This window comes from Odontesthes bonariensis, chromosome 14, assembly GCF_027942865.1.
Source record: "Odontesthes bonariensis isolate fOdoBon6 chromosome 14, fOdoBon6.hap1, whole genome shotgun sequence".
NCBI classification, from domain to species: Eukaryota; Metazoa; Chordata; class Actinopteri; order Atheriniformes; family Atherinopsidae; genus Odontesthes; species Odontesthes bonariensis.
In genome coordinates this window covers 23222412-23356543 of record NC_134519.1, presented here as the reverse complement: position 1 = coordinate 23356543, position 134132 = coordinate 23222412, and the positions used below count along the sequence as shown (strand labels likewise).

General features: G+C 41.8%; 2 protein-coding genes across 2 annotated transcripts; one reads left to right on the top strand and one right to left on the bottom strand.

Annotated features, from left to right (window-relative positions):
- Positions 1 to 15068: 15068 nt before the first annotated feature.
- Positions 15069 to 96944, bottom strand: epha4b (eph receptor A4b). The gene is made up of 19 exons (XM_075483651.1): positions 96747 to 96944; positions 81892 to 81956; positions 75103 to 75303; positions 73970 to 74077; positions 73144 to 73495; positions 55332 to 55487; positions 52518 to 52853; positions 51467 to 51579; positions 49401 to 49563; positions 47371 to 47479; positions 34915 to 34982; positions 34144 to 34269; positions 33668 to 33853; positions 25848 to 25909; positions 23095 to 23304; positions 20711 to 20860; positions 20342 to 20535; positions 19217 to 19357; positions 15069 to 18970 (listed from the first exon to the last, which is right to left on the bottom strand). Exons 1-19 carry the CDS (start codon positions 96859 to 96861, stop codon positions 18871 to 18873), a joined length of 2955 nt encoding a protein of 984 aa, XP_075339766.1. The 5' UTR covers positions 96862 to 96944; the 3' UTR covers positions 15069 to 18870.
- A 14471-nt stretch (positions 96945 to 111415) lies between these two features.
- On the top strand, positions 111416 to 117875 carry LOC142399525 (uncharacterized). Its single transcript, XM_075484252.1, has 6 exons — positions 111416 to 111745; positions 111863 to 111980; positions 112473 to 112727; positions 116818 to 116939; positions 117055 to 117172; positions 117637 to 117875. Exons 1-6 carry the CDS (start codon positions 111679 to 111681, stop codon positions 117764 to 117766), a joined length of 810 nt encoding a protein of 269 aa, XP_075340367.1. The 5' UTR covers positions 111416 to 111678; the 3' UTR covers positions 117767 to 117875.
- Positions 117876 to 134132: the final 16257 nt, after the last annotated feature.

Below are 134132 nucleotides of genomic sequence, written 5' to 3'. Positions count from 1 at the left end.
ACTTGAAAATAGTCACATGGAAATATATTCAGTTATATTAATCTACTTATGTCAGTAAGTTGTGTTGATCAATCTTCATGTTGTTACATTTTTGATTATTCACTGCGTGAAATGTCCTTTTTAAAATCAATATAATATTGTTTGGAAAGCGATTTTATTGTTATTCGAGCTCATTTTCCCCTATACCCCTGGGCCGACCTCCACTGTTTGCTAAAGGGAGCTGTTTCACTTAAAAATCGGATCAAAGTCTTGCCGCTGGACGGCGTGTAAATAGGCAGATTCTTGCCTTCCATCTTGTCCATATCTGTAGTGAAGCTGCTGCTCTCGGCAGGGTAACAAAGACGAGAGAGCTGTGGAGAAAGCCTTACAGAGCAAAAGCCGGGAGTATTTCAGCTGAGAAGATTAAGATGTCAGCTGCAGTTAGTCTTCCCCTCCAAAGAAAATCAAGTTTTTAACCCAGCTGACATGCCTGTAATAGAGTATTTAAAAAAAAAAATGTATCCATTACATGACATGTCATGAGCAAAATCAGACATCAACACTTTGAATTTGTGGAGCACCAACCGACTATGTTGGTCTTTACAGCTGTTTTGTATATACTGTGTAAAAAAAAAATTATAAAATGACATGCTAACAAGCTGCGAGGAGATGGTAGCTCAAGCTAGGTGTAGAAGACAGGAGAAACAAGGAGGTAAAGCTTCTCGGTATGTATTGCTCTTGTTGTGAAGATGGCAGACCAGAAATGTTCTATTTATGACTGTCATAGCAAAAAGTCTGATTCTGTAAGCCCCTCAAACTGTCTTCCCCAGAGATATTAGCATGGATACAAGATGATTCAGTTTTTTATTCTGAGACACTGCAGTAACCCATTAAAGATACCCACACAGTTTTTGAGATTTAAACCGGGAACCTTTTTGCTGTGAGGCAACATTGCTAACCACCACACCACTGTGAAACCCCTCAATAAATATAGAAACAAACTGGTTTGATCAGAGTCAGTCATTCCTTCAACAGTGAACATGAATAGAAAAAGCATAAAGGAGAAATCCCTGTCAAGGTTTAATGGTAAATTAACATTTTGTATGTCATTTAACCTTTAACCTTGACACAATTATGAATTGCCATAGCCATGCTAAATCCATCTTTCCAATCACTGTTGTCTGGTCTTTGTTAATTGGACTTGTCAAAAGCCATAATCCTGGTCACCGTGCGGCTGGGTTAGCCCAGGTCTGGTTATCATCAGGGATCAGGGCTGAATGGTAAGGAGCGTGAATGGGCAGAGGAGATAATGCTGGAGTAGTGGGTCTGTGAGAACTGGAGGTTGTTTTGTTGTCTCTGTGAGTGCATGTGTGCCACGGAGGTACACAGAAGGTTGTGTGTGCGTGCGTGTGTGTTCAGAATTTTAATGATGACACCACCTACTGCAGAGTGCACTATTGTTCACAGGCACAATGCGCCCTCTGTTTTTCTTGCCTTCTTTGTGTGTGTGTGTTGGGTTAATCACATTGTCGGGACCAAAGTCTCTTCGCATCTTCCCATTAAGAACCATTACCTCCAAATTAGAGACAAGAATCTTGATATGTTCATATATCAACGTAATTCTGATAAGTGTTTTTGCATTAACAAGAGATCAGTGGACTATTTATATATTAAATGGCTTTCTTGCAGTGATAAAACCATAAAATAGGTATGTCTGGCTACTTGATTGCTTTGATTACCTTGCTGCAATCTGTCTGTCAGCATCGCACAACTATTTTCAGAGAAAAGACACTGACAAGACACTGACTCACAACCACATAGGTTATGACTCCCCTTTAAAAGACTTGAAATTATAAACCGAGTAATGAGAAACGGGACTCATGAAAACTGCTCTCGATCTGGGGAATGTGTATTTTGCTCACTATTAAGTTGATAAAATGTGCTAATATGGTGCGTTTTCTCATATTAAAGTCAAAACAATAAAGTTGCTTTCAACATTTTTTCCAATTCTATTGTAAATTAAAAGTCAAATCTGTCGTTTAAAGTATATTCAGGCCCTTTGGTCGGTGTGGCCAGGTGCACGTGGTTTGCTTTAATTACCCCCGAGATGTGTCCAGACCTTGATTGGAGTACGCCATTGTCAAGCTGAATAGATTAGACCTAGACAAAAACCAAACCATGAAATCCAGGAAACTCTCTATAGAGCCATAAAACTGTGCTGAAACATATATTACAGCAAGAGTATAAAACCATTTCTAAAGCTTTTAGTGCCTCCAGGAGAACAGTCGCCTCATTAATTGTCAAATGGAAGCATTTTCTAATCACCACAACTCCTTGAGTCTTTGAGGTGGTGATTCTAACTAAACCAAGTAGCTGAATAAGGAGGGGCATGTGATAGAGTCCTTGTAGTTTGTCAACATAATTCAAATGATTCTGAAAGCATTTGGACAAGTTTCACTCATATTATAAAATGACAAAATGACTCTTTGCTTTCAAGGTAACAACAGGGCAGACCAGAAAGAAAGGGCTCCATGTATAGTCACTGAAAAGGTCTAGGGTTTCACAGACCAGGACATAATAGAACATAATCTGGTCCTTACCAGGTCAAAACTTGAGTAAATCCAACCTCAGATGAGCAACAACACATACAATTTTACACCATGCCATTAATAAAAGACTGATCTTAAAACAAACTAGAACTGCGTTGGAAAAAAATAAGTATATTCCATGATTTTATAGCTTGTAGAAACATATTTATTTGCAATAACTTGAACTAACCTTAGACTAATGTGTCTCTCACATTGTTGTGGAGGAATTCTGGCCTCAGCATTTCAGTCAGGTTCAGGTCGGGACTTTTACTCGACCATGAACACACCTTGATTCTTTTTTTTTCACAGCCATTCTGTTGCGGGCTTGTTTGTGTGCTTAGGATGAGTTTCCCTTTGCATGACCCAGTTTAAGACAAATTTATACAATCAGACAGATGGCCTCACATTGTACTGTAAAATACTTTGGTAAACAGAAGAGTTCATGGTCGACTCAATGACTGTAAGGTGTACAAATCCTATGGCTGCAAAGCAAGCCTAAATCATCAGCCCTTTCTAAGATCATTGCAGATTTCTTTCCTCCTCTTAACACACATTGGAATGCTCCACACCAGCAGACTGCCAACATTTCTGCTTTTGTAGAGGTGCTCAAACTTACTGATGATGAATGAATCAAGTGCATCTGAACAAAGCACCTGGCTGCGACATGCCCTCTTAGTTCCAATGGAAGCAGTGGAATTAGTTTCTCAAACACTGCTTTTGTATTTTGACTTAGTTTTTGTTAAATAAATTTAATTCATTTGAGGTTGTACTTATCTAATTTTCGGAACCGGTTTCGGGTTTCGGGTTTTTTGTTTTATATTGTGTCCTGACATGTAAAAACATTAGAATGGAAAGAAGGTTCTCTTTACATGGCTGTACACAGGCAGATAAACCTAGAAAACCTCCTTTAGAGTGCAGTGAACCAAACCCAGGGTGACAGTTCACCTTTCCACAGCAGACAAAAGCATGCAACCAGGATAACATTGAAGTGGCTCCAGGACAAGCCTCCACATTTGGGAAAGGACTGTAAGATGGCAGTTTGCAGATGTCGGAGGAGTTGGTCCTCTGATGAAGCTTCAGAGGATAAACTCTTTAGGTCAAGGCGTGCAAAGCTCCTTGGGACTGAATTAAAAGACAGAGCTGTTACTGCTACCAAATGGGCTTCCTCTGAATTAAGCCCATGAATACCATGAATGTGACAGGGATTGTATCCATCCAAATTAAATCTGGAGTGCACTGTGAGCAAAAAGCAAATCGGTCTGTATTTTTTTTTAATGAACACTTACATCTTCTGAAAAAATTCAATGTTGGCTGTGTGAATCAATGGTATCAGTGTGAGGTGCATTACCCCCCACGCTCATATATATTATCCACAGGAGGGAAGACAGAGAGAGAAACATGAACACAGAAAAACAAACACACACACATACCCATTGATTTTCTTTTTCAGTTGCTGTTGGTTATGGATTGATACAGCTAAACAAAAAGCCACGTCTTGCTGTCATAAGATGAAAGATGCCTTTTAAGCTCTAAATTCATATCATTACCTCCTTAGTCATAGACAACATTGCTGGTTAGCTTCAAAATAGGTACTCAGCTGACAATCAAACGCCTCAGTGTTAGTCATTTTTCTCCATCCTTTCTCTGTGTGCTTGTGAGCTAAACCACTTGCACACACATGCCCTCACATACACACACAACTGCATGTACTTGACTGAAATTTGATCAGGTGCCATCCCCAGCTCCAGCTGCGTGGCCTTAAAATCAGCTCTTAGCATCCATCAAACTTTACAGCACACCGCACATTAGAGGCTCACAACGGATACACAGAAGCAGGGACGTTCTTACACACCAGTGGAGGAATTGAGAGAATTAAAAAGAGCAAATCATAGGGAGGGGAGGGCAGAAAAAAAGAGGGAGGGGGAAAAAGCATCAACCTTTTCTAATCAATATCCATTTCCCCAGGCTGTCATGTTGTTGCGCGAATGGCTGTTGCATTACCAAACAGAGAGCGTCTGATCCTAAATAAAATATCACCTTCAATCCAAACCAGCCCATTCATCTTCATTTAACGAACGCTCGGCTTTTGGCAATGCCTTTTATGCCCCCCTCTCTCTGCCATAGTCAGAATGAATACGTCACAATGACAGCGCCTGGCACCTGCATATGGGAACATTTCTCCACAGAAAGACTGCCGGCGTCATTGTTGCGCTGGACAATGCAGATCAGTTATTCCAGAGGGGAAGGATCGCAACATGCAATTTGGTTTAGAGTTTATGAGTCATAAGCTTATGACTTGTAATTTACAAGAAGGGATTTTTTAGAATGCATGGGTATGGAATAAATCCAAAGAGGGACAAGCAAAAAGCGATGGGAGTGGGAGTATGCTGTCATTCTGCTCAATGGAGTAAATAAAACACCTTCAGACACATGAGCATGTTTTCTCTGTATCTGTGTATGTAATAATAAAAAATCTGCTTGAAATGAGTCTTGAGCATACTACCGCATGTGTCTGTGCATATTCAGTCCTTTAAATAAGTCTAGACTGACAGCTGACCTTATCAGCAGAAAGCAGGACCTAATTTGCGTCATGATAAGTCAGAGAAAAATATGTGAATGCACAAGCTGGCTCTCCTCTAACTCCCTGTCTTCACCCCTTTTGCGTTTATTTTTCTCCCCCTTTTGCTATTCTTTCTTTCTCACTTCTCTTGTCTGCCATGAATATACAGACAGCAGTAAGTAAATCATCTGTCTGTCTATGAAATTAAAATAAGACAGTGTATTATCGTGTCTGACATGCTGTCTGCTCCTCGTATTCTCACTGCTCTTGATCAATCATCAAAGAATCTTAAATTAAGGGTTTAAGAATGGAAGGGGATTGACTCTGAATCTGAAAACGTGGCTGTGAAGAAAAATTGATTTCAGGGGCCGCCACTTTATTCTAAATGTCAGTGCAAGTGCTCAAACCTTGCCATGGTTTCATGCATAATGTTTACAAAACAAGTTTGTGCCAACAGAATTGCACTTAAATTGATATAATTGATATCAGTGTAACTACACGCTAATTACAGCAATGATAAGTAGGTAGAATTGCATAGATATTATGGAGAGGTTTAACTTGGAGGATACTGATATGAATGTTGGCTGTGATGCACACTGTGTTGATAACAGAAAGATTTAGCTGTTTGAACTCCCTTCCCATTGTGTTACTTTTGTACATAAACTGTCTTCAGATACAGTTAAGACACGGGGATAAAAAGCGTAAAGAATGGATAAAAGAAAATGTAGCTTGGGAAAGGTCTCTTGTCGTCTCATTTGCCTGTCTTTGACCTCTCCTCCTCGCTGGTAGCATCCTGTCGCTCTGTGCTCTGATCAGTGAAGCGATGACAAGAGTCTGATCCTCGGAGCTGCATCTCCACTTGAAGTGCTGAGGCAAATGACCCGCTACAGCACAGGGAGGGCACAGGATTATGTGCATGCACACTCGCTCACACACAAAGCTGCGGTCTATGAGGGATGGGGCTGTCTTAACTTGTCCTTTGAGTCTGCCTAAGATGTCATCTCGTCGAGCAGCTGCTAACAGTCCGTTTTGGCCAGAAACCCTGCCTGAGGCCAACAACTTGTGCACTAATGATTTCTTTTCTTCTTTCTGTCTCTAACTCCATCCTTCCATCTCCACAGGTTTTCTTACAGTCCCTGTTGCTCTTTATCTACCTCTTTATATTGCACTGTCTCCTTCATTTTTATTGCTTTCCCTGTTGCGCATGTTTTTGACCCTGCTCGTCCGTCCCTCCACCTGCTTATTACTTTTATTTGTGAGCGCTTCTATAATTGAGCGCACGACTTTGGATTTGCAGTCTGGCACATCTTTGTAAACCCGTTGTCCATTAACATTGTGTTTACTGTCCCTGTATCATTAAGAATCACCGACATGTGTCCTAGTAAAAGACTAGGACATAAACTGAAGTGATGTAGCCACGGTCAGACTCACATTATTCTCTGTTCTATTTCCATGGCTGCCTGGAAGCCTAAAAGCCCTCATAAATTACTCTGTTATTTGGGTCAAACCTCTGTTAGTAAGTACACGGCCGATTTAGAGCTTCAACTCGTACCCATGGCTCTGATTCCGTGCTGTATGTTTGTATGCGCTTAACTGCCCGAAAACAGCACAAACTAATGCACTGTTGTGATGAAATAAATGATACACATTTATTCACATCACAGAGTACAACATAGAGATACAAAGAGAAAGACCTAAATGGTTTTCATTATTTGTGAACTTACCACAAGAAGGGTTTGAGTCAGCGCTTACACACTCTCTTTATTACCCATCTTGTGTGGTCAAACATCAGCCATCACAGCATGTGCGCTCACTGCATGTGGCTACGGATGGTGTGTATTCAGCGCGTGCATCTGTTGGTAAACCTCCAGTGCTGCAGTCAGTTTTCCACATGACATTTTGCAAACCATACAATTGTGGAAACCCCAGTGATAGTTTTCCTCTTAAACATGCAATTTGACTGTCACACTGCTTTTCTCTCTGCACCTCACATTTATTTTCTCCAACCAAACTTAGTCGTTTGTGTACGTCTGCTGAATGGTGAGATTGATTGACTTGAGTTGCATTCGTACATCTGAACTATGATTTTACTACAGGAATATCAGCACTCATTCTCTTTTAAATCCACATGATATTACTCTACTAAACTGTTGTAAAGTTTAAACATGAGGTTGCAGCTACGCTAGCAGTTTTGGGCTCGAAAAGTGCCAGTCAAGCTGCAGCAGTCAGGACGTCACAGCTGCTATTTTTACGGTGTTACCTTTGATGCTAAAGGATTCATTTGAGTCCAAGTCGCACAGGAATTTAGCTGCGTCATGTCTTGGCTGCGGCAAGGCACTTGAGATGATGGCGGACACTCTTTTCAGTTCACGGGGCTTTGTTCTGATAAGAATAGGCTCCAGTTATATCTGACAGAGGGCAAGTCAAGATGCAAAGAGCAGATAAACTGAACAAGATGTGAGACAAAACAAAGAATCTTATCGATTTTTAAAATGAAAACAGCAAGTGCAGACCTGTATGTCACATCGCTACATCAGCATAACTGGAAGCATCAGACCAGTGGTCATGTGGTCAGACGATTTTGACCATGTGCACTCTGAGGGTTCATCTGTTGAAAAGCAGAAGGTATTTTATGACACCATCTTTTATAACACTTCTTTTCATGAGGACAACACCAGAACAGACAAGGCATGGGAATTTATTGTGGAGGTTTAGGAGTAGAGGGTGTGATACCTGGTAGATATCATAGAAATAGGAGATTCTGAACATGACTTGTACAGTCAGGCAGACAGAAGTCTCAGCTTCTGAAACGCTCCAGGCGTGGTATGAAGCTGTGGAGGATAGAACAATAACAGACTTATTTGTGAGATATTATACAGTCCCTTCCGCACAGACGCTACGAACACAAAAACGTTAGCAGATCGAGTCAGAGGAAGAACAGGAACTCGCATGTTTAAAGAGAGTCTGGTTACTTTGAAGGTCTATAGTGCTCTTATCTTATGGGAGCCTGAACAAGGTTTGAAACTAGATTCTTGTACATATGAGTAATGATTCAGCTACTGGACTGCTTATTTCTACCCTCACATTTGTTCCTAAACAGATTTAGGATGGACTGTTAAGGTGTTATAGGTATTTTATGCAGCATACATAATTTAACCGAGCCCATTGGCTCCAGTGAAGAGTTGAAGTTAGACTTCAAGCAGCACCTTGTTGTCAGGACTGTGTCTGTTGGCAGTCATGTTTCAGCAGCACTTCTTAACCTAATGCACCATCACTGGTGATGGTGCCAACCAGCGCCATGTTTTCACTGTCTGTGTTCACCACATTTTTTGCAAGTACTGACCAAATGTAGAATCACGACAATGCTATCAGGTTAGCAGGGGTTTGGTCAAAAAACGCATCAATATTTTGAACAGAGGGTGGCAGTACAGAGAAGTTTAAGCATTTCGGTGTGCTACAGAGTGGTGGCTTAACCGACTGGCCAGTTAAAAATTCTTCATCAGTTTATACAAGAAAAACTTTTCAAAACCCTGCAGACCCTGCAACTTTTGGCAAACACGATTTAACAGCTTTTTGGTGGATTTTGAACATTTCATATGCCAGAAATCCTGAGTTCATTATTCTGACTGATGTTAGCGATGGATGGATTTGGGAATAAAACAAATAAATTAACAAGATTACTTAAAGCCTAAAGAAATTTACAAGCGCCTCAGATGGCCCACTTTCATGAAAAACCTAATGTCTTGGATTGGTTATCGACCTTTCTTCATAAATGAAAAGTCTCTCTCATCAACGTCAACTCATTGACGAGCCTGTCACGTGCTGGTCGATCCCTCATTGAGTCCTCTTCTCATTTTCCTTCCCTGGGAAGTAAGTGAAGCTACTTGTTTTATTTGAAACATAATTTCCGATGCACTCTGAAGTGCTTCCATTTCTTTTCACAGTGTGAACTTTCCTCTTTCCTCCCCTGTAATTTCCCAAATCCACCCACACACAAATCCACAGCCAACAGCAGCACTTACCCATGCTTTGTTTTCTCTTATGCCACTAGTTTAATCCCCAGAGGCTTCCACCAATCAATGCCAAGTTGCCATGCCCACTTGTCAATTTCAGCTCTTATGTGGATAGCTAAAAAAAGCTGGAGGAGGAGCCAGATTTCAAGTAAATGTAGTCTTGCGTATGGTAGAAATAAAAGCATTTAGTGCATGATTTTCAGTAGAACCTGAACTTTTTATCATGAAGATCCTCTCATCTTTCACTTGTTTCAGCAGTCTAAGACACAGCTATGACAATATGTAGGAGTGTCTAATCTCAACCAGCAGTGGCAGCTTTGAACTCCAGTAATGTTCTTGTTAGGCCTTCAATTTCAAGACGTGACAGACTGCCTGTTTCTGAATATTTGGATCGTAATTACAGAGCAGCCAGCAACCTTCTTGAGAGGATCATAGATGTGTTTGAAAAAAACAAATCTAGGTAATGATGATTGGAATTTATAATTGTGCCTCCATTCAGTTATCATGTAGAGCGTCGTTATAGTGACGCTGGCCTTTTTGTTACAAAAGATTTTTAACTCGATATTCTTGAAAAAAACAAAACATAATGAGGCGGTTTGATGCAGGTGTGTTTTTAAGCCATTCACAGTGCAACAATTACGCTTCTGCAGTGGGTGTTGTGCATGCAACATCATTCCTTTCGATTAATTTTAATTGACAAACAAAGCAAAAAAGGTGATAGAGACTAAGATCGGGAAGATAAAGGGAACATGATATTCTTTTATTGATGATTATGTTTAAAACCTAAAATGTGTAAACCACAGTTTATTTCGCCAAACATGAGATTACAGATCACCCTGAACTTTTGACCGGTCCCAGTATGCTAATAGTTATTTGTAGCCCCCTGAACTTCCATGACTCCGTGTAATTTAGAGAACAAACCCTATTGATCTGACAACAGTAAAACAGCTTCCCCTGGTCCTTCCCTTGGTCCAGCCCCGGTGCACAGAGGGGGTTAATGTTGTTTCTGAGCTCTTCCCCATAACATCAAAGCTTGATTGATGACACTGGGAGGGCTGGGTTTGATTATGCTGGATAGAGAACACACATAAACACTCGGTGCTCACAAAAGAGCAGTCATGTCTCTGCACCGCAGATTCTGCACACATGTAAACATACAGGCAGCTCGCATGAGAAACACACACACTCAGCAGCCACAAAAACATACAGACACACAAAAAAAAATGATTTCACCGAGCAAGGCCTATGCATTACAAGTTGGAAGATATTAACTGCATGTTTATACTTAAATAAATAAGGCCTATCACCCCATGAATCACTGAGCCCTGGAAAGCTTTGCAGCCTGTTTTTATATGTTTCTTTTAATTCATGGACCAAAAGTTGTCGCCTTGCTGCGTTGGCTCTCAATTCGGCTTTTCTCAGTCGACAGAGAGCACAGTTTGAGTGAGAGCGAGTTTGTATTTGGTCCAATTTGAGTCGACCAATAGTGGCGGCATGTTACGTCTGCCTCGCATTATCCAGTGATTTCCACATCTGCAAGGGATTATGTGCTCAATATTATCTCAGTTCCTCTCACCCATTCCAAGTTTTCCTTCACTTTTTTTCTTTTTCCAATCTTGAATAATATTCAGTCTCCCCCTCTTTTTTTGTCTCATTCTCTGTCTGCTCCCACTTAGTTTGCAAATCTGTTACTGATTTGCAGAGGTGACTTCTGTCCAATGGCAGAATTCATGTTGATTCTATTTTTCTATATATATATATATATATATATATATATATATTTGAAGCAAGATTAAGGTTAAATTTCCACTTTTAACTGTTTCAAAATAGCAATGAAAGTAAACAGGCCTCAAATAAAACCTAGATAGCTGATACTTTTCGATCTTGTTCGGAGGATTTTCATTCATTCTTCTTGGAAAAGTCTTCTAGTTCTTTGAGATTCCTGGGACGTCTTGCATGCACTGCGCTTTTGAGGTCTATCCACAGATTCTTTATGTTGGTTTGGTCAGAAGAATGTCAGGGCTATGACAAATATGTATATATTGTTTTTCTATACAGGTATATGTTTTATTATCATTCTAAATTCTGGAGTGCTGTGCAACTGCTTAGATGAGTACGTGGCTACTGTTTGTTGGGAAAAGGTTTATAAGGCTTTGGAAGTTGCATCAACTGGTCTTTTCTAGATATGACTGTGAACAAGCCATAGTAACACACTAATTAAGACCAAGGCCAAATTATCTCTGTCGTTTCACTGGAAAATTGTAAAAAACAACAATGATATTCAGGTCTTGCTTGAAATGTTCAAAAGAAGATTTTTATTCCTTTGAAGATTAGTGCATTTTTCTATTAAATATTTTCCACAATTACAGAAGTTTTGTCCATTCTTTTGCATCTTTCTGTATTCAATTAGATTTTTTCTGGCCCTCCTGAAACCTTGAGCATCTACTGTTAGTCAATAATCCATCAAATCTGACCACAAACGCCTCTTCCTTTTTCATTGAATTTGTTTACCTGGCTGTTTTTTCACAGTCTCTGAGCTGTACTGATGAAATAACCCTCACCTATCTGGTATCTATTTGAAACTAAAACAAAAGCCTGGGATTGCCTCCACACACAATCAAACCCAGGTGTGTTATCTTTATTGTCATTTCACTGGTCCTCTCTCGTCTCTGTATTATTTGTTCCAGCCAAAAAAAAAAAGGAAAAAGAAAAAAAGTTGCAAGGATTGAGTCTCAGCCTTGTCAGCATCCATTTTCCTGTTCAACTGCATCCACAAGAGTACATGCAGAGACCATGATGCAGACATACACCAAGGGTGGCGTCTCATTCCTGTGGCTCATGAGAGCAGGCATGATGGGAGTGAGGCATGTAATGTGATTTATGGAGCTGGGCTCACTTTTCAAATTCAATCAGGAACTTTGATTACTGATGAAAATTTGAGACAGGAAATCGCTTTGATAGCAAACGAAAACCTCATGAGACACAGAAGATCTGATGTGTGCATGTGTGCGCAGACCAGCAAACACCAAGTCGGCCTAAACTCCATATTTGATTAGAGGGAACACACGCAATGCAATCAAGAGCGACCAAGCAGGAACTCCACAGAAATTTATCCTGTGCCTGACGAAATCTTTCCCCCGGTTCAGATTTTATCTGCTTCCATACCAGTGTCTCTCCTGCTAATTCCTGCCTTGCTAACTCACACATGAGCATTTGCTTTGATCTCATGAGTAGTGCAGACACGTAAAAGGGACATGCGCACGTCTTGTAGACACACACAAGCGCATGTGGCCGACCCTTGACAGAGGTCATAGCGGATCTATGGCTGTTTGGTTGCTTGTGTTAGTTTAATGTGTGCACATGAGGGGACACTTGAACACACATCTGACAGCATGACAGAGGGGCCCAATTTCCTTTCCCTGGAGAGAGTGTGTGTGTTTGTGAATGTGTGTGTCACAGTTAGGGACCAGAGCAGAGGGACAGAAGGAAAAGCGAAGACAGAGAATGAGAGACAGAGTGCTTGTGCATCTATGTGATACAAACATGACAGGCTCATCAGTCACCAATGGCCTTTTAAAGTGTTCTCCATAGGGACATCTGACCTTTTCAAATGATGTCAATAGCAGCTGCATGATGAATCAATCGCCTAAGCTTTTGGCTCCTGGTAGCCTGTGTTATCCAGAGTAAATACGTGAGATGACATTCCGCCTGTTGAGACACCCGCAGACAAAAGCCTGAAGTTATGGATTGGCCTTTAATGGAGAAAGGAAACCCAGTGGTGATAGCAGTGAGACAGAAAAAGGCAGTGAACCTCATAGAGGGGTTTACATGGGGAGAAAACTTTTGGATGGATGGCTGGCTGGATGGATGGATAGATGGATGGAGGTGTGGGAAATTACAACGCTATGAGACAGGGAAAAGCAAGGAGAAGGAGATTAAAGGTAGTCGAGGTCAGAGGAGTCTCTGCAACCTTTCTGTATGACTGCACAGGATGGATAGGAAAAAGTAGGAAAAATGGGGCTGCACAAGGCCAGCTGAAAGATTAACAGGAGGGCAGTGGGAGGAGATACAGATACTGAGGAAATGGAGAACAAGCCCTGAATTTTTTGGGATCTCAAGCCATGTGTGTGTATGGACTGAGAGAGAGAGCGATAGGGGAATATGGAGCCTAATATGATGGGCTAAATGAGGTGTAATGGCGGTAACATAGAGTGACAGCAACTGGGCCAGTGCATTAAGGGGTTAACCAAGGCCAGAAGTTGATGACCTACCCCCTCCCCTGAGACAGGATTATCTCTCAGTATAGAAAAGCACACACACCTTACACACACGCACACACACTGATAATGAAGATGTGGTTGCCAGACCGCTATATTTTTCCATTCAAGAATGCTATGATGGGAATTTCACGACTTCTTTCGCCAGCGGGGGACAAATGAGACAACAGTGTTAAGGGAAAGTTTTCAGACCCTTTCTGGTTTTCAGGCATCTTAGCATTTCTCAACATTCACTTCTTCCTCATCAGTCCACAGTCAATTCTCTGTAATGGCAAAGAACGATTTGCTATCTTTGAGTGTTTTCTAGGCCTATTAAAGGTAAAAGGATAAGATATCACAGTAAGTGTTCAGACTCTTTAGTTTGTGCTCCCAGGAGTTTCACACATTCCTTTTGGCAGAAACAAACCAGATGAAACAGCAACATTCCTCGACTGTAGTCCTCAGGGTCCATTGCCCTGCAGGTTTTAGATGTTCCACATCTGATTCAAATAAAATGTCTCTCTTCAATAGCTTGTCATCAAGCTCTGCACAAGCCTCTAAATGACCAATTTATTTGAGCCAGGTGTGTTTCAGCTGGGAAATATCTAAAACAGGCAGGGCAGTGGCCCTCAAAGACCGGAGGAGAGGAGCACTGTCATACAGATTGGATGGGGAGTGTGAGTGCACAGCCACTTTCACATGTCTCCAGAGATACTCCTCTGGGTTGAGGTCCACACTGACTGGATGACTTCAGGAGTTTTCCTGGCGGGGGTTTCTGGAGTTTTTCTGGGGTTAAGCTTGAGGTCAATGTCATGTTGTTGTCATTTTCATTCTGTGTTCCATCAAAAAGAACATGTCTCTCATGGTCTGAGAGTCAATCAGAAGCCTTTCGGAAAACTACCTGTGAGCTGTCATGTGCCTTTTTGTGAGGAATAACTTCGGTCGGAGCACTCGATCATAAAGGTGTTATTGGCAGAGATGGTTTTGTCTCTCTCTCTCTCTCTCTCTCTCTCTCTCTCTCTCTCTCTCTCTCTCGCTCTCAGGTTTTTTCCCCTTCTCTATTAATAGCGACCATTCACAAGTTGGTTACCTATCACACTAATTCTCTTTGTACCCGATCACCCAGTTTGCTGGGCAGCCAGATCTAAGAAATCCGTCTGTGGTTCCCAAACATCTTTGATTCACCTTGATCTGTGTCTTGACCATAATTCTGTCTCAAGGGTGTGAGAAGATTTCTCCCAACCTCATAATTTAGTTTTTGCTCCATATTCATGGTCAACTGTGTCACTATCAATCCATCGGTGACACTTACTGTATATCTGATTAAATCAGTCGGGCACTGGTGGACTCCAGCCAAGCTAGAGAAGCATCTCAATATACACTGATAGAATTACAATGCACAAGAGCAACGATAAGCGTCATTGCAAAGGGTTTTAATACTTATGTAAATAGACCTGTTCTGTCTTTGAATTTTATTGAATAACCAAAACACTCCGATAACATGTTTTTGATTAGTCTTCATGCAGTATTATTGTGCATGGTAAGGAAGTAACATTTACGTGAAGCCCTCATATCACTATCACACTTAAATGTTGCATCATTACATATAAATTATTTAAGTCCAAGTGTGCCGTGTTCACTCTCATTAAAAAAAGACACTGCAGGCTTCAGGTGAGAAATTAGAAATATTAGCATATTTATTACAGCAACATGAAAGACATTAGAATGCCTACACCCTTTACAACAAGCAACGCAGAGGAAATTGGCATAGGAACAAATAAGCATTGTACGGTGGCCAAAGAAAGAGAAAGAGAGAGGAGGACAAAGATAGCGTGAGCTGAAAGCCTCAAGAGAATCGCATGAGCATTTGCAGTACAAACCTGCAGACGGTCGACCAACCCTGCGTTTGAGATCAAGTGTACCAGCCCACATAGCTAACCTTGGCATGGTGAGAATTGACAAAAATATGGGATTAAAAAGATGGAACAAGAAATGGGGGCATGACATAACTTTGTAATGAGGGAGTATTGAACATTGTAAAAAAATAAAATAAAATAAAAAATTGTCAAAATGACCTTTTTTTTTTTTTCTGGCAGCTGGTAATTATGCAACCAAAAGTTGCAGACAACCGATCACATCAGTATTATGTAATTACACAACAGCAGCAGTCATTTTCCCTATCAACTTTATCAGGCCATCAGCTTTAAGATTTATGATTTGTTTTTTTCTAGATCAGACTGACTTCCATCTGCTTAAAGGAATCAAAGTGGTCATGTTGTGGAGAGCTTCTGGGATGTTGCAAAACCAGGGTGTTGAAGTGAGATCAACATAAAAACATAGATAAATACTACCTGTACTGTATATACATTTCACTCTTAATATCGCCTCTTTATGACAACAGAAAAGAACAATAGCTCAGTAAATAAGGCATCTAAAAGGCTAGCGGTTAAAGGTAGTCCGCTAGCGTGAAATCATAGAGTTAGCAAGAGTAGAATGAAAATTTTCAGACTCTCCCAGTCTGTGTTTTTGTTCTTTTATTTGTGGTTTATTACGTTATGTAGTGGTGAAAGATGTTTGGCGAAGAGAATTAATCTTTAATGTTTTTTTGTGGTGAAACATTTCCAAACCAATCTTTCGCTACCTGTAAAACAATAGTGCAGAACATGTGCAAAAAGCCTTGTTGTGGTTGAAATGCTCCCTCTGCTGCCATTCATTGTTCTGCTTCAACAGACTAACAGAAAACTGTTACTCCATCCTTTTTCTATACCCGCTAAAATCCAACTGTAGGGTCGCGGGGGGGCTGGAGCCTACACAAACTGTTACTATGCCTTTCAAAATATCCATTTTTGCATGGCACATGCAGTTGATTCTAACACTGGTGTCAGATTTTCATCTTCAGATTAGTACTTTTCAAGTTGTGATTTGTTCAGTTTGGACGGAGTTCAGCCTCTCAATTCACATTGGCAAAAGGAGCAAAAATGACTACTAAGACGAACAGATTTGATCATTTTTATGTAAATAATTGAGCTATTGTTACCTCAAAATAAGTGTTCTGGCTTACTTTTAATGTATATTCAATTTTGACCTCTTTTTTATGTTTTATGTTGAGCTCTGTCCCAGAATTGGGACAGAGCTGCTAATGTTACCAAACTCTCAATCCCTTTTCACGCACTGGTCGCTTCCCTTTGGTAAGTCACACATGCCAAACAGAGGGGATTCAGCTTACACACAGCAAGGAGGCGTTGTGGAATCAATTGAGTTACGATGGCGTTATTAAATAAATCAGTTGCTGGCTCTCCTTTACATCTTCAGCATAAATACTCTTAGTCCACGCACACCTTTTTTCTGCATGTGTTTAAAATAGAAAGCCGTAGAGCCTACAAACCGAGGGGATGGAAATTTGAACCGAGGATTTCACTTATTTTACCCTTTTCTGAACAGGCATTTTTATAAGGCGTGCAGTATGCAGAAATACTGTTAAAAAGTTCAAGGGATTGCTCTTTAGGGTGGATATGCAAATAAAGCAAGTGTGTCAATAAGCAAAGTCCATTCTACTCATTCTAACGCTATCATAGAAACTGCAGTCACTGTTACCTGTCTATCAAAGCCACAGCTTTGCGCCATGCTACATTCCTTTGTTCAGTCCCATGAATCGTCTCCACTCACTTTTGTCCTGTATGACCAAGCCCTGAACAAGAACATCAGAAATCTCTTTTTCACAATAGAAGTACATCATAGTCATTGTCATTATTATCATTACAAACATTCTAGCATTGGAAATCAACACTGTACATATTTTACACTATGGTACAATCATACATACTATATTTTTATGCCACTGTTGGTCCTATAGATTACCACATGTACTAAAACTGGGTTTTGGAATACACTCAAAGCCGGTTCAGTGCCACGAATACAGTGTACACAAATAGGGTCCCTTCACATCTAAACATGTAATTAATGTGGTAAGCAACAGTTTCCCTCCGATAAGAAAAACCCGACGAACAAATGAATTTGCTTCTTGCTGTAAACATTGTTTAAGAAATTGATGTAAGGTCGGCATGGCTGATTACCGGAATGTGAGACATTCCCTCTTATTTTCTTTCCTTTTCTTATTTTTGTTAAATTTACCCTCTTGTGGTGTCACATCTGAAAATCAACACAGCAAATATTGAACCTTTTTTAAAAAGTGTCCAGTCCAATGTTCCTGTTCATCAGGCAGACTATTTGGAAAACACAAAATGCTACTAATCATGGACTGGCCTTGTGTAATCATCCAGCCATGGGACATGATGAAAGGGAGGCACACAATTATAATGGTGGTTTGTTACCTGGATGGACACCAACTTTACTCTACATGGCACAATTCTGGAAAAACATATATTCTCAACAGTGTCACATATATCACGACTTTTGCATCGCCTTCCCTCCACACAAACACATTAACTCTCTTGCAACACCTGAAACATGGGAAGGCTAAATTTGAGCTGAGATATTCCTGACAGCGTCATACTTTAAAACGTGAAACACGTTGTTTGGAAAAGACAGCGGAAGAGTAGCACTTTCTCTGTTTCTGTCGTATCTTTGCAGTCAGTTACATTGTGAGTGCAAGCAGACGAGCTGACGTACACTGAGTAAAGATGCAATGGAAGTTTGTCTGAGAGCAGTCTCTAAGGAAGCCCTTGTCTTTGCCAAATATGCTAAACAAATCATACTTCCATCCTACGCAAGCTAGCAAAATCTACATTTGCCTCTCTGTCTCTACAGGTCCAGTTTTTCTTTTCCCCACAACCCACACATTCATGTCATTCAAAACCTCTGCTCATTCATTGGCGTTCTGTAGGCAGACAACAATGAAATAGACAGCAATAAAAGAGGCCATACATATACAGGGTAATAATTCCTGTCTAGGTTGAGCAATATAATCCTCCACCAATACAAACGTTAGGTCCATCTCTACGGTTTTGGGACACGTCGCCCATATAAACACATATCTACACATGTACACATCTTTTGACCCTTTTTAAACGCTTCATTGTGAAAGCTCAAAACAAACAAAATGACAGTAAAACCCAACTGTACAGCTCACAGACAGTGATGATCATTATATTCTTTTTTTTTTTTTGTCATTTATCATGTTAAAAGACTTTTTTTTTCTGATTTTTGTTAATCTGATATGATGTGAGATGGTCTGGGAGCTCTAGGTGTGATCTTGTTGTTGGAAACGTGTCTCTCTGTTGCTCCATTGTGGTGATTGTGTTGCTGGGACTCTGAGTGCCAGAAGTGCCCATGGGGTATGGGAAGTATGGGAGGGTGATGGAGTCAAGCATCCATGTTGTCTCCATCTCAGTGTGTCTCAAAATCAATGGAGCCCCAAGCATCAAGTATCCATTGCAACTCCTTTTCAGTGGGGAAACTCTTCACAGGAGCATCCAGTTTGACTCTCTCTGTCTTGAGTGTTTATGTGGAGACTGTTATACTTGGACGTGAGTCCCTTGGGTTTGCAGGCTCTGCACACTGGATAAAATCTTCTTCTGGTGGCCAGCTAGAGTCACTCCCATCTTAAACAATTCACTAGATGGAAAACAGGAAAAAAAAAGCAAGCAAAAATGTTATTTTTTGTGTGAAGAAAAAAAAAATTCAGTTGCACTCTTTGCTTAAAATGCAGCAGCTGCAAGACGATTCACGTCCAAGGCACAGTGTAAATCCCCATCTTTTAATTTCAAATGACAGTGAAGTGGAATGTAATAAGTCTCTTCGTGACAGTCTTGACCTTTAGAGTATTTCATTTAAGAGGGATGGGACGCCACGCATCCCTACCTGACACTGATGTAGAGGATCGAGTCCAAGCTGACATATCCAGCACTGGAAAAGCTCTCCTTATACTGGCCCATCTTGATGGCCTCCAACCAATCATCCACCGTGCTCACACTGAACTCTGGCGTGGACGGGTCCTCCCTGCTGGAATGTAAAACACACTGACAACTCAGCGGATTTCTGGCTTGTTGTTTGGTTAAACAGCTATTTCTTTCTGGCGCTGAGGTCAAGTATTTGTCCTTGGAACAGATTATAAAAACTGAAGTCTATTCCCTGATCTCTCTGGATCTGCGTTTGAATCGAATCGTTTTAGGTACACCATGAAGTCTCAAATCCACCTTGAGAAGAAAACATGACCTTTAAACTTCAAACCTGGCCATAAGTGACATGTACAATTTGTGTTTAATCATCTATGCAAGTAATTGTACTTGAAGAACCGTCTTAACTTGTGCGCTTGTATGATTTTGTGAAATTGTTATAAATCATATTTTTGTTTATTAATCCGAATATTCAGACCAAGAAAACTCATTCAGGAACTTACACAGTGAACTGCATTCTTCCCTTTGCTCTATACTGTAGTCGTCAGCGTAAGATCTTTGTGTAAGAATCCTCTTTGTGGTAATACGATTCATTAACGCGTACCAACTGTGGGATTTTGTGAGCTGTCATTTCACTTGTGCAGGATTTTTTTCTTTTTTCTTGTTTAGAGTGTCTCCCTGTGAAAGCGACCCAAGCATTTGTATGCTACTCTGATTCTGAGCATCAACAAAGTGCCTGAGGTATAAAATGTAAATGTAAAAATAATTATATTTTCAGGATGCATGCAATGCAACTGGGGATTCATGAAATCTAAACTGGATGAGAGACTATGGATATACCAGCCCATAATTCTATATCCTTTCATTTTTACTTTTGAAAAACAAACTATTGATTTGTTTTGGGTAATACTAAAAAAAATTGCATTTTATTTTGATAAATGACATTTCCCATTTACAAATCTCAAAAGTAATAAAGTAGTGTATTGTAGGTATACATTCGGTGCATGTACTGTCTTTGATGTTTTTCCAAGCATCTGCAGACTACATCATTAAAATCTACTGTTTTAATTCATACATTTCTGCTACTCACCATTCTGAGCTGTTGGCCAGCTCTCTGAGACTGGCTGGAGTTCTGATGAGCTTGTCCAGGATTGTTACAATCTGTCCGAACTTTGGCCTGTCACTGCGCCCCTTCTCCCAGCAATCCAACATGAGCTGGTGCAACACGACAGGACAATCCATGGGAGCAGGAAGACGGTAACCCTCATCTATTGCTTTGATCACCTGCACAAGGAGAGAAATTAGACACAGAGATCTGTAAGCAATCTAGTGAGGGAAATTGTTTTATTGTTAAGACGTGTGGAGAAAGATGGCATGAATAATACATCTATCATCAAATAGCATAGATTGTGGAGAATCACACTGCAACTGAGATGTGATGTTTGTGTTTGTAACTCACATCCTGGTTGGACATTTCCCAGTAGGGTCTCTCTCCATAAGAAATGACTTCCCACATGACAATGCCATAACTCCACACATCACTGGCTGAGGTGAACTTCCTGTAGGCTATGGCCTCTGGAGCTGTCCATCTGATGGGGATCTTCCCTCCCTGTGAATCATTAAGACAGTCCACATATGTATCCACATACTGAATGTGTCACTGTTTATAATAGTGTAAATACTTGCATTAGTTAGTACAAAGGGAAGCTTTGTGCAACATTGGGCCTCATGCAAGAACCACTCGCGTATGAGGGGTTTAAGAGAACTTGCGCATACACCAATTTTTTTGTATTTTGAGTTTTCTTTCAGGTACGAACAGAATTTACGAGTGATCCAGACCTGTCGTAGGAGTCACGTAAAATAGTCCGCTGTTATTCAAATCAAGTTTGCTTTACTAATGGATTGTATATTTAATTACTTTGAAGCAATCATAAATAAATATATACATAATACCCCATAATTATGCTGACATTATTCTGTTTAACTTAAATTATGCACTAATTGAAGGTTAATTTGACTCTGTATATCACGGCTGAATTGCTACTTTTGGATGCCTCAGGCTCTTGGAAGAGAGCGTGTGTTCCGAGACCGTGTAGATATCCTTGTGGAGACAGACGAATGGCTGACATCGCGATTTAGACTGCCAAGGACTGTGTTGCTGCTAATATCCAGCTTGCAAGAGCCACAACTCCAGAGAGAGAAACACGCTGATCAAACCCAATTCCATCACACGTCCAGGTCCTCACCACCCTTGGATTTTTGGCCACGGATTAAGCTTTAAGCCATTTTCATATCAAACCATTTCTTCTTTATTTTGGTTACATTACGAACTACAGATGACACGGAATTAACAGGACTCGTAATTGCTTCCCATTTCTTTGCTTTAGCAGGTCCCGTTATTCCACAGCTGACACTGCTAAAAATGACAGATTTTCCTTTTTGGATCTCTGAAAGCAGAACTTCAATCTCAGAGCTCGTAAAGTTGTTCTTTTTGCACCTTGATGCCATTCTCATGACTCAACACTCAACACTTCCTGGCACAGGAGAGAGGAAGCGTAGCCTTATATGGTATCATTTTGGAGTCGTGGAGTATGCAAATTTACTATCCTCGTGCACTAGCACTTAAATACGCACGGGTGGCATTTATCATTTAAGCAAGTCATTTACACACTTTTTCTGAAGTAAAGAGCGTTTGTTGAATCTGACGTGGCGTGTTCGTACGAGACCATCTTACGAAAAAATACGAAAATGTTCTTGCATGAGAGCCATTGTCTTTAAGAGCAGAAGTTATACACCAGCTAAACAAGGCTGCACTTCGCTCATAACAAAGTTATGTTTGCTTCAGTGTACCTGCAGCAATTATTTCTCCTGCAATCAGTTTCCTTTTTAATTCCCAAGATGCCCCTGTCTTTGTTGCTGACATACAGATCAAACAGAATTCCATATAGCCCACAGTATGTATTGACACAATAGGCAGTAAAACGCCCCCACCTTTCTCCTTCACTTTAACACGCTCAGTCTTCGTACCTCTATCAGCTCAGTTCAGCTTTTTAAAATGCGGCAGCTGCCTCTGCACCACATAGCATTCCCCATCTCTGCTTGGTGAAAGTCAAATAAAAGGCAAAGCTGCCAAGTCGCTCTGCACTGTACTTTTGTTTCCAACACCCCATGTCCACCCCTACCCCAACCTCTTTTTTTCTCTTAACTGCTCTCATTGGATCTTTCTCCTTCTATCACTCATTTTCTCTGTTTCCTCCCAGGGTCCCAGTCTTCTCTCCGTGTCTTCCCCATCTCCGCCTCAGCCTCTGCTCCCCAACCCCCCCCCCCCCCCGCCCCCCCCCCATCAGTGCCTGCAGCTCTCCATCTAGGTCTACTGACATCAGTGGGAGTTTGTGTGTGATTGCAATAGAGCAGTCAGCGGCGCATACACTCCTCCTAGGGCAATGCTAATGTCATATTAAGAAAAACATCCCCAACACTTCCTATGAATATGAATAATGCCATCTCCTTGTGGACATTTTAGATGAGTTACTCCACAGTGGTTTGACTTAGTGATGTTTGCGTTTCTTCGGTGTCCCTGAGCTCTGTGGGAGAATGTTGCTGTCACCAATGACAGATTTGACTGCATAAAAGTGAAAAAGCTCAGAGGTATGTGTGTGAGCATTCAACCTGTGCATTCATTTATATCAGTTAATAGAGCCTTTACTAAACATTTTTTTCTAAAACTGACTTGTGTTGAAGCATTTAATTTGTTCAGTCATCTTGAAACTTTCTAACATTGAGGTTAGAGGGGGTATGAACCGTTATTATTTGTGATGGTGGCAGATTGTAAGTTTGTCTTACCCTTGTAGTGTAGGCGGCCTCGGGGTCGTCCTCCAGAACTCGACTCAGGCCAAAGTCAGACACCTTACACACCAGGTTGCTGTTGACCAGGATGTTTCGAGCTGCCAGGTCTCTGTGGACGTAGCTCATGTCTGACAGGTACTTCATACCTGAAGCGATGCCACGCAGCATCCCGACCAGCTGGATCACTGTGAACTGGCCGTCATGTTTCTGAAGTAACAGACAAAGATAATAACAGATAATTAACAGATAAATAAGAACTCATACACAGAGCTAGTATTAATGCTGACATCAGGCTGCAGCGTGGTGGCACATTTACACCAGCTTGAGCCGAAATTGGTCGTTTAAACCCAGGATTCAAGCTGCCATGGCAGCATTCCATATTTTTCAAGTGCCCCTGAGCAAGATTTCTGATCTCTTCTAGCTCCTGCTTTCCCCACGCTTTGACCTCCCTCTGGAGAGTAAAAAGTAAAAGATGGATTTGTTCTTCCAGGGATCAATGGACTATCACAACCCAAAAAAAAAGAATCCTACTTACAGGGGATTGAATCTGACAGGGCAGACAAAACTTTCCTCTTTAACACTGACCATGTGCCCACGCAGAGCTCTGTGGATTTCTGATTTGAGCCGTCTTTGGCAGAGAGTGTAGCCTGTTGATCGATGAGGGTCCAGCTCACCTTCCTCTGCCAATTATTTCTGCCCTGGGCCAATGGTCCCCGTTAAAGAGTCATTCATGTTATCAGTCATCCTTTCTCTCTTTTATATATTCTCTCCTTCCTCTGTCTCTCTCTACTCTCAATCCATCTCTGTCGCGGAGAGAGGGAGAGAGAACTCTGTAATACTTTGATTCAGGCTCCATCTATCTATCTTCCGTCATCTTTCTGCATCTGTGCCCCCCCCCCTCCCCCCTCTCCTTTATCCTTTTTGTTTCTCTCTCCCTCGGCAGCTGTGGAGTAAGTTAATTAGCCAGTGGTTTTGTCAGATGCTGATTGATTGGACTGTCTAACAAACCTACATACTTCCTCTATCAATCTGCCCACCACATTGCATTGCCAGGAAAGAGAATGAAGAGTAGGCACGGCAGGGTAACAGAGAGGAGGGAAATGTAGGCCAGAGTGGTTAGACGAGAGAGGTGGAAAGTGATCATCCATGGCAAATTTTGGCATCCTACTTTCATTTTTATTGGAAGCTAAAATAAATCAGAAAATGCACATCAGGCAAAGATTAATGGTCATAACTAAAGAAATAAACTATATGGATACCACAGATGAGCTGTAGAAATTCTATGATTACACTGAGTCACTGTGGAAACTTTAAGGTCCTCCACGACTAAACAGACTGTAACACACTCTGTTTTTATAGTGTCTTTTAAATAAAATGTATTATTATTATTATTATTAAAAAATACATCCGTATGTGGCTTTGTGTGTGTTTCAGAAGGCTATTCTTTAGCTGTTTTGTATCTGTCACGTTATTTTGCTTCAGTGTTGCAGATAGGTTTGGTGTCTGTTGAGTAACGGACCCATCATCACAGCCTTTATGACTCTGGAGCAGAGCAGTGATCTCGCTGGCCAAAAAATACCTCTGAATATGAATCGGGGGTGGGGGGGTGTTGAACATGAGGCCCACCGGGGCTGCAACACGCTATTCATCTTGGTGTATGCAAAACCCATTTCAAGGCTCCTCTGCTAAATCAATACTGCACCTACAGGCTTCACAGCTAAAGCATCTGATCTCACATTACACAAATAACCATACCTTTGTGTTTTTAATTAACTTTGGAAACACTCCACACCACCTGTCAGTTTTGTTAAATGCATAGTTTTTTTTACTTTAATATATCTGCAGGTTTGTGAGGGGACAGGTAAAAGGAAAATGTATTACATCAGTTCAGGTAATTAATTACTATTATCTAAATTGCTACTAATATGATGTATTAAGTGACTTGCTTTTCACTGGTCATTATGTCAGTTCAGCTAAAAAGCAGCACCTTAACAGCCATTCTTGGATTTTAAGTCACTTCCCTGGTAAAGAGTTCAGCATTAAGCTCCGAGTAACATTTTCAAATACTTGACAAGTATATTACATGTGCTGAGATGTGTCAGACAAAGCAGAGAAACTTTATTTTGGTGCACATTTGTCAGCTTGCTGCTGCAGTTCTGTGTCCAGTGAAATGGATGCCGTGTGCAATCCATACTCTTATGAAGAATCATGCCTGTTTTTATTTGTAATGTCGCCTGAGGGCCCAAGAATCACAGTCATCCAATATTGACTTTCACGTGTGTCACTATATTCTCTGAATCTTATGATGATATTATGTACCGTAGATGATGGAATGTTCCAAATCTGTCCAAATATTGTCCTGCAAATACTCGACAATTTGATGAAACGTTTTTTTTGCAGATGAATTAACCTCTGCCCATCTTTACTTGTCTTTACTCTGTCTCTCTAAGATGCTCTTTTCACACCCAATCATGTTACAGTTGCCGAATTGTTGTTCCCATCCAACTTTTTAGTGAGACGCTCTTGCCATCGAATTTAAGATGCACTAACTTTTCTACAGTCCCCTTTTTAAAAAAACTTTGCTCGATAAAAAATGTGCCATCAAGTGGATTTGAGATACTGACCATGACAAATTCAGACTCTTTACAGATGGGACACAATTTTATATGTAGCCTTTGTAAAGCCTTGGATGGCACTGGTCTTGGATGAAATGAGAATGCTGTGTTCCTTCCCGCTAAGCCCCAGCTCACCTTGAGGAAAGTGTCCAGAGATCCGTTTTCCATGAACTCTGTTATGATCATCACTGGCTTACCTACAGAGGGATGACACAAGGCAACAGTTAGAAGGGGAGAGCTACAAGAAAGAAATACACAAACCATAAAGAGATGAGGACGGAGAAAAATCAAAGTCCGCAGCTGTGACCAGCCGTTCCTTCTGTCTCCCTGCCTCTCTCTCCAGGGGATAACTTGGCATGTCGTCATCAGTCACACTGACAGCTTCTAATCAGCCCTCTCCATAAACGCCATGAGATAATTAGAATAGACCAATCCACCAGAATATGTGTGTGTGTGTGTGTGTGTGTGTGTGTGTGTGTGTGTGTAAGTGGGCCTCCTGAGATCTCATGAATACTAATAAGCCTCAAGGGAAGGGGGTTGTGGTTGGATCACTGTGCACCTGCACCTGGATGAGTTAGGGTTTGTATGCAAGGGTGTGTGATGAAGGGGAGGTTGACTGACAGGCCCCACGCTCTATGATCCCCTGCATGGCATCTGGTGGGGCTTACAAATGATTAACAAAGTACCTGCAATCACATATACACACATATGCAAGCGTGTGTGTGCGCACACACACACACACACACACACACACACACACCAAAAACAGCAGTTGTCCCTGTTTTACAGGCCTTTCCCTTGGTAACACCCCCCTGCAGTCAAGCTTTGCCAATCACAAACAAACATGCAAAGTGCAGCCACAAATGATGGTGAGTGTGTGCGCGGCTTGTAAACACACAGACTATGTCAGCCGTGATGAATAGTTCACATTTCCCAAATCAGACCTCAGTGATGCTCGGAGAAAGTCCTCAGGGAGAGATAAAGACAGTGCAACAGAGGGAGGTAGAAACCAGAGAGGCATAGAGCTTTTGTACAATATGAGATGAGATGAGATTTATTTTTCGAACAAATAATCCCAAGTACACTAAATCGAAACTTTCTTTGGTGAAACTGGTCAAATGTCTCTTTTTTCCATCTTTCTGACTTTCTTTTGAGATCCAAATTTTCAAAAAGGACAAATATAAAGAAATTAGCAGCTCATCAATGAGTATTGTAAAAAATGTCATGAAGCTGGATGAGAGAAGATGAGGAATGGAGGGGATGTGGGAGGAAAAAGAATCGGAAATGACAGGACAGGACTGATTGAGAGAAGGATCAGGAGAAAAGGAAATTTAAGAAGACAAGGAGTAGAAAGGAGAGAAGACAGAGAAAAGGGGTTGGACTGGAGGGAGGAGGGGGTCAAAAGCATGTCATGGAAAGTCAGGAACAACACCACAGAGGCCTACGGTAAGATTGTAGGTAAAGACAGCAATACATCACCTTAAATGAATTCACTATCTCACTGCAGCAAACACACCCACACTCACACACAAACGGAGTCGCCCGGTCTCTGGTGGTGGTGTTCTTTTTGACAGTAACATTAGTCTCAGGGATAAAAGTGAAAGAGAATTGAATTTTCTTCTGCTGGGGGTGAGGACTGCTGGTCACATTTATCTCCACACGGGGCCTGTGTTGTGTGTGGTGTGTCACTGCGTGTGTGTGTGTGTGTGTACGGGAGAGAGCTGGTTTCAGGCCATGGCGAGTGGGGATGGATGGCACAATAATGACTACCCGATTGAAGCTCAGATCAGAGGCGGAGAACATTGATGTGCTTTGTATGCAAATTAGCCCTGACTGAAAGGAGGTCTGAGTCAACAGGTTTTTGTTTATCTGAGCAGATTTGTATCAGTGTGTGTCAGTGAGCTTTTATGCTTAGCCGTGTTTCTGATTATAGGTCTTTAAATGTGAATACATGTATGTTATTCTCTGACAGGCTTCCTTGCATGTACATGTCAAATTCCAGAAAGTATGCAGCCATGAAATGGAAAAGAGCCATAAAAAAAACGACCCTGAAAACTACTTATGTGTTTGAGCATGCATTTATAAATGTGTGACTCTACAAGCGTGTGTGCGTGTGTGTGTGTATGATCATCATGCCTGTTGCCAGTAAAAGAGAATTTTGCCTCCAGGTTCATGGTGTTGGATGTGGTGAGGAGAGAAATACAATGAAACCCATCCATTATGTTATCCCAATTTAGAGGACCATGTGAGCTGGACATGTAGTCACACATACAGACTGTTATCCTTAGCTATTATCTGGCATGCTGAATTATCCCTTCAACTCTAAAAGATAACAGAAGTTACTGATAAAAGCGACCGCACACACTACGCATGCCGTATATTAGCTCATTTTTATCTCTCTTTTTGTCTGGTGCCAGCACAAATTCACCCACACAGACACACTCCAAATACAATGAACCCCTTTCACTTCAAGCAACTTCATCACATGCCCTTCACACACAAGTGCGAGCACACAAACGCTGACAGGACGGCACTTCCACAGCATGTCACAGAGTTCCCCTCCTCCAAACATTCAGGAGCGCTCTTCAGTTTTCTCCTGAAGGCACATAATTAACTAATCACATCCACATTCATTTGAATTTGTATCCTTTCATCCGCTTCAGAAATAACGCAACCGTTTGCTGTGCTAGAATCACATCCCTGTGTGTGTGTGTGTGTGTGTTTGTGTGTGTGTGTGTGCAGATGGGGCTTGGATTTTGTGCCAGATGGAGAGTGTTATGGAATGGATCAGAAATTAGTTTGCGCTTTTTTTGCAGCACTTAAGTGAGGGGTGACTGTCTTACTTTCCCCAGGATAAAACTAAGATCAGGCATTGTGTGTGTGTATGTGTGTGTGTGTGTGTGTGAATGTGTGAATTGCTGTGTGTATGAATGTGATAGCGACCATGGACTGCACATAGGCTGGTTTTGTGTGAGTTGGTGTGAGTGTAAACGAAAGTGATAGACTCTGTATACATGTGGACAATCAAATTATGAGTAGCTATCTGTGTGTGTGCCAGTGGGCCACATTACTGCTTTATTGAATGAGGCGGCCCAAGGTACAAACGAGAAAATGAAATAACTGCCGTATTGATTAATGTTAAGGGTCTGAACTAAATGATACAAAGCTTTTAACAGAGGACAGATCTCTGTTCTGGGAAGGACCATGTGAGGTTGTGTGGGTGCGGAGAAACAGACAGACAGAAACTCAATAACCTTATCTTCTCTCCTCTCTTCACCTCTCCTCCTCCCTCTTTGCTCTATCATCTTCTTTCATTTCCTCACATTTGTCTATTTGCCATCTCTCCTCCTGTCCATCCGGCCCTCTTTCTGCACCACCCTCATTTATTCTCCATCCCAATCTTCTCTCGAGTCCTCTCTCTTCTATCCTATCTCATCCATCCATGCTCCTTTCTTTCCTACATCCCGGACCCGTTGTCACCTTTTTCCCCATCATGTCTCCTCTCCATTTGTCTGTGCAGTCCAATCTTCATGTCTGCTCGTGTGTTAAAAACATGAATACTTTCAAACACTCTGACAAAAAATATTGAAATGCTTATTGTCTGCCGCACAAAGACACACATTTAAAACTAATCACTAGTTTCTTCAAACAGAGGATGGGTGACAAATGTCGCCTTCCTGGTTTTAATAGTACCTTTGTAAAGCAGCCCTTTAATGTGTGTGTGTGTGTGTCAATATGTGCGTGTCAGATGAGATGGAGTTCTGTAATTGAGGATTTTCCAAATGAGCCGATTGTTGCAGTGATTGTAAAACACATAAAGGACGATGGATAAAATGAGGGACTGGGGAGATAAAAGGAAGATAAGGAGATGGAGGGGAGGGGGGGGGGCAGGGAGGAGGGGATGGGGGCAGATTGCTGCACTTTTCTGATGTGTAGAAAGACAGATAAAGAAAGGAGATCTATTTTTTTCCTGCGTTTTCTGCGTGTGGCGCTCTAATTAGCATGACAATGGCAACAATCAGGTGACAGACAGCCGAGTAGGTTATTAGAGTGGCACATGGCGGCAGCTGAAAGCTTATGAGGTTTTAAACAGAAAACAGCCACCCACAATGGCAGACACACACACACACACACGCACACTCACACACACACACACTCACACACACACACACACACACACACACACACACACACACACACACACACACACACACACACACACACACACACACACATACAGGAAAATGAATAAAACTAGGAAATGCAGGCAGTCTAGACATGCATTCATGCATAAAACCCAATACAAACACAACAGTGGAGAATTTCTAATGTCACTAACCCCATCGCAACAACAAGTTCCAAAATCTGTGAAAACACTATAACAACTTGGTAGACTATCATAATTAAATTATTCTTATATTTTATAGCACTATAGGAAGACAGTCTTCCTTGTAATTCTAAAGCAGTATTTACCACCAAAAACAGTCTATTGCAACTCTGTAAGATCACCAGAAAATGGGAACACAACCTGTAATTGCACTTAAAAAAAATCAAAAAGGATTTATTAATGTCTTGACTTGTTTTTGACTGAACGTATTGTAACATAGAATTGAAAAGCATTGAAGTGAAACAACAGCTGTCATTTGTAGGTCTCAAATGCATACTATGGCTGAAGGCACACCAAGGTAGTAAAAGAGTGTACAAAAGAGTGCCGTTTCCCACCCCTTTACCTCCATAAGAATACTCTGTTGCTTGTTATAGAAAACACTTGAGAATGACTTTTGCTCCAATATGGAAATGCTCATATTATATTTCCCCGAGGACGCTGTCATGGGTCATATTTAATGGTACAAGCAAACGGTCTATTTGGTCATCTCGATTGGACTTCTCATTGGAGCACCCATACAGTTAGTATTACTCTGCTAACATAACTGCCTAATCTAAATGAGTGCATTATGAAATTTGTTAACCAACAGGAAATTAAGCTGCAGTTATTGGGATTGTTCACCATTCAGTAAACTCATTCAGTAAGCTATTTTTCATCCTTCTTTCAGAGTTAATTTACGTTTCTTTGTTTTACTCAAACTAAACTAATTAACAAATCATCCTCGGATTTAACTTTGTTAACATGAGAATAAAACACCAAAAATGAGGTCACCAATGGCTTTAGAAAAGTTTGATCGGCATTGTTTGCTCTCTGTTTCACTGAGTAGATATTCAGGGGGACGATTTGTAATAAAAATGATCAGTATTTGGAATTGTGTTGCAGCACATTCATGAACATTTATTGTAGCATCTCACACTAACATCATACCACTATCTGACGAATAGATTTACAGTAGCATCAATCTTCCCATCCGACTCTTGGCAAAAAGGTGCCACCTGGTATTCCTTTTTCTCCTCTAAAACTATTCTTTATGAATTGTTCTCCTATCTTTACTGTCCTATAATATCGTCACAGCCGCTACTTTTATTGTGCACTACTACAGCTACTTTGACTTCTGCTGACGCTGCTCCTGCTTCTACCGCACTCCCAGTCCTACTTGAACAGATACGACTACAGATCTGTGTCTCCTTCTACTTACACCTACACAAACCAATCCAGCACACCTGAGTCCAGAGCAATCAGGGTCAGCCTGTCTGATTAGACTGAGGGCAGTGTGAAGGGACCAGCTGGTGCCAGAGAAAAAGGCCTGAAGGAATTATTGACCCATCTCAACTCTCACCCCCTCGCTCGCACAAACACACCCCGAGCTGTGACCTGTGAAATTACTGCTCCGCTAGTGAGATTTGTTTCTGTGGGGCTCTATCAGCTCCTCAATGTGCCGTGAAGACAGGTGGGAAGGGAGACAAAAAGAATCGCATTTAGACGGAGACAGACACTCATTCCAAAAAAATAGGGTCATAAACATAATCATTACATTCAAAGAACACAAGAGAGTAAAGACAGCTTTATTATACTTAAATAAATTGCTTGGTTATTTAGCTTTTTCTGCTGTCCCATTTGTGCTGCCACAAAATTTCAAGTACTTGATGGTAATTATTGAAGTTATTGTGGCATTTAAAAACAGAATTACTGAAAAGGAAGTGGCATAATTGCATGTCTACACGTCGCATGTCTCTCTCATATCTCAGAGAAAAAAAAGACGAAACAATAGGGAAGAAATGAATAAGAAATGCAGTGGAGTGTCATTCATAATGTGCACATCGCGGAATATTCATGAGGATAAAAACACATCAAATTAATGTAATGAATTATTGATATTCACCATAGACACATCTGCATATGCATTTGCTCTTTTGTTGCTGGCCTGGGTGCCACTGAGCACCGCTGTGTGATGGACCGAAAATCTGAGTGTGTGAGAGCGGGGAGCAAAAACAAGAGGTTTATTTGTCTGCCTGCGTGTTTAAAATTCAGTTTTTTTGTACTGCCTCTCAACTTCCCCCTTTTGTTTTGTCTGTATATCGCTCACAAGCATCTGCATAAAGACCGAGCAGCAGGAGTAGCACTGCAAAGAGACCTAATATCCGACTGCGCCCTCACTAAGCAGGCTGATCTCACAACGTTGGCTTTACTTGTAACTTGTAATGACTTGATATCTTTTTCAACCAAGCAAGAAGAAAATCAGGATTTGGTTTGGTCTAATCCTCTGTATTTGGTGAATCAGCAAATTGATTGAACATTTAATGAGATAAAACTCGATAAGGAGTTTGGTGGAGCATCTGAACAACTGAACTGTGATGAATGCTAGTCGCTGCTTTATGTTAGGTGTCAGAAAAGAAAAAGGCTGGAAACCACTGGTTTGATAGTGTAAAAAAATCATTATAATAAAAGAATCGAGCTGTCAATTAAATTAAAATGGAGTAGAAACTATAGTATTCACCTCTGAAATATATTGGAATGGCAGTATTCAGTACTTCCTCACTGGTTTCTCAAAATCGTCCTGAATTACAGTACTTGTGTGAATGTTCTTGGTTATTTTGTCATTTTCCACCCCTGTACAGAAGGTGGAGGTGGTGTCTTTATAAGCAACGTACGTCCTGGCCCACCTCTCGTAATAGCTTTGCGAAAACCCTGAACTAACAGGGGGATGATGGGAGTCACGTCATAAACAAAATTATCATTTTGATGATAAAGGTCGATCACGTGCAAGCTGTGCTGCTCATAATCACTAAATGTTTGACTTTTGCTACTTTGTACAATAGTCCTCATAACTACTGGGTCATAAAGGCAGGGATAGCTAGTTATAGAGTCTGGCTTCCTACCGCTTATTTTTTTGGTTCCTTCCAATTCTGTAAATCAGAGCTCCAGGGTATTGAGCCGGATTTGTGCGTTTAGCACGAGCACGGTCACCCAAAGAGGAAAAGATCTTTGTGTGTCTATATCATGTCCGCTCTCTGACACAGAAGGAGAATGACAAAGGGAGAGATATAAAATGAGAGAGTAAGAAGGGGAGACTGACTGCACCAGAGAGACAGCAAGAGAAAAAGAGGAAGAAACGGGGAGCGACTGAATGAGAAGATTAGATGGACACTGACTGAGAGAGAAAGCAGGAGTGTGAGATAGGGATTTGAAAGCAGAATGGATGGAGAGACCAGTGATAGCGAATCAGCTATCTTGTTGAACCAGGCCTGTGTCTGTCTCACCTGCATCAACACACACTCACTCTAATTGCCCAAACACAATCATGTGAAGTAAACAAGTGGCTGTTTGAGAGGTGGACAGTTGCATCTCGCGCACACTGCCATGTGTCACCGCTGTGTTACCATGGTAATGGAGCTTTTATCTGATGCAGGTCAGCTCTTATTTGCATCACCACCATCTCTCCACATACACTCACACACACGAAAGCCAATGAAGAGAAAAGTAAGGACACTGTAGTGTGATTTAACAAACAGATAATACAGCGAACAACGCGTGATAAAGTAAAAACAGTGGTTTTGTTTTTGCTCACATTTGGTGACAACACCCTCCAGCCTGATGATGTTTGGATGGTCAAACTGTCCCATGATGGAGGCCTCGGACAGGAAGTCCCTTCTCTGTTTGTCTGAGTATCCCGCCTTCAGGCTCTTGATGGCCACGTAGATCTCCCTCTTGCCCTGCACACGCAGCCGACCGCTGCACACCTCCCCAAACTCTCCTACACAAAAACAGACACACAAAAAATTAATAAAAAAAATTCAAAAGAGCCTGGGCAATCGGTGAATATGCGTACCCTCTATTTTGAGATTATAGAAGCTTTATAGGTCATCTTTATTGACTCTACACTGTGTTGATATCCATCCAGAACGCATATATCATACATCTACTCATGTATCAAGAATGATTTACTTTCACACGTGCAGATTTACAGACAGAAATATGGGGAGAACTGGGCTTGTCTAACTTTTTTCAATAAAGTCATTTTCTGCTGTTTTACTGCCAACTCACCAGCTCCAATAACTCTCTCGATCCGAATGTTGGAAGCATCTATCTCTTTGGCAAAGTCTCGGACAGCCTGGTTGGGGTCTTCATATGTGTGAGGATGGATGTAAGTCCTGCTGCCTGGGAGCTTCACTGCATGAGTGGGAAAATGTCGAAATGCGAGAATTAAATGAATGTATACACTTCCCCTATAAGTGTTGGGAGAAGATCATCCTAACTTGGGTATACGATATCAGATTAACATCAGAAAGTTCTTCTCATTATTACGGTAGTCAGTGTGTTACTCGGACACTTGTGTGGTGTGAGCTCATAATGAAATGGGAGCTGAAGCCGGGGGTGGGGGGGTGCTTTTATCAGGTGGCAAAACAAATAATTGCATAACGATGCGCATAACTACTCTGTTAGCAATGGTGCTAAAACAAGTCATAATTTTAACAGGAACCCATAAGGAGTGTCACTCTCCCAGGAAACATTTGTGCGAGAAACTGGAGCAATGTGTTTTATTCAGCTGAGAATTCTGCAAATATACACTGTTGCCGTATGTTATGCAATTCTAAAATATAGCAAGCAAAGTATGCCTGTTTTATGTGAACAAACCAACCCTGAATTTCATGGTGTTGCACTTCGGATTATCTCTCCCAGTCTGTTGTTTCCGGCCATAAATAAAGTCAACAACATGATTGATGGCAGGTGCGTGAAGAGTCTGTTTTTATGATAAATGTCTCACAGAAAATGTTTAATTTGTGTCTGTGAGTATGCACGGGTTTGCATCTTTACCTCGGCCATGTTGGAATTGCATCTTCTCTTCATCGGGGTCCTGCTTGGCTTTGATGTATCCACAATGCCTGAACAAAAGAAATGTACAGCCCTATCAGGATGTTGTACTGATGTTGTGTCTGAACCTACGAGACGCACAAAGTAATGACAGTTCTTCTTCCATAAAGCTGCGTAGGCTTCCCCATCGCTTTAATCCCTGTTTTTGTGGAACGCATCTGTTTGCAATATCAAAACTGAGAGATTTCCATGAAAACTCCCAGACTATGCCCTGCCAACAGCTGTCTACATATGTCAACAACTAGATAATTCCTTTGTCTCTACGTAGTATTTGACAAGCCTGGAGGAGAAAAAAAAACTACTGTCATATTTTCATTTTTCTCCGCATCTACCAGTCAATCCTGCACTGAGCTGTTATGCCTGAGGTTTCGTAAATGTCACAGATTAATGCTCTGAGTCACTCATATTTACCCATCTATGGACCCTGGTCATAAAACACACACACACTATGCACTTTCTCACCTCCCTCTGCACACTGGTATGCACCCTGCGGTGTGGGTCAGCTCAACGATCAATGCAAAATATTGACAAATTGATCAACTCAATCCAGCTGCGGTAAAGCGTTAGTTAGTTTCTTGTTACAGACCTCATAGGGGGATTTATGCCAGGACGTGTGTCTGTGTAAGTTTCTGACGATATAGTTGCTCTACTATGTTGGGACAGTGTCTCAAAAACACTGTTTAAGAGCCCTTATCGCTTATAACACTGTCTCTGAGATTTACTGCTCTGCCTCAGTTCAGCAAAAAACATCAAATATAAAAGCACTAACGTATAAAGTTTACCAGCCTCAACATAAATGCTACAGCCTCTCCTCTCCTCTCTTTCTGATAAAAAGAAGAGGTTGTATGGTTTGTAATGCCATTAGTGAATGCCTGCAGAAGTCATTTAGAGTTTTTGTCTGTTTTGATTATTCTATATTTCTGTAATTTATTTATGTATTTGGAGCCACAGAGGACTAGCTTATGGTCCCCACTCCTTCTACAGGTATAGCAGCATCCACTCAGTATGTCTGTCCATCAAGAAGATAAATTGAGTTGGGCTCAGGGCCAACAGCGACTGGGAATCTGCGGCACAGATGGTACGTGATTTAAGAAAGCAACGGAGAGGACAGAAAGGAGTAAGAAAGCAAAAGCAACAGTGAGCGAAGATTTGATAAAGAAAAAGGCCGGAGAAAAAGATGAAGTCAAAACTAATAAAAGAAAAGAATCCTAAGTGGAGAGGAGACCGGGTAATGCTCTATGACTACGAATGAGACAGACCAACAAAACTAAGGAAATGTAGGGTTTTGTTATGCTCAGTATATGTATTGTTTAATCCTTGTATTCAATATACACGGCTAAATGCATACTATAACCCAGACATCAATCAACTGACTTGGGAATACACACACACAGGCACACGTGAATAGGAGCAGAGACTGGTTGGTGGTATTTGATGATAAAGAGGAGGGGGCCTCATTGTTCCTAAGCAGAGGGTGTTGGGTCCCACCTGGTTATCAGCTGAGCTCTAGCTAGTCAAACACCAAGGGACCATCATTATCCCCTTGACTCTCACTCACATATACTCAGTGCTTAGGGGCATGTGTTTAAAACATATGGGGAACGGGGACATGGGTGACACCTCTGCTCCAACTTTGTGAATCCCCCAGGGATGCACTGACACACCCACACACACACGCTTACATGTGCATGTTCTGCGAAACCCAAGTCGGTTCCACGTTCCCATCACTGCTGGAGGTGTTTTTGTGTTAGTATGTGTTTCTCAGTGACTGCGTATATATGTGTGTCTGATGGGAAATGAACACATTTCCATAGTAATTACAGAGCAACTCATTCCTCCTCTCCAGTTAGAAGTGTCATGAGTCATTAGCGCTGCAGTCTTAAACATGGCAGAAAAGCTGACATGGCTGCAGCTTTTGTTTCCCTCGACAGCTGTGTCTGAATATATGTGTTTGAAACAGATATTCAATACCTTCAACTGAATGCTGCTGACCTCCAGTTCATCTGTTAAAGACACTAGAATTGGACTCAGGAGGACAATGTGGAGGCCATTTTCTGACACCAAGGGTATTTATTTTCCTATTTTTTATCCTTGATTGTTCACATATGAAACCATTATAGAAAATTGCACGATGGAAACGATATACTTTCTCATTTGCATTTATCCCAGCTTTAAACACTTTGGCTATCCATTCAGTGAAAGGTATATCAAGGTCTTATAAATCTGATTTCTATTTACTTCGTTTTGTTCTTTTTCTTTTCTTAGGACATTTAGTGAATTTGTTTATTCAAAGCATAAAGAAAGGTTTAAAAATTAAAGCAATGTTTTTTTTACATTATAGTTACTCATAAAACCATTTTTCATACACTTGTGGAGCACATTTAAAGTAATCCTTCCAAAAGAAGCAAAACAGAAATGTGAAGACATGCTTCCTTTAATTGATAGGAAGTTAATGAACTAGGTGGTGTAGTGTTGCCAGAGTGTTGAGGTTTAGGCTTCACGGGCAGCTGTTCTTCGGTAGAAGTAGTCATCCTAACTGTAAGCAAACCTTAAGGGAGGAACAACAACTAGAAGGACATCCATAAGAGGAAAATGGAGAGAGCTCCTTTTTGGGAATAGCTTTCATCTCTGGGAAAATCTGGTATATTATATGGAATCTGTGAAGACTCTGTTCCAGTATGCTTATTTTTTGTTAGTTCCGACTGGAAATGACTGCTAAGTCTTTTTTATTTTATTGTCACATAGTCAGGCGCAATATGCAAAGTTATTTTCATTCCTCTTAATTTGCATTAAGTTATATTTCAAACGGGCAAAAAATATCTCAAGTGACTGTTATTTTAAGAATTATGCTTAATAATTCTTTAAAAAATGCTTTAATCTATTTCTACTAATTTCACTTGCATTTTCTTAACATCTACCAAAAGAAAATGAAAAATGACAATGGAAACCTATAATTCCAATATCACACACCTAAATGTATCTCAAAGTGCCATAATTGGTTCACTTCTCTTAAATGAGCCAAAGAAGGGGCGTCGAATATTGCAGGGAATCAGATGTCGGCACAACACAGGCTGGTTATATGGCAGATTCTAAAAACACAGTCACTGCAAAACTGTGAGCCTCTTTGGATTTGTAATTTTTCAGCTTATGTAAAAGGCATCAACTTAGTCCAAAAACACAGTTTGCAATGTGCAGAAATCTCATAGGTGGTACTACATATAAGGTGTCTGTCTCTTGCTCTGTCCTCTCAGCCTAAAGCTGCACTTGAGGCTTCAAAGCAGCAGTTCACAAATCAGTGTGACATCACAGAGATAACATCCACTTCCTATTTTACAATCTATGTTTTTTTTTTTCATTAAAAAAGTATTTATTTTGTTTTTTGGCCAGCTATTGATAGAACATTTAAAGTGTCCTGATCTGAGGCAAAGGAGAGCCCTTCTCCTTTTCTACCAGCTGCTTCTCTCTCCTGCTGTCCCGCAGCGTGACATGAACACCAGCAGTCACAGGGGGAGGAATCATTGCTCCACTTAGCTGACATCCTACTCCACTACCTTTGCATGCTCTGCAAGAAATACACATGTCCCACATGTTTGGCTGTACATCCATCCTCACTTAAAGTACACAGTCCTGCACTAATCACACAAAAACACACACATTAATACACTCCTTTAACACTATCACAGCCCGGCTCTCACTTTTTTCTCTACCTCTCTGTTCCACTTCAGCGAGGACAACAGGCTATCCCTGTCCTCCAAAGCCACACACTCCGCATTTGCATATCAATTTACTTTTTAATATAATACTCTGTCACTCGAGACCCATTTGTCATTCCCGGCAAGCCCCCATCCATATATTATTGTCACTGTTGCCCCTCCTCCATTTTATTTCTATTCCTCTGCCTTGCTGCTGTTTATCTCTCTCAATTTCTTCTTTAAGTAAAAACATTCGATTGTTCAAAAAACTATGTATATATATATATATATATATATGTATATATATATATATATATATATATATATATATATATATATATATATATATATGTATATATATATATATATATATATATATATATATATGTATATATATATATATATATATATATATATATATATATATATGTTTTCTCTGAACAGGTTCTGTCCTCTAGCCTCTATGTGGCTGTGCTGTTTTTTGTTTTTTTTTTCTTCAAAGAAAGAAACGGTTGACAGGAGTAGCTGGAAAGAGGAGTAAAGGGAGAGCAAGGAGATGGAGAAAGAGAGCGCTGACAGGCAAGAATGCACAATGGGGGTCCGAGCCTGCATATCAACTAACAAGCAATCAGATGGAGGGAAAGCACGAGGAGAGGCGGGGAGGCAGCCATAGGATGAGAAACTCCAAGGTTAACATAAGGGATGCAGACAGAAAGAGAGGTGAGGCCGTGTTTGTGCTTCAACAATGAGAACTGAGGGTAAAGTGGAGGAAAAAGAAGAGAAAGCACGAGGGGGAAAAGAGCCGAACAGGAAAAGCAACAAAGAAAAGAGATGTTAAATCTTAATAATGGGGAAGAGTGAAACAAAGAAGGATGGAGAAGTCAAGTACAGGCTGCGTGGATCGAGAATTAACAAGGACAGAGGGCAAGTACAGCATAATCAGTACATAACTCAGCCCTGAAGGGAAATGGGAGAAAGAGATAGGAGATAAGTGAGATAGAAGCACAAGTGAAAATGAAGAGTATCAGGCAACAGTGTCACTGCAAAACATGTTGAAAGAACGAGCAATTGCATCTATCTTTAGGGCTCAACTAACCCACTACTTAACAGTAAATTGAGGAAAATGAAACCAGTCAGTGAACCAGAATTTAAGTGACACTTTGATTAACTCCACCTCATAGAATACAACATTCACTCATTGTTCGTAGCCACTTGCTTCTGCCTGAGATAACAAGAAGCTGTTGGATCCCACCCCAGCATACGCTGCCCTGAAACCAAGGAAACACCTTGGGCTGGATGCCAGTCAATCATAAGACCAGCACTAGACTCATTTAAAAAGACAATTTGGAGTATTTAATCGACTTGACACTTGGAGGAAACCAGAGCCGTCCAAGGTCAACCACGTGAACATGAGGGGAATACTGAACATCAGTGTGTCTGTCAGGTGATAACTCTATGAATTTAACGCATTATGGTCACTTCTTCGAAAATTTTAAATTTTTAAACAAACACAGCCAGAAGAGTTAATTCTTGTTTGAAGACTAGTGAGATGTCTTTCCTGAAGTCATCATGGACCACGTCTGACCCACACAGGCCTGTCTCTGAGCTAAACTTTAAACTGTATTTGTTTTACACATGTGACACGTGCACATTTTACATTTTTTATCATCTTGGAAAAAATTAAATATACAGGCAACAATTTTGTGTGATACTTTTTTAATATATTTTATCATCTATTGACTCATTTTTTGGGGGGCTAAAAGAAATGCCAGTCTGGCAAATGTTACAATGAAAGCCCCGCTCCTCTTTCTAATCTCGTCTGTAATATACCAGCTCTTCATTTACTGGTCTGTTGGCCTCAGGCTCCATGGCTGCTTCCATTTCTCCCTCAGCCTGGCTCCACTAATGCAAAAGAGACACAACATGTCCATCTCTGAGTTTTGCTGACTTGTAAGTCCTCTGATTATTAAAACGAGCACTGAGTGTTTCCGTTGTTATTTTACTGTGCTGCTTTTCCTAAAGCCTGAAGGTGCAATGCAGAGGTGAGAGAATGTCCACTCTCACATGTCAGACGCGCAGTCATCACATTGCACGAAAAGTAAAATTCTCTCACGTGCAGTTCATTAAGCTGTAACGATCCGCAGTGCGTAAAATGATAAATTGAACTCTGTAAAAGTGAATGGTATAACTTCAAAGAGAATTTGGAGGTTGAAGGATGTGGGGAAGAGACGGGGACAGCAGAAAAAAGCAAGACAGAGGAGAAATAAGTGGAAATCAGAGGGCAGAGGAAAAAAAGGAGAAATGGGAAAACATAAAGATGACTGGGGAAGAAACAGAAAGGGAGGCAAAGGGGAGATCAAACAAAGGGAGACTTTTTCAAGGCAGAGTGAAAAGCTCGATTCTGCATGTCAGGCAGAGAAAGGCAAAAGAAAGAGGGAGGTAAATATGGATGGTGGGATAACCTTGAAACAAAGTTAGACAGCAGACAGACTTTGAAAAAGTATAAAGAGGTGGACCAAATATGAGCAGAGTTTTGTGTGGATGGCGATGTGTTGTAACTTTTCCTTTCCGTTCTCCTCCTTGCCCCTGTCTCCTCTTTTCCCCTGTGCTCTTACCTCCTTCTCTCCTTTCCTCTCCTTTTGTCACCTCTAATCTCGTCTCTTCTCCCCTCTTTCATTTCCTGTCTCTCCACATTATTTTCCCACCGCTAATCAGAACGACGAGAAAAATGAAATCAGTAAATCATTAGTCACCCCTCCAGCATGACACAATGGAATGACACATTTATCCTACTTTCTCCATCACTCCCTCCTCACACACACACCCTGCTGTGGCTAGCTGCTCCCATCATTACTCATGATAATGGTGATTCCATTTAATATCAAGCCATTAAATAAAAAATAATTACTGGGAATGAAATCAATGGATTAAAGTCACACTCATTATCTCAGAGCAAAATTAAGCTTCCTTCATCACCTGAAAAACAAAGTGCATTCACTGCCTGGGTGCTAATAAACAAAGGAGCTTATAAAAAGCCGAATGTGGATAATCAAGAGTCCAAACGGCATGAAAAAAAACAAAACAAAACAAAACAAACTCTCACAAAAAGACTGGCCGATCTAAGTGAATGTTCAGGAACTGAGGTGAGTAAGATTTCTTCTTCTGGTCTTCTCCCCTCTCCGTCTTGGGCGTGTCTGGCACCGGCTCAGCACTTTCTGACCACAGTATAAAAAGATTTACTCTGCTCGGGCTAATTATTAGAAAGGGGAAATGATTAGCTGAAGAGTTATGACTAATAAATCTGTCCATGTTTCATTAACACCCTGTTTGGAAGCATTTCATTTCAAAGCCTCTCATTAAAGAGAGTGGTAATGGAAGGAAAGGAAAAGGTGGAGATGGGGTAGGAGCTGTGCTGCGGTAATTGGTGTAATGTAGCAGAATTTTTAACAACCTGATGAAAGGTCAAATGCGATAGGGTGGAAGGAGGCAGAGAAAAGCATGTCATCTGCATCATTAATTGAAGTGTACCTTCATATTTGCAAACAGATCTGTGTGCGGAGTGTGAAACTAACTAATTTCCCTAATGATGCTACTACACCGACGCAACTTGATTAGGTCAAGATCGTAAATGCGCATTTGTGTTTGTATGTCTGACAAATATATTCAAATGTATTATAAACTTTAACATCATGAACAAAAACAGTTTGATTTTGTAGGATGTTTATAAGCGATGAGTTTAGTCCTGCTGCAGCTTCTGGTCATTTGCACAGGGCCCGTGTGAAACATTTCTACACCTGCAGCTGTTTTAACTGCTCTGTTTCTTAGCTACTCTCTCGGCAAACTGCAGACAAAGCTGTGTTTGGCTACACCCTGCAGCTTAGCTGCAATATTTGAAAGCACCATCGTCCAGGCAAGCACACACAAATCTGCCTAATGACATTACACACGTCTCACCATCGTTACGTATATGCACAAAAACCACCTCGTACTGGCCTGTTTTTTTTTAGACTTGAATAAACAGAATCTTTTGGCTGCCAAGTCATTACTGCTGCCATCATCAAGCAAACAAACCAATGCTACCCACAGGGAAAGGCATCCATCCATCCATCCATCCATTATCTATACCGCTGAATCCGTCGATCGGGTCGCGGGCGGGCTGGAGCCTATCCCAGCGGTCAATGGGCGAGAGGCAGGGTACACCCTGGACAGGCCGCCAGTCCATCGCAGGGCCACATAGAGACAAACGAGACAAACAACCATGCACGCTCACACTCACTCCTAAGGACAATTTAGAGATGCCAATCAACCTAACATGCATGATATTTTGGACAGTGGGAGGAAGCCGGAGTACCCGGAGAGAACCCACGCATACACGGGGAGAACATGCAAACTCCACACAGAAAGGCCCCAGCTGGGTGTTGAACCTGGAACCTTCTTGCTGTGAGGCGACGGTGCTAACCACCACACCACCGTGCAGCCCCAGGGAAAGGCATTGGCTTGTTTTTTTTTTTTTTTATCTTCACCAAATTCACTGCGAGTATCATTTGGCAATCATACTTCTTTTACTTGGGCCCTTGTTTCTTTTCTGTCATTCCTTTAAAATTTTTTTATTGCATCCAAACTGAAAAACCTTTAGAATATTTTCTTTCCCGCTTTTGGTGTTTTTCATTTCAGTTCCTCACATCGTCTTTGAAATTCAAACAAGCAAACAAACACACACACTTTCTGAAGCTGTTTTAAACTCAATTAGTGTTGTAGCTATTCAGTTTCTCTCAAGTCTCTTTTTCTGGCTGCCTCTTAACGCTGCTCTCTACTCTCTAAGCGGCCTGTTTTCAGTAGCACACGCTTCCCTGTTTTTTTCATCCTCCCTCTCCTCTTTTGTGTCTTGAAGTTTTCAAGAATAACCCTTGGCTGTACAACAGATGCTGTGGAGGTGTAAAAAGGTTCATCGTATAAACATACATGCACATAAACAAGGTATGGTGATTAAGTCTCTCTGTAAGAGGAACTGAGAAGCCCGTCTGCCATGATGCGCAGCATTTAAACAGCTCACTTTTCTTTCTTTTCTCTCTCCTCATCACCTTGAATTTTTGCAGACTCTATACTGAGCTAAACAGTAAGATGTTGGCATCTAGCTTTCTGTTTGAGCTCATCTTACTGGAAAAATAAATTATAACTATGAGAAGAAGAACCTTAAAGTATTAAATGGATTATTTGTATCAGATTTGAAGCAACTTTCTTTCTCACATTGTGCTCTTGAACCCTTGCAAGATTTCTGCTACTATGACAACATACAGTATAAAGGCCGACTTTCAAACACAAAAGAGATAGAGCAGCTTAAACAAAAAAAAACACAGGCACCATGTAGAACCCATTCACACTGACTTCTCACCAAAACTCCCACATTAAAAAACACGAAGATAGAAAAACACACAGGGGTCTGGCATGTATCCAAAGCCTGCAGCTATTCAGAAAGGGAGATGTTTGTAAGGCTGGTGATCATTAGGATGCAGACAAATCTGGGCCCCGAACATGCGCACACAAAAAAACCAAAAATACTGGGAGGCAGAAGCTGTAACATGTTTAACAAGGAGTGAGAGAAAGTGAGGACCGAAGGGGAGAATGCTTTCTGAGTGAAAGGCCATCTGCTGAATCCATGACTATGCCAGTTGCTTGCTAGCGCCCCATCGTTTGCACCTGCCAGCCTGCCAAAGCACCCTCAGGAGGACAAAAGCACAAACTTCACACACAAACACACTTGCACGCATAAACTCGCCGAGCAATAATGGCACGCACACAGCAATAACTGGTGTGATTTGTCAGCGGCATGCTGTGTCTGAGGAGCTTTGGGTGTTTTTTCATGTTTTCCCTCCTGCGGTAACAATAGCATAACAGCACTTTATTAAATGAGAACAGGAGAGAACAGAATAGCCTGCAAATCAGGCCGTTTATGAGGCATAGCTGTTCAGTACGTTGCCAGCAAAGGCTGCAGGAACAGTATATGTGCCTGAGTGGGTTATGTGAGAAAAAGAGACTGTGTGGGCATGCATTTTCTGTCATAAGAACCTTCAACCATGCTGTGCTAAATGTGATCAGGATTGTGGATTCAATAGTGGGAAACAAGTATAAAAACCTCAGCACTTCTATCCAATTTAATGATTATTTAAACAGCTGGCATTTAGGGAGAGAGAGAAAAGGGGGTGTAATAAATGTCTGGCTGAAAATCAATTAAAACCTGGCTGACTCTCAATGTCAATTTCAGTTTAATCATTGTCCACATTGAGCTGGTTGCAGCGAATGCATCAGATTGTCAATACATTCATCCAAATGTAAATTTCAAGAGAAGAAGAGGAAATGAAAGCCGGAGAGCGAAAAAGATGGGGCAAAATGTGGAGAAAAGCAGCAGCAGAGAGGGGGAAATGAGAGCGGGGAGTGAAAAAGAATTTGAGTGACAGATAAGATGGAAAAGATGAAAAAAAAGGGGATGTATGGACAACACAAGAGGAGATTAGTTTTAGATTTTCTCTCAATTCCTCAGAAGCCTCAAGGATGACAGTCCTATTGCACCTAACAGTGCAATCGCCCACCCATCATCTCTCCGTACGCTTCCTCCTCCTCTTTCAAACACACTTGCAATCCAGCTTTTCATCTTTCGCTTCTTGCACCTCTCTCTTCTTTACCCTTGCTCTCCTCCTCCCTCCATCAATCTCCTTTTTCTCTCCATCTCTCTTAAGCCTCCGCCTCTTTCTCTCTATCTTTCGCACCATCTGAAAATGTGGTTCTCTTGTGGCACCAACGTACTTCTGATGTACCTTCTCCCCCCTCTCTTCAGCAGTCTGCCAATCCCACTGCCTATCTAATATGTTTATTCTCCACTTGTGTTTCTCCTTTACCTCGCTTCCGTCCATCTTTCTGCCCCCCTGAGCACTATCTCTCTCCCTGTTGTCTGTCTAGTGATGCAGCTTTGATCCTCACTTCATTTCCCAGTCACAAACACGGTACACACTCCACCTAGCTGCGCATACACACTTTTTGACATATGTACAGATGAGGTTTAATAGAAAGCAATATTCAACACCGCTTCCTCCCGAGCGTCCACACCTCTCATCGTAAGAGAAATAAGCACAGAGAAAGAGAGGAAGAGGACGAGGGAGACCTGGAATTGATGGCAGAGCATCGACCCCTCTGTAAAACCTAGTTAACACCTCCCCAGCCTGTGAAACCTGATTAGTCGAGTGTGAGTGTGTGTTTGTGTCATCATGTGCGTTCATAACACAAAATGTTTAACGGGTTGTTTTTCTTCTTAGATGGACAACCCCATAATCCCCCTCTGATTAAAAACATGTGGATGTGTTCCTGTTCACGTGCCGTGAGTGTGTGTGTGTGTGTGCACAACACTGGGGAGACTTTGCTGATTACATCCCCTCTAGTCAATGGTGAATAGAGCACTCAGGCTGATAAGCAATCACCTGAATCAATACTAACGTTTTTAGTCAGTGTACATAAGTATGAGCATGTTTGCATGTATGTGGGGGGGGTGTTCCTAAAATGTGGCTAATCTTGTTAAAACTCTCAAAGGATAAACATTTGGTTACAGGTATGGAAAATCGCAGATGCCTGTCATCTCTTTTGTCCTTTCCCCGCGTTCTCCAAAAAGAGCCTTTACCTAACCCGGATCCTTTCATCTTCGCCCCTTGCACCAGTCGGTGTTCTTTTATTTCCCTCTCTACCTCTCATCTCCTTCTCCTCTTTGGCCTTCATTGAGACGAAGCATTGATGGCCATCTAACCTTCAAAGAGAGTGACCATAGAGAGTCCACGGCGTTCACATTCAGAGTAACACAACCTTTGTTCAGACTTCTGCAGCTGTGTAAATGTCAGAGATGGATGCCCTAACTTTTTCACACTCACATATAATCCCTCAGAGAGAGACAGAGTGATGGGGACAGACTGTCTTAAACACACATGAATGCATTTGAATATCACCTGATAGGCTTATTACATATGGGTGCTCTTTAACTGAACTTATGAGCCTTGATGGTTTAAAAGCTTGCGAACTAAACATGTCGTCATGACACTAGAAATTGGTCAGACCAATGCCAATGCCAGACTTTTTTCATTTGAAACTGAAACTTCAAAGCTGGACTAACATGCCCGGATAATGTAGTCAGGAGTTGAATCCCTCCTCAACACATGCAGCAAAGTTCCATCTCTTTGCATTGTTTTATAAAAAAAAAGACATCTTAATGTGTCAGACATTGAAAAGCAGCCCAATAAAACTGGGTGTCGACTGGCGGTCGCTTAAAGCAATTCCAGACAGTGACTTTACTCTGATAAAATCCCTGTTTTATAGTTTTCTTGTGAGATGCATCAGCGTGTGAGATGGACTCGAGCTAACATGGAGTGCTCCTGTTTACCTTAACAAAAAGTATGGGAGAAAGTGCAATATTGTGGATCTTGGATGTGTTTTCAATCATTCCTGGGACAACATCAAAGATGTTTGACACAGAGGAACCCTCGGAAGAGGAATACTAATGTATGAGATACTTGATCTTAGACTCTTTCTCTTATAGTTTTGGTCTTTCCATAGGATTAAATACGGTAACAAAAAAAACAGATATGCACAGGCCTCTGCTTCAAAATCACTTTACTATTTAGACACAAGGACACAAACACTGCTTGTAGCGCCAGTCATATGTTGGCCCTACCTTCCGCTGACAACAAAGCAGGTCACCAGGAAGATGAGAAGAGCGATTCCCCCTGCGATGGACACAGCCAGAATGGTGGACTGGTTGGGGTCCCCAATGGCCAAGACATCTACAGCATAGAAAAAGCGAACACAGTGTTTTATTAAAGCAAGCAGAAATGAGGATGGAATGAAGTCGAGGCTGTTTTCTGTAGGAGGAAAATGATAGGAGAAAAGATTAAGGGAGGCTGGGAGTTAAAAAGACAGCAAGTGAGACAGCAAATGTGGCGGGGGAAAGATGGAGAGAGCATGAAATATGATAGCAATAGAAAAGGGATAAAAGACAGAGGCTGAAGGAGGGGAAAAAGAGAGCAGCAAGCCAACACAAGAGAGAGAGGGTGGCGGATGGAATAGTAAGTAAGGCCCCTTGATGAAAAGCGCTCTCCCTCTCTGCATCGTCTATGAGAGTATGAGAGTGGACGTGAAAGCCATTCCCGTTCGGCTGCGCTGTCCAAATGGATATGTTAACATTACACATAACAAGGCTACCGCCGAGAACTTTCTGCAAAGATGCATCGATTTTTACGCCACACCAATCGAGCCATTACTCAAAACAAATACCCCATTTATCTGGCTTAGCTGAGCACGAGTGGACCAGTGTGTCTGTGTGTGCACTGTATATATGAATATGTATATGTGTGTGTGTGTGTGTGTGTGTGTGTTGAGGAGGCAAATTAATACTCCAAGGCAGGCACAGATAGGCATTGATCTCCCATTACAATTGCTGGTACACACAGACATTTCATAAACACACGGGAATGATTGATCTGATGAAGTAACTTTGATTTGATTTTTACAAGATCAGATGCATACAAGATTCTTGCATTTTACAGTGCTTAACTTGGATGTGAACCTGTTGTGTGAGGTCTCACCAACAGCTTAGTTTACCAGAGATACAAATGCAGTGTACTGAGGCATATCAAGGTGATGATATTTGTTGCAGCACACGCGCAGAAATCATGCTCTAAAGTACTGTCATTGACAATTGAATGATTTGCAGGTTAATATGTTCCTTTTGTGAGCCGCACAATCAACCTATAGTGCATTGCTATATATTTACTGATTCATTCCACCCTGCCTTTCTGTCTGGGAATCAATGATCGCTTTGAGAAGCTCATTAAGGGGCGTCTAAAGCAGAAAACACTCGAGCACACAATGAACCGATAATGAAGGTGGATGACAGCTAACAAAGGAGAAACTGATGCGTGGCAGAGAGTTTGACAACATTTTCATTGAGAATCGACATAGTAAACTGAGAGTCATGTGTGTGGATTGGTCTCACTGGCTTAGAATTCTGTTCTGCTTTGATCCTAATTCAAGTGGGCAGTCAGCGTTACGTACGGAAGTTTAGATTAATACAAAGAATGGCTACAAAATGCCTTCTTTTGGAATTTGTGCTGACTTTTCTTAGCATAAAACTCCTCCCACCCCTTGGTTTTTGCTCCAGTGATCTGTGTGAATTAAGATCTCCAATCCAGAGATGCATTTCTTTCCTCCCTTGTCAAACTGAGTTGTCCTCTTTGTACCTGATAAGTATCCCAGGATACTTTGAAGCCACTGGTTCACATACGCAGACAACAACCTGTGAGGCTGCCTTGGTGTCTCTAACAGCAGAACTGAAGAGGCCATTTGGATGAAAGTGAGCTATATTACAACCAACTAGTGGATTGATTTAAACCGTGAGGGATGAATCAGTTTCTTAACACTCTTTATTTGAGATGGCAGCAGATTTTGCTCTGCTTTAATCTTTGTCCTACATGGCCCACACTTTTCGTTTGGATATATGGTGTTAACACTGGATTGCTTTTGAAGGACCAGAATTGATCAACTCTAAATGCAGCTTCGGCCAGTGCCTCCAATTTCTAGCTAAAAACCACAGGGAAATTTAAAATAGAAGACAACAGATGAAAAAGTAACAAAACAGCTGGGGAAAGGAAAATTGGCATTTCTAATTCATTACGAGTGAACAAATATCATTATTTTTCCCTTTACCCTCGTGGCTGGTTTCCAGCTCAATCTCTCCACCGTAGCTGCCGTAGCCCCCATCGGTTCGAGCTCTGACCCTGAACACGTAGGTGGTCCCTGGCTTCAGCCCGTCCACTGTCATCATGTTGGAGCGAGTCTTCAAAACTGTGTAGTTCTGCTCCCTCTGGTTCTGAAGTGGAGAGGAGAAAATGAAATACTAAGTGAATAATATTAACTGTCAGAGTAGTAAAGTAATTGTGGGTAAGAAAAAAAAAAAAGGGTCGGAAGATATGAAAACTGGAAAGAGTTTTATGCGGAGCGATGAGCCGTGGTATCGAGAGAGACAGTGAAAATAGGAAAAGCGGAAAATAATAGAAACCTCAAATTGTTGAATTTAAATGTCTTCAGGCGCCAAAAAACACCTCACTAAGTTTTCATTTGTTCATCACTGGACCATTTGCTCGCATTTGTGCATGAACATCTGTCAAGTCCCAGATCTTATCCTCACTACACTCTGGGGCAATATGTGGTTACTAGTCCCGCTTCACTTCGTTCTTCGACTACCTTGTGGGTGTGCGCGCGCCCCTTTGATATGTGCAAATGTGTGTGTCGCAGGATGAATACAGAATAAGTATGTCTGTCAGTAAGCTCATTCCCTGCAGAGAGGTTGATACTCTACCTAATGGAAGACACTACACAAAACAGATTAATGCTATTTTACTGTTAATGCATGCTGACACACACACACACACACACACACACACACACACACACTCCCAGTCTTAATTTCATCACCTTGGCTGTGTTTTACAAGGTTTGTTCGACAGATGTGTGGTTAATTAGCTGGATGTGAGCGGTAGAGGTGATGTGAGGAATAAGGTCGTGGAAACAGAGAGATAGAGACATGTTTGTGATGAGCAAGTCATTAGAGACATGCCCTTAGGCTAAACCCATATCCTGCCAGCATGTAGAGGGAGCACAAGAGTTAAAGATACACTCCAGTGATCCTGTGTTGCACCTAAAGGAATACTTATTTTGATAGCTCTTTTGGGAGAAACATTTCTTTTTATAAAATCCATCACAAAAGAAGATTTATACGCTATATATATGCTACTACCAACACCTCTGTTTTACACAGCAAAACTACTGGTATCTTATAACATTAAATGTGATATTTTCAAGTATAAATATGAAGTGTTAGGTCCTTTTATATGACAGGTCCTATACGCCACCTATAGCCCACTATCTTTACGAACAATATAGCTGTTCATAAAGTTACTTTAAGGCTGAGTGTTTCCTGTTGCATCCTGATGTAAACTGAACACACATCAAGTAAAACTGATTGGCCAAGGTGGGCGGTGCCCGCTCAGGTTCGTTGAGCTGACCAATCTGGGTAGATTTGAGAACAAAGTTATCATCTGTCAGACTTGAAGCAAATGTTGAAGTGCATGAAAGTGCAAAACTAATGACTGTCTCTACATGCTGGCTCCAAAACATTAGGCTCCAGTAGACTCCCATTCTCACGTCAATGTCTCTCATGAACGACAAATTCAATCATTTCTTCCGCAACAAGTCATTATGGTGTCATTGGCTAGATTTACTCCTTCTGATCAGTGTGATGATGGTCCTTGCAGAAAAAAATCCACAGTTTAAAAGGGATTACTCTCAATCCCTCATATCACTCTCTGGTTCCATCTTGTCCAGATACGGTCACTTCTAGTTCCAAAAAGATCGAAATGGTGACTGAAAAACAACCAGCCAGTTACAAAGGCTAAAGCCAATTATTTATAGCGTGTGGTTTTTACAGGGAAATCATAATAAGCACATATAAATGGCATGGAGAAATCTCACAGTATACATAGCAAATTGCAAACAACCCAACTGAATAACCCCTTGCCTTACCTTCCAAGCAAAGTGGCCACGGGACCCCCGTCAGCAGGTACATTTTTATTTCCTGGTTCGTAGCAAGTGGCAAAAATGCTGCATGGTACAGTACTCATAATGCAAACTGATAACATTTTAATGCCTCTCCTTTGTAAAACCCCAGACTTGGAGTGCCTCTCAGAACTAGCGTTTGCATGCGTCTCTCTCACCTTTTCGTAGTAGATGACCTCATACTCCACTATTGCTCCATTGGGTCTCTCTGGACCCTGCCAGGCCAAAGTCACACTGTCCTTGCTCCGCCTTTCCTTCAACACCACACTCACTATGATAAAAAAGAACAACAGGAAAAAAAGGTCAACAACGAAGAGAAGGTAAAATTCAAAAATATGGGAAAAAAGCTTGAAAAGAGACAGAGAGCAGACAGAAGGGGTGAATAGGGGGGGTTCAGATTTCCTAAACTGCTTTCATGTGAAGACCCATTTTGCAATCTGAATGTCATGTCATTTTGCTAATGAGACAGCCTACAAGGTGTTATGTACAGTACACATGTGTGACATGCACGTGTGTGGTGTGTGATCTTCCTATCAACAGTGTCAAAACCAAAAACCCACAACTTCCTGCAGTTTCCCATATTGGGACACATGTCTGCGTGGTTTGATGCCGTGTGTTTGCTTGTGTATGAATACATTTGCGTGTGTGTGGGTGTGTGTGTAATACAGTCTATAGTTGTAAATAGCATGTGCAGTTCATAATGAGGTTAACACACTCCTACATCCCTTTCACTTTCCTCCTACCAGGTATTACACATATCAGTAGTATGGGGCCTATTAGTCATCGCCAGCCAGTCATACACACCGCTCTTCCACAAAATTTCTCACGGTCCCACACTGTGACAGAGGCGTATGATTATAGATCTGCGTGCATTATAGATCTCACGGCAGCAAATTTGAAGTTCTCATGTCAAAGCTTGATATACTTCAGTAAGAGAAATAGACTTTCTCATACTGACTTTCACATTCTAGTTCATCCTGATGAATAAGTTCTTCCTCAAGAGGATTTTATCAGTCTTTACAAGTAGATATATCTGAAATCCTGTCTTTTTTAAGTGTTTATTTCCATTGAAACCCTGAAATATTCAGCCATGTGAAGAATTATATTGTGAAAGAGCTTTCTGTGTCAAAAAAAACTGCGGTTTTGACATTTGTAATAAGATTGTGAGAATTAGAGGACCATAACTGCAGTGCACGTCTACATTCTCACCTGTCTGTGACGTTGTGACATTTATTACTACTGTTCCCCTCGGTGTTGGGCTTAAGTCTGACACTCCATTCTGGCTCTCTATGGTGAAGCTGTAGTTGGAGTCTGGCTGTAAGTCAGTGATCAACACAGTGGCTGACGAGAGGCCGAACTGTCTGGGAACAAAATGGATGCTGCTTCCACACGGTGTGCACTTCTTGCCATCGCCGGAGCACTTCCTGCAGTGGAGGCTGTAGGTGATGTCCCCTCTGCCCCCCGTGTCTCTGGGCGGTGACCACTCCAAGGTTACGCAGGTCTCATTCACTGTCGAAATGGGGTTCTCTGGAGCAGATGGAGGACCTGACGAAAGATGAAGATATGAATTTGGTACAATTTTTACAACATCTTTTTATCTTGTAGTGGTCATATATCCCTCACGGATGCCATAGATTTAAATGGTGTAAAACTAAATAGATTATAATCGGAAGAGTAAGATTGTCATATGTGTCCAACTGTACAGTCTAAAACAAGCCTGTACCAGCTGAGAAACATGGTAACTAACAAGGCTGCGGTCTGTTCACTAATGATCCGTGTGCATTCTTTCAGTGTTCACTGTCTAAATTAATTGTGGTTTTTATAAAAAAGAAAAAGAAAAAAAAGAACACTTATTGAATTAAAAACAAATTAACTGACCCCAGTCAGGAAGTGGACGTTTAGGACTCAATTAATTAATAGCTGTGGAATGGACAGATATTAAAAGAGTCTGGCTATGTAACAGCATGGAAATATTTCATTATATTACATTTCCACATTTAAGTGAATTTATAGAATTCATATGATGTTGAATTGCAAAGTAATACATCCTTTTGAGTCAGGTGCAGTTTGTTTATTTTATACATCTATATACAAAAGGCAAATAAATGAATTAGAAATTGGATTTATTTGAAAACCAATGGCTAGGTCTTCTGACCACGTGTATGTGGGTTGAGACTGTGTTAATCATTTGGAGGTCACACAAATACAACCCCCTGCAATGGTGAAAAGTGTTACACTATGAAACAAGTTTTAACTGTGGCAATGTATGAGCTTGCAGTTATTTTGTATATTGTCACAGCAAGCAAGTCACACAAATGTAGCAAATACACCAATTAATCTTATTATATTGGCTCAACACAGTGCCAAAGCCCTGTGGAGCCTTCTGCTTTTATGACCTGCTGAATTAAGACAAAGGTCCAAGGGTGTTATTGACTCTCTAATTTGCTGTTTTGACTGGGAGGAGGTAAAAATGACAGTTTCTGTTTCTATAATATAATCCTGGCTATTAAAATTGCCCAGACTGTTTTATTTGTTCATTTTGTCCTTACGTTTATAGAGCTGTTATTGACTGAATCTGAGGATGTTTTTTAGCGTTTAAAGAGAAATGGTCTCGTTTATATGGTTTATATGGTTTATAGGTTCGAAATTTAAGAAAATTCCAGCACATCACTGAGGCAATGCCGTTCGTGTTGCAAAGGAACTACTACACAGCACAGCATGGTGCAGGTATCCCAACCATATGGAAATTTTACAGTGGATGACCATTTCACTTGACATCTCATCAGGTTCTGAATGAACAGTGAGCCCCAGGGGGCCACCAGTGGAGCTTGGGACTTTCCTGATTAGTCTTTCCAGTAGCAAGCCTCACTGAGGTGTGTGTGTGTGTGTGTGTGTGTGTGTGTGGGGGGGGGGGGGGCGAGGCGATGAGGGGCAATGGAGCATGGGGGATGGAGGGCATGCTGGGTATAATTGAGGCTGTCGGTCATAAATCTGCCAAAAGGCTGTGGAGCTAATTCTGTCTCTTTTTTCCATCCCCCCTCTTTCTTTGGCTAAGCTTAACTGTCCATCATCACTGTTGCTACTGATCTGCCTTTTATGACATTTAGATTATATGGCTCCGATAGACCACTGTTTCCCCCACTCTTCTATTCTTTGCCCGGGTCTTAAGTGTCATTCTTCGTGTCTTTATGACTAATTCTTTCACCTTTTCTCCTTATTTTCTCATTTTTTTCCCACCCCCCATCCTCCAGGAGAGCATGTGTGTGCGTGTATGTGTTTCCATACATATTTGAACAAACCGTTACTCATTTCCACCTGATAACACTTGTCACATCTCACCTGCTACCACGATTAATGAGTGTAATCTACCATAACCTGATAATGGGTTTGGGTATGCGTGTGCATGCCTGTGTGTGTTCCTCTATATTTCTTTTGTTCCATCCCTCTAACCATACCCAACATGCCACTGTCCTTTCCCTCCTCCACACTCCTACTTCCATCTAAATCCTTTGCTTTGTGTCCCTCTCATACGCTCCATTGTCCCTCCTCTTAGTTTCTCTTCTCCTCAATCTCTTTTCATGAGGATGTTGCCCAATCCCTCTGGCTATTTGTTTGTGTGTGTGAGAGAGAGAGAGGCAGACAAAGAATTACAAATATCATCAGCTTTCTACCAGAGTATCATCCGTATCAGTGTCTCATCTGAGGAATTCATTGGCTGCAACCACCTACCTAATAGCAGTGGTTGTATGTGTGTGCGGCGTAAATGAACAGCAGCAGAAGAAGAGGAAGGTGTGTGGGAATAAGTAATACATATAGGACAAATTAATAACAGGAAAGCAGCCATGCAGTGTAAAGTCTAATAGGAGTACATTATTACCCCTACTGAATTAAATACAGTCCATTCATTTGAAAACATAAAAGGTATAAACAGTTAATATTTCACAACAGTGAACAAAGAGAATGTCGTGACTGTGACGGCTAATAACTTTTTTTGAGCTTTTTGCTAGTTTTTGCATCACTCACGTGTGCATGCCATCGAGCGTGGGTCGGTCTCAGCGCGGTAGAAACCTTTCTCACAGATGCACTCGAAGGCTTGTTCCTGCGGGGACGAGCTGTGAGGAGGACATTTGGTGCAGTAGGCATCTGTGGCCGAAGCTTTGTAAGTTCCAGGTCTGCACGCTGCAACAGAAAAACAGAAAGAAGAATTAGATAATGTGCCCACACAAAAACCCATTATACACACACAGTGTTTATTAACCATAAAGCTCTCGTCTCGTAAAAAGATGTTTGCACTTCATTGCCATGGCAGCTATACAGTACATGCTTGAAAGCATCAAAACTCCAATAACACGTTTAATATAAAGTACGACTTTAACAGCCCATTGAAATTTTGTTTGTCATGTTGTAAATGTTTTTGCAGTGTTGTTTGATGTCCGTGTTGAAAGCTATGAGGCAGGATGTATTAGGCTCGGAGTGGAATGATCCCTTTTTACTGCAAATATTGCTTCTGGTGTTTATGCAGTAGTTGTAGTTCTGCCAGAAATCCCCACTACCACAAATGCCTTTAAAGGACAATTCTAGTTTATTACAACTTGGGCCCTCATTTTGTTGAGTTGGCTGTAATTTCTCTCAGTTACTATAAATTGCTTCCTCTGGAGCATTTGCAAAGCTCTTTAAATGTATATAAAACATTTCGAAAAGGCAGTCGAGTGAGATGGGATCTGAGCAATCAGATCAAAAACAGAGGCCTTAAACAAACCCACAGTTTTGCCAAACTTTCCACAAAGAAGGCAACTGGAAGAATAGTTCGACAAATTGCCAATTATTATATGCTTTCTCTTTCTCAGGATCGTAGACATCCCAAGTGCATTTACTTTACCTTACCTTGGGCTGTTTGATAGAATGATAAAACAGAGGATGAGTTTGCATAAACTATAATTATCCTTCAAGTTTGCACTAAAATCCAGAGGAGCCTATGAAGAACATGTAGAAAAATATGCAACTAAAGAGATATTACAGACAGAGATGTGCAGTGCAGCACCCGTGGCAAAATGCAAGAAAACAAAGTTTGATTTGATATATTGTGACATTAGGTCGACGTGCGATCCTTTTACATCAGGCTAAAGGCTGGTTAAACCACAGGGTGGTGCAGCACAATAACAGAGGGCAACAGCAGATCAGCTGCCATTCCTGTTATATAAGCATTAGATATTCTGGCAACTTGGGGAACAGAAATACACAGCCGTAGTCACAGTAATAGTCACAATAACACAATATGACTATTGCTATTGCTATTGCTGTTACAGTGGTTGCATATTAGTCATTATGTGGAGTCATAAAACTAGGGAGGAAAAACCGTGATACCACTCAATTGGAGCAGTCTGCTGAAATAGACTGGGGACTTGAATGATTTCCCTTTTGCATCCTAGGCGGTGCAATGGAATTCCTGACTTTCCCTTTGGTAATCTGAATCTAGATTACACATGAATTTATTTATACATTCATAGTCCTGGTTTTCCCATCCATGCAAACATGTCTGCCATAGTGGTAAATTGTATTTCTTTGTGCAAAACCCTATGTATGTAAAATGAGGGTGTCTCAAATGCAATTTGATAGATGCCCTGTGTGTATGCATGCATGGATCAATGATGCAACAGATTTTACCAGGTGCTTATTGCATGTTCGTGCGCCGAGAAGGTGCTAAGTATGCAGCAGGTGTTTAAACGCGTGTGTACACCTGCTGATTGCTTGTGCTGCTGGTGAAGGTCACGGATTTAATCAAGCTACACGTCACTTGTCCCAGAAAAGCTGTATATTATCACATACGCATACACACACACACACAGACAAAACACACAATGCGCTGTTAACCAATAGAGAGCAGAACGGAAAAGTGGCCTAAAAGTAACGTGATTTCTTACTGTGGAAGAAAGCTCTTCCACCTGGTGGTTGTACTCGCTTGCATACAGACAGTATTTTTAGGCAAATCATTCATCAAAGGGGCACTAAGTCCACTAGTACAATCCCCAACAGACCTGAGAGAACACTGAAAAAGAAAGATGTGTGTAGGTGTTAAAGCAGGAACAAAAGGGAGTGCTAATTCTCATAGGGTTGCTGCTCTACCCCCCCCCGTCAGCTCCTAAGGTATGGGGTGCCTGTGTGTGTGTGTGTGTGTTTCTGTTGGCTGGGTTGTAGGAGCAGGGTGGAAAAGCAGCTTTTCTCTGGAGACGTTGCATCCGGAGTGTCCTGGCTGGCCAGCCAGAGAGGTACAAAGGACCCTGGTGCTAGAGGACAGACAGGGCACCCCATGCCAGGGTTGGCGTCAGTACAACTGCCTGATCAAAAACTTTCTTCAAGAATGGTGGCTTGGCTAAAAATGGAGTCCCCTTCTCCTGATCTGCTGTTTGCTGTTCTGCTTTTCCACCTTCCCGCTCAGTCTAGTTTTTCCTTTCTCTCTCAAAGTCCCTCTTTTCCCTCCATTTCTCCTGCTTTTCTTGCCCCTTTTTGTTCTAAAGCTGCTCCCCCTGTCTGCCCCATGGGAAATGTGTTCCTTGACTTGGTTCCCATATGATTAATGGTTTACCAGAGATACGAACAAGGTAGGCTCAAGAAGGCTGAAGCAGTAAAGATACATACACTCCCAAATGCATAGCAGACACACATGGGACCAAAAGCAAAAAAAAAAGTTGGAGCTAACTCTAAATTTGCACGGCTGAACATGTGGTGTGTCTGAATCATGTGTTCAGTATGTGTTTTTCCTAAAGTGAGATAAAGAGTGGCCTCAGATCCAGTGTCTTATTAATTATTCATCTGGTCGCCAGAAAGAGACAGTGTATTTATGCCAATCGATAGCTCTTAGATATGATATAGTACTGCTACTCAAGACACACGCACTGATTGAGATGGGAACAGGGCAACTCCATCCATTGGGGGAAAAAACAATATACACATGAGCTGATTGGATTCTGTTGATGCCATTTCTTTTAAACTCTTCTCAATATACGCCTGCAAAGAAATGCAGTACTCCAGATCACAACATGCACAGGGTCAACTGGCCAATGAACTCAGAGATATTTCTTGTCCAACTTAGTTCACTGGCCCAATCCCATTTGCCCTAAGTGGGTTCATCTAGCAAGAGTAAGCTGCCCGTATCTGTCAGACTTAGTTCAAGAGGATCATATCTAGCTCTTTAACATGGGTATTGTAGGATGACCTCTACAATATAATAATCCAAAGAGATGGGGCACCTTGTCTGGCTGCCAGAAGGAAAAACGAAGGGATAAGGCTAACGAGGGAAACCGAGATTGGTTTATTTCTGTCTCACAACTTCAGCATTCTGAATTACTCTCACCACTTGACTTTGCTCTGTGCAACAGCAGACAGCTCTTTTCAGAGAAAACAAAGCTTTAAGAAAAACCTTGGATACTATATGTCCAACGATAAATAGCAAATAGTAACTGGATAAAAATAAAGTAGTTCAGCATTTAAACCAGGGAATCAATGGAGAGCAAATGAGAAGGTAAAAGTCGCACAAATATTTAGCCTAAATATTCATTAGGCTACTAGAATCTCCAAATAAAGTCTTATGTCCGTTGGGTTTGTAAAGAGGCAAAATTATGAAAAAATGTAAACCAGTTAATACAACTTTTTCTGATTCAATCAGGCAAACAGAACAAAACCTATTCGTTCTTAAATTTACAATCAAGTGAAACCAATAGACGGAGCACGCATTCAGAAACTGGGAGCTGTAGATGTTTGCTTTCTGTTTGCTTTTCCATGTAGTGGTAAGCGTGTTTATTGGCAAATTTCAAAAATTTATTTATTTATTTATGAAAAGTATATGATTTATTGGAACATTGGTTCTTAACCTTTTCAGGAGTGTGACCCCTGCAAAGAGTGAATATATCACAATACCTTTTTACACATGTACCCTTTACAGTTCATTTGAATTATACTGTTCAGGGGTCATGTATAACTAAGGAGGTGAAAGTCTGCTCATGGCACTTGCACTACGGGCAGAAAATAGCTTAGTAGAGTAAATTTTGCTCTGTTTTTGTTAATGCTATGTCCCAGTGTATTTTGCATCAGTGATGACCCCTTTATCCAGTTCAGGATACATTTGAAGAATTTCTTTGAGCGATTACAACATCTTTAAGTCATTTTTGGTTAATAACAGAGGCTGTTCTCTGTAATTGTTCAGTAAAATCCTTCAGCTGATTGGGCTTGTAAAGGTTAAGACACAAGTGCACACACAGAAATACAAACATGCTACGTCACAGTCAAAGCCATTACATTCTAATTACATTCAACCAGGTCGCTTTGTACATAAGTAAATTCCCAACAGCTGCATGTTTCTGTAACAAAGCGCTCTGCTTCCCTTTCAACTGTTATAAGTACTTTAAGTGCTAATTGCTCTGTTCTCTTGCTTTCTGTCGGTCTAAGTTCAAGTCAAACATCAGCTCCCTGCCGGTTTTACCATAAAGAGCAGAAAGAGGAGAGGCGTATGTGTGTTTTCAGATGGTTGGGGTGGGGGGGGTATAGCTATGTTGTGTGTGTGTGTGTGCTGTTGTGTGTGTATGAGGCTGTTCAGTTGAGAAGTTGTGTAAAGCTTGCTGGCCCACGGGAGATGAGCTCCATAATGGTCACTATGGCAACAGGCTTTCAAGACGGAACCCTTCGAGTACCCCTCGAGTGCCACAGCTCCTGGAGCACAGAGCAGCCTGTGTACACGAGTGCATGTGTGTGTGTGTTAGTTGAGGCAAACTGCTTAAAAATTGATACATCAAGCGTCAGTGGAGAAATCTAACAAGATTGAGTCTGACGTCCTTCACAGCCACCGGGGTCGCATCTGTGTGTAAGTTTATGTGTGTTTGTGCTCATGTGTACATGCCCGTGAAACGTGCTTCTGGTCGGATTGACATCACACTAAATGAACTTTGCACAGACACTAATGAGTACAGACTAGAACTAATAGAACTAATATAAAATAGAATAGAGTTATATCACATGTGTTAGAAATAAACATTTAGGGGAATCATTAGGCATGTGATGGTACATCACAACATAAAGACATAATTATGGTTAATGGATCCCCTGCGCATAGTATGTTCGCACTGCAACGAAGAGCGCAGCTTTTAAAAGTTGCAGAGAAACACAGGTTGTGACTATCAACTCAAAGTCTCTTTGTGTCTTGAATTTGGAGGGGGGAATTGCATCTTTAGCCACAAAGGGTTATGAAAAAATAGATTTTGAGTAAGAAAAGTGCAGGACAGTGCACACTGTGAACTTGAGAAGGTAGGGATGATTACAACTGTATGCTGCCATTTATGGTGACTGTGTAAGGATAAACAAATATCACATGAAAATATATGCAGTACTGTGCAAAAGTCCTGAGAACCCCTAATTTCTTTATATATTTCCAGTAAAATCAGTAAATAGGTGCAGTTATTTATTGAAACATGCAGTCTATAGGGTTCTCTGTAGATCTATATGCATCTCTCAGGTCCTGTGCCAGGTATTTGCTTTTTTTTCTTGACTTTCTGATGCTGTTCATAGTTTTTAATGCCTGCCACCTCTTTTGTCCTCCACTTGTCAAGTTTCCTCATTTTTTTTAGTACACACTGCACCCCACACTGAGATGTTCCAAATTTTCAGCTTATAGTTCACTGAGTGTCACCTTTTTGGTGCAAAAATACTATTTTATGACAGTTAAACTGTGGTCATTTTTCGTAGATACAACTAAAGAAATGAGAGATGAGAACAGATTATGTGTCTTTGCAACAGGCTGCTCGTAACAAAGGGCCTAAAGGTACATTTTAAAATCATATCTTTGCTAAGTTGTCTGTTATATGTTGACACCACACCAGTTTGTCCCAGAAGCTGGGTGCCTTTTTATGTTTGAATGATTGATAGGTCAGTGTTAAGCAGCTTAACAAACAAAAAGACTGAAAATGGCCAGAAACATCGACTGGACTGACGATGAGTGAAAAAGAAGCTGATGTTATATGGAACATATAAACTTTGAAAAACTTTCAGAAAGCCTGGAGAACTAATGCCCATGACTACTATAAAAAAAATTACAAGGCGTTTAGGCTTCTTGGAAGCAAAATAGAAAGATAAAAGGAATGGCCGAGTACTTTTGCAGAGATCTGTACATTGCCTTCCAGGTAGTAAAAATAATGCTCAAATGTAAGCCAGTGTCGGACCTGTGAGCTCATAGTGTATACCGGATTTCAATGAAACACAGTATATTTATCCAGAAACATTTATAATATCTAATCAATCTCGATCCGCCACAACTGTTCATCACATGAGAGATGAGTTAACAAATATGGTTTTGTCTTATGCAGTCTTTAATAGCACATGATGTATGACAGCAATCTCTTTAGAACACAATATACTTTTGTGAGAAAGACGAGTTCGGATCACATGTGTGCACATGAGTCGGCATAAGACACGAGCCGTGACTACGTGGAAGCCATAACCTCCTGTGATTGACACCTAACTACTGACTCTCACTGTGTTTATGGAGTCTTATCAGTTTTCTGAACCCCACACACACGCATACACACAGGATAAGACCGAATATCAAATAGCTTGTGATGTCCACTACATGAAGCACATGAGCACACAGGCTGTCCTCTGGATTCCGGCCAATTACTAAAAGCGGCCAAGGGGAACTATGAGGACGAGGCTCTCCTTCCTTCTAATTCTCTCCATATCTGACTTTTCTGTCTCTTTCAGTTTTCCCTTATCATTCTCCTGGTGTCATTTTTTTTTCTGTGTTTGTCCTCTCTCGTTTATACTTCCCATTCTCACCATCTCTCGGTGGGTGAGTCATGTGTGTGTGTGAGTCTGCTTTCATATGTGTCTTTATTTCCCAGTGGGCTGTCTGTCATACTTTGACCCTGACCTTCTCCAGAGCTCCTGCACAAATATTTACTCTCTCACTGACAGGCATGCACACATACATCAACCCCTCTTCGAAAAAAAATAAAAAAAATCACAGTGAAAGAGCGGAAGCTCATTTTCAGTGCAATTACAGCAAACACACATTTACACAGACACACACTTTTCGAGTGGTAACCCAAGCTGATGGCTCACTAATTTTGAGCTTGTGTGATTATCTTGCAGTCTAAAAACAGATGAAATGGATACCAGGTGCTTGCATGTGTGCATGCGTGTGTGTGTGTGTGTGTGTGTGTGTGTGTGTGCGTGTGTGTGTGTGTGTGTGTGTGTGTGTGAAGGGGGTCAGGGGCGAGGGACGGACAGGGAGAGGGAGAAGAAGAAAACAGGGAGAGAACATGACAGGTCTATAGAAGTCTTTTGGGAGTTTAGTTCACAGTCTGAATAACTTATGCTTCTGTCTGTGTTACTTTCAAGGTAAAGGCCAGAAGAACGCTAAGATTCACCGTCCCCTTTTTCATGAACATAGCAACCAACCAAACCAAATACCAACCAAAACACAACACATACCCAAAGATCAAGTCTGCCAAAAGACACTTAAAACTTTTGTTGTTGATGCACACATTTTGTCTCTCTAGGCACGCATAGTTTAAACGTCTCTGTCAAAATCTCATCCCCAGAGCTTTAATGCATCTCAGACAGTAATGCATCTCAGTCTCCCCGTATCTTCTCAGAAACACACACATGATTGCAGTAAACGTGCCGACATCAACTGGCCCCGTGACCAGTTGAGTGTTTGTAGGAGGAGCGGTGCACCTCCTTTCCTCACCCACGTTATTTTCAGTTCATCACTCTCAATAATTCATCCTCTCTGGCAGAGGAGGAACGGAGAGCTCCTTGTCTGTTTCTCTGTGTAAGTCACACACGCAGTCTTTCGCAGAGGTACTTGTCAAGTTGGAGGCCATATTCTTGCTATCTTTAATCTGCAGACTTTGTCAGCCAAACTCACAGCAAATTGAATTAAAATTGCTTAAGAATGTGCCCTGCTATGTTTTATTCTCATTCAAGGTAGAAGTTCACAGAGATGTCAAAATCAAGAATGGCAATGATTGAATTCATAATGAATAATAAATTATAGAAAGATACTTGAAGAGTAAAATTCAAGTCAGTGTGAAAACTTGACATGTTTTGGCCTTGAGACTTCCAGAGGTCTGAAGTCAAAATGCAGTAATTGTAGCGCCCCCTGTTAAAAACACGATGCAAAATTGTGTGTGCTTCTCAAAGATATGACCCAGGGTCTGTGCCCTAAATGCTGTTTTCATAGATCAAAGCAATGCTGAGAAAATTACATAATTTCCTGTATGGTAGATTTGCCGCCCTTTTAAATTGCCCATGATGGACAAATGCTTCTGAAAAGTAAAAATCTATGCAGCCACTCTCTGGAGGCTTGGTCTAAAGCTCCACAGTGCCAATTTTGCTGAAGAATTTGAGCAAAGAAAATAAGAAAATCTGGCCTGTGGAAAGGTTTTTTCTCATAAAAATCCAGTGGCGCAGAAAATCCAATATGGCAGAAATCGTCATCTTTTGATACTAACAGACAAACAGATGATGAAAAAAATAACCTCCTTGACAAAGGAAACTAACATTGAAGCAGCAGAACTCCAAAGACAGACGATACCTCAGATGCGCACCTCACACAATGTCACAATAGATTAAATAAAAATCCACCTGGCTATCACTGTGAATCACTATAAATGTATCAATTTATGTGTGCGTACACGCATCAAATGTTATCTTCCACCTCACAGACACGGAGCTCCTTGTCAGTGAATGAAGAATGCCGTAAATAATAGTTATCTTTACAAACTGCCTTGAAACCCCTGCACCCATTCTGCCTGAGGGATGTCAAGGGTGTCAAGTACGAAAAAGATCCCTCCTTGGGAACACTGCCGGTGTGTGTCCTCTTTGTGCTTTAAAAATCAGCTAAACTATGCCCCACAGGGACTTTTAATCTGAACAAATCTTATCAAAATAATTCTGCCTATGAAGCAGCCTTGAAAGGTAATGGAAGTCATAGGCCTTAATTGATGCCATTTTAGCATAGCAAGGCAGCTTTGTGCAAGCAGCCTTGAAGTAAGGTCTCATTTAGCTTCAGTTTCTTTCATTTTCATCATCAAAATATGTATGCCCAGGAGTTTTCTCAAAGAAGGTGTTTTTCCTAAACGTTTTGTTAATGTTTAACAAAGATCAGATGTTGTCTTCCTGTTCCCCAATAAAACACATGATAACCTTAAATACATCCATGTGTATATACTTATTTATTACACTGTTTTCATAGCCTCTTCAGTTTGCCCTCTTAAACAAACAACTACATTTTTGCAAATCAGACTTAGATATTGGCAGTTGACAATGTATAGACTGTTGAATACAGATAACTTTAACCCTGTTAATTAGGAAAGTTTGATGACGTTTATTTTTCTACGCTTAATGATTGGGATTTATTGATTTAATCATCCGAGGTAAATGTGTCCACTGATAATAATCTTACAGAATGTAAAAGGTTGTGCATCAAGTCTGTTTATGTCACATTTGTCAGTCAAGACTCCATAAAGTATTGTAAAGTACCTAAATGCTAGAGTTACACTTGGGGGTCAGCACCAACTGTTGTAAAAGATGTAGATGAAGATGTTGAAAAACCAGCAGGGTTAAGTACAATAACTTATGTTTCTGTCATGTCGGAGACCCAGCATGCACTTGTCCATTTCACCTCCCACAGTTCTTTTGCCTAACACCTCTCCCTTGAGTAAAAAAATTCTCACCAGTAAACATGTTTCATTGTCTATGCAAGGCATAATTTAGCTGCTGAAATTTTCCGTTAATATCTAACAGAGCATTACAAGAGAGTGAGATAGACCCAAATCAGAGAGCTAAAATGTACCAGTGGTTACATATCTGCAGATGAAACAGCATTTGTAACCCTCATCAAGATCTCTGTGACTTTGCACTTTGTTCTGGCTACATTGCAGCTAAAAAGTCCTTTGAATTTTGTGAATCTTCCCTTTTGGCAGTATTGGACAAAGATGCAGCAATATGTACAAAAGCAGTGACAAATTGGACTTTGAAATGGTTACATCTGTGTGTTGTAGCTGAGCGAAGACGCCTGTGCAGCGCCGGCCCATTCAGCTTGACAGGCTGATCGTACATCTGGAAGCCATCCATAAACTAGAAATAGAGAGAGGGAGGGAAGAAGGGGAAGGGGTCAATGGCTGCCTTCCTGTCCCTGTGCTTCCTGCTCAGCAGACCCACTGGCGGCCGACACACCTCCTCTATGCACACGCATGAACCAAATGCAAAAATCTAAAGACTTTTAGCACTTTATTCATGTGAAAATTAAGAACGTTCCCAAGAGTGCACTGATATTTATCCCTCAATGGAACTGAACGGCATATAGAGCACGGCCAATTAATATGAACTGCGAGATGCACTCCACACCTCTCTCCTCTCTTACTGGCTTTGTCTGTGGGGAATAGAGCTATATAAGAATGGGAGGAGTTGAAACGTACATTAACAGTTTCTCAGTCCTTGGCCTGCTTTTCATCTGTTCTCCGAGGGGTTTGTTCACACAGCTCAACCCATTGCACCAGACTCAGCTGAGCTATCCAAGACCCAGTCACTGCAAAGCCACCTTTTTGTCCTCAGGTATCGTTGTGGCAAACACCTCAATGATGCAAACACCACCTTGGAGCGAAGGCAGCTTTTGGCATCTCAGCTTATGTGTGGCAAGCGATTGTTAAAGCCGAGAGAGGAGCTGTGCTTGGAGATTCTATGTAAATAGACATTATCTAGGTCAGTGGTGTGTGACTATGTAGACGGGGACCACGTGTGTATAGAGGATATAGCGAGGGTCTAAGCCTTTGTGATTTTGTGTCATTTATTCAAACACAAAAGAGAGAGAATGAGAAAGAGGGAGAGGGAAAAGGGATGAAGTTGAAGAGGGACATGTGAGAGAGAAGAGATAACAGAGAATAAAAGAGAAATGAAGGAAAAGGTGGCTGTCATTATCCAAATAAATGAAGAGTGAAGTTGGACTGGCAGAGCAGCAGAAAGACACACTCGCACAGACAGTTGGAGGGACAGATGACTGGCCCTTACTCGGCCATATATATGTTTGTCCTTTAGGTACATCTGGCTCGTAATAACACCCTGCTGTCTGACACTGCAACAGCTTAATGCCCCTAATGCCTGCAGGAGGCTACACACATTCATACATTGCACAGACTATATACATACAAAAAATAATCTCTTGACTCACTGTCTAAACCCACAAATCTGTTAGCTGCCCACTACCTTCCTACCCACACCTTCATGCACTCAGCTGCCCAAACTGCCACCAAGAGAAGAGCAGAAGAGAAGAAACTAGAGAAATGTGCTTGTCTCTGTGACTGTGTGTCTCTGTGACTGTCTGTATCTGTGACTGTAAGTGAGAACATGTAACTGGAGAGGGGGGGTTTGACATTCAAAACTCTCCATCTGATCATCATAAAAATGCTTACTTTACCCCCTGCCACATCTGTCCACATCACACACCCACAAGCAGCCATGCATGCGCACACACACAGTCACAAGAATCCATCCTTGCTGTTAGGGATAAAGGCAAAAACAAAAAGCAGATTTTCCCTCTGATCTTTCAGCACAAACATATAAGCTTCACTGGTGTGAAGATAAGTCTTTACTGCATCTGATCTCTGTTCAGAATTTTTATTATGAAGCCAGGCTGCAGCGGTCCTATGAGATAAAAAAAATTTAATGATGTGCAAGTTTGCGTGTGTCATGCAATGTTCATAGTGTGTGTGTGTGTGTGTGTGTGTGTGGTTATGCATAGCCAAAGTTTTCCTTTTGTTGCATCCATCTGAAGGCACATGTTCATGGAGCCCTTACAGCACATATATCTCATAACTCTGCACAGAGTTTTCTTGCAGGGAACAAAAGTTTTTACTGTAATTCCTTTCCTGCTGTGCTGCAGTCAGTCTGGTCTGATTGACTGAGCAGCTGAGCAGGAGGCCTTTGATTGCAGTCTGTTATGTGCTGTTTGACAGTTTCCTTTTTTTTTTTTTTACATCGCCATGCCTTAAAGGACAAATTCAACACTAGATCTTTTTTTTTATGACTTCTTCATGAATTCTTCATAGTAGTACTTCTGTGCAGCTTTGGCTGGAAGTTTCTACTGTAATGTCAGTACAGATTCTGGTTTTGATCTCAAAACAGGCTCAGTGGTTCCAAACCTGGCAACCACAACTCAGGAAGTTATAGCAGTCTATCACCATGTTTAGATTTTTATCGTTCAGTTAATGCACAGATTAAAAGAAATAACAAATGAATGAATTTTGGAGAGAATCTCATGTTTCAGGTGAGTGCTCCATTTCAAAATGTAGTCTTTGACCACCTAATACAAACAAACTTCTACCAATCAGATTATTAAAGCACTACCAGTAGAACCAGTGGCCAAGGTAAGTAACAAGAGGAGTCAAAACACCTTTTTCAATTGAGAACAGCTTCATTGTTGCTTCATTGTGTTTTAAAAAACTGACTCGTCTGATTGACCACGGACACTTTGTTCAGAGCCTGACATGGGGGATTCTGTCATTACCAACACCTCAAGAACCTCTTGTGATTTTTGTAAAGCCCTTCTGCTTTCACATAAAAAACCAGGCAAAGCAGCTGTGTGTAGTTCACATTTTATAATTAATGCAGCAAACTATTAAAATATTCCTTTTAACAAGCACAAACATTGATCTACTAATACAGTTCTTTTTATATGTTATTTAATGAACAAATAAGAAAGTGATATTGGTGTTTTCATCTAAGAAAGGCATTGCCCAAAACACACAAGATATTAACCATGATTTTTATTTAAATGTACTACATTGTACTTGCTGTCAGACATGTAGCAACCTGGAACTCAAGTCGGAGTTGAAACTCACAATGTTCTGGATGTTTACACAGCTGATCAGACAATTTTTGCAAAATCAGATGCACACTGGACGTGTCACTGAGCGGTTTGCACTTGAAGGAGTGCAAAGAACAGCAGGAGAGCTAAGTGCAATCGGTGATGTGATTTTGAAAGGTTCCTCTTGTAATCTACAGTAAGTTCTTGCTTCATGCTGGGAGCATCAAACAGGCAAATGCTAAGGAGAAAAAGGGAAAAGGGAGACTATTTGACAGCTGCAGCCAGCAGGCAGGCATACAGACAGGCATGTCACGCTGACCCTTATTAAATTTGCTCACTCAGAAAGAGAAACAGGAGATGAGAGCAAGAAAACTTCTGTAGAGGTGACAGGTGTCTGTCCCTTCTTTACTCCGTCTCCTCTGTCTCTCAGGCATCTGAGGCAGTAATTGGTGCTGTCAGACACACAGTGAAGGACAGAATGCACAAGCACACACAGCCAAACATGTATACGCATACACACACCCCTGCCCTTCAGCATGCACCCCTAGGGCTTGAAGCAAGAGAGGTTTGAGAGGAGTATTCACAACATTACCTACCAGCTGCGAGAGACAGACGCAGCAGGAGAGGGCAAGGGAGTACGAGGTGGAAATGGAGGAGGTGGTGGAAACAGTGGCAGGCAGAAACATAGAGGGCAAACAGGAAGAGAATGCACAAGAGACACAGAGAGAAAAGGAAAGCCAGAGGAGGAGAGAGGCAACACAGAGATGGAGGAGAAGTGACAAAGAATGTGTGAAAATGACAGAGAGGAAGGGTGTGTGTGTTTGAATCAAAGTGAGGGGGATTATGCAACTCCAGCAGTGACGAAGCAGATGAGCATGATTTCAAGTGACTGAGCAGAGGAGCCACGGCCTTCCAAACAGTGTCTTTAGTGCTCGGCTCAGTGTAGAGGGAAAAAAAGGGAATTAAATAATGCAGGGGCACATTTACATAAATTCAAACAAATGGATGTTAAATTGTTTGAACACTGACATTTTGCAATTTTCATAATGACTAATGTAACCAACAATTAACCGATCATATCAAAATTGTTTTCTTTGTCACCAAAGTCCAATATATATGGGTATTTCAGTCTATTATTTCTGAATCCATAAATGCTGCTCTGCCAACTCAAAGACGCACAGATCCACACGTTTTGTTATAATCTGTGGTTAAAATGCTCTTTGGACAGTGTTAGTTTGACTAATGTGGCCTAGATCACTAGTATAAGCCTGCCAATTGGTTGTTTATTTCATCTGTCTGCATGTTAATATTTTAAGACCCTGGGAAACAACTTCAAAAAACCTACACACTGCAATGTCAAGTTTTAAAAAGCTTTGGATCTTGCAATAGTGCAGCCTTTTTTTAATGACTAAGAAAGATCATTCAAAGACCTGCAAATATGATATATATGATAATAACAAATTGAACAAATTACCACTGTTGCATCCCAGCCAGACTGGTTGAACCTCAGCTGGTGTCTTCTTCTCTGGGGTTTGCATGCTCTCCCTGTATAAGGATGCTCTGGTTTCTTCCCACAGCCCCAAATCATGCATATAGATTTAATTTATTATTTTTAAATTGGCTTTAGGTATGAGTGTGTATGATTTTCTGTCTCTGTATTAGCCCTGTGATGAAAGGCAGGTGTACCCTGCATCTCGCCTAATATCAGCTAGAATAGGGTCCCATCTACAGTAATAATATAAAGTCTTGGGTTAAGTGCCATCATTGCCACATTAGTTAGCGATAACTTGGAATTACATCATGTTGACTATGATCGTTTGATTTTTACCTCATGGTTTGTTGGTGCTTATGTTTCTACAAATTAGGACCACATTTTCCACAAAACCTATTATATCCTGTTTCACAGTCCATTGATTCCTGCTCTGTTTATATCAGAAGAACGTGCCCCCCTCTCTCTGTGTAAGCAACTTCCTTTTTAGCCATGAAACAGTTAGTCATATTGAATCTATTTCCGTGTCCACCATTAATCACATAAAAACATATACACACATTTAAGCACACTTCCCCTCGAGGGATTAAGAAACACTGAGTTGGAAAAGAGAAAGATGAACCCGTGATTTATAAATGTTTAACGAGTTCAGACTGAGGAGATCAGGGCTGCTTGGTGGAGGAGAAGGGGAACAGAGAGAGAAATGATGAGGTGAAAAAGACAAGACAACGCTAGGCGAGAGGGGTGAGAGGCAAAATGGGCGGCTTGTAGCGAGAGGTGGAGAACAGTCTAATTATAGAACCAGACAGCAGAGCATGGTTGGAAAATAATACAGGGAAGGGGAAAGAGCCAGAGATTGTTACCAAAAAAAAGGGCTCTATTAGGAGGTGTCTGTTGTTTGTCTAACACAGAGAGGCTAGTAATGATTCCATTAGCGCTTCACACGGAGACAGAGAGACAGGGAAACCAAAGGCAGAGACGGAGAGAATGGGAGGCAGAGGGGGTGACGGTGAGTGATACAGAGAGGCCAAAAGACTAGTCAGGCTCACAAAGAACATCAGAAAACAACTCTGGGCATCAGAGCAGCTGAATGGCAGAAAAGAAGCACCCACAAAAAGAACAAGAAGAAGAGAATTCAAGCCGTCCATTAAGTGACTTGCTCGCAACCACGATGATTTTTACAAATGCCCCTCCAGTCCTTTCTAAATTTCTCTCCCACACCTCACCCTTTCACTTCTTTGTGTGACAGAAAATGAGTGAGGATGATTTAAATGCATTAGCGGCACGTGTTGTCTCTGTAGAAGACAACCAGACTGTGTCAGGGCAGGAACCTTTTGTTTGGAGCTGTTGCAGAGCGCTGAGAGGATTCTTTAAAAGCACGGCCCTTGTTCTCGCAGGGGCACATTAGAGAGCAACGTACTCAGCTGCTGTATTTCTCTGTGGCCTTTTATGCCTTTTATGAATCCGCCTGTTAAAATGAGGCTGATTATGGATGCATTTACATTAGCTGGCTAAGTGGATTCTGATGAGGAAGGGAAACAGTATCAAAAAAGAGGCATGTGCAAGCAAAATAAAACCAAAGCTATTTCGAACAAAAGAAATATTGTTTTCGCAGTGGGAATTTGTTTTTTACAGGCAACAGGAGACTTCAGATATGTTTGGCTGACATACATGGGACAGCAAATTCTCCTGCTGTGTGATGTGGAAATTTCATTCCTATGCAAATCCTTCCCAAGATCTTGCAAAAACATTTTTCCTAATACTGAGTAGGTGGCAGAGACATCCCCGCGGTGAAGAAGCTTCAGTTCACCACAAAGGAATTAAATGACTTGAAAAATGCTTCTTGCTTGTTTCCAGAGTAATTACATCAGACAATATGACTTCAAATGAGCAGAAATCATGTTTTCCCTCCTGTGTTGAAGAAGCCAAACACCTGAATTTCTTTCATGTCAACACTACTGTCTGACCATAACTTATGAGACAACTGACACTTATATTTGCTGGCCTCTGACCTCAGACTGTCAATAAGAGTCTATCATTATTCCTCCACACGTGTCGAGCACACTCACATACATGCATACTGTTATTGAGTTAAAGCCAGCTTGTTAAATGCTCTGACATCGCTGTAGTTATTCTCTCTGGGGTCATAAGACTTTAAGGAGCAGACTGATGAGGTCATGGAGATCACCGAGGTCAACCACTTTGCTGCATCAGGTTGACTTTAGATAAGTAAGTCTCAAAACAGGGAATGTGACATAGACAGTGAATCTAGCAGAATCATTTTATCACCTGTCAATGAGATCACCTGTCACATCACCACAGCAGACAGAGAGACAGACAGAAAGACAGACATGTAGCTCAACGGTCTGTGTTTGATGGTTGTGATGCAGCCAGCGTTCTGCCACAATCTGTGCACATTACCAGTCTGCAAACTGCAGAGCACAATTTGTTCTTATTCATTTGTCTCCAAGGCCCAACTGCCAAGTTTTCTGAGCGTCTTGGCTGCTGCTTCTCCAAAACAAGTGAAATTGTATTGTACACGCCTATTTCAAGTCTGCAGAGATGAATATCTATGACTCCATTTTCTTTTTGGAGAGGAAGTGAGTCCTTGGAGACAGGTGACAGCATGAGCGTAACACAGCTTCCTCACTCAAATGCATGCATGCACAGTATGCACACTCGCATGTACGCATACTAACTCGCACACCTACTGCACACACCATCTGGGGAGTTTTACAACTCAATAATCTACTTCCAAAGGCATACCTTTCCCCTTTCTTTCCACTACACAACACACATCAGTAAGCACTGTCTCACACACACACACACTCACGCCACTTTTCACCACAAAGGACGGAAAATATGATATTCAGCTCTGACAAGCATACGCACACACACACACAAACAAAAAGTGGAGATGCCTCAAAGCTCAAAGCAAATCCTACCCTTTCTTCTGCAAGAGCTGTCCTCTCAGTTTTGGGGGTGATGACCCCCCCCCCCCCATACACACACAGAGACACAAAGTGAACCCATAAAGTAAATATCCAGAGTCTACTCAACAGTCTACTCTCAGCTTCACAGCTTCATTTCCCAAAGCTTCTGCACAAACAGACATGCTCAAGGACACACACATATTTATATAACAACCTGGTGACATTGACTCAATGACATATTCACAACGTGAGCACTTTTGTAAGTTATTTAAGATCCTCACATAATTTCATACAAAGGATTTTTTTCATTCAAAAAGTAGGTCATCATTGAGGAGAACTGTGCTTCAACTAAAACACATCGCAGACCATGCACAGAGTTTTAAACAGTTACTTTTAGACAATTATACATAAGAGTTAGGACATGAAAGCACTACAAACATTTCTGTCCTTTACTCTTGTTATTTGTCCCTTTTTGTCTGTCACTCTTTCACAGAAACACACAAGTTTGCACTCCTACAACTCCATTCCCCGCATGCCTCAGCCACCCCCCTCTCAACTCACGTTGGCAGACGTCCTTGTTCTCCTCGAAGCCAGGTTTGCACACACACCTCCCAATGGGAACCAGCCAGCCTCCGTCTGCGCTGCAGTACATCTTGGGAGCTTCAAACTCCTCCGAGGCATTCACGCACACACCGTGGACCTCAACCAGCGCTGTGTCTCCCCCTGTTATTGTGTCAGGGAACTGGGCCAAGTTAAGCACGGTGAGCGGACACTTCTTGTAGAAAACCCTGACTGAGACCAGAGCAATACATGCGCCCAGGTCCTGGAAGGCCAGGTAGAAACCCTTTTTACTCAAGTTGCTGATGTCTCGCACCTCCGTGTTCAGCTTCATAACACGGTCACCAACATCCACCTGTGGACAAGGGATTGTGGATTTCATATGTATTAGTTGATTTAATAGGCATTCAAATTCATTCTGCCTGAAAGTGACAGCATTACCCGGACTAAAATAATGATGCCCTCAATCCTGACAATTTTGGGAGCAAATGGAATAAGATAAGCTGGGCTTAAACCCCAATTTAATTTAGTATTTGTAAAATAGTGTTAATTTAGTTTGGAATGCTACTCTTCCTCCATTTAATTATATTGCCATATAGAAAAATTGGGAAAACAGACAGCTGCAATGAGAAAGACTGGTTTTATTTACTTTAATAATAGAAGTTACTTTGGGAATCTTTATTGTGTATTTTTTACACATATTATGTAATAAGTACTGTTTTTAGTACTTGTAATTGTAAATAGTACTGGTGTTAATGGAAAATGAATACCATATATACATTTTAAATATAAAGTGATTGATGGGGTGTATGTGTGTGTGTATTCATACCTGTGTAAAGCTCTCATCTGCAGCAATAGTGTCAATTTTGACATACTGGCTTTCCTTGATGAACCAAAGATTGGCATTGTTGGACTCATAGTAGTACATGTTGAAAGTCTGCAAAACAAACAGTGCATCAGTTGTCAGGTTGGATAAATGTGCGGGTAATCAGACAAAATATTAACAAGGCTTCGACTCCTGTCTAGCTTTTCATCTGCATTTCCTAAAAGCACAGTCCATCCGTCTGGACAGCCAGACAGCAGGTGTTTTCTGCACTGACATGCACGTGCTGCTCGATGCTTTATCGCAGAAAATCCTCAACTCTTTCTGAATATATGTAATGAAAATTTAATGGGTGTAATGGTCAGACAAAGTACTGATAACAAAGCAATGGTATTTTGCTGTTGTGCTGTATAATGTTGAATAATATTTAAGTGAAGTACTTATTTCATGCAAGTGATATTGATAACTGATAACTATCACTTTTTCAGCTGCCTGACCTGAATAAAGGTGTTAACACGCTGTATATAAAGACAAAATTCTGTAAAATCATCTAATAATTTGAAAAAAAGTGAGGACACAAATCTCTCTTTGTCACTTACTTAATTTAATTTAATTCTCTTTTATAATTCTCCTGAACACTTGTGTAATGACTCCATGTAATTCAAAACATACCAAAATTACTTTGGTATGAATATCTTTCAGCCTTTTGTTTGCAATATGTATAAACACATTTGAGCTGTCAAACACAACTTTTTTTTTCTTGTTTTATTGAAATGGATCAGATCAGTGTATAGTCTGTGAATAGTAAGCCAAACAGTGTCAGTTTCCATAATTTCTTATATATATGTCATAACCGTTATGTTGATCATTTCTCCCGAAAAAGAGACATGGCTTTTTTTTCTACATTCTTCCCTTCAAAGAGCAGACACTTGCACAACAGCAACCATGGAGCGGGTCAGACTTCAGTGGTTTGCTCACCACGAGCCAAGTCAACACAAAGCAGCTCAAAAGCAACAGGAAGACTTAGACACACACACCAGTTGCAAAGGCGTTTGTTATCTAACCATTAAGCTTCCATGCTGTCCATGTGTCAGGAAACTTGTTTGTGTGTTATCTGCAGTGTGTATAATGATGCAGACCTCTTTGCAGGTACCGGGGACCCCTGGCAGGCTGTTACAGTCTCTCAGGGTGAACTTGATCTCAATGTAGACACGCTGCGCTCCCTCCCGGCTGATGTGGCGAGTCCGCAGCCAGTTGTTTTGATTGGCTTCCATTACGTTACACACCTGGTAGGTCCTCATCGGAGTGTTTCTCTCATCCATCACACTGATCTCCTCCCACTGAGGATGAGAAAGAGAAGGGTATGTTATTTTGCTGTTTCAAGCACATTTTAGAGGCACATGGGAGATCTTCCATAATCATCAGATGTCTAGTTTTCCATCTTTTGAAGGCGAGCAAAGAAAGTAATGAAGATAATGGTAGGAAGATGGAGGAGAGGAGAAACAAAAGGGGTGGTTAAGGGAGGAGCTTGGGATGTAAACTTAAATCAATTTAAAAGAAAAACAAAGCAAGAAAAAGACAAGAAAGCAGAAGAAAGAGGAAAAAGCGTTAAAAAAGAGGGGTAAGAAAGATTAAAAAGGCATTGGAAAATGGATGCGGGATCGTTATGATGGAAAAATAAAGCAGTGAGGGCTGCCAAGGAATGCTGAGGTGGAAATTGTTTTAAGTAAAGCATAAATAATCTCTAATCAAAGACCAAGTGGAAGCAAAACTGAATTACTGTAGAGCAACACCCAGCAGCACATGGCCATCTTGACAACAGCTCCACTCAGCTGTAATCTTGTGTCTTCATTATTCAATGGACAAAGAGGATCTTGGTTCAAACACTGCTGAAGGGATAACTTGGCCCAAGCTCAGTGAACTGCGGTTTTGTGCAAACCAACACTAAGCCTGCATGTTCTGTTTTCATGACTGGCTGAATATGAGTGATGATCTGTGTCAGGATGACTGAAGGAATGTCTTTGTCCATGCTGCACATGTGGGCAGAGTGAGGTTGTTTTTCTAAAGCAAATGTGTGATTTAGAGTTGAGGAGGTAGACGTGTGTGTATGAGAAAGAGACCCAGAGAGAGAAATATGGAGAAAGAGAGAGAAGGGGTAGGTAGGACAGAGCTACTTTGTCTCCCGTCATCTGCTACCATCTGTTTCCACTTCTGACTAAGGCTGTAATTTAGAACACTTCTCGCTTGAGCAGGAAAACATTTCTATTAACACACACATACATGCTTACACCCTTCACACACATGCACACACAGACAGACACACACAGAACATTTCTATTCCTTGAAGAAAAGGAAAATAAACCAATTTGGTTTCAGTGTCTTTAGATATTTGATCTACTCGCACGCTAGCTAACTGAATTTTTTTGGACCCACACATACCCACAAATGCAAACTGGATGAGTCTGTCTGTGGTAAGGGATGAGAGGACCACCATCTTTGTTCTGAGCTCCTGTCATCATCTTAAGACTAAAACCTTAACCTCCAAAGTGTGAGCACGTCATCTTTACAGCTGTCCGACCATATAAATAATGTCATCTACATGCAAACGTATGTGCACCTGCATGAGCTGCAGTATGCACAAGTGTCACCATCTTTTCTCCCTCTCAACATTTGGATGCTTGGTCAGGATCACTTTTTATCAGATTGTCTGTGTTTTTTAGAGTTACTTTTCAACGCTCTGTGTAGTCGGATCAATAAAAGTCCCTTGAGTGTGGGAAATAGGTGCCAAGAGACCAAAGCCAAATGTTTTTTGTAGGCGATATCACTATCAAGCGATCCAGGGAAGGAGAAGGTTGCTGCAGAAGTGTGTCATCTAACGTGTGGATCTTGATGTAAAGTTGTGAATCCTAGCGCAAACCATGATGTCTACTGAAAATAACAAAGAAGTGAGTGCAAAAGCATAAATGGAACACAATGCTGTCATAATAAAAGCTATTTCAAGACCCAACAAAGAACTCACACTCAGGTCTTCTGGTTGAAGGTCATGTGACTCCACCACCCCTCAAACGCCCAAATGTGAACCATTTCACTTGTTAAACATCTCTACTTGGAAAGGGGCGGCAGTATTGCACCCTGTGAGTTTGGTGTGAGAATGCACTCAAGGGAGTCAACTACAAACTGGTCCCAAATTTTCAAGAGTGAAAGAAATGTCAGACCAGTAAAAAGCAAGGAAAGCAGACAATGGAAATGTCCGAGCTGAGGTTGAATTCATGAAGTAAATCTAATGTGAGGCCTCAAAAAGCCATCCGAAGTTTGAATCATTTCCCCTCCGAGACCTTTATGCTCAAAGAGTTCCACATACAAAAATGCACTCACACAGAGACTTGTGCCTTGCACACACTCTAGCTCTTTCTCCCACATTCAGATTATTTCAGGCTCCACGGCCTCCACTGTGTATGAGTAGGAACTCAAACAAAACCAGCTCCTTCTTGGTCCTGACCCAACAGTCCACTAGAGAAACAGGCAGCAGAAAACAGTAAAAAAAGAAAAAAGAAAAGAAAGAGGCACAAGTCTGTTTAAGCTGTTGCACCCAGCTGACACAAATTTCCCTGACAGCCTGTTTAAAGTTTGAAGATTACACACGGTATAAAGGATGTATCGCTAGAGTGTTGCTTGACATTGTACGCTCACAGCAGCTGAGAGTCATTGTGATCAGCAGCTCTCGATTCAATTAAAAGAACAAGACGCAAGATTGAGGGAGAAAGAGGGAGGAAAGAGTGGAGCGGGGAATGAATGTTGGTAAATTACAGGCGCGCCTGGCAGCTAAATAGACCCATCTGTGCGGAGCCGAGACCAGTCGGACATCACAGGACGGTCTCACACACACACCCACCCACACAAACTCACAACGCTGAGCCCCCAGGGAGTGGTGATTAAAGCGTTTATGGGAATAGTCATTGAGGGATAAAGAGGGCTTTATGATGGCTTTGTTTATTTCTTTGTAGACAGAGTTTGGAGTGGCTGGATTACTGCCACTTCCTGGTGAGTGACTTATTTCCCTAGTTGGCGCGGCTGTTCATTGTCACTTTTGCCTGGCGTAAAGCGCAGGTGTGTTTAGAACATTAAAACAACCTGCTTCCCTCCATATCAGCCAACGATACAGCAGCTGCTGGAGTGAAAATCCACTGAAAATCCAACTGGGAAATGTTTGGATAGGCTCAAGAGTTTAAGCTCCCTTTCTAACTCAGCAGCCTCATACACCAGAATAAGCACACACACAAACTTCAAACTGCTATGTGTTGGTCCACTCAGAACAGTAATTAACATTTAGAATGAAAATGTCCTCCCTGAACCTTCAATCACCTCAGCCAATCAGCAAGAAACCCACCTGATTGCTTTGAAGTGAAGCAGAGATGTCAGATTGGGTTTTTAGTTCAACCATTCACCAGCTTAACATAATATCCCTCCCTCAGCAATCATCTGATGGGTACACCTACGAGGATATAATTGGCCTACAAACTCTGACACAAGCTCTAGTTTAGAGGGGGGAGTGAGGAGGTTCGGTTTAAACAGACCTGGAAGATGGAAAACGGGAGGGGTTGAGGGGCTGCTGAGCCTCTTATTTTTAAACATCATTAAGACGTATCTGTTTTGTGTCCCTCAGCAGGAAAACCCCCACAAACAGTGACAGAAGTGGGTCGCTCCACTCAGTCTCAGCCACATCCGGCCTTGTATGTCCTGGATTAAGAGTGACCTGAGAGGGTCAAGTGTCGTTTTGGACTAATTCAGGTAGACACTGGTCTCATATTAGTGGGAATTGCCTCTCACTGGGAATAATCCTCAGGATTAAGGTTCAAAGGTCAACTAGATAATCCTCTGATATGAAACATGGGGGCTTCTCGCAGCCCTGGCACCTTTCCTGTCACAGGATATCGCTCTCTAGACCATTAATTCTCTAATAGACCAAACATGCCCCTAGAAATAATTAGTGAGTCATCTTTAATTGTATAAACAGCACTATTTCCAAGAGGACAAGCAACCTTAACTTGCCTTGGTTTGTGATTTTTTTTCTAGATTTAACTTGAAATCTTCGGGATTTGTAAAAAAGGGACACATTTACAATTTATATCATGGCGTTGTATTTACTCTTTGGCAACAGGAGGTGAGCTTTTTCCAAAAGATTTGAATACTTGGCTGAACTGAGCCATATGTTCCTGTAAAGACTTATGTGCTTTTATTTGAGGTGATTTAGGATAGATTTCTGCTAGTAGCATCATAAAGCAAAAACCCTGCCAACCCCGTGTCAAATGCTTACATTTATTTGCTTTTTACAATAAAAGCTGTGTAATGACACAGGGGAGAAGTTAGTGGCTTGGCTTAGCTCTGGTGCATTAAAGTGGACTAAACCATATCCTCGTAAACATACAAAACAACAAACAAAATCAAACCTAAAATCCTTTTAGCTCAGCAGACCACATCGAAGCGCAGGGAAGAATGTGTACAGACTTAAGCTTCACGAGTAAAAATAAGGCAGTAGCTTGACTGATATTTATCCTAAAATTTATTCTGAGACGTGTTTGTTTTGGTCACAATGTTTGAAATGGAAAAGTATGGAGTCTTAACAGAAAGATGGTGTTTCTTCTTAGCAAAGCTCAGACACAAAGGTGTCAAAACTATAAAAGGTTTTATTGTAATTATTTATGTCACACTTACACCATTTTACTATCGGCTGTTAAATATTTTTTTTTTGGGGGGGGTATTTTTGTGGAAAAGTCATATCAAGTTATGGAAACCTCTGTGGTCCAGTAATTCATAAATATTTTTTAGTCCAGGAATCTAGGAGAGGAAAAATAACATTAGCTAGATCTTTCACAGGACCAAATGAGAAGAGCAGTGAGACATTTTATTAGTTTTAACACAACGGCTAATTTTTTAATCAAATGAAAAGTATAAGTAAAACTTCAGATGCCCCGCACATTATGATGAACAAAGTCTTATTTGTTATTAAGAGTCAACTGATTTGCCTTTATTTGGCAGAGGGAGAATGTAAGAGCCCCAAAAAGCCAGTTTTCTATTTATTTTCTTCAACAGTCATGAAGTAGATGCCAGATCCACGCAGTGTTGTGTGTCCATGAACAAAGATAGTCAGTATGGAGTTTATTACTATTCTTTCCAGTTTTTTGTTTTTTTGTTGGCACTGGTGGCCTTTATTTTTTTATAGTAGACAGACAAGAAAGAGGGCAGAAATGCAGTAAAGGGCCCTACAACTCAAACCCAGACTGGCTGCATCAAGAAACTATAGCCTCAAAAAAGAGACCAAGTGCCTGCTCAACCAGTTGAGCTATAGGGTGCCGCTGAACTACATTTTCGAGTAAAATTTATGCACTGTCGTGATTGCACTTGGCTGTGGTGTTTTGGTTTTGCTCTGAGTCCTAGGCAGGGCTGAGCAGGTATCCAGGAAGTCCAGGTCGGAGTCTGGATTGCTCCTGCCAGCACACCTTCAGCTGGCCTGCGCTCATTTAGAGCTGGCTTCTTAAAGATCTTCAGGAGCTCCAGTCTTCGCCAGATTGCCTCACTGTCTCTGTGGTAATCAGGCCAACCAGTGTTCCACAGTGTTTGAAGAAAGCTTTCTTTGTTTAACTGTGCCTCTCCCTGTGTTCTCAGTGCAATCTTGCGTCTCTTGAGATCTTGGATATGTCTGCTGATTCCATCGCAGTGTCTGGACTGACAACTTGCAAATAATACCATTTTCTTGCTTTTGTACCTGCCTGCTCGCCCCGCCGCCATCACGGACAAACTAAACCGCAGCCTGCATCGCTCACTTATCCCTTCTGGAAACCCACTAAGCGCTCACTGAGTGAACAGAGTGTCGTCATTGAATTCTCCCGGACCAATCTAACGATCTCCTCTCTTCATAGAGATAATCACCAGACTGGATTCTCTGTGGCCTCACCTTGTAACCCACTTCTATTAATAAACCGGTTTTCCTTCCATTTTTCTGTGTCAGTCTGCTTTTGGGTTCCACCCTGTGTGTATCATGCACCCTGATTTTCAAAATTAGACTGAGCCTCTTTGCTTCACCACAGATGGAACACATCCTGTCCTTCTATAAAGAGAAAGAAACATCCGCAATATGAGCAGACACTTGGAGCGTTTCATTTAGGTGAACTTGATTGCTTGAGAAAACAACTTTGCTTAGCTTCGCTCACTTCAGCTGCCTCTCTGCAACACAAAACCATGAAACAGCGTGTGGCATCCTGCAATTTTGCACACTGATGCTGAATGGTGGAGAGGGAGTAGAGAAAGAAGTGTGACTCGAGAGGAAATAGAATTAATTCAGCGCTATTCAACAGCTCCTGCACTACAGTGACATACAGATCCCGCTCTATTGAATGCACTTTGTCGCTCTTCCTGTCTATGCTCTCCCCTTTTTCCTCTCCTCACTTTTCTCCTGTCATTTTCTGATTCATGGTGGCTGCACTCCAGACTCCCTTGGTCCCTGTACCTGAAAAAGGCTTGTTATGCAACACCCTCACCCCCCGCAAGTGCACATGCACGTACCGCTGACTTGTATATGCCATCCCGTCTTACGTAAGAATATCTACTCCTCCACTATGTACCGTCACTCCATCCCAAAAACCGCAACCAGTTATAAACGGAGGCTTCAGTGCCACTGTGTTTTCACCACAGCAGAAATAATTTGTAAATTCCCCCTGCAGACTCCCGATTTAGCAAGGAGCGCTTAAGAAACCCAGTGCTCTCTAAAACACACACTCCGAAGCTGCAAACTCCCTGTCTGTTCCATTAGAAGAGAGCACAACGGGCTAGTTGTGATCAGATTCATACTTACGGTGCCAGACCGAGCCTAAAAAGAGGAGAATACGTGCTTGTTTGTATGTGTGCATGTGTGTCTTACTGCAGATACTCACCCCCTCATTAGGGTAAGCCTCCCAGCCAAGGTCTGCCAAAGCAGACATCGAGTCCAGCAAAGTAACTGCAACAACACAAGAGACAGAACAAACATGTCAACACCAACATGTTTCTCAACCCCCCCCAGATACAGAGTGCTGTGTTTGTCTGGAATATATTGCGTAACATCATGTTGTATCATAAACTTCTCACATAAAAGCTCCCAAGATGTGTTCATGTTTTATACAAGGGTGTGTTTTGTTGTGTTGGAGTAGATCGGCAGTGAATTTACAAGCAGTGCTAAACCTGTAACTTCAGCTTCAAGGTCAATGTGGCTGTGATGCTGTTACAGTTCAAGGGGAAACAACATCAGTTGGTGAAAAAGCATCGTGAGGAGAAACAATTTAATTTGACATCTGAAATGAAGGTGATCTCTTTTTATCTATAGCTCATCCTCTCCCATACCTAATACTTGAAAAATATTGCAAGTTTTTGTTTAAGTTAGCTTTTTATCAAGGTAATAGCTTGTTATCCTGTGTATTCAATATTTTGTTGCAGCCATTTTGAGTCTTCCACTCACTTGCTTCTCGAATTGATTGTTGATACTGACAGTTTTGCTGGAACATCACTACAGTAGTCGACTAATATCAAGGACGAAGTACAATAGGAGGATGAATGTACAATATATCACTCGTGTTGTTCTGAGGGGATGATCTCCATGTGACTAGAGGAAATGGAGGGAGGTTGCAGAAAGGTGAGAATGAAAAATGACCAGAAGGAGTGGTAGGATGACCAGCGGGAGACACAATGGAATCCTGCTCAAATTCTGGAAGGACTTTCTCCACCTAAATGTGTGTGTCCGTTGTTAGCGCGTGTGTAGGTGTGTGGGCTCGTTCAACCTTGGCTCACTCAGGTCCTAATCAAGCCTTCAACACTGCTGACCATCAATATTTAATCAGCATCCATCTGCAGAGACTGCTGCTTCTCTCTTTCTTCTCTCTGTCTCTCAGTCACACACATTGTGGCTCTGCTAGGTTATCCTTCCTCTAATGAAATGTCTGAGCCATTATTTACATTTCACAGATCTACGATCACACGTGTGAGCTGCTGACCTGATGCATTTTAAACTAACAGCATCACTTTAAAGCTGGATGCTTTCATATTCACTCAAATTTTTATAAGGTTGCACCAGTGACTTGAAAAAACTACTTAGAACGCCTGTAATGTTTGCCCTTCTGAATGCAAATGAGACTAATCACTCAACTGAGTAGGTTAAAAATTGCATGCTTTCAAGCTGCTGGTAGGCAAAACAAAAGAGCTCTTTTCCTATCTTTCGTTCCCTTTCCCTTCCTCTTGCAGTCATGCTGCTCATCATCTCTACCTGACTCCAAGACCTTCTCCTCAGCTCAACAGACAGTGACAGCAGAGAGGACAATCATGCGGTGTCAGTGTAGGTGTGTGCGGATATAAATATATATATATGTGCGAATGTAATAGCACCCATATGCATGTGTCTGCTCGCAATGGCACAAATCAGTATCTGTGTGAGAAACATCCAGCAAGAAAATGGGATGAGTGGTATAATGAAGCAGAGGGATGCTGCACAGCAGGGCCGAGCTGAGAGAGAGACAGAAAGGTTAAATGAGAGGTATGAGACAGAAACAGCGGTGTGCAGCAAAAGGTCAGAGGAGGCCTCCAGCCTATGCTTGTATTCGGAAGTACTAAAGACCATTTAGACTACTTTCCTCAGTACACAGGCTTTTGAGTGACATACAGAAAATGAGACATAATAGTATAATAATATATGATTTCAGGGCTCAATAGATAGGCGCCCATACAATCTTTTTCAAACACAATCATCTCAGTGCAGAGATAAAAGCTACCTATTGACAAGGTTCCCATAATCGTCTGTTTCAGATACAGGCGCAAATTAGCACAGTCATGTGTTCTCTCATTCACTTACTGTGATACAGATTAATGCTTTTATGCAGTATAGTATAACTCAGAACACCCTCTGCCATTTTAAAGGAGCACTTCACCCAAATGACCAAAACACACACACACACAACAAAAGCAATAGGTATAAATGACATTTCCCAACATTAAAACTTTAAAGTTACTTGGCTGTACTTGCTTTTTGTTGAAATTCCTATTAACGTAGGAACGTGCTCTGTACTGTAGATGGAATTTGAACTGTCTGGACAAACATGTGTACGTGGTCAACACTGTATAAAATGACATATCTTAGCATCATTGGGTTGTCTAGACTCTTCAAACCCCCAGTGGTTGCACCCTATTTGGCTGAATAGTGAGACTTGGTCCCTGACTCTGTTTGATGATTATTATGGGTGCCAATGCCAAAGGCATTAGGCACACATATTACTATTGTGCCAGACTCTTATTATTCTCCCGTTTCCGCCCTAAATTTCGGTTCGCTACTAGTCCCACACCGATGGTCCGACCGTCATAAAAAGCACACCGCTGCGAGGTAAGAAATGCCATCAATCTGTCATTTTCCTGACACATTTTATTCTGTCACTGGTCTGGAAATTTTATTCACAGTTAGTTTTATGTATATACAATGTATAGGCAGGGAATAGTGACATCCAAAATGGCAATGACTGTGTATTTCCATGGTGGTCCGATTCAAACTTTTGACTCCAGCCTCTGTAATGAAGTGCAGTGATGCAATGCACTTGCAAGAGAGGAGTTACATAAAGTCCTATGAGTATCGGTATATTTGAAAATGAGCAAAGACTCCTACTAAAAGGCAGTGACTGCTCACTTTTGATAAGTCCCAAATGGTTGCTTCTTTTTCAGCATAAGCCTTCAAGATTCAGGATGACTTAAAATAGCAGATGGGCTGTTTAGCCATTTTGAAGCCATGAAATGCATTTTTAGATATGATAGAAATATCAATATCAACACAGCTCTTACGTGTCTCATCACAGGACAAGGATGTAATTTAGTTTACAGCTTGAACACGTTAAAGTGTGCAATCTTTGAATAGCAAACATGAGATTGATATTGATCTTATGATCTTACTCCCAGAAGAAAAGGAGGGTTCAGGTTATTACTGTAAAATGTTGAATGTTTCTTTTACGTGTTACATTAGCTCAACATGAAATTCCACAACTCCTTGGTATTTCAGTGGAGGCATAAATTTCAGGGTAAAACTTATAAAAACCTGAGTGAACAAAGCCAAAACGATCCATATCTCCGAGTTAAGTGAGAATGTAAATTTTTAGAAATTCTGCATACTCTGGGTTTCTTCTCATTACCTGCAAGCATATCCGAGCACCATATAGTAAGCTAAAGTGATACTGAGGTCATTACATATTCTAAGCCATTTTTCAGCCCAGAGGGAAAATGTGTGCATATATAAACCTACACATCAACACTTTTTCTCCTCTCCTAACACCTATTGTCAATACCACTTATCACTTGTAATCAATGACTGGACTCATCAATAATGTATAAGTTTCGGTTTCCTGTCTGCTGACGCAGCCAGTATGCACATTGTCTGTGTGTGTGTGTGAGTGTGAAAAAGTGAGTGTATGTGTCAAAAACAAGGAGAAAATGGAGAAAGAATGCCTCGAATCTAAGTATCTGTTCATCCATAACTAATTGCGCCCATCCTTTCTCCTTCTCTCCTACTTTTTCTCAAGGGAAGGTGCTAAATTGTGTGTATGTGTGTGTATTTGAAATCTAAACCTGGGCAAAGGCGTGCTTTGGCCCAGAATAAAAACACAAAGCTCATCACTCAGTCACTCAGACAGCGCTCATGTTCAGTGTAATGACCCTCCCTCAAACACACAGATTGACAGACAGTCCAATCCAATCTAATCTCCAGACTGGAAAGCAGCTAAACATATTACACCTGCGTCGGGTGTGTATTGCAATGTTAAAACAAAAACGGAGCACAAGGAAGCACAAACATTAACCTCATTTCCCAGCCTTTTGTCTGCAGAAATATACAGACATGCACAAGTGAGCTGATTACCGTGATAGCTGTTTGGTCACAAAGAGAGAAGCAGTCTCATCGATCACCAGCACCAAACTGTGAGGTTTAAGTTGTGAGAAGTGAAGAGGTGAGGGTGGACAGTGTGAACTTGGGAATAACATATTCCTCTACACAAGCTTTAGAATTCTGAACAGCAAAGTACAAAGGCGGCTTTACATTTTTGGTCTCTTTGTCTCCTCATCTCCTATCTATTTTTTTTCTCACTTCTGCTTCCTCCCTCTGGAGTGTCTGTGTCTCCCTGCCTTCTTCTCTTTTCCGTGTCCCCTCTCTGTCTGCTTAGGTCTCTCTGCGGCTCTCTCGCTGGACACCATCCACTGCTTCAGCTGGGCAGCAAGAAGCTGTGATCCAACTGCCAAAAATCAAACAGTGCTGCCAACAGCCAGACTGGCGCACAAAGAGGCCAGGATGCTTACACACACAAAAGTGACACACACACACACACACACACACACCTTAAGACTATGCCAGTGCCACAAAGACTGAACAATAAGACCACCACACAAACTCAGCAGTGAGTACAATATGTGACTACATAATGAGTTCATTAGATCTTTTCATCTCTCACAACGTCCTGGTGCTTCATTATTTTTCCTTTAAATGGAAAACTGAGATTATTCCCTCTGCACTCTGAACTTGTGTTATTTTCTGCAAGTAAATGCTGAGCCCAGTTTCCAGTAATCAAGCTCTTCAAGTGAAAATCTTCTGCTAAAAGAAAAATTGAAGGAAAATGCAAATAAGGTGATGAGCGTTCCTTTTGAGATAAACCACTGCACAGCAGTGGCTGTTTTGCTAATAGCACTAAATATAATTTCTACCCATATTTTATGATTTTCTTTTAAACCTATTTTTTTAATTCTTTGCTAGTTGCCAAACAAAAACACCAGTGAATTTGTGTATTTTCACTCTTTCTTGAATTCAACCCCCACTTTAAACGAAGCTGGGACTCTTAAGTGAAATGTAAATAAAAACAGAATGGAAGGATTTTTGCAAATCTCATAATACACTATTTCATTCCCAGGGGGACATGCAAAACGTGTCAAATGTAGGAAAGTGTTTGATCAAAAAATATCAGTTCATCTTGAATTTGATGGCAGCAGCACTTCACAAAAAAATTGGGATAGGGTCATGTTCACCATTGTGTAACCCCCCCTCTCTGACAACAGTCTGTAAATGTCTGGGATATGTGTGGAGCAGGTGCTGGCGCTTTCAGAGAGGAATGTCGTCCCAATTTTGTCTGATACAGGATTGTAGCTGCCCAACAGTTCTGAGTCTTCTCTGTAGTAATCTGCGTTTCATGCCAAATTTCATGCCAAATGTTTTTAATTGGTGAAATGTTTGGACTACAGGCAGGCCAGTCCAGCACCGGGACTCTTCTACAACAAAGTCATGCTGTTGTAATACATGCAGTATGTAGTTTAGATGTATCTTGCTAAAATAGGTCTTCCATGAAAAAGATTTCATCTGGATTGGAGTAAATGTTACTTTAAAACCTGTACGTATCTTTCATCATTGATGAAAGTTGACAATTCCGTGAACATTAATGGACCACCATACCATCAGATATGCTGACCTGATAACAAGCTGGATGGTTCTTGGAGGATCCATTTCAGTTTTTAATGCAGATCACAAGCATCTTTTCTGGGACATGTTGCTGCCATCAAATTTAAGATGAGCTAATATTTTTCAGAAAATGGTAAAATGTCTTGCTTTCTATTTTTGATGTCCCAACCTTTTTGAATTTGGGTGGTAAAAGAAAAAAAAAACATTAACAAACAACTAATCTATACATTATATGAGAAAATAAGTCATCAAAATGATTATTACAGTATCATTTTGGTGGTAGAAACTAAGTTAACAGAAGCTCTCTCATATCCTTAAACCCTTGTAGTGTAAAGCTCCGAAATGTTGAAGCATTTTTCATGCTTGGATCACCATGATTGGCAGCTACAGAACATGTTATCTGATTACTTGTTAAAAACTTGACGGTAAAAGATGAGTGTATATAAAAACTGTGATGTGGTAACTATGACTACCATACATCCAGTCTCCTCAGAAATATTTGTGCCACTTACTCCATGGCTTAATTTAATAAATATATAGTGACATTTTGAAATCCCTTTCCCATACATTTCTTCAACTTAACAATGGGGGATGGTTTTTATAATTATATATTTATGGAACCAGCTGACACTACCACTTTGCTCCTCTGTCACCAGAACAGAGTTAATTTAGCTTAGCAGGAAGAAGGGAAAATAGGGAAAAGGCAAGCCTATGATTTTCTTTGAACTTCATTAAGATAGTGATGCTTGGCATTTTCAAAAGGCAGCAACAAAATTTACACATTACAACTTTCCAGTCTGATGATCTTACTGCAGTACGTGCAGTACATAAAACAACCCAACAACTGTACCAGTAGAAACACACATACACTTTTAACATGACGATATCAATACCACCACACACACACACTGACCTTCCCTCTGCTGCCACTCCACTGAGAGTGCAGGTCAACTGGTGAGTGTGTTGTCAGGGCAACAAATGAGCGAATGGAGAGTAGGATGAAGGAGTGGGAGGACTTGAGCTCTGAACTTTAGGAATAAACGGGCACCCTACCAAGACTGCTACATTCACTGACTTCTCATCAGTCCACCATCCACTCATCCACAAACCACCCAAGGCTCTCAATCAGTCCTCAAGCTCTCTCCCTTCATCAGCACTCTCATCCTTTCTTCATACTATTTCATTGAAGCTGTGTGTCAGTGTATATCCTTCCTATCAGGAGTGACTTCACTCTTTTTTGGTCTTAATCAGGCCCCCTTTCCCCTCATTGATAAGATGTACACGGAGGGAATGCAGAATAAAATCATTAATCGATGGGTTTAAGTGTATAGACAGTAGTTTTATTGGTGCTAAGTGCCTCACATGTTTGCCACAGGGGTAGCAGTGAAAGCAGCTCCACAGACATGTCATAAAAGGATCTCTATCCTGTAATTCACAGACACCTTAAATCACTCAGCATCCCTTGTAAATAGTTAATGACTTACTTTTATCTTTGATTCTAAAGTCTGTTTTAACCTCTGTTTTTACCTCTTTAAGGTGTTTTCCCCTTTCATATTTGAATCGATTTAGTTCTACATGGAAAAAATGTAACAGCTCCGACCACCTTTCAGACAATATCATGTGCTGTTTAAGTATGTGTGGAGGGGTCTCCTGGAACGGGCATATCCAATTCATTTTTCCTGTAAGATATTATATTTAGGGAGGAGGTAGAATCTAGCATGATTTCAGAGGAAAAATGTTATTATTCTTTGAGTGTGATTGCCGTTTGCAAAGTGATTCTCTTTATGAATAATTCAACGTATTTAAATTAAATTCTAATCCCAATTCTTCTTTGATTCAGTTCTATTTCCTCTGCTTTCTTACTTCCCATGCTCTTCCCATGCTATCTTATGTTGGTCCATTTCCCATCAACAAGCACAAAATAAATTTCCACTTTAAGCTGTTGTAAATTATGATAATTAAAACCAATTATACTGAGAATCATGCTTGGTAATGACACCAGAGCATGACTATTTACATAAGCGATAGACGTGAAACAGATCACTGAGGGTTAAAGGTGATCCTGCAAAACAAATAAAATTCAATTAACTTTTTCCATGCATGCATAAGTGACTGTAGGTTTTCTTCATCATCAGTCATTTGAAATACAGCACACAAATTAAATGATAAAAACTGTGCTCAGAAAATACTAAAAATAATTTGTCCTTGTTATATTTAACTGGCTTATTTGCCATAGCTTTCATGTTATTTATTTTACAAAGTTTTCATAACAAAGTAAATAACATAAGAATAAAAAACACCATCTTTTAACAAAACTATGTAAAACCTCTGCCCTCCCCTTTATCTGTGCATATATTTTAAACACATAGACGTTAAGGTGAAAGTTAACACCAGAAATGTAAAGACTCGCCCAGTGACTAGTAAAGCAGAGAAAACAATAAGTAGCAGCACTCCTTAGAAATGAAAAGAGGGCACAGATTATCAGAAATCTGGACTAAATTGGCATTTATTATGCACATGACACTAACTGAAACATTGCAACAGACCCAGCACAGCCCTCCTGGCAACACCAACCGTCATCAGCAATCCCCAACAGGACAATACACCCCACTACACCACCATTTCTGCTCAGGAACAGCTCAGGAAACACAACCCGGCCACCAAACTCCCAAGATCCCCATCTGACTGATCATCTGTGGAACCCCATCCCATTGTCTACGAATTCTTGGCCCTGTGCTCCATCAAAGATGCCAAAACAGAAAAGATCCATATAGAGGCACACAATGTTTAGGCAGCTGGTTTTGATGTACTTTTACAAAAAAAAACAAAAAAACAGGATGAGCGTCAGCTGTGGTGGTTTTAATTGTCAATGCATATGAAATAAATGTTGCGCAATTCAAAAAGTGTTGATGAAAATGCTCATGGATGCTGTAGCTCAATGAGCATGTACTATTGGACCTCCAATGTAGCAGAAGGCCTATTAGCCTACTTTGCTATTTCATACAAACTGACTGTACAGATGATATTCTGACAGACAGTGACAGCAGCACTGCACTAGTTTGTTGCTTGAAGAGACAGAGAGGGGTGGGGCTCTAATGGTTTGTCTGTGCGTGCTGGCTGAAAGCTTACAACGTTGAACTGTGACAAACAGTCAGATCCAGACACTTGTTTTTTTTAATAAGCTTCTTCCACCAGCAAGCCCTCAACTCGTCAAGGGCAAAGCACAGCAATACACATGCATGCAAAAAAAATAATGATGTGCACCAACATACATACACACAAGCACACACCAACAAGAGATCTCGAGAATTCAGAAAATACTTGCAGTAAAAGCCACCGACGCGCACACAAACTGCTCCGTTAAAGAGGTGAATTAAAAGAACCATTGAGAGCTGAGTGAAGAGAATGAGCGGCAACAGACACAGATTTATAGCTAATTGTGCAGGAATGACCCTTAAGTCTTTGAATGTGCATTCTCTTTGTTCTTGACCTTTTCGTGCTCTCTTCTTTAGACATTCAGTCTGATAGCACTAGAGCATACACACAAGCTTGCACACACGCAGGTGGCTGTCACACAGTGGTTGGCCACAGAAGGGTAAATTGGCCTGGAGTCTCAGGAGTGAGCCACAGTGTTGGAGGCAGATATGAAATCGCATGTCAGATAAAAGTGCGCTTGGACCAGCTTCTATCGTTGATGCACACCTCAGGACAAAAACCTCAACATTTGTCACATGCAACACATCCAAGAAGCTGCAAAACACACCAAACACCAAAGAATTGCAATGAGCTCCGCCACCTTTCCACTGAAATCTTAAGTCAGGTTTACGCAGCTAAATTCATCAACCAATACCAACTGTGGATGGACACTGAGTTACTCGGCACAACCAGCCATGCATTGCTGCAGTGCTACTGAACGATATTAAACCACCGCCTGAGCTTTTTGGTAGTTGCAGCTGTAGCTTTTGTAGTTGAAAGATGTCGTCTTTATGAGCACTTTACCGTTTCATTTTCAACTGCTTCAGCATAACGAGTCTTAGTTGTATGTGTCCATAGTCTATTTGACTGATTTCAAGTCAAAAGACTTAACATCCTTTGTATTTTGACAGTAAACTATCTTTAAAGTCCTTGTTTGTTTTTCTCTCATAATACTTCCACTGCGGCTCATCAGCAGAAAAAAAAGACTGAAGCATTTGGTCGGTCAGCAAACATAATATCACTATGACCCAAATCCCCACGTTTGTTTGTAAAGCATCATTTCGTGTCCCCAGCTCAAGATAAGCTTGCAGAGCAAAAAAAAAAAAAAAAAGGAAAGGAAAGGAAAGGAAAGAAAATTCAGGTCAGATAAAAAATGTTCCGGACAAGGAGTGAAAGGAGAGGCAGTGAGAGGAGAAGAAGGAGAAGAGTGCATGTTTTAAGATGGTTGGTAGACTGTGGTCAAGGCCCACTGATCAGGATTTGACCAGAAGTTAAGGGCTTGTTCAGAGGGGGGTAGGGGTCAGTAAATGTGCTGGTAGTGAAGTAGTAGGAGCCCTTTCATACCCAAACTTCCCTACAACCTTGAGACATCACACAATGATGGAAGGTATTGACGTTGATGAACTCTGCATACAAAGGGAACCCTTCAACCCTAAAAACCGTCCTGGCACCAGTGTCGCCCTTTTTCACCCTCATGGTAAAGGCTAAAGTGATATGCTTGGTTAAAAATAAGTAGCAATATTGTATAACATAAATATAGCAGAAAAAAAGAAAGAGTAAAAAAAATCCTTCGTAAACCTATACATGATTACAGTTCAGATGCTTTTCCAGTCCCTTTAGAAAAGCTGAGCCTGTTGATCTGTTTTTTTTCTGTTCTGTTTATAATTTTTTTTTTACCACTTAACAGTTACTGCTATAAAGAACCCAATTTATTTTTCTGTCTGATTTTATTTTGGGGTTCTACTGAAATAGATGACATGCTTCATGGTTAAAAAGCACATTATAGCTCTCATACTGTGCATTGTTGTTCTCTTCTGCCTGAAATGCTTTATCTGTCTCTTTAAGGTCTCTTTATTGGTAAAAAAAAATATTGAGGGTAGGGTAGCTGCTCTTTTAACTTGATCTCATGACAAATTGAAAATATATTTACTTCGGCCCCCAAAACGATATGCAGTACTTTTACATTAAAGGCTCAAAAACTGTAGAATAGCTACATTTCACACCACCAGTCACACCACTGCTTACATCTACAATATTTGTGTTTGTTTGCTAAGTATAAAGTTCCTGCCAGGAGACAGTGAACTCAGCACACCATGATGACTAGAGGGAAGGGTAAACAGCAAGCCTGGCACATCCAAAAAGCCATTAGTGAACATGTCGCTGTTTAGACATACAGTACCAGGGTCTTCTTGTGGTTTTTGATGAGTCTGCCAAAAAACCACAGGAAGTCATTTATAGACTTAGGTGGGCACAAAGATTGAACAAGTCAAATATAACGTGTTCATTCAATTAGCGTTTGTGTTACATTGACTGGATATGGACATGGTTAGCCCAGCATAGAGCAGTATCAGCCAGTGGTGAGCATGAGTACATGTAGGATCAAACCACCACAGTGAAAAAAAAACAGAAATATTTTGTAATCCATTTGAGGTTGAATGTAAAATCTTTGGCTGGCAAAAAAAACAAAAACACAAAGTTTTAATGAGGGCATGTATGAATGCCGAGCACTTTACTTGATTTTGAATTACATGTTGGTCTTTGTTCTACTTGTCCTTCTCACATTTGATTTGCTCACACCCCCACACTCCCCCACAGAGACACACACGTGCACACACAATGAATCCATGATGAGGTGAAACCCTCTTGGCGGAATCCTTCTCTGTCACTTACTCATATTTATAGTCCTATCTATCAGTCATCCCCTGGAATATGCGACACTATTCTCTGACCACCAAACTCCCCCCAAGCCATACATTAAGATAGGATGGGTGTTCGCGGGCATGTGTGTGTGTGTGCGTGCTTTTGAACGCACGCCCCTTCGTGCTTTTGTATGGGCCTGTGTTAAGAAGATATAGAGGCTCCACCTCATTACAAAAAACATACAGTGGCTGCTGTCTCCCCGCTCTATTGTCCCATCTGAGGTCAAAGAAAAGATGGAGGGAAGGAGGTGTTAAGGAAGACGAACGGTAAAAGCAACCGAGGAGAAAGAGATGAAGGCCACGAGAGAAGCTGATAGAAAGCGGAGAAGGACAGCCATAAAACAGAGGGATTAGAGAGCAATCGAAGTGGAGGTAAAAAAGAAAAACAGGAGGGTGCTCCTGCTTGCTGCTGCTCTCTGATGAGAGTGGAGATCTATGTCCTCAACAGTCCAAGGTCATGGTTGTTACATGGGAGCAGAGCAATCTCTCGGCCTTACACACACACACTTATTGAGGTATGGCTCTGCCAATATCTACAAGCAGCCATTATGGATTAAAGTAATTAAACCAGATGAGACCTTTGAACCAACATAATACCACAGTCAGGATCTTGTGTGAATCATAAGGTGTGTGTTTAAATTGAGGGCATGCTTTACATACAGCATGCTGGCCTCTGCACTAAAACTGCTCAACCTCGCGTTAACCTCAAGAAGCGATACAGCAATTTCCCCCTGCACCCTGAGGCCAATTCAAGGAAAAGCTGTATTTTCCAAACCACGGTGGAGTCACATACAACCCTCCAGTTGTATATCGATTTGCACAGCTAGAATATGCTACCAAATCATTAATTTGCTTCTGATTAGTGTACCCTCATCAACATACAGTTGCTGTGGATGGTTGCATTTACTGTGCTCCAGATTTTCTAGGACTGAGGAAGTCTATTCTGCAACAGAGAGAGGGCACAAAAATGCAAAGTTGTGATTGTCTGCTCCTTTTTCCGCAGAGTGAATCTGCACAGGGAAGATGCAGTAAGAAGAATAGTCAGACAACACACTGGTACACTGTGTTAGAGAGGATACAGAGATGAGGGCAGTCCAACAAAAAGGGGAGACCTGTGAGCATCCACCCTGCTATTACATCAGTATGCCCTCCGGGTCCAGACAGAGGTTGTGTTGGGCTCCCTCTGCTGGTGAACTAACACTCACCTACCCTTTCCCTCCCTTTACTGTTGATAACAAAGACCTTTAGAGCAATTGAAATGCTCACAACTTAGAAATGAATTCATTCTCACTACGTCTCAGTTTTCCCATGCAGGTGCACTAACAGTTTCACCGGTTCTGTCAAACACCTAGTTCTCCCCCCTGACTTTCAGACTTTCTTGTAAATGCCAACGGTTTTGGAGATCAATAGCTTTGGTCCTAAAATAAGCTTTTTTGACAGCTCAACAGTGTTTTCCAGATAACAATATCTGCTCTATCAAAGGGACTATGTTATAATTCTCATTTTAATACAGCCTAGTTTCTGACTCTTGACAGCCTCAGACGGAGGATTTCCTGGAATAACGCGACTACTGAGATGCGTGGGTGGAGAAGACACACACACATAGGTACACACACACACACACACACACACTGGCACAGAGAAGCGCAATCCCTCAGCTAAGCGTGTGGTCACAGCAGGAAAACTGGCAGGCCAAAAGGTAAAAGCAGGCAAAGTGGCTGGCAAAAATGGCTTTATTGAATTACTGTCCCGCTGGACCACATACACACACACCTATGCAAACACTAGACAGGCAAGAGGCTTAAAGGTGTCAATTAGGCCAATGGCGTGAGACAGCATGAACTGACCGGAGGATGAAAGACCAAATAAGACACACACAGATGGATACACACACACACACACACACACACACACACACAGTGCTTAGCGCATCCTTTGAAAAGTGCTTATTAGTGATGGAACCACTCTGACCTATTAGTCACCTCAGAAACTATCAAGCTGAACATGATCTGCGCACACATACACAAACATTCACAACAGCTCACATGCTTCTGGGAGTTTATCTAAATCAACAGGAGTTTCCTTGTGCTTCCAGTTGGTTTCATCATTCATGCTCATGTTAATGAATATTTCAGCAGTGTGTTGCTGTCTCCCTCACATGCATTGTCTCGTGCAGTTAAGGCACTCCTACTCCAGCACTTTGTCTTGCAACCTGTCTGTCCTCCAGAGCCTTTGTTCTGTGCCTACTCCTCTGGGTTGTGACATACATTCAGCGAAATGTATGTACACACACAGCTAATACTGTTAAGTCAGCCGGAGACGAGAGGTCCCATCATACCTAAGTGGGGCCTGTCACTATGGGATGTGAATCAGTTAACTGTTAAATCTAAGCTGTCCAAGCAGGCAGTTGGGATTTCTATATGACTGTGTGTGATTGTGATTGAGAAAGACTGAAAAAGAGGAATATCTTAGTGATAGAGGCTTTGCCGAGCTTCAGATGAAGACTGATCGAGTTGGTCCTCATCTTTGCTTTAGGAGAATGAAATGATTCAGATAAAGTCAAATCACAGCTGTATCACCCTCACTCAGACTGCCTGGCTGCCACTGCTTTAAATTTTGATCAAATAACCCTCAATCTGCATCACTGACAACTTAAACTATGTCTAAAAAAAATAACTGCACAGGATTCTGCACTTTTCTCCGCTTATTGCAAGTTCAACTTCCCATAAACAGTCCAGCTCTCATGTTCCAGGCTACCAAGCAGTCAGGAGTAGTTAGTAAGTAAATGCATTGGCTAATTTCAAGCTGAGCATCGATGTTAATATAATAACTGAGAGAGGCTCTGCAGGAGCGTGTGACAAATTTAATGTAATTGCAGCTCCTCATTTGCAGACTGAGGCACTATAGGCGCTGTCGTCCGCAGCAGAAAAAAAATACATTGATCAGTGTATAATAATCAAGATATCTATAATTAAGAGCGATTTTGACATATATGTCAATGTTGCTTTGGTATAATCATTATAAGTTAGGCTACTTTAAAGGAGGAAAACAAGCGCACCGATTTATAACATGGGAAAAGGCTTTCTCGGTGTCAGAAAGTGAAATGTCGACCTCAGCCCGCTCTATCAGACTGTGTGTGTATATATAATACAAATTTAATGTCAGTATGCTCGGAAAGGGAAAACGTGACGAACACTTTCTGCCTCTCTCGCTGCTCCTCTCCGCTTTTCTTTATGCATGATTCATAACCGAGCCGAGCACTTAACGGGACTCTGCCGCCACTGCGCTCCGCTCCTTTTGCCGGCCAGTGGAACCGCGGGCTGGGGGCTCCTCAATCCGCGGACACAGCGCACTGCCAAGTCACCTAAAGGTCGTACAACTCCGCCAGCACACCCACCTTCATTCTCCGGGTAATTCCGTAAGGCTCTACACGGCCACAACGCGTGGAAAAGGAGCAGGGAGGACAGGAGGGAGATGGATGGATAGATCCACAGGACGCGTGGTGGTGCCATTTTCAGGCTGCGCTGCGCCCTCGCTGCATCCCTGTTGGTGGTGTCGAGTCGGTGAGCGCAGCCTTGCGATTGAGGAGAGAAGGAGAGAGCAGAGGAGAGGGCAGGAGAGAGAGGAGGAGACGCTGGGAAGGAGGGTCCACAATCAGCAAAGTCCTGTCAATCAGCCGCCTGGCTCTGGGGTGATGCAGCGGTCTGTGGAGACAAGCCAGTGTTACACTGCAAAAAAAAATACATGCGATACAGCTGATCTACTGATTTTATAGCCTATAGCATTTTTTTTTAAATTGGCATGTTGCATTGATATATTCCTCACTGTTCCCCATCTCCATAAATACAAAGTTTACCCCCCCCCCCCCCCCCCCCCCCCCAAAAAAAAAAAACAAAAACAAAAAAAACATAGGCCTTTATAACTATGGTCACATTTTGGATGAAAATCCAACAAAACCAAAAGCCCAACTAACAGAAACACACATTACAGAACACATACTATGCTGTAAAATCCAACATTTAAGAAACCAGAAAACACAGCATTGCAGAATGTCCAGCGAAAATGTAACTCCACATAAAAAAACACATTTCACAAAACGCACATTAAAAATAGAAGAACCCAGAGTTATTATGAAAATAACTCGCAAAGCATTTTTTCAGATTTTGTATATTGTGTTTTTGCAATAACATGCGTCACAATGTTCTGTTTTTCCAATGTTTATGTTTCCTGTTGCTTTTTTTTTTTTGTTCTTGGTAAAATGTGTTTTGCACCTCAGGGCCACTGCACTTGCACCAGTGTAAGAGCACACCAGATCCCCTGGTGCAATGGTTTCTGCTGGATGGAAAATGGCTACAGTCTGGATCCAGAGCCACAGTCATTGGTAGAACAAACCACAACTAAGCCTGAGGTCTCATTACTGATCCAGCATTTGGGATCCACACGGTAACGCCAGGATAAACACTTCCATCACACTGCAGAAAACACTGTCAATTATTTTGATAAGTGACATGACACGTGGCAATTACTGCTCCGGCTTGCCTGTCTCTACTCCGTCTTTACCCAGCTGTTGATATTGTTCCTTTGGATGCCAACAGCAGCAGACAACTCTGACACGCACAGCAGATTTGAAATCCGACACTTTATGGAGATTTATTCGGTACATATTACATGTCTGTGAGGGCTGAGCTGCCTGCATGTGCCGTGATTTTTGTGAATGTGGCTCTTGGTAAGTCTCAAGCAGGTTGTCTTTAAACGTGAATAAATAATGCGTGAAGCCTATCTTATGAAATGTGTGAGGAAGAGCTGAGAGTGTGCAAGGTCAACCTTTCAATCTGCCACGCATCGAACACGACCCGTTTAATCCTGCACCCGTTATGGGAAAAGCACAGTTATTGAGGGTGACTTGACCACTGGAGCATGTGGACTTGTGTTCTGAATATATGAGTTAATATGAATAATCACAATAAACATAATATGATGTGACAATATCCTGAAAACTAGCAGCAATTTATGGGTATGTGGCGCAGTCATATTTTATTCTAATTTATGGATGAAGATAAAGCACAGTCTCGTTTCCAATTTGGCTTTTTTTTTTCTTGATCTGAATACTCAGCAAGGGAAATAAGAGAATGCATGCAGAGAGATCCCACAGGTCACCTGATGCATTGGGATTTTTTTTCCCCCTGCAGCCACCAGGCAAATGTGATGTAACCACGCCATGATTTATGGTGAGATCGTGACCACAATTAAATTTGCCACGAGTAACGTTCTTCTATCACGCTTCTGTCCCAAATGAGGCTCCTGAAAGAGCTATAAACCTGTCAAACATATTTTGATTTATGCCGAAATTCAGTTTCACCCCCTCGCGGCCATGTGTGTAGCGATAGAAGTGTGTTTCGGGGTTTGTGTTTTGCTCTTGTGTGCATGTGTGTGAAGTAACCACCTCCACGCATTTGTTAAGGGTCCAATTATGATGATGATTTGTTCCCTGCAATGGCTTTCCCTGGATGACCTAATTTCCTCACAGAGTGCGTGGAGAAGGAAAAAAAAAACCTTACATCAACTTGTTTCCTATTCCCGTTTCTGCTACCATGATGCGGCACTCATCCACGCAGTGACAAAACATTGCTGTCATACATTCCAGCAGAGACAGGATGACATGGCCCCCTAAACCCATGTCGCTCCCTCTACCACACACACGCATGCACGAAGCACGCACATCTTGCATGCCTTGTTGAAAAGTCTGGTGTTGCATGTTGACATTTTAAGGCTACGCACACACACGCAAACACATGCAGTGACATTTTGCTGACAGAGCTCAGCGACATCACCCTGATAAACCTTTTAAATATGTGTTTTCACATGCATTTATGCTCAATTTGCATTGCTAGTCTGAATAAAAGAGACTTCATTTCCACATGGAAGTACTGAATTCACTCTAGCCTTTCATTTGTCCTGAAAACATTTTTTTCTGTTGATTGACCTGATTTGACCTCTTGATTCTAACCCCTCACCCCGTTTGGCCTAGCCTGGGTCAGCCATTCAATGCCCAGCCAACCTGTCTATTTTTTTTTTTTTTAGTTCCCATACTTTCAAATCAAAACATTGTACGTCTTCTCAGAGCTCCTCTTTTTTGTAATAGATGAGATTTCCAAATGCGTGTAAGCACAACAGGCAGTGCAGCAGGAGTGTGTGCATGTACGTGTGCCCCACGCATGTGCCATTGACGGCGATCACTTGCTTGACACGGGGCAGAGGTGATGACAGGGTCGTCTGCCTTGCCAGGAACTCCCCCTCTGCCAGCATATTCTATATACACACACCCTTAGACCCATTCAAAGCCACTCACTCATGTGGTAATGTCTCTATTGTGACAGCCTGAATGCTTTATGGGCAACAGCTTGGTGCTGGCATTTAGGCAGAGGCATGGGTGTGCATATGAGCTTGTGCGTTAGTGTGTGTGGCTGCGTCTGGCTCATCCGCTGTGGAATCTGCGTATTTAGAGCTCGAGATGTCGAGACAGTGAGTTCCCTGCTCTGTGCCAGTGACAAACTAGCAGGGAACTGCATCACAGGGGACGGGAAGCAGAGGCATTTTCAGGTTCCAGGATTAAAGGGCATGACTGTACACGTGAAAGCAAGCATACATATATTCACACACACACATCACTCAGCTTCACTCCACTCTTACTTTCCAACCGTCATGGACACAGTTAAGCAGGCAGAGCGATTCGTCATGTCACAGAACCCTGGTCCTGGCTTACAACAAAAGGTGAAAGGGAGTGTGGGAAAGGGCTGGTTCACAAAGCCCTCCCTGCCCCCATCTGTCTCCATGTCTCGATTGCATACGCGAGTTGAGAACCCCTTCAACATCCCCCAACTTGTGGCAGCCCGGGCCCCCGTCTGCAAAAACGCAAGCAAACTACCTAAACCAAGATGTACTCCTCCATATCTACACTTTACTTTATTTACACTGACTTTGTGGCGTTGTATACTGTACCTGAGTTCAGGCATTGACATTAAAGTAGTTAGGAAGGATTTGTACTCACTAATCCAAAATGTTTAAGTTGTTAAGTTATAGATGATGTGCCAAAAGATCCCAACATCAGGCCTCTTTATTAACCAAAACCCCCTTTAGTCCAGACAGCCATTCACTCATAAAGATAGAGGGAAGAAGAGACTATGGGATAAAAGGAGGGTGAAAGAGATAAAAACAGCCATTCAGGGAGGGAAATCTGCTGGTGTCCGCCAGCTCTGCCCACAAAAAGAGGAGCAGGAAAGAGAAAGAGGCTCTCCTTAAGTCTGACGCCAGCAATGCGCCATTGAGGCAAACATATAAACAAACAGACAGACAGACAGACAGACAGACAGACAGACAGAGAGACAAATCAAAAGCCAGAATGAGAGAGGAGGATATTCACTCTGTTTCACGTGTGTTCTTGTCGGGGCTCTGTTTTCATGTAGCTGATTTTCAATGGGTGCATATTGTTGGGGGTATATATTAAAACACAAATAACTGCACACACACACACACACACAGAGTATATGCTGACTGGCCAAAGTGAATATTGTCTGGCATATAGTTTAGCCAAGAGAAAGGATATTTACTGTAAGTCTGCTGGGGGAGAGCAGTCAGTGTTTTACCATCTATACTGTGTCCTTCTCAAAGAGAGGAATGATTTAACAATCAATGAAAACTGACCCTGCCTTCCTGTATCACATCCCCACTGGAGCTGACCTATTAGCCAATGATGAGAAAACATGCAGGTTCACGAGATAGAGGAGAGAAAATATCGGAGTAACATTTCGGAAAAGAATTAGGTCATTTGCAAAACATTCTTCCTGACAAGCGGAAAGATATTTTTATGTTCCCCACAAAATGATCTTGAATGTAAAAAAAGACAAATGGCAGCAAGTCAGGATATGTCTGTTATTTTCTTCAATCAGTGCCACATCATATCAGAGGCAATAGAGGAGCAAGAAACTGATGGATTAAAAGAAAGATGTAGTCATCAAGATGAGTTGGAGCAGGCCCAAGGAATGACAGCCTGTTGGCAAAGAGAGGTGGGAGAGACGTCCAACTTGGAGCTCAATCCTTTCTATCTTACTTAGTGTCTTATATCCATATTTAACAATACTTTTACACATCGCATTGAGTCTAAACTATAATCAGGTTTTGTGTCACAGAGACCAACAAGACAAACAACCACACACCCTCACGCTCACTCCCAGGGTCAATTCAGAATCACAAATGAACTTAACATGCATGTTTTGAACCGCAAGAGGAAGCTGGAGAAGTAATAGAGAACTCCAGCATGCGCGGGGAAAAACTTTCAAACTCCACACAGAAAGATGCCAGCCATACCATTTGTGGATGAGAGTGCAGTGGATAAGTAAGGAATCACAAGTGGGAAGGAAGTAAAGTGCAATGAAAATGTCATCTCCGCTCATATTTCTAAGCATTATTGGCCAGATGAACACTAGTGAGATTTGAAAAGGTGATGCCATCGTGTATGAACCGTATGGAGACGCTGAACGTTGAAATGCAAACAAAGAACGTAGACATGCTGATGAATCCAAACTTGAGCTGCATCTGTGCTGGGAACAGATTAAGGAAAAGGTAACTGTAAAATTTTTGAGAATTTATGACCAATGTGGTTATATCATGCTCTGTCATGAGACAGGGTTGAATTTTCCGAGTTTTACTAGTGGTGATTAAGCCACATGATGTCTGCAAAAGTACAGTGGTACGCAGTGTTATTGCTCTTACAGGTAGCACAGAGGCAGTCAAATTTCCTGCCGTGTTAACTTAATTCAATAAAGTGAAGTACAGGCTTGGAGAGAATATGTCAGTAAACATTTATACTTTCAGTGCTCTCTCAAACAAAAACACGAAGTTCCAAGTTGATGAAAGCTGTGGGTACCCTTTCACATGATAGTTTACTCAAAGTTAAGATCAAATTATTTCTCAATGAAAAATAGGCACTTACTAGTTCAGGTTCTTATACCTTTTCTTTGCACTCGCAATCCCAGTAATGTACACGTACACAGAGCAGATACACATGTTGGTGTTATTTGTCATCATCTCCCTTGGCACAAACAGGCCTGCACTAATGGACAGACACTCTTTGTGAGCTAAACAAATTAGCCCCATTACTAAGAAGCAGAAAGCGAGGGTGAGACAGACAGATATAGAAGGAAAAACGGAGGTTCACAGTGAGGGATGAAGACGTTGGTAAATGTAGTGAGAGTTAAAAGTATAAAGGAAGAGCAGCGAGAAGGAGATTCATGTTCAGTAGGGTACAGTAAAAAAGTGAGAAAGCAGCCTTATCTGACACAATTTTGTGAGCATGTGTGAGCCAGGCTAGACATTTAAGTGCTTTGGGCCCTTGTGAGAGAGGGCAAATGGGCATTATCGTCCATCCATCATTCACTCATTACTCATTCACTTACTTACACCCAGACACACGAACGGAGCACATACATGAATGCTGATACACCCTAATACATGCACTTAACACCAGACTGGATGTGAGTGAGACACATTTATCTCCATGCAGCTGTGTGGAAATGACTCTGAGTGCATCTGTGGATGTGGATGTGTGTGTAGGAGTGAATGCGATCCGCAAGGTTTCAGGTCAAAGCAATTCTCTGTCAAATGATTGGTTCATAATCTGATTGACAAGGAGACTCCCTTCCCGTCCCTTTCTTCCCCTCTCTTTCTCATCATTTATCAGCCGTTGTCTCTCTTTCTTATTATCCAGCCCTCCTCCTGTAAGTTTATCTATTCCTTTTACAACTTCGCACCTTCATTTGTGTGTTCCTACTTTCTGTCCCTCCATTACTTTTATCTTTGCCCTCCTTTGATACTCCTCGTCCTCCCTTTCTCCTTTCACACTCTTGATGATACAAACACACCGTTCTGTCGGCACCATGATTGAATTCCCTATGGTAACAGCTCATAAACACACCATCTCTGCCATCTTCGAGTGTGTGTAAGCTCCTCAAATCAAACACATGGGCCTATAAAAATGTGCACTCAATGATTAGAGTGAATGAAAACAGTGGTGCAAAGATTTAGCAGCACAGCAGTGGCCTTGAATGTTTTCTCTGTAATTACTACAGTAACATTGAGTTTTATGAACTGGAGGATGGTGCTTTTCAGTACAAACATTCTGCATCAGTACAGAAATATCATATAAACCAACCAGAGAAAATAAACCTATACTGCCTTAGTTTCTGAGGGGTTCTTTGATTGAATTTTGTCTTGAGCTTTTAATCTGCATACAGATGTATGTATTTGCAAAAAGGCAAAGTTATTTGAATTCCTCAAACCAAAAAGAAGGTATGTATTTTCAAATGTTTTTGGACAATCAGGGATTTTATAAGAATGATCAACCGAGGACAATCGTGCTGGAAATTATTGCAGTTTGAGTCTCCTCCTTTAGTTCATGAGAGTTAAAGGCTAAAATCCATTAAAATGCCTCCTTGAGAACTGTTGGATGGATTATTATGAAAAGCTGAAACACATCCTGTACAGTGGTGAGGTGGTGAGCACCGTCGCCTCACAGCAAGATAGTTCCAGGTCCAACTCCCAGCTGGGGCCTTTCTGTGTGGAGTTTGCATGTTCACCACGTGCATGTGTGGGTTCTCTCCGGGTACTCCGGCTTCCTCCCACTGTCCAAAAACATGCATGTCAGGTTAATTGGTGACTCTAAATTGTCCTTAGGAGTGTGTGTAAGCGTGTGTGTGGATGTTTGTCTTGTTTGGCCCTGTGATGGACTGGCGACCTGTCCAGGCGAGGGTGTACCCTGCCTCTCGCCCGATGACCGCTGGGATAGGCTCCAGCCCCCCCTCGACCCGACCAACGGATTAAGTGAGTATAGAAAATGGATGGATGGATGGACATCCTGTACGGGTATGTCCTTAGGCAGGCTAGACAGTTAATCCAGCATATAATGCTAAATTACAGGGTGGGAATCTCTGATAAAGATGCCAAATAAAGATAAACATTTAAAAAGAGAGCATGTACAAACTTAAACTTAATTTATAGGACACTTACCTGAAAGGAGAAAGGTGCCTCTTGAATAACTAATCAAGCTCTGCATTCTTAGACTGCAGAAGCTGCACATTTATATGCTGAGCAACCTCGCTATCTTACATAATCAAGGTTATTGTCATATAACTATTCAACTAACATCCTTTAGTTCTTTTATTTTGAACAGCAGCCTCTATGATGAATAGAATGATTTTTTACATTTTAAACTTGATAAAGTGGTCCTTCACGAAAACTGCCTTGCAAGAAACACATCAGGGGAACTAGAAGTGTTCTGAAAGTGTATCCCCTGCCAAGGCCAATGCTTTGTCCTCGCACTCTTAAAGAAAGTTGACCAAGATCAAGGCAGACTCTGACCAAGTTTAGTTTGTGGTAGTTTTTATATAATCTTGCTGACAGTCAAAAACATGAAAGAGGGACACTCAGAGAGTGCATCTTTTGCCAAGGCCGGTGCTTTATCTCACACTTTTAAAAGAGTGATCCGTATCCGCTGCTAAATTTAATGGATTTTTCCTTTGGCTATGTTCCATCTCTCTACCAAGGTCCATGACATTTAATCTGGTATTTTTGATGTAATCCTGCTGAAAGATAAACAAACAAATAGACAAACGCACTGAAGACGTGCCTCCGTCTTGGCTCTTGTGTGTAAGACACTTTGGTTAAATGCAGGAGAGAAGCTGAGGCGATATACTGTCAGATTAAGCTGACACTAATCGGCGGGCTCCCGTATTTCTGGTCTGGCACTGTATAACAGTACATACAGTATGACTGCAAGGTGAGAATGCATCAGCATTGTAACACATACACAGATTCACTTTTGTCAAGAGAATAAGTCAAAGAAACTCTTTACTTGTGTCCCTTTTACATTATCATAGGGATTTAATGATATGCTGTAGGCCTCATTTAAACTCTTAACAGCTGGTTGGGATCTATACTGCCATGTCGCTCAGCCATCGATATCTCTAACACACACTCACACACACAAACCCCAGGAGGAATTTCTTTATCGGGAAACATCAGATCAAGCAGATACACTTGAATGGCTATTGGGGCCAGATTGACTCACAGTGAGGGGACTCTGGATCAATGTTTTTGCTTGCAAGCCAAACTCACCCTGTTGTTTTGTGTGCATGTGTGTGTTGAAGCATGCGTCCAGGGATTGTTGGCCTGCTTAACCAGCTGTCTGCTTAATCAACGCATTTTAATATTAAGATGGCGGCGACGAGGATCAGAGGACAGACCGGCAGTTCCAGAACAGGCCGAGTTCTCTCCATGGACTCGCCTGGAGAGAAGACCCCCTGACAAAGCTCCCCCGCTGGGTTCAAGAGACTAAGAGACAAGTGCCTGTGTTTCCAAACACAGACCCCTCTCTCCACCCGGAGGTCAGGAACTTGGAATAATCTTGCTCAAGCTGGAGGGATGAGGCTTTCACACTCAGAAACACACACAGATACACACACTTATTCAGGGATTAAAGCTTTGATATAACCCTGCTTAACCCAACAGAGAAGCAAATAGCAGTGTGTCACAGGAAGAAGAGAAGGCTGAAGGGAGAAAGTTTTGTTGTGGGTTGGGAGTCTATGAGGGCAGAAAGACAAAAAAGTGGTGTTGCAGGTGGGGGTGGGGGCTAAAATGAAGCTTCCATGTGACAAGTGCCTAACAGACAGCTAGCTCATGTTCACTAAAAGGCATAAAAAGGAAGCATGAGGGAGATATGGACTGTATGATCAAAGCAGACAAATAGAAAAGGGACGAGGAGAGAGAGAGGGAGACCTTGCTGCAGCGAGTTAAGAATGAGCTGTGGTGGTCTAAAAGGGACTCATGCTGTTTGATCTTCCTCCAGTAATGTCCCTCAATCACAGCCTCATCTGGTGTGCCACTGCCGAACGGAGACAAATGACTGATGACCAGATGCAGAAACTAAACAATCGATTCATCAGCTGTCTGCAAGAGGATGCACCTCACAATTCATAATACTTTTTAGACATGGTGTCAGGCTACAAGCCGAATGTTTAGCTCTGTTTTGTCTAAATGAGACGTCTAAATTATTCAAGGCCAATTGACATTTTATTGCCATGAAGAGCAGAATAATGTCAGCTATAGCCTGGGGGTTGCAGTGGTTGTATTTTTCCCACTCTACACTGCTGAGCTAAATCTGGATGACTCTCTCAGAGCCTGTCAAGCACCTTCACCCATTTCCACTCAGTGCAGAGAAAGTACGCCATCTAGTGCACCAGCATGGAGGCCCACAAAGGAAAGTGATGTCAATCACTGTGTGAATCAGCCACATAGAGAGAAGAAGCGATGCATCACAAGAGTAATAAGAAGATGATAACTGTGGAGTAAGCACTGTGTCAAGTAAGCTGTGTCAGGTCTATTTTATGCTGATTTTCTCTTTAATCTTTGGCAGGGGAGAGAATAGGAACATTTTTGTGGGCTTAGCAATGCAAACACTAATCATGCATCCATTTTCTATACCCGCAAAATCCAACTCAGGGTCATGGGGTCGGGGGCTGGAGCCCATCTCAGGCTACACCCTGGACAGGTCGCCAGTCCATCACAGGGCCACATAGACACAAACGAGACAAAGAAGCGTCACACTCACTCCCAGGGACAATTTAGAGTCACCAATTAATCTGACCTGCATGTTTTGGGATGGTGGGAGGAAGCCAGAGTACCCAGATAGAACCCACACATACACGGGGAGAACATGCAAACTCCACACAGAAAGGCCGCACAGAAAGAGGTGACGGTGCTAACCACCCCACCACCGTGCAGCCCCATCACTAATCGTGTTGTATGAAAAGTAAAAGTCAAACTATGCATCAGTCATGGAAAGTAGCTTATTATAACTGTCTGTGCTCACATCTTATCAAAAGCAGCGTTTAGTCAGTGTCACGGTTCACATTCGCGTTGATAAAAACTGCACTGAATAGTTATTTTTCCATTCAAATTCAATTTCTCTAAATGTCCAAAGGACCTAATATTTTACCACAAAAAAGAAGATGGGAGAAAAAGTCCAAGAACTGAAAACAGAGTTGTGTATTACAATTTGTTGTTTTTTCTTCCTTACTCTTTTTCACCCTAATCTATTCTAATGGCCCCACAATGGTGTCATAGCATCAAAAATCACACATCACTGAGTAATATAATCATGTGACATATGATTACATATCATGTTCTAAAACTGCTATATACTTTAATACTGTGTCTATATTTTGTTTTGGGAATTTTATATAGTCTTGGAGCTTGAAATATTTGCTTTGCTTTATTGAGTTTAAACCTCCCTTAAGGTTTACTCAGGATAACCCAAAGTCTTCCAAAGGAAAAAGAAGATATACTAAATATAGCCTGGATATACTGCATATCTTGATAATTGTTAGTACCTCTGGATGTGGTGCTAATACAGGCCTACCTGGACCCTCCTCATGTCTGATTGAAACACTTTGGTTCTGTTAGAACAACAGTCTATGAGCTGCAATAAGACAACTTGGCTATTACGAGTAGAATTGACACTTGTCCTCTGGAAGACATATAGTAGACACAAAAAAATTAGTTTTATGTAGGTACCTCAGCTGATAATATGCCATTATACCTACAGACTGACTATAAGAAGAAAGTATAAACACAACATATAACACAATAGAAAAAAGTTAACCTATACCTCCCTACTAATGGCCCCATTTTACCAAATCCAGAGAGAAGAGTGGACAATTTGCTGTCTATAATAGCGCCGGCCAGAGACAGGTTGCTGAGGTGATGAAAAGCTACTCTATCTGAAATGGTGGTGCTGGATCAGCTGTGGCACTGCATGCCTCCCAACCGTGAACAGCCGTGTGCTGGGGCTGCTATAATTAAAGCGCTTATTGATTAGACTTTACGCTTCTGCGTCCCGTGGACCATAAGCCAGAGGCGCGGGGGTAGGTCGGTCACTCTCACAGACATTTAAATCACCTCAGAGCCACAAGAGCAATGTCTATGCTAATGGATATGATAATATGTCCCCCAGTTTAAGTCGATTATTGACGCTTTCCCTAAACGGACGGTTGATCCACAATTGAAGCTTTATGAGAAGGCGTCAATATGAGATTGATACCAGGGCATGAGGTCAGTTTCATTTCAACTCCACCGGTTTCTGGTAATGAATTGGGCATTACCAAGTTAATTGAAATATTAATTGGAAAATAAATGACAGCTCCAAGAGGGATTCCAGTTCATTCCCTTGATATTGAACAGAAATATACAATATCCATGCACATGGGCCCTGGGGAATAGGTCAGAGACCCCCATTTGTTGAAGACCCACCCCTCACTGGTTTCATTTAAACAACTTTGCACAACAAGAGTATGTGAGCGGGCGTGAAGAAAAGACCATCATAAAAGCACAACACTGAAATATAAAATTCAGGATGAGAACTGGTCATACACATTTGGACAAGCAACATTGATAATGGTTGATGTGCTAGTTCTGGGAATAATGCAGAACATTATGCAAACAGTCTTAGAAAGGTCGACGTATTGATCAGCATGTATTGCTCCACCAAGACAGATCAAAAATATCTTTGCTTCTGACAACACTTCTCCAGCTCTGGGTCTGACCTGTAGTGCTCTGCTCTTTACAAGAGCACATCCTCAGACAGTCATTACTCCTCTCACACTGATGAACCTTCATTTTCTAGGCTCAAACCCTAACACATCTGGCCTTTTCTGAAGACTTTAGGCTTTTTAACAGAAAGTAGGCATCTGTCTGATTCCAGTAATTCCACAAAACTGTGGATCAATGATGATACTTTATGTTGGATGAAGTTAAACCTTGAATTGTCTGAACATGAATTTTTTAAAAAGAGGGAGCAGACACAGCCAAATATATTCATCTGATGACACAGTCTTTGAATTCTTCACCTCTAGGTGTGTGTTATTTGCTTGGAGCTGTGTCCTAACTACTGAAGATTGCTGTGCACCCTGACCATACAGGTCCTGCATCTATTTTGCTAGATTGTTTCAGAAGAACCTGCGTAGGGCACAACCACCATTTTTGGTGTGTGACTCATGCACGAGTAGGTGTGAAGTAGGTCTTTGAGGTGAGAGGAGCTGAGTTTCCTTTGTTAATCACGTGCTCTGTGCAGGGTGATGAGGTGGGGTTCTGTAACACAATAGTTACAACTGATGCAGCCTTGTTGAGCACTTGTATGTTTATATGTGAATCTGTGCGTGAGCATGCCCTCATTTCCATATCTGCTCACTGGACAATGTGCTTCTTGTTCCCATTCTCGGTCAATATATAGGATGAGGATATGAGAGTCAGTATTGATTGTGATTTTCTGCAATGCCACGTTCCACTCCCTTGCTTTATTAGGAGACTAATTCCTATCTGCTGTGCTGTCAGCCAACCAACAGCCCTGGCTGCTGCCCAGGACAACAGCTAATGAATGAGAGAGGAATGAATAATCCAGCCAAGCATTTCCCCTCTGATGAACAGGCTGCCACTGGGATAATCATGATGAGCCTTGGATATTTGGTGTAGGGAAAAGTGTATGTGTGTATTTTATATGCTCTCGTAGTGCACCGGTAGAGACAAATCGTTATGTACATGTTTGCCTGTGTGCCTGCTTGCATGCTTTTGTGAGTTTGTATGTTCTCCAGTCTGTTTGCTTGTTTGTGGCATAGTGAGGCAGATCCCTGTCAAGGTTCCACTGATTTCATTGACAAGACATTTGGGAAGACAAGCGTGCGTGTGCCTCTGGATTTGCAGTTTGTTTGTTTTTTGTTTTTTTATGTCTGAGAAGTTGTCAAGAACGTGAAGCAAACATCTGCCTTGGTTCTGACAGCAGGTGGATGGCCAATCAAGTGTTTGTTTTTGCTATTTTTTGTAGAGAGGGAATAATGATCTGCTCTCTGAGATGCACCGTAGTCAATGTTCCAGTTCTCCTCATCCACATCTGTTTCATCTCGAATCTTCATCAACACTTTCTCCAGCGGATTTCAGCTGACCCTCTCTGTGGTTCTGTTGGTGTTACAACATCCCTCACCTCTTCTGTATGCCATGCAGCCTTTCCCTTTCACATTTTTTAAACTTAAACCCAACCTTTCTTTGTCATTTCAAACTTTGAAAGTCCATTATACTTTGCCTTTGCCTGTCTGGTTGGTCAAACGCTGCACCTGAACTGGAGGACTGAAGTGCAGCATCCTCTGAGAAAGCTATTTATGCCCACCATTTCCTATATGTGTGCCCATATCGTGCTAATACTGCTTCCTCACTCCTCTACCCATACAGTTTCTGACACTCATTTCTTGATTGTTTCTGCATGGCGTCAGATAAAACTGTCTGACTGCACCATCCATTTAATCAAAGGCCATGTAAAAACCCACAGGGTTTTTTTCATCTATCCTGAAAGTGAAAGAAACAAACAGCGAACAACTCCTAAAATAAGTTCCTCTGAATATTTTCATTTTGTGTGGACAGTGGCTTTTGTTTTTATAACGATTTGTTTAAGCTTCGTAAACCTTTCTGGCTGTCAGATGGTCCAGTTACATTGCATTAGGTTGAAGTTGCATTAACTGGAACAAACAGTTGCACAATTCCATGTACTAACAAGAGCTTCACCAAGTTTTGATTTTTCTGGCAGATACTAAACAGATTATTGTTCTCTGCATGATGATGCTCAGCTGAATTTCATGTCAATAATGTATTTGACAACAGTTTGAAACTTATGATGAATAAATAAAAAGTTTGATATAGTTCAAAGTTCATTTCAGGTACAAAACTTGACTTGACTTCACTAACTTTTAAAGTAGAAAAGATTCATGGCTTTCAAAGTGAATGTGGTGGAAAGTGATGACTTTTTGTGCATAGGTGTACATAGCTTGGAATGTTTACACTTGTACTCGTTGCATTGTGGGCAGGCCTGTGGTGAACTGACTGATTTCACATGTTTAACTTGTAAAAAAGTGAACTCATAGTTTCCTCTCCCCACTGGGTGGCTGGTATGAATATCCCCCCAGTGACGGGGTTTGGGTGAGGTGAGGGAGAGGCCGAGGGGCTTGTGGTGTATAAGAGCTGAGATCTTGAATGCTCAGACAGACAGAGGGAACTTCACAGCTTGACAGAGAAATCAACATATGCACAGTGCCTGTGATGTGAACAAGACTGATTTGGCTCCGCGCTCTCAGATCTATTTATCTGAGCGGTGAGATCATTTATTGAGTATAACAGAGTGTGTACTGAAAAATTCTAAGCTCGACCATACGAGAAAAAAAACGAGTGTGAATCTGAAGATGCAGTTTGGTCTGGTTCTAGCCACGCTTCTCTGTTTCACCACATGGATGAACTTGGTCCATGCCGGTGAGTACCAAAAGAGACAACAAAGAAACTCCATCAAATTAAGCGTGTTATCTGACTGTTTGTCAGGGGGAAATTAATAGTACTAAATTTCTATTCCTCTGTATGTGATGTTTTCAGTTACTGGACCTGTGCAGAACTGCCCGTGTCTCCGATGGTCCCCCACCCAAATCCATGTTGATAAAATTCTGAATTACACCATTCAGAGGGAAGGCATTTGTTCCATAACAGCAATAATGTAAGTGGTCTATTTCGAATTGAGCAATATCTGAATAAATGACCAATATCTACATTTACTTCTGAATGAATTATATGATATTTTAGAAATGAATGAATGAATCCAAAACAAACTAAGTTATTCATCATCTCTTATCCAAGTGAATTACCCAGATCGATCTGCCATCTCCATAGTTAAATAGGGGTGATGGGAATTTCATAGTCTATGCTGCACAGGACACTACAGCTGCATACATCTAATAGATTGATAACATAGTTTCTTTCCAAAAGGGTCCCCATCATCGTTAATTTAAAAAAAAACAGCAGTTCTCATTTGAGCTGCATTGTAACCGATAGATGTCTTTCAAAAGTAAAACCATCTGCAAGGGTAGATGCCAATAGAAGTAAGCCAGGAGACACTTTTGTTCCAAATGGAGTGAGCCCACTCAGAACACGTTAGGAATCATCTTGAAACTGTATAATGACGCCATTAACAACTTACATTCAATTTCAGGTTTCAGACAGTCCGTGGAAAGACAATTTGCTCGGACCCTGAAACCAAATGGACGAAAAAAGCCATGCAGAAGGTGGACAGCAAGGCAAAACCTAAAGTGGTGGAGAAGATCCAGAAGGAAGAAGGATCAGCAAGTGAAATGACACCAGCAGTGTCCTCGGCACCTACAAAATCCCCCCAAAGAACAAGCAGAATTGTAAAAAGACTCAAGAAAAGATCCAGGAAAATGAGGCAGTGGCAGAGAAGTCGGGCCTGAGGAAACGCACAACAAAATCAAACTCCCCGATATCATCAGACGTTCCTTTATCTAATCTTAGTTATCCTACTATATCGTATCTTAGGGAAGAAAACCCTTCACAAAAACAGATACATCTGCAATATTTATTTAAATATAAGTTGTTATCACTTTGTTGTTTTAAATCTATGTGTCAGAAAATGATATTTTTCAATGTTTTCCACATTGTGCCCAATAAATGATTCTTCAGCAAATATTGAGTGTTTTTGTTTGAAGCAAACAAACTACAAACTGAATCAGAATAGACAAAGTATGCAGACGTGTACAAGGCATTTAAGAGTTAATCTTTGTAACTGTGCTTTCTCGTAGCTCCGACTGCGTTTGCACACAAATGCAAAGAACAAATCTTCAGACGGACCCAGCTGAGACACACAGCTGATAACAATGACTGCGATAACTATCTATCTACCGGTAAATGCAAAGATTATAATTCCAGTGGTAAAATATAGTGAGTGAGTAGCTCGAAACTAAGACATAAAGAAATATCAGCTGGACAAACATACCTGTCTAACACATCTCTGATTAGAAATACAATTTTCAATACTTTCTGTGATCACAATCTCAAGTAGTGCAGGTGGTTCATTGTCATGTACTAGTAAATATAATGCAAACACATGACATTTCTATGGAAGTTAATCATTCATGTTAGATTAAAAAAAAAATTGCAAAAATAAAATCCTTTGAAATGCAAGTGCATTCTCATGCACCGGACATATTAATCACAGGAACAGTTAGTCTTTTTGTGCAACAAACCAAGCCATTCTCTGTGGAGAATGTGAGAGTTTGTCATACTGGGTTGCATGCTGGGACGAGAGCGTTGCTTTGTAAGAATCGATCTCCCATTACCTTTGCTCACTGGCATTGTTGCCTCTTTAGTTTTCTCTTTTGTTTGGCTAAAAATGCCTAAATCAAGTAGAGAAGGCAAGAGAAGGAGAAAGGCAAAGGAATGAAAGATGAAGCACCTCGCCAGGAGTAACTGAGTCGTGCCATGGGATGTGAGATTTGGTAATTAAGAAATAGGTACTCTGCCAAAATTTGTTCACCAGAAAAGTTTGAGTCGTTCTTTTGGACAATTAGGAAAAGTAACCAAATTATGATACTTCAAAATACATTGAGTAGTGTGTTTATTCTATAGGGCCGTATGCAGTGGGTTTTATAATGATCATAAAGATGTGTTTTTACTCATCAAAACATGCTTTTTTCCCAGTGGATAGACTTGTTAAGTATTTGGTAATTAGGAGCAGAAATGGACAAAGATATGATTGATAAGGTTGATCCTACAGTTTGAGTTGAGGAACACTATGATGAAGTTAGAATTTAAGGTCCGTGCATACAAAAGACAGCCTCAGAGCAAGCAGGGATACAATATGGCATTTATACAAATCAATACGTGACTTCAAGTTCACATTGTATATACTGCCCATGCAACTCTTCTTTTGTGTGTGTCTTCTACCTCAGAGGTGCTTCACCTTAATCCTCCACATTGCTTTGTGACTTACAAATGGATTTGCATGGAGCAACAAGTTCCACTTTGAATTGACATGATAAATCTGCCAATTAAGAGGAACAGTCAACATGACAGAGCCAGTTTCCACCTTATCACCACCCATATACCAGCGATCCTCAGCGGGCTACAACCATCAGCCATGGCAGTAAAACAACTGACAACTAAAGTAGTCAATGTGTTAATATACCAGTTAATATGATTAGTGAATAGTGTGATAGCAAGCAACCATCAACAACATGGCAAGTCAGCTAGCATGTCATTGCCCAGTAAAACTTCTCAACCTTCAAAGCAGCAACCAATCATCTGAGTCACCCAGTACAGCAAACAGCCTTCTTCAGCTATCTCACTTCAGCAGTTAACAAGGCACACAAACCATCTCATGTTACAGAAAATGGTATTTCTCTCAATCACAACTTTATTTGCTGTGAACTCTGTGCCCTTAGACCTTACAGAAAACATGGGGTTGGATGTTTTTAAGTCTTACTGCTTGTTGTTACAAAGTCCCCTCGCACCTAGAACAGATGTTTGTCGATCTGCTAATGCAGCAGCGGCTGGTCTGAGCTGGCCAATGTTGGCTGTCTGTCACAGCTAGACTGCGATGGCTGTGCAGAGATAATGACAGTCAGTGGTTGTTTCAGTAATCATGGTCATTTGTCACTGGGGGATTTTAGAGAATGCAACATGCTACCAGATTGTTTTTGTTCCAGTAGAGAGCTATCAGTGTTCGGATCAGTATGTATCACAACATCCGCTCAACCTGTTCACTGTCATGCACACAAAATTGCACAATGATGAAGCTTAAAGGTACAGGTCAAAACATCAGGCACAGGTATTTTCAAAGAGTCACGAAAATTGTTTGAGATGAATTTTGGTACAACAGATGAAATGCTGTGGGATGTTGAAGTGGATATTTGTTTTATTTCATAGTTAATATTACTTGCTACCTGTTACTCTACATGTTGTTTGCTATTTGTTTGATTCTATTGCTTTCCGTTTCTGTGTCAGGTTTGGTTTTAACGGAAGAGTGGTGGTCTGCTCTTCTACGTCTATCACCACATCCTGATCATAGAGCTTTGAAAGGGTGTATGAGCACACTTGTGGTGGTCGCATTTAGTAGAATAGTATTAAGGGGGTGGGGTTGTTTCCTCTCTTCTAAGAATATTAAAGACATTCTGATAAATTGTTTCCACTGCCACTCTAAAAATGCGGGACCGAACTGTCACTCACTAACACCTCTACGTTTTACAACATATAAGACAGTTTAACCCAGTTTGTAAAAAGAAAAGAAATGGGTGCTGTAGTTTGAAAGAGATAGGTAAATCATCAAAACTCTTTGTTTAACTGAACATATTACAATTACAACAACATCAAATACTGAATCTGATATCTGACCTGGAAATATAGCATATACATTTTACTTTATTTATTTAAAACATAGTATAGGACCCAATTCAGGGTTCTGGGTGTGCAGGAGACTATCCCAGCTGCCATAGGACAAGAGACACACAGGGTACACGCTGGACAGATCGTCAGTCCATCACAGGGCCATAAAGAGACAAAGAAGACAAACAACCATGCATGCTAACAGTGACTCCATGGTCAATTTACAATCACCAATCAACCTAACATGCATGTTTTTTAATGGTAGGAGGAAGCCGGAGTACCTGGAGAGGAACACTCTTTCTGTGAGACAACAGTCCAAACTACCACACCACCGTGCAGCCCTTTGGCAGGGCATGCTTGTAAATTAATTTGTGTTCACTTTAATATTGTTAGCAGCTACGTTAAAAATCGGAAAGTGACTCAAATATTTCTCATGCATTTGGGTTTTCATATCTAAGCTGTTTAACCAGGAATTGCTATTTTGAGCTGATCTGAGAGCTGAAACTTTCATACTCTTTTTTGTTGGGAGCTCTCTGAAGATATATTTGTGAGACAAACCCCCAGCCTCTCCGAGCAGAGAATGTTGATCATTCTTTTTTTTTAAAGATTTTGAAATAATAATTTCATATACCTGCTAATTATAGTAATCATTCACATTTGGCTAGATGGTTATTCAAATGCCTCATCAACTTAGATATCTGACTCAAAAAAAGTTAAGGGAACGAGGCCAGCACCCACCTCAAATTCCACGTACAAAAAACACAAAAAAACACATAGTTCACGCGTTTCAGCTAAAGGTGCTGCAGTCACTGAGTTCAGTGTAAACCGCTTACGCTTCCAACATGACTGTCCCGAAATAAACAGTTTGTTTGCACTTCTGCAAGTTTGTGTCTCATCAAATCAGTCCCACACAAAGCACCGTACTGAACCTTTACATATTTACATATGTATCTTAACATACATGTGTACACATTGCTCTGGTGTTTGCATGTGCAAAATGGAGGGCAATGAATTGAGATCAACTGATATTGCTATTAATAGTTGACCTGGCCTATATGAAAATTCTACTGGCTTCCTTTGTTGCAACTACACCATGGTGTTAGGTGGGGCTTATATTTGATAAGACGGAAGCATTAATTTGACATTGATAATTTGCTTAGCGATACAGAGTGTGTGCTGAGAGAACACCTGAAGGCAAAAGTTATCATTCTGATGATGCAGTTTGGTCTGGTTCTAGCCACGTTTCTCTGTTTCACCACATGGATGAACTTGGTCCATGCAGGTGAGTACCAAAAAAACAAAAACTACTAATTAAGAATGTTATCTGACTTTATGTCAGGGTGAAATTAGTACTAAGTAGTACTAAATTTCTCTTCCTCTATATGTGATGTTTTCAGCTACTGGACCTGTGCAGAACTGCCAGTGTCTACAATGGTCCACCACCAAAATCCATACTGATAAGATTCTGAATTACACCATTCAGAGGGAAGGCACCTGTTCCGTAACAGCAATAATGTAAGTAGCCTGGCAATGTGAACTGAAAGTAACATAAAAAAAGAATTACTAATATCCTCATTTATTCCTGTAGGATTTATATGATTTTTTCCCTCTTACCCGAGTGATATTTAATCCTCTGTTTTTTCTGGTACTGTTCCAGGTTTAGATGAACTGTGTGTCTGTAAGAGTTCTGCCATCATCACAGTTAAATAGGGGTGATGGGAATTGCTTATTCTGTGCTGCTTAGAGTGCTTCAAACAATATATTTACTTTATTAATCAACAGTCTTCTTTACAGAAAGTATCCCGATCATTTTTAAAAGTGTGAAAACTAGCAGCTGGCATCAGAACTACAATGAACCTCCGAATGTAACTGGGGAGAATATATTGTCCTGTAAATGAACTAAACCCTTACAGTGCTAGCACAAAAAATGCACAAATTGTTGCTTTACGATGGCATTAACAGCTCACAACCAATTACAGATTTCAGACAGTCGGTGGAAAGACACTTTGCTCCAACCCTGACAGCAGCTGGACGAAAAAAGCCATGCTGAAAGTGGACAGACAGGAAGCGCGGTCGTCTGCCAATCAGGAGGTCGGTAGTTTGTCGTAGCGTCTTTGGGCAAGATAGTGAACGTGTGTCATAGAGAAAAAAAGTGCTGTGTTTCCTGTAAAACTGTATAGACTAACACATGCTGAATACCTGTGTGTGAATGGCTGAATGTGGCTTGTTGTGTAAAAGTGTAAAAGCTAGACTAGAAAAGTGCTGTATAAGTAAAGTTAATTTACCGCTTAAGTACAAATAAATTACTTTTCAGCAAATGTTGTGTTTTTGTTTTAATGAACCCCCGCCCCAAAAAAACCAAAACATCCTAATCAGAAATGACCTGAGATTTAACGTTTGGCTCTTAGGCACAATGTTCCTCACTGTTCAGATGCAGTTAACTAATGCACAAAGAGGAAACCCTGTGAGACAGCTGATAACAGCGGCAGAGATAACTATCCAGATAAATGCAGACATAAACACAGATGCAACTTGCAGGCAGTGAGTAGTCTGAAACAAGAGAAGATTAACCAAATCAGCTTGACAAAGAAATGCAATTTAAATGCTTTGCGTGCATATTTCTTTATACTTTTAAATATGGTGAAAGCACAAAACATTTCTATAAAATCTAAATGATGTTTTCTCATTAGGTCCTTCAGTAGGAATGGAGCAGCGCCACCATTCTCAAACCGTAAGATAACTCCTGCTCTCACTCAAGCAAAGAACAGCGACTTGGCAGCTTGATCTGAGCTCCATCTACAACTTATCTGTCTAGGATAAACTACACTGACTTGGCATACTGGGTTGTTGACCGAGTAGTCTAATCTGTGCTTTGGCCCTTTTCTTGTTTCATATCCTTTTTTTTTTCTTGTTTGCTTCTATAGAGCAATCAGCATATCACAACATCTTTTCAGCCCGTTTGCAGTGACGTACGAAAAAATGGCATAACCATACAGCTGAGCGGTCCATTCAGATTATCAAAGCATTCATAACCTACTCATGAAGTTATATGAGACAAGCTTTGCGACAATAAACTAAATGATACTGTAAGAAACTGAACTGGATATTTCATATTCATTTATACCTTTTCTTCAAATATACAGATAGTTTGATCACAAATAGATTTGCTTTCCGAGTTTGTCACATCATAGAAGCACATGTTATTAACCACTTAGCCAAACATGAATGATTATAGCGATCACAAAGTATTCAGAATGAGATTTCAAAGTAGAAGAAAAAGCGCACGGCTCTCTGCTTTAAAACGCTGACGATGAATCCTCTGACGACACTGAAAGATACGACCGCTCAAATGAACAACACTAACTAAACCAATGAAGCTGAATTTGTTTGACTGAACCTGAATTAATGTGAAACTGCAAATCTACAGTGCTGATATGAAATGTTTGGTCACTAGCCAGCTGTGGAGTCTTACAGACGTTCTTAACCACGTATAGCTTACAAGAGGATATGTCCTGCTGACAATGCAGCAAGTGTAACGGGCTCCTCATTTTTGGACCTTATGACAGCAGAAAAACAAATACACACATACACAGAGACGCACCAGTGATTTTCTACAAAGCTCATACCATGCTTTTATAATTGTGTTTAATTTGTTGTCGGACTTTCTTTGTAATGTACATCTGCAATCAAATGCTCAACTGCTCAGTCATACAAATAGCAACAATGGTGGGCCACCAATGTAGACAAGGGCTTGGAAAAACCCATGACACTGTGGTTCAAGCAAACGTTGATCAACCTCAAATGCTCTCCACTCTCAGCCCCTAAAACCACCCCCAGCTGAATCACACTGTGCCTGAACGGTACTTTCTATTTCAACCCACATATAGTAAACTTCTCTTTCACACATAGAAGATCGCACATATTGTGTTAGAGCCTAGGCAAAGGATGGAAACACTAGCGGGAAGCTTCCACCTGGTCAGCCCAAAGCCCATCATGTCACCCTGCCACATGAGGGGAAAGTGGAACACAGTGGCCATGGGAATGGGTTAATTAAACTGACCACAGTGTCAGTGACTCAGGCATGGTCTTGAGAACAAGCTTTTTCCCTTTTGGGTTGAGGTTGACATTTTGCATAGTGGTTTTGATTATGTTTGTAGACTGACATAAAAAAGTTGTGGGACGGTGGGAAAGCAGCACTGAGTCACAAAGATGAATCAACATAGACTTGTTAATGATTATTATATATATATATATATATATATATATATATATATATATATATATAGATATACTTTTATTTCTGTTTTATTTCACAATATTCTTAGAAATATAGAACGTTATGCAACCTTACTGCTGGAGTGCTGGACAAAAACACATGAATACGTTAATTAATCATTTGTTTATTGATTATTCATCAATACAATTTGATTAACACCGATTTCAATGCAATCAATTGAATTAAAATGTAATTATTGATGATTTAATTTATTTGATTTCAATCAAATTAAAACAAACATTCAGGAGCCATGCTTTGGAATTATCGTGTTTCATATGTAAAAGTATGTGATTGTCAGTCCATGTAAACAAAGCCAGTTTACATCTGAAAAGTTACATCTGAACAAACCCCAAGATGTTTGGAACACTGTCCTTTGGACATCAACACCAAAGTGGAGATGTCTGAACATAACGCACAGGAGCATGTCAGGCAAAGGCCACTGTCAAGCACGTCAGTCCTTTGGGCAAAAGTATCCTCGAGTCAAATGTGAGGCCATCTGTCTGACAGCTAAAGCTCAAAACTGAAACTGGGTCATCAACAGGTCAATGATCCCAAATGCAGCAGCTGATCTACGACAGAATGTCTGAAAAAGAAAAGAATCAGTATCGTTATGGTCCACCCAAAGTTCAGATCTCAGCCTGATTGAAATGTTGTGGCGGGACCTTAAGAGAGCTGTGCATAAATCAATTTGCAAACCTCAATGAACTGAAGCAAAGTTGTAAAAAACAGGGACCAAAACTCCTCCACAATGATGTGATGATGTCATACAGAAAATGATTACCTCATGCTGTTGCTGCTAAAGGTGGTTCTACAAGCTATTGAATCACGGGCTGCATTTTGGCTTCGTTAAATAAATAATCCATCCATCCATCATCTTCCGCTTGTCCGGGGATCGGGTCGCGGGGGCAGCAGCTTGAGCAGAGAAACCCAGACGTCCCTGTCCCCGGCCACTTCCTCCAGCTCTTCTGGGGGGACCCCGAGGCGTTCCCAGGCCAGCCGAGAAACATAGTCTCTCCAACGTGTCCTGGGTCTTCCCTGGGGTCTCCTCCCAGTGGGATGGGCCCGGAACACCTCACCAGGGAGGCGTCCAGGAGGCATCCTAACCAGATGCCCGAGCCACCTCATCTGACTCCTCTTGATGCGGAGGAGCAGCGGTTCTACTCCGAGCCCCTCCCGGATGACCGAGCTTCTCACCCCATCTTTAAGGGAGAGCCCAGACACCCTGCGGAGGAAACTCATTTCGGCCGCTTGTATTCGCGATCTCGTTCTTTCGGTCACTACCCACAGCTCGTGACCATAGGTGAGGGAAGGAACATAGATTGACCGATAAATCGAGAGCTTCGCCTTCTAGCTCAGCTCCTTCTTCACCACGACGGGCTGGTGCAGAGCCCGCATCACTGCAGACACCGCACCGATCCGCCTGTCAATCTCCTGCTCCATTCGTCCCTCTCTCGTGAACAAGATCCCGAGATACTGGAACTCCTCCACTTGGGGAAGGATCTCATTCCCGTCCCGGAGAGGGCATTCCACCCTTTTCCGGCCGAGGACCATGGTCTCAGATTTGGAGGTGCTGATTCTCATCCCAGCCGCTTCACACTCGGCTGCGAACTGCTCCAGTGAGAGCTGAAGGTCACGACCCGACGACGCCAACAGAACCGCATCGTCCGCAAAGAGCAGAGACCCGATTCTGAGGTCGCCAAACCGGACCCCCTCAACGCCCTGGCTGCGCCTAGAAATTCTGTCCATAAAAATTATGAACAGAATCGGTGAAAAAGGGCAGCCCTGACGGAGTCCAACCCTCACATGAAACATGTCCGACTTACTGCCGGCAATGCGGACCACACTCTGACACCGGTCATACAGAGACCGAACAGCCCATATCAAGGAGTCCGGCACTCCATACTCCCGGAGCACCCCCCACAAGAGTCCCCGAGGGACACGGTCGAACGCCTTCTCCAAGTCCACAAAACACATGTAGACCGGTTGGGCGAACTCCCATGCACCCTCCAGGATCCTGCCGAGGGTATAGAGCTGGTCCACTGTTCCACGGCCAGGACAAAAACCACACTGCACCTCCTGAATCCGAGATTCGACTATCCGGCGGATCCTCCTCTCCAGTACCCCCGAATAGACCTTACCAGGGAGGCTGAGGAGTGTGATCCCCCTATAGTTGGAACACACCCTCTGGTCCCCCTTTCTAAAGAGGGGGACCACCACCCCGATCTGCCAGTCCAGAGGCACTGCCCCCGATTTCCACGCGATGCCGCAGAGGCGTGTCAACCAAGACAGCCCTACAACATCCAGAGCCCCGAGGAACTCAGGATGGACCTCATCCACCCCCAGGGCATTGCCAACGAGGAGTTTTTTGACCACCTTGGCAACCTCAGCCCCAGAAATGGGAGGCCCCACGTCCGAGCTCCCCAACTCTGCTTCCTCATCGGAAGGCGTGTCGGTAGGATTGAGGAGGCCCTCGAAGTATTCCCCCCACCGACTCACGACGTCCCTAGTTGAGGTCAGCAGAGCCCCGCCCTCACCATACATGGTGTTGACGGTGCACCGCTTCCCCCCCCTGAGCCGCCGGATGGTGGACCAGAAACTCCTCGAGGCCGTCCGGATCATCATTCTCCATGGCCTCCCCGAACTCCTCCTCAAATGATTTCATAAATGTAAAATAACACAGCGAACATAATTGTTTACTGATCATTTTCACTTTTGACTTTTTACTGATGTAGCAAAGCAGTTGTTGAGATTTCTCGCATCACGTCTTTTAGTTTTTGTAAAGGCTACTTCCTCTGGCACCGAGCTTCCTGTTTCACGAGGAGCATCTCATCTCTGGCTCAAGAATCGCGGTCATCACTACAGAGAGCGGAGCTGCTCTCATCTTTTATCTGTGACAATCTTTGCGGTGTTATGTCAGAGACTCACATGAAAAGATTAAGTAGCCAGATAAGCAGTAGGTGCTGCTTGATGCTGAGATACAGATTGTAGGCTTTCGCAATGCATGCACCCACACCAATCTTATTAGAAACTTACAGCTCAGTTCGGTTCATCTTTATTTATATAGTGCCAACTCACAACAAATGTAATCACAAAGCCCTTCAGAGATACGTAACAGTTCAGTTGTTGAGATTTTTTTTTGCACTACTTCTTTCACTTGAGTAAAGGCAAATGTAAAAATAATCACAAAAGCCATCACTTTGCGACCATGTTTATTAGCCAGTGTAAATATGTCTAATTTTTTTCAGTAAAAGTAACAAAATATTTACATATTAACAATCATACAAAAGATTAGATAACGTAGAAAAGGCGTCTTAATTGCACATCAGGATTTTCAATAATGGGGTGATATTATGTGAAGATGGAAAGGATGTCAGCGCTGGTTCTGGTGGTTCTGGGCTTGGGTAGAATGCATTTGTTGCCACTTCTTTCCATCCAGAAAGGCCATGCTGGTATTTGTCCACAGTGTTGTGGGGTCAGCGCATATTCTTTTGTTTTTCATTGTGGTGAATCTATTAAAAATAACAACAACAAGAAAAAAAACAGTCAATAACCTGCTGGTGAATTTCTATGGAGAAAAAGATATTTTGATAAATGATCATTTGAACACTTGAAGATAAATTCTGCCCAATACTGTAACTTTTGATAGTTTTGTGACTTACACCACTGCATGCAAAGGACATGACGGTTGATGTTGAGTGTAGTAACTCTTCAGCCCTTCTCGACGAATTTGAGTGTTTGAGATTTTGCGACAGCAATCTGAGATTCCACCTTTAGATAGAAACACAAGAACCTATTATAATAATCATAATTATACACAAGAGGAAAAAGCCAAAGATATGTAAGTTCTCGTGCTTAGAAATATTCGTATTGCTCTTACCTTGAGCTGAAGCTGCTGACACCATCATAGTAACAAGTAAAAGCGAGATGAGGCTGAGACTTGCCATTGCCTTTCTGTAGCTGAAACAGATATGATGTGCAGAGTGTGCTGCAAGCTCTTTATAGGACCACCGATTCAGTTGACACTCATTTATGCTACTTGCAATGTGAGCATGCTGCACCCACAGACACACACACGGCTGGAAAGTGAGTATAACGTTTCCTCCCACAATGGCTCGCCAATGCAATCCTCGCCCATCTGTCGCCTGTACTGGTGGTCTGGGGTGTTTTCCACTGCAGTCGGATGTGGTTTTTGTATATACTATTTTATTTGCAATTCAAATTTTAGACCAAAATAACCTCTGATATCTGTAAATGAAATATCAGTAATGTCAGAACATTTACTGAAATGCCAATACGGTCATTAAAATAAAGATTTTTTGGGTCAGGAATGCCTTTTTTTTGTATAAAGGTGCATGTTTGGTACTTTACTTGTTTTTACTAAACATAACAAGGTGACTAAGAAGCTAAAACATTCAGATGAGGTGTCGGATTTTAACGGCTCAGTTAAGTTTGGTACGGTTTAAAGAAGATAACTTTGAACAGTGACTACTTTTGAACTCTAGAATCTGGAAAGCATCTTAAAACAAGACTCATACAATCGGAAAACTATCAATGGAACTGCCGAAGTTAAGATGAATTCCTTCAGCACACCACCACTCTACTGTCTATTTCACTTTCTAACATGGAAACTTCCTGTTGGGTTTTTGAGGTGACAGTTTCTCTGTGCTACTGATGTTGCTGTATTCATTTCTGCAACCACACTGCATGCAGAGAGACAAAAAAATTACAATCTTGGAATTTACGTGCATGTGTAGGGTTAAATGCACACACATTTACACAGATACAGCAAATGATCTCTTCTGTTCCATTGTAATTCACACAGTTTTCATCATATGTAATAGAGGAGTATGTCTGAGATCAGTGAAGGTAAGCATTGCTCATTGTCTGGACAACTACAAAGCGGACAGTTCAAAGTACAACAGTGTTGACCACACGTGTACTACTTATTGATAAGCATTACAACCACTGCTGCATCAGTGGTGCAACGGTGCTATGACATCTAGTGTTGAAAGCAGTTGTCAGTCAGGCCAGTGATAACAATATCCAATATTACTGCCCAATGATGACTAAATGTAAACAATCAAAGGAATATCACAGTATTTTGAACTTGTTAATGTTTCTGTGCACTTTTTCTGAATCAGTAGCAATCTTACCAAATGTATACTGGTAATGTTTTTATGTGTTTGTAATGGTCTATGGCTTTTGTTATGTTCCTTGTTTCTATGTTTGGCGTTGTCCTTTGTATTCTCATGTTCTGTGTTTTTGCATTAGTTCATTCCATTATTATTTCGTACAAGTTTCTCGTGCATTCTGTTTAATTTTGCTTCCAGTGCTTCTTTCACCCTTGGCTTCAGTTAGTGATTGCCACACCTGCTTTGTACACCTGTCTCAATAATCATATATACTACCAGGTTACCTCTGTTCAGTGCCGTATAGATGTCATTGTGTGTATTCATTTTAGTTCTGGTACTGCCTTGCTGAGTTCTGAGTTTTGGAAATCCTTTTCAGACCCCCTCCCACTGCAGTGCTTTTGGTGTTGTTGCATAAAAGTTAAAGTAATTTCTTCCACCATCTACCCCCAGCTGGGCTGCACGGTGGTGTCATGGTTAGCACTGTTGCCTTGTAAGCAGGACAGTTCAAATCCCCTCTGAGGCCCTTTTGTGTGGAGTTTGCATATTATACTTGTGAATGCATGACTACAATCCAGGTACTCCGGCTTCTTCCCACCATCCGAAAAAATGCATGTTAGGGTAAATAGTGATTTTAAACGGACACTGAGTGAGTTGGAGTGTGCGTGGTTGTTTGACGAGTCCAGGGTGTACCCCGCCTCATGCCCAGTAGCAACTGTGGTTGGATAGGCTCCAGCTCCCCCCGACCCTGAATAAGATTAAGAGAGAAAACTGGTGGATGAATGGATCTACCTCAAGCATGTGAGCCTATGTTTAGCATCTCTCCTTACACGCATTGTGACAGACAAAAATTGCCTGATGTGTGGCACAACCTAGCTTTTGTGACATATTGTAATGTGGATTACTATGTCAGATCAATTATGTAGCAGGGAGGGGAAAAAGCAGTGGTGACATGAATTAATAATAATCATGTCACTGACTGACAGTAAGCCAGCAACACCTGGTCTTTCACTAAATGGACAGAATATTTTCATGAAATTACTTGTCTAATGAACCTGTCCATGATGTACCTGCCTTTCACCTCATGGCAGTTGGGAGAGTTTCCAGCCTGTTGTTACCCTGAACATGAGTGTGAAGATAGGTGACTGGTTAATATGTCGTGTCTGCTAAGAAGGCCTGTTCCACGGTCAAAAAGTCAAACTGACAATGGTTGTCCTGGCTGTTTCTTATACAGGTCCAGTTATCATTTCACAGCCAAACTGTAAAACTCTAAGAGATGCGGACTAACCACTGATTGATGGGGGAGCTGAGGCATCATCCTAAGATTTAGGCCTTCCAAGTAAGATTTAAAAAGTGTCTGTGGGGCTGAGATGACCTGCAGTGATCTGTTTAACTACAAAGCCATTTGCACAAAGTTGCCATGTAATATTTCATATTTGCTGCTCTGGCATTGCAGCCCATATTTAACACACTAACTATTCAATGCTTCAGGTGTCACGCCATGGGACAATGTTTTTGGTTTTAGTTTTAGGTTACGTTTTGATTTTCAGTTCATGTCTTGGTTTTGAGTTTTAGTCTTGCCATTGGTTTTCCCCTCACTTCCCATGCTTGATAATTAGATCTGTTTCGACCTCACTCTGACCGTCACTACGGTCTTAAAAAGGAATGATCACCTTCGTTCTGCCTATCACCGAAACCATATGTCAAAAACGTCACGCCCGTGACCTCCGGAAGCAGAACGACCTGCGTTAACAAATAGCAGGGATTGCTCCCGGTTCAGTCTCTCACCTTGATCGCCTCAAAACCGGACCAGGTAAGAAGCAGATATTTTTTGCAAAGGCTACACAGTCACAGAATTCACTACCCGAGGGTAACAGGTGCCTTGTGTCCCTGTGAATTGGACTGTGCAGTTAAGCTAATATCACGTTGCCGTGAGCCTGCTTTAATTGCGTTCGCGCTCTGTTGCAGATCACCGTAGCGCTTCACTTGTTTTGTTATTTATTGTTTGTTATACGTTGCGTGCCCTATACCGCTGTTCGCAGCCGTGGGGTTAGTGTGCGCCTGCTAGGTGCGTTCGCGCACTGGTGCGGGCCGCCAGAGGAAGATTATTAAGTGCTGTTGGTTACCACTAAGTGAGCCTTCTTAACGCGTTTGCATACGTACGGGCCACCCTAGCGCTACACTTGTGTGGCGAGGGGAGGTGAAGGACAACGCCACCTGGGGGATTTCACCCCAGGAAATCTCTTACAACAAGCGGACAACACAAGTTCAGTACCCAAATATACAGGACAGAAACGTGGTTCCAAAATAAGATGTTTATTAATTTCAATCAAAATAATTACTAAATGAAGATCTGAAAAGAAAAGGAATTAATGGCACAAAATAACTCAACTTATGAAAATATAACATTTATTAAAAAAATATTTTACAAGCACCAAAATTTATTCTTTAACAAAAGAATAAACATTTATGCTGAAATTAACAAAAGGGGTGAACAGAAGCCAGCTATAGGGAGGCAGCCTACCGAAGGGTGTGTTCCAGGAGTGCAACAACTTACTCACCACGCGTGCTCTCAGCAATCATAACAAAATGGTGCAGCACTGCAAACTGTGTCCCAGTGAACTTTAACACTACAAACTTGTGAAGGGGAACCACACTACCGTGCCTAGCCTCCGCTAAAGCCGACTAATGCCACTAAAAGAAAAGAGAAAAACACAATATTAAACAGTTAAAAACGCCAGTTGGTCCGAAATAATCTTAAAAGCAAGCTAAAACCCAGGCAAAACAGCAGCCGACAACCTAGATAAAAAGGTGCACAGGCTAAGCCACTGCAAGGTGTGCTTCCAACTATAAGAAAAAGGAAAATTCAAATTAGTACCACTTTCTTGTAACACACAGTTCATATATATATCTTTCTTCCTACCTAGATGCAGACACCTGTAGGACTAGGCCAAAAGGGAGAGGAAACCCAGACCAGCAACAGCCAGATGAGAAAGAGGCAGACAAAGAAAGTCAGGAGGCCACAGGTGCTTTAAATGCCCTCAGCCTAATCAGGGGAAGGGAGTGGCCTGAACACAGGGGTGTGTTCAGGAAATGACCTAGTGCACCCCATCACAATCCACCCCCATTTTTTCAATGGTTGGCCTCAAACATTACTTTATTGCCAAGGTCTAAAAATTGCTGCATCAGCTACAAATATGTGGGAGGCAGTAGCCCTTGTCACCCTGCTGCCCGTTGCCTGTGGGAGACGATGTATGTTTGTGTGTCTCCCAGCTGTGAGGCGGTTGGTCCTCCTTACTGCACCCCCATCGGCAACTAGTTGGTCCTCTGGTTGAAAAGGTGGATGTGTAACCAGCGATCGTCCCTCTGAAGTTGTAGTGGTTGTAGGGGTTGTGGAAGCAACCTGCTGTGGACTTGAGGGTAAGACGTCTGTCTGGGGACATAAATTCACAGGTGCACGAGTTACAGTGCTCTCAGGCCTTACTACACACAGGTCACCATCGAATGAATCTTCCTCAACAGCGGGTTCCACATCTCCCGGGGGACAGGTCACCGGGACTTCAGCTGCATATCCAGGATGGTCTTTCAACAGGGAGCGATGAACAGTCCTCACCTTACTGGGGTCATCTACTGGAGCAATGGTGTACACAGATCCACCATCTCTGGGGGCCCTCGTGACCTTGTACACAACTGAGCTCCAGACATCTGGAATTTTGTGGCGGCCCCTCAGCCCCACATCTCTGAGGTACACCAGCTTCCCATCTGGTATGAGAACGTCTTTTACCTTCTGATCGTGGCGTGCCTTTCGTCGGTTGGCAGCAGCCTGCAGATTTTTAGAAGCCCCTTCAAATGCCACTTGGAGCCTGGCCTGATGCTCCAGGATCCAATCGTGAGTACTGCCTGTGGCCGGGACGGGGTTCTTTCCTAACAGGAAATCAACAGGTAAAAGGGGATCTTGTCCAAACATCAGAAAGAAGGGGGACTCACCCGTTGATTGATGTACTGTGGTGTTGTATGAAAAGACAAGTTGAGGCAGATAGGATGACCAATCCCTTTTTCTTGTTGTGGGCAAGGTGCGTAGGCGGTCATGCAGGGTGCGGTTAAATCGTTCGCATTGGCCGTTCCCAGCAGGGTGGTAAGGGGTGGTATGGGACTTTTCAATACCATAGAAGCTGCATAACTGTTGGACCAATATACTCTCGAAATTTCTTCCCTGGTCAGAGTGAATACGACTGGGGACTCCAAACCTAGAGAACCACTCATTTACCAGTACTTTAGCCACAGTGGAGGCCCGTTGATCAGTGGTGGAGATGGCCTGAGTGTATTTTGAGAAAACATCGGTCATCACAAGCACATTCTCCCTCCCATTGCTGGATGGCTCTAATACAGTAAAGTCTACTGCTAGAATTTGGTTTGGTCGTGCAGCAAGGAGGTGTCCCATGTATGTACGGGTAGATGGCTGGCTGTCTTTGGCTACCTGGCATCTTTCGCACTCTTGGCACCAGCGCTTAACATCTTGGTGCATACCAGGCCAGTAACATCTCTGCCACACTAGGCTCACAGTTCGTTCCACACCCTGGTGGCCATGCTCATGATGCAGCTGGTGCAAAACCTGGCTCTTCATGGATGAAGGCAAGAGCAGTTGGAGAATCTCGTCACCATTAGGGGAGAAGACCTTACGATGGAGCACACCATCTTTCTCTACAATCCGATCCCACTGTCTGACCAGTGTAAGAGCTTCCTTGGACATTTGGCGACGTTCGCCTGCATCGGGTCCCCTCTTTCTGATCCAAAACCCCAGGAAGTGGTGTATGGTGGGGTCTGCTTCCTGTAGGGCACGTAAATTAGCAGGAGGGTGACATGGGAAGGCAGAAATAGCATTTTGCTTTACCTCAGGCACTGCTCTACATGCTTGCTGCATGGACTCAGGAAGCGGGGTACCACGAGTCAGATGGTCTGTGGTGGACGTACTGGGGACATACTGCCGTGAGAGGGCATCCGCATTGCCATTTCGCTTTCCAGGCCTGTACTTGATGACATAATCAAAATTAGCAAGTTCTGAGGCCCAGCGCTGCTCCACAGCACCCAACTTTGCTGTTGCAAGATGACTGAGAGGGTTATTATCTGTGTACACTACGCATTTCTGTCCTAACAGGTATTCCCGAAATTTTTCAGTCATGGCCCATTTAAGGGCCAAAAACTCTAGCTTCATGGAGCTATAGTTGTTCATATTGCGTTCCGCAGGCTTAAGGCCACGACTAGCATAGGCAATAGGTTTCACTTTACCTTCCTGCTCCTGAGAAAGGACCGCTCCAAGCCCACTGTGGCTGGCATCCACTTCGAGGACGAAGGGCAGGGAGAAATTGGCATACGCCAGCACTGGTGCTTCCACAAGCTTACGTTTAAGGCCTTCAAAGCACTGTTCACATTCCTCAGTCCACGCTGCACTGAGCCTCTGTGCCACCTGCCTCCGGGTCTTGGTGTTCCTCAATTCGGCAGCCAGTCTGTGCAGGGGGGCTGCCAGCTTAGCAAAACCATTGACGAATCGTCGATAATAGCTAGCAAAGCCGAGAAAAGACTGCAATTCTGTTACATTGGTGGGACGTTGCCACTTTGCAACAACATCGATCTTACGAGGGTCAGTAGCCACCCCTTCTTTGGAAATGACATGTCCCAAGTAACCAACCTCCTCTTTGAAAAAGCAGCATTTCTCCAACTTGGCCTTGAGGTTCTCCTGCTTTAGTCTCTCCAGTACAGTGTCCAGGCGTTCCATATGTTGGGCTACAGATGAAGAAAAGACGATCACGTCATCCAAATATAACAACAAAGACTGGCAATGTTGGGCCCCAAATATCCTCTCCATGAGTCTTTGGAAAGTGCTTGGAGCATTACAAAGCCCAAAGGGCATTCTGTTCCATTCAAAGAGACCAAATGGGGTACAGAAAGCAGTTTTCATTTTATCCTTTTCTGTGACTGGCACTTGGTTGTAGCCACTGGTTAAATCCAGAGTAGAGAACCAGCGAGCCCCTGAGAGTGCATCAAGGGACTCTTCGATGCGTGGCAAGGGGAAGGCATCTCTTCTGGTTTTGCTGTTTAGTAGCCTATAGTCCACGCACAGCCGAAGGGTGCCATCTTTTTTCTTGACCAAAACTATAGGTGATGCAAAAGGGCTACTGCTCTCCCTGATAACCTTAGCCTCAAGAAGCTGATGGATGTGGGTTTTAACCATCTCGTACTCAGAAGGGGGGATACGTCTATATCTCTGTCTTACTGGTGTCTCGTCAAGCAGAGGTATATCATGTGAAATCAAATCTGTACACCCCAAATCTCCCTCATGAGCTGAGAATACATCACTATGCTTCTGTAATAAGGATCTAACCTGACTCTGATCTGTCTCCGACAGGGCGCCCAGATCGACAGCATTGATCTTCTCTTGAATGGAGTTGGTAACCATTTGGGACGACATTGTGGCTGAGACCTGTCCCTTGCCTTCTGTGACCCCTGTGGGCAGGCTTACTACATGGGCATGGCTCACGGTACCTATCACTGTGTGTGGGTAAAGCACAGCATCATTAACCCCAACGTTAACGATAGGAATGTAAACGGTACCTCTGCTTAGTTGGACCAAAGCTGGGGACGCCAGTAAGCCAGCGGGCAATCCGGTACTCAAAGGTTCAAACAGGACATCACTAGAGTAATGTTGGGAGCAGGTGGCTGCCACCAGCTTCGTGGTACCACCAGGAACTCTAAAAACCCTCCCACCCTTAACCTTTACTCGACTCGATCGGTCAGGTGGTGCATCGGCTTGGGCCTGGTGACACTGCTGCAGGGCTGTTTGGAGTTGGCTAGGGGCCTGTGACACAGAGGGCAAATCAAAAAGAGCAGAACCGTGAAGTGCAAACAACTCTGTATAGCATGACTTGATTATATTCATGCCAAGAACACCTGGGGTGGAGGAGGGCCGACCAACGGGGTCCTTAACCACCAGTACGCCACGCTTTGTAATTACCTTATCACAAAGTTCAACATCAAGCTCAAGGTAGCCAACATAAGGTATGTCCAACCCATTAGCAGCTTTAAGTTGTAACCACTGACATGAGTGCAACTTCTCATCTCCCCAGGGCTCAAAGTTTTGGATGAAGAAACTCTCTGTTATGGTGGATACCATGGATCCTGTGTCAACCAAACATGGAACTTGAACCCCCCCCATTGATATGGTTAGGTGGGGGCAAGCTGCCATCAATTCAACAACATCTGGGTTCTCTGTATCCTGCTCTGAGCCAACTGGGCCCCCACCTGAACTTTGGCTCAGCAGTTCAGGGGGTGAAAGTTTCCCGACTGCTGATTGTGGGAGTATGGTCTGTCACTAGGAGTTGTGCCTGTATGAGAGGGTGGCTGAGCTACGACCTGAACTCTATCACCATCACACTCCCTTGCAAAGTGTCCAGGCTTCTGGCACCTTCTACAAATAATAGACTGTTTAGCAGGGCGAAAAGGTGGCTTCGGAGCGTGTTTGAGTGCAAGGAAACTACTACTGAGCTGATTCAGCTGTTCCTGTTGCTGTTTTAACATCTGCTTTAACTCTGCCAATTCAGACCTCGTGTCTAAATTACTTGACCCTGAATGTGGACCTCCTGCCACTGCAAACTGAAAGCCTGCCGCAGATGAAACAGAGTGGCTCCTACCCTTGACACCTCCTGGCATCCCCTCCCGCTCCCACCTGATGGCCTCGCTACGAACCTCGAGTAGAGTGACTTCGGGATGGCGTCGGACAAACTGCTTTAATTCCCTACGTAGGGCACAATCACACACATGTTCAACAAATTGGTCACGCATTAACATATGGGAATTGGGAAAGCCATGGGGAGCATTTGTCACAACTTTGTCCATCAGACACATCAGAGCATGGGAAAACTCCTGTAAAGTCTCATCGTCCTGCTGCTTTCTGGAGAAGAAATCCTCCTGCAATGAGATATAGGATTTAGAACACCCATACAACTCCTGAAGGATAACAAGAATTTTCTCTGGATCGCTCCTTTCTTCCCTAGGGCGATATCTTATCTCCTCTCTCGCCTCACTTTCCAGATGATCATAAATAAACAGTGCTTGATCAGCCCTAGACAGGTGGCGGGCACGCATACATGCTTGAATTTCCTCTGCCCACTCATTGATGCTTAAACCAGTCCTTCCTCTAAACATCGGACACTTTCTGTCTCGAGGAACATAAAACAGTCGTTCCACTACTGGGGCACTAGAGGATGGGGGAGGAGCAGCAGAGTCATTTGATGCAGCACTGGTTCCTGGGGCTTCATCCTGCTCTCGCAGCAACCGGTTCTCCGCCTGCAGTTGGGCCACCAAGTCTTTCAGCTGATTTAGCTCCTCCATGATGAAGGAAACAAGAGAGGTTAGCCAAGGCCTTTTGCTTGAAGTTCTAGATGGTTACAGAAGCAGCTGCTGTTTTGCCTGTCACACACTACTACAATATACTATGCAAATACTACACATTCATCTATAAAAGCTACACCAAATGAACCAACTGGTGAACGAAAAAAACACAACTAGGAACCCACGTCTCTGTTTTTACAGGGGTCCTGCCGACAACGCCAGAATGTGGCGAGGGGAGGTGAAGGACAACGCCACCTGGGGGATTTCACCCCAGGAAATCTCTTACAACAAGCGGACAACACAAGTTCAGTACCCAAATATACAGGACAGAAACGTGGTTCCAAAATAAGATGTTTATTAATTTCAATCAAAATAATTACTAAATGAAGATCTGAAAAGAAAAGGAATTAATGGCACAAAATAACTCAACTTATGAAAATATAACATTTATTAAAAAAATATTTTACAAGCACCAAAATTTATTCTTTAACAAAAGAATAAACATTTATGCTGAAATTAACAAAAGGGGTGAACAGAAGCCAGCTATAGGGAGGCAGCCTACCGAAGGGTGTGTTCCAGGAGTGCAACAACTTACTCACCACGCGTGCTCTCAGCAATCATAACAAAATGGTGCAGCACTGCAAACTGTGTCCCAGTGAACTTTAACACTACAAACTTGTGAAGG

What these genes read in the sequence shown, in the direction of transcription:
- epha4b (XM_075483651.1), bottom strand. Translation starts at nt 96,861, where the DNA reads ATGGCACCACCACGCGTCCTGTGGATCTATCCATCCATCTCCCTCCTG. An exon ending in TGTCACAACGTCACAGACAG is followed by an intron (nt 51,580 to 52,517) that starts GTGAGAATGTAG and finishes TTTTTATCATAG; the next exon opens with TGAGTGTGGTGTTGAAGGAA. An exon ending in CTGGCCAACAGCTCAGAATG is followed by an intron (nt 19,358 to 20,341) that starts GTGAGTAGCAGA and finishes TTTACATTCCAG; the next exon opens with CAGGGAGGACCCGTCCACGC.
- LOC142399525 (XM_075484252.1), top strand. Translation starts at nt 111,679, where the DNA reads ATGCAGTTTGGTCTGGTTCTAGCCACGCTTCTCTGTTTCACCACATGG. An exon ending in TGGCAGAGAAGTCGGGCCTG is followed by an intron (nt 112,728 to 116,817) that starts AGGAAACGCACA and finishes TAATTTGCTTAG; the next exon opens with CGATACAGAGTGTGTGCTGA. An exon ending in TGTTCCGTAACAGCAATAAT is followed by an intron (nt 117,173 to 117,636) that starts GTAAGTAGCCTG and finishes AACCAATTACAG; the next exon opens with ATTTCAGACAGTCGGTGGAA.